This window comes from Glycine soja, chromosome 6, assembly GCF_004193775.1.
Source record: "Glycine soja cultivar W05 chromosome 6, ASM419377v2, whole genome shotgun sequence".
Taxonomy (NCBI): Eukaryota; Viridiplantae; Streptophyta; class Magnoliopsida; order Fabales; family Fabaceae; genus Glycine; species Glycine soja.
Genome location: NC_041007.1, coordinates 15,412,059 through 15,540,995, shown reverse-complemented (window position 1 = coordinate 15,540,995; position 128,937 = coordinate 15,412,059). Strand labels below are relative to the sequence as shown.

General features: G+C 37.4%; 3 protein-coding genes across 6 annotated transcripts; 2 read left to right on the top strand and 1 right to left on the bottom strand.

The window, feature by feature from the left end:
- Positions 1-3,925: 3,925 nt before the first annotated feature.
- LOC114414311 (F-box/kelch-repeat protein At3g23880-like) lies at positions 3,926-5,081 on the top strand. The gene has a single exon (XM_028378590.1). It carries the CDS (start codon positions 3,926-3,928, stop codon positions 5,069-5,071), a length of 1,146 nt encoding a protein of 381 aa, XP_028234391.1. The 3' UTR covers positions 5,072-5,081.
- Positions 5,082-14,102: 9,021 nt separating this feature from the next.
- Positions 14,103-21,950, bottom strand: LOC114416439. The gene is made up of 5 exons (XM_028381305.1): positions 20,341-21,950; positions 19,011-19,982; positions 17,382-17,607; positions 16,032-16,174; positions 14,103-14,659 (listed from the first exon to the last, which is right to left on the bottom strand). The coding sequence occupies exons 1-5, from the start codon at positions 21,694-21,696 to the stop codon at positions 14,354-14,356; spliced, it is 3,003 nt and encodes a 1,000-aa protein (XP_028237106.1). The 5' UTR covers positions 21,697-21,950; the 3' UTR covers positions 14,103-14,353.
- A 13,037-nt stretch (positions 21,951-34,987) lies between these two features.
- On the top strand, positions 34,988-123,373 carry LOC114416438 (HEAT repeat-containing protein 6). Of its 4 annotated transcripts, XM_028381301.1 has the most exons (28): positions 34,991-35,368; positions 35,720-35,815; positions 36,467-36,648; positions 37,831-38,101; positions 38,183-38,250; positions 38,371-38,440; positions 38,524-38,883; positions 41,398-41,477; positions 41,589-41,640; positions 56,643-56,796; positions 56,921-57,008; positions 71,375-71,477; positions 71,563-71,653; positions 72,071-72,274; positions 83,988-84,085; positions 92,975-93,157; positions 102,056-102,307; positions 102,434-102,529; positions 102,611-102,705; positions 102,794-102,857; positions 102,944-103,028; positions 103,150-103,223; positions 113,884-114,120; positions 114,221-114,294; positions 117,635-117,741; positions 119,037-119,155; positions 121,027-121,104; positions 122,815-123,373. In XM_028381301.1, the coding sequence occupies exons 1-28, from the start codon at positions 35,177-35,179 to the stop codon at positions 123,010-123,012; spliced, it is 3,771 nt and encodes a 1,256-aa protein (XP_028237102.1). In that variant the 5' UTR covers positions 34,991-35,176; the 3' UTR covers positions 123,013-123,373. The 4 variants fall into 4 exon arrangements, with proteins under 4 accessions (XP_028237105.1, XP_028237104.1, XP_028237102.1 ...); XM_028381302.1 differs by lacking the exon at positions 72,071-72,274 and having other exon boundaries at positions 34,992-35,368; XM_028381304.1 differs by lacking the exons at positions 114,221-114,294; positions 117,635-117,741; positions 119,037-119,155; positions 121,027-121,104; positions 122,815-123,373 and adding an exon at positions 112,185-112,329 and having other exon boundaries at positions 34,988-35,368; positions 113,884-114,025.
- Positions 123,374-128,937: the final 5,564 nt, after the last annotated feature.

Genomic DNA, 128,937 nt, shown 5'->3' with positions numbered 1-128,937 from the left:
AAGAAAATGAAGGGAGGAAGGGAGAAGGTACAAGAGGTGGTGGGGAAGATTGTGAGGGAGGAAGCGAAAGGAAAGTGGTGTAAAAAAGGGAGAAGGATAGACATGTAATTTTACAAAATCAGGGTGAGAATAATAATTTTTGGGGTGAGAATAGTAACTTGCCTTCATTCTACAAGACTAATCTCTTTTCACTTTTTTAAAAATTTCCCTCTTCGTTAATGATTGCAATCTCATGCGTTATCAATATATCTTAACTATAACTTCCAACGTAACTTTATTGTAATTTCTTACTAAAAAATTATATTTAATAAGTATAATATTTAAATATTTGATAATGATTTAACTTCACTACATACTATATTTAATAAATATAATATTTAATATTATTGAATAGTCAATTTTACTTACAATATATTAATTATAGTATTTATTAAATATAATGTATAATTAGTTTAAATACTATTATAAAATATTATATTTTTTTAAAATATTTAAATATAATAATATAAAATATGTTTTTTTTTTCGAATATAAAATATGTTTGTTAAACATATGAATTTTGATACACACACAGTAAAATTTGTATTAATGTTTAAAACAACTGGTTTATAAAATATATTTACTAACTAAAATTTATAATGTTATTCAACAGTGAGTATTAAAGCTAATATTTATTGAATATAGTATATGTTTTAATACATTAAAATTATTACTATTTGTTTAATGTTTAAAAGTATTATTTGGAAAACGCGTTTTGAAATAGAAGATTTGAAATATATAGCAACGTAAAACATAGCAATTAGTTTATCAATTTTATAAAACAGAAAAGAATTAAATATATTAATATAATAGTAATAAATTGATACTTATATGTCATAATTTATTTCATAATTTTCTACTCATTAGTTTGACTACGTACTATATATTTAATAAATATAATTTACCCACACACACATACAAAATATATTTTTAAAAATTCAAATGTATTACTTTAATATCAATAAATATATAATTTATCTCATAGTTTTTATACTTAATTATTTTACTACATATTATATTTAATAATTACAATTTATAATGTTATTCAACAGTCAATCTTACATATTAAAGCTAATATTTATTAAATATAGTAGATTTTTAATACATTATTTGTTTTTACTATTTTTTTGATGTTTAAAAGAATTTTTTGAAAAACATGTTTTAAAATAGAAGATTTGAAATGTATAGTAAAGTAAAATATCTTAATTAGTTTATAAATTTTTATAAAACAAAAAATTATATACTAATATAATATTAACAATTTGATAGTTATATATATAATAATTTGTCTAATAATTTTCTACTTACTAGTTTGACTACATATTATATTCAATAAGTATAACATTTAATGTTATTGATAGTCGATGTTATCTATAATATATTAGATATGAAATTAATTTATTAAATATAATATATTTATTATATTTAATAAACAAATTTTTTTTTAATGTATGAAAAAATTCAACTTATTCTTAGAGTTTGATAGGTAACGATAATGTATATATAACCATATAGGTGTGGTCGCTAACTCTAAGAGTGAGAATTGATGAAAGAAAGAAAGAAAATGAATGGTAATCTTTGTGGTGATCGATAAATTTATCTTGAAACACTTAGAAAAGAAAATAAGAAGAAAAAATTAAAAAAAAAAAAGTTTTTCCATAAACTAATACGAGATAGCTTTTCAACCTTATACATATGAAGATGAGGGGGAAATGGATTCAGATCAGAGCAAGTTTTTTATCGGTGGGATTTTGCACTCAAGAGGACAAGCTCAAGGAGCATTTTGGCAACTATAGAGGCCTTGGTTTCATTGTCTTCATAAACATGTTATAGATGGGAAACATTAATGCTTCTATCCTTCTTTTTTTCATTTTTATTTCATGTTCCGCTGGTGTTTAAGCAAAGTTGTTTCATAACAAGTAATTGGTAATTGTTATGCTATATTGCTATTGATTCCAGTGATTCTTTAATCGTGACGATGGTGGCATCCCATGCAAGATGAAGTATAAAGAGTTAATGGAGTTTGTAATAGAGTCTGTAGTATTATTTACAATGTTGACTAATTTTATTTTAATTACCTAAAGCCAGATAATGACAATTTGTATGGTTATATATATTGGCATCAATTAGGTTGTAAAAGTGTATTTGCTCATAGCCTATCAAGGCATCAATGAAGAAATACCTAAAGCAAGATAATGACAATTAGGTTGTAAAAGTGTATGTTGCAATTAATGGTAGATTCCTTAGTTTTATAGTAGCCTTCAATAATGAACCTAATAGTATTGCAATGGATAGAGAGATCCGAAATCATTATTACTGAAACTGTTGGAGCTGATGCAGTGTACAACCAACTTTAACTCTGATTAAAAAATGACTTTCAGGAGTTGCAAGCTCTCAACCAACAAAATAGCTATATAAAGAGCCAATGCTTTAGATTCTTGGGGAGAAAATGAGCCATTAGACAACTCTATATGGGCACAATGAAGCTTCCATGATGGTTGCGGATAACAGCTGAAATTCCAAATCTGGGAGGGTCAGAAAATGATGCAGCGTGGATATTACATTTGAGGGAACCAACATCTGGCTTACTACATGAAACATGCTGGATATTGTGTTGGGAGTGACTCGAAGTGATCTGTTCACGAGAGCTACGTTTGTCATGCAAAGACCTCCAATCAAGAAGGTGCTGCATGCAAAATTGAATAGAAAAGGTTGTTGTCCCAAACCTTTTCATTTCTCATTCTCAAAATACACCAAACTAAAATATCCTTTCCTTAAAACAATTGGCAAACAAAACTCCTCAGATTGTCTCCGATTTGTGGCCTCATATTCAGAATACAGTTGATAATTATATTAGAAATATAATTAATTTGTTGAATTTTAAAAAAAAAATATTAGATAACTTTCTAACATACTGTTTATTTTTCTAATTACTGACTTATTTATTCTTTATATACATGATTTTCACTAAGTATTAATTAAGGATAGTCTTAAAAAAAATTATTTAATGTAAAATTGGTTTGTAAAATGACATCTCTTATCTAAAAATTTTTTTTCTAAAATATCATATAATCTAAAATGGAGAGAATATTTGACTTTTCTATTAAGAAATTATGAGGATGGCAAATCAATTAATATACTAAAAAATTAATATTATATGTTTCAAATAAAAAACGCAGATAAACATGTATTAAAAAAATATTTAAGCAAAATCAATATACTGTCCATGCATAATAAGACAAAATGTTACATTACAACATATCAAATTTAGTGTAATTATAAATGCGCCCACACAAGCACAACAGTGATTAATTAATTCTACATATATGTGAATTCATTTTTATTATTTCCTTATATTTTGTAGCTATCTTATTATGTACACGTACATCAACGCATAATATGAAAATGTCACAACAAATCAAATTTAACGCAATAAAAATCCAGACAACAAATCAGTGGTGCATGTGTTTTTTGTTAATTAATATAATATTAATAAATTGACAATAGGATATAATAATTTAATTTCATAATTATTATACTTATTATTAATTTTTTTTCATAGGAATCGAAACACGTCCTGAGAGTTTACAAGTGACCCACTTTCTCAATATACTTATTACTAATTTGACTACATATTATATATAATAAATATAATATTTTTCTTGAAATTAATAAATGCATAATTGAATGTTATATGACATTCAGTTTTACCTTTAATATATTAAATGTGATATTATTAAATATAATATGTTATTTAATGCAATATTTAATGCTATTTGATAGTTAATTTTATTATAGAAACGTATTCTTTGGGTTTGATAAGTATATACATTGGCGTGGTCTATATAACTCGAAGATTGAAAATTGATGAAAGAAAGAAAAGAAAATGGATGGTGATCAATGTCCATGTGACGACGATGCTGTGGTTATCCTTGATGAAGTGGTGGTGGAAATACTGTCGTGGGTTCCGGTGAAGGCTCTGATGCGATTCAGGTGTGTTTCTAAATCCTGGAATTCTCTCATTTTGGATCCTACTTTCGTAAAACTGCACCTTCAAAGATCTTCTAGGGACAGTCCAGCCCTATTTACCTTATCCAACTTGTTTTTGGATAAACTGTGTTCCCTACACTGTTGCTCCATAGATGGTTTACTCGAGGACCCATCATCCACCATTGATGTCAATGCTGATGCTAATGATGATAATGGTGGCACTGGCATCCCAGCCAACATTAAATATAGCATCATTGGGGTCTGTAATGGATTGATCTGTTTGAGAGATATGAGTCGTGGATTTGAAGTAGCTCGTGTCCAATTTTGGAACCCCGCCACAAGGCTTATATCCGTAACCTCGCCACCCATACCACCATTCTTTGGGTGTGCCAGGATGGGGTTTGGCTATGACGAATCAAGTGACACTTATAAGGTTGTGGCGATAGTTGGGAATAGGAAATCGCGAAAAATGGAGTTGAGAGTTCACTGCTTGGGAGACAATTGTTGGAAAAGAAGGATTGAATGTGGGAATGATATTCTTCCTAGCGATACATTTCATGGTAAAGGACAATTTTTGAGTGGCACTCTTAATTGGGTTGCAAATCTTGCCACACTTGAATCATATGTAGTTTTTTCCTTCGACCTAAGGAACGAGACTTACAGATATTTGTTGCCGCCTGTTCGCGTCCGGTTTGGTTTGCCAGAAGTTAGGGTTTTGAGGGGTTGCCTCTGTTTTTCTCACAATGAAGACGGAACACATCTTGCTATATGGCAAATGAAGAAGTTTGGAGTTCAAAAGTCTTGGACTCTATTGATTAAAGTTAGTTACAAGCATTTTGAATTCTGTCGCAGTTACTTTCCTCATCCCTTGTGCATGTCTGCAAACAATGATGTCCTGTTGCTGGGGAATAATTCTAAGTACCAACTTGTTCTGTGTAATCTGAAAAACAACACTATCAGCAACATTGAACTTCCCCTCAGAGAAGTTTTCTTCATCTCCTTTGATTATGTTCAAAGCTTGGTTTTGCCTTATCGCAATTGATTTCCTCTGTAACGGCTGGCTTATCTCAATTTCTGTTCAATCAAGTAAGTGGTTTTAGAACCTTTTCGATCATTTCAAGCATGGAAAAAGATATATATTGTGAAATTACTGATTTCTTGGTTGATTCTATTGGCTATTGTTATGATAGTTGCATCAAAATCTTGGGATTAAATGAGTTTTTTTTAATATATATTTTATTAGTATTAATTTTCCCAAAAGGATAGAAAATCAATTTTGAATAGCTTGTTGATTGTCAATTTCTATTCTGTTACCATTGTGCATATATTTTAATTAATAGTGAACTCAATTTAATTGCAGGCAATTCTGTATAACATGGGAGATTATTCGGAAAGAACTTAAATTCTCAAAGCATATAAATTGATATATACAATTATTCAAATTAAGTTGGTTTTGCCTCGTTGAAATAAAGTTATATTTGCAACTTTTTGCTTATCTAAATTTATGTTGAATTAATTGTCATGATCTTTTATGTACAGATGGGTAAATAGATAGTGTCAATATTTGTGGTAATGCCTTAAATTGACTATTTTGAAAACGGTTGGACAATTTATTGATTGAATGAATTAATATTTATTTTTATTGTAAAGCTAGAAGATTTAATTTTGTGGATATACATAGATGATGATTTTTCGAAAAAGGATTTCATTCTCTCCTAAGTATTTCTTATTGTAATTGGTCCTTCAAAGGTTTTAAACAAAATGTAAAAAAATATTTTCTTCTTGAAACTTACATTCATTTAATTTAATTTTTTATTTAAATATAGAATATTAGAAATGAATGCCTTTTAATTTCTTTTAAAAATCTCTTTAATGTATAATCTCATTTTGATTGCATTTGACTATTTAATACCAAGATGATTAGTTTAATTGGTTGAGTACGTGAGTATTATAAATTATTGATATCATATTTAATTTTTACAAATAAAAAATATGACTAGCTAATAGTTTTAAAATGATATATGTGTTGTCTGAATACAAGATTTTTCTCTTGAATATCTCAAAAATGAAATTCCCACATATTTAATTTGGTCATCTCTATTTTACCCTTACATGCTAAAAGCAAGTTGTTGTTGGCCAAGGTTGCATGCTAGAGTTTTGAAATCATTACTGGTTGAATCATGTAAATGTTGAAAATAAAGTTTACTAACTCAATTAATTTTCTCCCTTGGTCATAGTTTAAAACTTTTTTTCAGAAATTTTATGTCTATTTTATAAGATAGATGTATCAATTATTTTTTTACTAAGCTTTTTTAGTTTATTTTAATACTACTAACTAATTTTTTTATTTTTTTAATTAACGAACATAACAAAAAAAATATCAACAGCACATAAATTTAATTATAAAAGTACAGTAACTAAAAAATTGTACTCTAATTTTATCTAATTTTTTATTTTTCTTTATCTATATATTTTTTCTTTAAAAAATTAAAACAAAATTATAAAATTTAATTTAATAAATAAGTAATTTTAAAACTAATTAAAAAATTATATAATATAATATTTATATTTTATAATATTTTTAATTAAAAAAACAAAAAGGAGAAAGAAAATTCTAAGTAATATATATTGAGAATTAAATTGCAAAGTAGTATAGATTTAAAAAAAAATGTATTTACAGAATAAAAAAACCTGCATCATCATCCTAGTTAATTAACAGTATAATTGAATGTGGTTAAAACGACTTCTTTTAATTTTTATCCGTTGAATTGTTTTTTTTTTTCTTCAAATAGTGTGACTGTTTGTCCATCTAAGATACATGGTATAATATATAAAAAAAATTTGTCGGCATGGTACATTTTCCTATTGAGCATAATTATATATGTTCCTGCCATGCCTTTGGGTTGTAAGTTCTAAGTGATTCTTATATATAGAAGTAAGAAAATACTAAAAGTTCAAATTCAAGAATTTTTAAATATTACAATATTAGTAAATTACTTTCTCTTTCTATGTAACTTTTTATTAACGCACAAATAATCCTTTTAGATAAGTGTACTGCCTGACTTTGTAGTATGTGAGTTGTCCGCGCAATTGACATAGTTGATTATGTTCAACCTATTGGTGTAATGTGTGTTTGAAAGAGTTTTGATAAAATTGATTTTAAATTATGTGATTTATGTTGGGACGTTTTTGTTATAAAAGATAATTTGTTGATAGTAAAATTTATTATAGTTTTTTTATTTAATACAAAAATTACATTAAATTATTTCATTTAAAATCATTTTTTACTCTAATTTTATATTTTATTTCACGTCATAATAAAATTAAGATTTTATCTAGGTTAGAGTAACTTAATCCTTTACATATCAAAAATGTTTTTGTGATTTGCAAGTAATAATAAAATTTGAGAAAATGCGTGAATACTAAACTTTTTTTTTAATAACGACTGTAACTAATATAACCTCAAGCAACAAAAAAGACATTCCAACTTTGTTTGCACTCTTTCCTCATACCATCATAAGCAAGCTAGCCACAAAATATACTATCAAGATAAACAACAGTAAACTTTTGCTTAATATATAATTGACAAAACTTTTGTTAATTTTCAAATTTACAGAAGATTGACAGTTCTAACAGTGCACGATTAATTATTAAAATTATGACACAATTAATGCACATATATACTTACATTTTATGTTATTTATACTAATTTATGTGGTTCAATTACGGATTCATTAATTCCATTAGTGACCCATCAACCGAATATATCTTCAAGGGGTCAACGATATACCTATTTTTAAAACTATTCTTCTGCTAAATTTACAATCTACTCGACAACCTGTGAATCCGACGGGAAAAAAGAAAAAGGAAAAGTGAGTCATGGGGACTCAGGAAAACGATATTATAAATAAAATAACAAAAAAAGCGAACACTATATTTAAAAAAGTTAATCAAGCATCCGTGTCCTTTCATTTCAATTTATAAGGGACCGTTTTAATTAAAAAGAAAAATAAGTAAATAAAAACACCGCAATATCTTGAAGAGGGGCTCATTCAAGAGAAGTAACAACACCCTGTTCAATTAATTTTAGTATAAATTTCAGATCTCAAGTCATCATTGAAAATTCTACAACCGAATTGAATCATAAAAGGCCTGAAAAGAAGAACAAAGATCAAATGAGAACATTGTACACTACGAAGCCCCGATACTCCAAAAATGAAAAAGTATTGGTGTCATATTCGTGTCGAACATTGATATGTTTCTGATATATTTGGATACGTATTTAAAGTATCCGATTTTTTATTTTTATTTTTCTAAAAAAATTATAGAACACGACTCAAGTTGTTTCTGATACGACTCAAGCTGTCTTTGATACGGTTCTGATACAGCTTGAGTCACTTTTTGAAGTTTTTGATATTTTGTAATTTTATTGGTTTGATTTTAGGGATTTCATGATAAAAAAAAAATGTCCATTTGTTTGGTTTTGACTTTACTCAAACCATGCTTTTAGTGAATAAATTTATTTTTCCATTCAACAATAGTGCTATTGCTAAAACAAAATATGAATATTTATACTGTTTTAGCAGAACTTAAGATCATCAGTATAATTGCATTTTTAACACCAACACTAATTATATTTTATTTTGCATCCATATATAATTTTTTTTATAATTTTATCGTATCCTTAATTTCTAAAAAATATTGTATTCTTGTATCCGTGTTATATCGTACCCCTGTTGTATCACATATTTAGGCTTCATAGATTGTTCATGTAATCAACTGATTTTGCTGCCACTCATATTCACTCCTTGCAACTTCTATGGGCACAATAATGTTCATAGTTACGATTATATGTATACTCAATTCAACTCTAGTAGTGCTTGATGAAATTGTGGAGCAGGAAAGAGGATTCTCAATTATAAACAAAGCGCTGTGGAGGATATAAGTTGTACCAACTGAGACAAACTGGAATTGATCAAACAATTATGTCATTGTTGTTGAAGATGTAGCAGAAGAAACAGTGGCATTGATAATTTCTGATTGTACTCCCGCATTATTAATAGCATTTCTAGCATGCCTACAAGCTAGAGAGAAAGGAAACACATTGCAAATTGGGGTCAAATTTCAATGCTGCCAGGCAAAATCTTACAATGTGTTTGGATGGATACTTTCATGATTGATTTTAAATGAGATATTGAATTGCTGTCATTTTAAATTTAGTATTTGAATAATAATTTAAGGAGAAATTAAATACCTGAAATTTTAATAGAGAATTTTAATTAACCAAAACTGAGTCATATGAAATTTTTTTAAAAATCTAAGAATTTCAATTTCTCAAAACGTGCTCATACTTACTTCGTGTTTGTACTCACTCCTTCTCCTTTCTCTACCATCTGCACTGACTCCACTCCTTTCTCTGACTCCACTCATTTCTCTCCTTTCTCCATACCAGCGACACTCCTCTCTTTGCGGGTACTCACTCCTCTCTCTCGGGGTCTTTTCTCAGAGGTTCCGAGAACTCCGATCTTGACCCGCAGGATCATTCCCTTGTGATTTCGACCCACACTCTCGTTGTGCCACGGTGTGTTCATTTTTTCCCGTTAATTTGTGATTTATTTTTTATTTAGTTGTTTGATTTCATTGATTTTATACTGTGGGTACTCATTGTTTGATTTCGTTGCTCATTGTTTGATTTTGTTAACGTGTACTGTGGGTATTTTTGCAAATTTGTTAGGAACAGATCCTGCTCTGTAGGTGTTTGTGTTTATTCTTCTATTAAAAACTTTGGTTTCTTCACTTTGTGTTTATTATTGGAACTTTCCTGACAATTTGGTTTATAAATTCAAACTGCACTATGTTTATTATTGGAACTTTGTGTTTATTATTGGAACAAACCCTTGAGAGTTTTAGAGAATAATAAAGAATGAGAGAGTTTATATGACTTTTAGAAGTTTGTGAAAAGGAACAGAGGAAGCTTGTGGTTGTTCCTTAAGTTTCAGAGTAAATTTTTTTTTTATTGGAACTTATCTTTTTGGCAGTAACCCATTAAATTCAGTAGTCGGTGTAGCACATTATGTGTCATTTATGTGACCCTATGGTTTGTTTGGTATTATTGTTGTTTCACTGGCTAATTCATTGACTCTCTTCCCATACATTGATGAAATATCTGAGAAGCTAGACTATATAGGCATAAACTACTATGGGCAGGTTTGCTTTATTAACCTTGACAATGCACTGTGCATGATATCTGGCATACTCACATGACAATTCTCACATTTATTTCAGGAAGTGGTTTTAGGTGCAGGCCTGAAGCTGGTGGAAAATGTTGAGTACAATGAATCTGGTCGTGGGGTATACCCTGATGACTTATACCGCATGCTGCTTCAGTTTCATGAAAGATATAAACATCTAAATATTCCTTTCATCATTACTGAAAATGGGGTTTTAGATGAGACAGATTTGATCCGCCGGCCATATCTCTTGAAGCATTTGCTATTTATGCTGACATGATCATGGTTTTGATTATGAATTAAATTTTTATTTGCTTAAAATTAAGTTATTCTTTCATAAACACCAATTTCATGTTAGGCTTCATGCAATTTTTCTACAGGGTGTGCGTGTACTTGGTTACCTGTTCTGGACTATTTCTAATAACTAGGAGTGGGCTAATGGATATGGTCCCAAGTTTGGACTTGTTGCGGTTGACCGGGCAAATAATCTTGCACGGATCCCTCGCCCCTCTTACCATCTATTTTCTAAGGTTCGAACTCCCTATCTATATTTGATTTTCCATGTCATTTGCTCTATCTAATTTTTTATGACACTTCCATGATCTCTTGATTGCAGATTGTGAATACAGGAAAAGTTACACATGAAGATCCTGAAAGAGCATGGGATGAACTTCAAAGAGCTGCGAAAGAGAAGAAGACAAGGCCATTTTATCGGGCTGTGGATAAACACCGTTTAATGTATGCAGGTAGTTATTTACTCATAATTTCAACTACCAATCTGTGTCTCTATTGATTAGTGGGACTGTGTGTTTCTTCTGGATTTTATGTTTTTTTCCACCCTTCTTATTTTAACATATATTTTTTTAATGCACTGATTGTTTTTACTGTACAACTTTATATCAATAATTTATTCATTTAAATTTATGATAGTTGTATCAGCACCATGCAAAACTAAAGACAAATATTTTTGGATCCTGTTTTAACTTTTAACTGTGGACAAATAGTTATATCAAGTTTAAGATAACTATTTAATACTACTGCATTATATTCATTCTTCGATGACTTTAGTTCTATATGAGGGTTATATGGATAAGTGTCTAACAAGTCTTCTTGGCTCTCATCACATGTGGACTTGACGAACTTGAACAACAACCTTATATAGAATGAGATTGACGGTTGATTCATGTCAAAAATCATATCAAATTACATGTGCTTGTGTTGATTCATGTTTATGCGTTGGTTCATTATTAGCAATTTGAATTTTCTTCCCTTACGAACAATGAAATTAATATCATTTGAATTTTGTATGAGATAATTGTCCTTAAATTACATAATTATTTAATTTTAATATGTTTTTTAAAATTATTGCGAGACTAGGTAATTAATTTTCTTTAACAAGAATAAGGAATTACATATCATTCATCTTTTAATTTTGCAGTATTATTTAATCCAAGTTTTTTTTGTGTTACTACAAGAATATTGTATAAGATTCAAAATTGTTTAGCATTAAAATTATTTTGATTATTTAATTATTAAATATTTTAAAAAATTATTATTATATATTTTATAACATTAAATTTATTTTGAATATTTAACTATTTAAAAAATGACTCGTGTTTATTTTTATTCAATATTGAAATTTTAATTTTTAAATAAATATTTAAAAATGAAAATTTGAATTTCATTGAAATTGAATTACTTTATCCAAATAAGGAAATTAAAATACAAGAAATTGAATTACCTCATCCAAACAAAATATTTACAAAATGACAGAAATTTAAATCAAGACAATCAAAATGGTGTGAATTTGAATTTCTTAAAAAAATTTAAATCCCTCATCCAAACACATGGTTAGAGTTAGAGATCATGCCACGATTTATACTTCCTCCATTCTTGTTTATATGGCATTTTAGAAGGGGGGAATTTGTTTCAAAATATATATTGTTTTACAAAATCAATGTTACATAAAATATTTTTTTAGGATTATTCTTAATCAATACTTAATGAAAATAGTATATAATAAAGTAAATGAATAATTAATTAGAGAAATAAAAAATATATTAAAAAATATCTAATGTTTTCTATAAAATTCAATAAATTAATTGCATTTTTAAATATTTATGTCAAAACGTTAAACACGTCTAATTCAATTGTATATAAACCCAAATGGATCCTAAGAATAATTTGCTTATTAAATGAGGTTGACTATTGAATAAAATTCAATATTATATTTAATAAATATATTGAATTTGATAAATATCACATTTATTATACTATCTATAAAATTGGCTATTTAATAACATTAAATATTGTATTTACTAAATACGATCTGTAGTCAAATAATTAAGTATCTTCTAAGAAATAATAAGTATTAAAATTATTAGATAAACTGTTATATTTTTTATCAATTTATTAATATTAAATTTATATATTTAGTTTTTCAGAAAATACATTTATAAAATAATTATATTAAATATTAATACAATTGATAAACTTTCAGTAGCACATCACCGCATGGATCACCAACCATTTAGTTTCTTTCATCAATTTTTAATCAGAGTTAGAGACCACGCCTAAGTATATATATTTCTTATGTTCCAGTTTATATGACATTTAAGAGTAAAAAAAAATCAAAATAGATGTATTTTATAAGATTAATGCTAAATTAAATATTTCTTTAGAATTATTCTTAATCAATACTTTGTAAAAGTAGTGTAGAGTACGAATAAATTAGTTAATTAGACCGATAAAAGGTATATTGGGAAATTATCTAATGTTTTTTTAAAAAAATCATCAAATTAACTGTAATATCATCACTTAATTAACGGTAATAAAATTCAAAAATTTTTTTTTACCAGAGACTCAATGAAAAAAATTATCAAAGACCCAAAGTAAACTTTAAAAATTTATTAGGAATCTAAAAGTTATTTAAGCCAAAAATAATTTTAACCGGGTGGATGTTTTCCATCAAATGGATTACACATCAATTAAAGTCGCAAAGGAGTAAGTCGATTAAACAAGTTTGTAATGATCCTAAATGATGGTGTGCATGCATAGACGGGGGATCTAATAGACCTATTGTTGTATTCTTTGAATGGGACAAAAACAAGCAAATAGTCAGTGTAGATGTGTAGATTGTTAAGAATCAGAATAGAATTAGAATAAAATTATAGGAAAAATATCTCCTAATAATTAATTGTATATTTCAGATACACGGTTTTCACTCAATTTTTTCTTGGTTTTGTTTTGCGTGCCAAGCTCTTTAGCTTAGGTTTTGCATGCATGTTTGCTTTGCAATTGTTTGCTAGCGTACGATTTCTTTCCCTTGATGACTTCAAATCCCTAGCACCATTGTTGCAGTTGCACATGTTTTGCTCATCTTGTTTTAGCTCGTTATGACCCTTGAGCAAATCTTGCTATTGTTGAAGATTTTCTCTTTTTCAAGTTTTAATTAATCTTGGGTCTTCAATAATATTGATTTGAGCTTCCAAATGTTTAAGAAAGTCGAAACTTACTTTGCCTGTCATGAATTTTCTTAGGCATCGCTCTGACAATGTTATATTTCTAGCAATATTTCTCAGCTTCATAAAGATCCTTGGGTTGTCTTCAAAATATTGTTTAGTGGAGCTCATTTTTTATGTTTTTGTTGGAAATGAACTATTTTCTTGTAACAAGTTGAGGAGCTTAGCAAGTTTCAACTTGAGAAAAATGTTGAGAATCAGAATAAAATTAGAATGAATCAGTTTCAGATTCTATCTTTATTATCATATCATAATATAGGAACAGTATCTCCAATAATTTAATAGTATTGATTGGATTAATCTATATAAAGAGGCACCGATATGTAATTAAGCGGTTTTCACTTAATTTGTCTCTGCTTCTCCTATTTTAACAAAGGTAAAAGAAAATAATGATTTTTGAAGAAACATGATTTCACACTATACATAATTTATTTTTACAAAGAATGACAAATCCAAAAATTGAATACATGGACATTAGTGATTATTGAAGAAACATCCTAAGATGTAATAAAATGTATGGTATAGCTGATCAGCGTAAGATATAGACAGATAACACTTACGTACAGGTTGTGATCATATAGTGCTTGGTAAGGAACCCATTAAGATAATGTTTTCGTCTTTATGCTGCCTAGTCTTCTCTGGCTTTTCTTTCGTAAATAATCCAGAGAGGAACCTAGGTGACAACCCAGAACTCAGTCCCCTGCCTAGCAAGTTCAAAGCTCCTCTTGATTCACCACCTCCTCTTTGGCTTGCTCTGTTAGTTAAGCTCCTTGTCTCATTCAATCTGAGTTGAGCCCCACAGGGACAGTTTGCAAGTTTTTTAAAGCAACGCTTATGGAACACCAACTGACAAGCTTTGCACCTTTCAATGTCATCTTCCTGGTGATAATTTAGTTTTAGATTGAGACTGCTACTTTTCAGTATATTAGAAGAATTCAAACTATAAAAATGAAATGGATAAAAAGTGAAGATGAATAGGCATTAGAGAATAGCATAAATGAGTTTGATTCCTGGTCTTGAAGCAACATAGGGAATGGTTTTAAGTTTTAACTCTTTCATAAGACAATAGTAATGACCCCCATTAAAAGTCCTAACTCTGGACTACAGTAAATTCTACTGAAAGTAAACTTAAGCTACATTGTTCCAACATTATACAAAATATTACATATACAGAACTCCGAATAAAAATATAGACAGTGAAGAAACAAAATGTGATTTTAAGTCAAAATAGCCAATTTTTTCCTTTATGATAAATTGTTTTATCAAGAATTAACAAGCTCAAGCAAGAGCCTCAAGAAGCATGGCTCTTTAACCTGATGTATATGCAAAACTTCTGGTATGTGCCTAACAGACAAGACCCCAAAATATCCAGTTGGTGGAATCCAGTTCCATATTTTTTGGTAAATGGATGGATAGATATAAAAGAGGTAGTTCGACTTGTAACTATTTCTTTCACCCACAAAGTTGAACCCTACACAGGGATTTGTGAAATGTGTCAAATTGAAAGTAGAAACATGATGCAGGATAATCAACAGCTGCAAATGGTGTTTTTTCTCTTTTTCTTCTAATCTTTTATTTGTCTTTTTTCTTTACTACAGTTGGCTGTGTCAGTAACAGATCTTTAATGGATTAGCACCCAGTCCCAAGACATAGAAGTGTATTTCATACAAGGTAGTAGCAGTAAAGAGGCATAGAAGTTAAAAGTGGAAAATAAAACACTAGGAATGATTTCCTGGGGGTCTACTGCAACAATAACCAGAAAATTGAACCTCATGCAAAACAATTAAAACTAGCCTATCAATTCGATTTAGATCCTCTAAAGTACATGGTACACCTAAACTGTTCCATGCACCAAATCCATTCTAAGTAAGTGGTTTTGTACATCATAAAATAAAAATTCAAACAGTGTTGTTATATGCAGGCTCACAGACAAGCTTTATACTGATATCTCAGACTCCATTATTACCATACATTTTTCTCTCCCATTCTTTCCTCTTATTTCACAAAAATCAATTGTTCACAAAATGTTTTTGTGAGGTCCGTAAACCTCTTTCTGTGCAAGTATACTTTGCCAAATCTAATTTAATCTATTCATCAACAGATCCCTGCTGCGCTTTTATTCTCTATTGTGAACCTAGCTACCTAGGAGCCTGATTAAAATTCTAAGGAACCATTGCTTTTCTCATTGATATATTATTCTTTCATTAATAAATTGTATACTATAGAATCTTAGCTATTGGCGGATACACACCTGAAATGGGAAAATGAGTGAAGATGGGTCAATGCAATCTTGTCGGGCATTGCAGGGATCTCCCACATCGCAGCATATAAGGCATTGGTCAGTAATGTGTTCCAGGATTTTCCTGGACACGGTGTCCACCATCACAGGAAGCGCTGCATAAAAGTTATCAATTGTTAAAGTTAAGGACTACGTTGTGCTGAGTTGCTAAGATTCACATTACATTGATGAAGTGCTCAAGATAAGTTCTCAGCATCTCAATACACATATATATAATCAAGTTCCTTTACAAAGGTAGAAGAAAGACTACAGCCTAGGCACCTACAGCCTACATAGAGTAGGTAATACAAGCAGAAAATGCAGCTTTATAAAAAGCTTTACAACAGATATAAACAGCTTTATTAAAGCTGAACAATATATATAATAAGACAACTATTCTAACATCAATCATAAATACTAAATACAGGGACTGCAAAAACTTCAAAATTAACCAGTGCTTAGCTCCAAATTGCATCATCAATAGCCTGTGGCTCTATGTTCACGTGAAAGAAAGAAAGAAATGAATCACACACAATGTGCATGAAGATACTACATAGGCTCCATCATGATGCCCACCTCCAAACAAAAATATGTTGATAACAGAGTACAAATTAAATCCCAGCTTTGACACGGACTAACAGCTGGAAATCCCATATTATGGGCTGCAGGTTTATCCACTTAATAAATAGTCAAAAACTGACACAGCCACATCGCAGAAGGTCATATGAGCAATAATTTCCTGATACTAGTTATTGTTGTTACCTCACATGGTTGAGATAACATGCCTTCCATGCTATCTGTTTAGAAGTTAATCAATAACCAATAATGACCAGGTACCATAAGGCAGAGAGAGATTTATCAGACCAGTTCCAAAAACTGATATTGTGCAACAACATTTATTCCCAATAATTTATACAAATCTATATTCAGCCACACCATGAATATATTCGAAGTACATAATGATTAATAAACTCATCCCATTAGGAATAAAGACAGAAGAAATCAGTAATAGAATCTGATTGATTAAACATAAATTTTGGGGTTTAGGCTTTTTATGCCTTGTATTCATAACTGTATTTTCAGTACACCTAGTACTGAATTTCATATATAATATATTGATTTTTGCTGTGCAAAAAAAAAACATAAATTTTGGTCTAAGAAGCAAGTAATGCATGTCTGTGCATGCATCAAAACTGGGCTTTCAGCATCATTGCATCAAACCAAGATTTATCAAAAGAAGTGAAACACATGTAAGTGGAAACTAATTGAAATAAACTTTCATTTAAGGCACAGAGAAACAATAAGCCAAAAATAGAAGCTAACCAGCAAAGACTCCTCTGGAAAGATCAATCAAGTCTCTAAGAGCAAAAAAGTCATTGCTTTCAAGAAGATATCTCCTGCTTCCAAGTCCTCTGTTGATAGACCTCCGAAATGGGCAGCGAACATACGGAAGCATTGTACCTATCTTTTTTCTGACACTCATAATATGAAGCAAGGCTGGGACCTTTGACAAAAGGAAGGGATTAACAGCAGTGACACAAAGCATGGGCTGCAGGAGAAATTTCATAAGAAAAAAATGCAAGGTGAATAGTAAGAATAACTTCAAATATACAAAGAAAGAAAGGACAGGAAGGAAAAGAATAACATGCATCTAGTGTATTGATCAATAAACAACCACAACTAAGTAATAACACAGCACAAATCCTATATAAAACTTCGTACCCCATTGCCCAGAGGCTCTTCGCTATGCGAAGGTATGGGGGAGGGATATTGTACGCAGCCTTACCCTTGCATATGCAAAGAGGCTGTTTCCGGATTCGAACCCATGACCAACAGGTCACCAAAGCACAAATCCTATATAAACAACACAAATATTTCCGTGTCCAATCCAAGAGTTATGCATTATTTTCTTCCTACAACACTTCCTAGGGACTCTTGGAAGGAAATTGGATCCAAATCCAAGTCAATGACAGCTAAACACTGAAGAGAAAATATAAAAAGATTAATTGAACTACAATATTAACCAAGAAGGTACATGAAAGTTTGATATGAAAATGCATTGAGCCAATAAGATCTTACACATCAATATGCATAAGGGTAATTATTTTGCATCACTTCACAATCTATGTGCCTATGCTAGTTGTAAATGCAAATAAGCAGCCTTCTTTCAAACTAGCAAATAGCAATCATAGGGTGTTTTACTGGTCTTCTTCATAGGCTGTTAAACTAAGTTGATGACCTCTCCATAATTCATAGGGTGTTTTAACAGTTTTCTTATGAGCAATTGCAGTTTTCTAATTTTTGTTGGGTTCCACAAATTTTGTAATTGTATTTTGTTGTCCCACAAATATAACTGTATGGAGTAGGGAGTCCGATCCATTTAAGAAACCTTTTTGAGTTGATGAATTGGAGTAAAAATTTAGTTATGTTGCTTAAGTGCATGTTTGGATTAAAGGTTGCAAACTAGGTATGCAAAAGTCTTACTTCTCCAAAACTTAGTTCCAAGCAAAATTTTACTGTCAAACATACTTTCAGGGGTAACCAAACATAACCCCAAACTGATTTTACTCTCAAACATACTTTTGGAACACTCCTACCGGAAATCTAAAATACCCTAAAATAGTAAAAATGATGCGGCAATGGATTATGGAAAAGTGAGTGAAATTCTATAAAATTATTTTAGCAACTCATAAGAGTTTCTCCACTAGAGTTGTCCTAACAAATCTTTAACTACATCTACAACTATAAATATACAGTCATGTAATTAGATCCTAATCATTAAATTCAGAAATTCACTTTCAGAACTTTCTCACTTTCTATTGTTTTCCTTTACTTTCTCAACTACAAAAGTTTTCTAATATTATGCATAGAAACTTTGGACATAAGCATTAATATGAAAGATCATAATGTGAAAACAATATTATAAAAGACAAACATTAGTATTAAATTTACCTGTTCATATATAGAATCCAGATAAGATTTTGCCAGCTGAGAAACAGGATAGTAAGTGAAATCCCAATTATGTAAAACCCTGGCTGGCAAGACTGCGGTCTGATTTGTGTGACAAGAAGAGCAAAACAACTGGCCTGTGTATTCACAAAGTCGAGGCTTCCCCCATCCAAATGTCTGTACAAAATCCCAAATCAAAGTTTTTCCATCATCAAAATGCTTATGGCATCCAGCACAGGTGTGATGTTGTGATTCTAACAACTGTTTCACAGATTTGTTTGGTGGAATTTCTACTATAAGTGAAATTGTCTTCCCTAAATTGGAAATGCTTCGGATATTTTCCCCTCTTGTAAAAGAGTGAGACACAGGTGAAATAGGATATGAATCTTGATGGGATATAAACCAAATCAATGCTCTAGGAGGACTTGAAGAAAACCTGGACCGGATAATAGACTGTAAACAGTCTTGAATGAGAACACTTCTCTTCACAATAATATCAGGCGATGCACTTCTAAATATCTGGGTTTCCTTTTCAACAGAAGACCATGGCAAAGGTAATTTCCAGCCTTGCTCATTGAATAAGGTTTTCATGCACCGGTAGAGAGTGAGGAAATCACGATATCTCCTTTCAACCTCCCACTGATCCTTGCCACTCCACACTTTTATTTTATACACAGTGTATTCCTTCACTCCAACCAATCTTTCACTGAAAGAAACATCCCCTTTCTTCTGCCTTGCACCTACCACTTCAATCCTATCTATTTTTCTTTGGCGCTGAACTAGCAGGTAAGCATCATCTGTACTTGAAGTAGAAGCAGTCAACCCACCGTCTCTTGAAGGCATAGAAAATTGAGGCTCAGTCAATCTGTTACGCATGGAAAGCCTAGCCCCAGGAGAATCCACAGATTCCAGTAAAATTTCTTCCATTTCCTGAACAACTTCGTCATAGAATTCATTTAGCTCAAAGTCTTCTGTCTGCAATATTTAGTGAAATATTAAACCCAATATAGGTAGAATGATTCTTTCCACTATGTCAACTCAAGTAAATGTGCAGCCAAAATGAGTTGCTTCAAATTATAAGTCTATGACAGCTTTTGTCACCATCTTTATTCATGGGACACCATGGTATAAAAGCAATCTTTCTTGACAGTAAACATAAGAAAATGATAGGGCCCACAACAGCTATAATGCAACTGTGACCACAACACAACTACAATTTAAACTACGCATTTACATATTAATAAAAACTTTACAAATTTGATGTAGCAAATATTAACTGAAGATGGTTGAATTGAAAATGATATCTTGAAAGGCAATGGGATGCACTGCTCACCTTAGATGCCACAGGACTTGTTTCTAAGAGATTTGTTGAAGTGAAAGACTTCTCTAATGTTTTCCTCATTCCGTTGTCCAACACAGGCTCAATTTGCTCAAGACTCTCAACTGATTTTGTGTTAACATTCCCAATATGGTTCGACGGATTGGAATAACTCTTATCAAATTGGCTATCACCTATGTGATCAAACTTGAACTTAGAAGTATCCAGCTCCAACTTTACACCATGAGCATCACCAGTGCCAATAGCTTCTTCACTGTTGGCATTCCCTTTTTCCATGCAACCACCATCATTAACATCCAAACCCATATTCCGAGGAACTTCTTTCGCCAGCAGATCCAAATCAACTTCATCCACCTTGCCAACATAAGAACTTTCAGGACCTTGGACCTGCGTTTCAATACAGTTCTGACAATCAACTGAGGGGGAACTTTCCACTGTGTTAGCAAGCATATCAGAATCTCGAACACGACGACAATCTGCAGAAATTTCCCTATCCCTAACCTCTTCTACAGCATCAGAATAACCAATATCTTTAGTTTCTTCAACTTCATTGCCTCTGACCATGTCCTTTTCATCTTTCCCTTCCTCCTTTCGACCAGAACCTTTATTCACTCCATTATTCTTTTTTCGCTGATTATGAAACAGATCAGACATGACAGAAATGTCACCACTCTGCAACAAAAAATCATCCAGGTCTCGCGATCCAAATGCCACGGAAGAGTTCATAAACAAAGAGTTCTCGTTTCTCACTTTCGGCTCCTCATAATAACCTATATTTTTGGACAAATACATTTCATTTCCACCATCACTACCATAGTCATACATAGAATCATCCCCCTCCGATAACTCTTCTTCTTCCTCTTCCTCTTCTTCTTCCACTTCTTCTCTTTTCTCAATTTCCAATTCAAAACCATTTCCACCACTCACTTCACCGCTCCCTTTCGACTCTTCGATCCGATGATTAAACCCTATAATCTCCAACGAATCGAGCGTAGTAATAGATAGTTCCTCACTGCAATCACCGTACATCTCCAATCCAGTGGAACCGTACAGAAAACTCCTCCGGTCGCCGCCGCCGCGATTCACCTCCGGGGCGGCTCCTTTTCCCGGACTGAAATTTTCGAAACCCTCGCCGGTGGCGACAGAAGCGAAATCGCAATCGGAGAAATCTTGGAAGAGCGTAACGGCGCTGCAGAGGCTCATGCTAGTGTTGGGCGTTCCCATCACCGAGTTGGCGCTGCAATACCGCTCGAACTCGGAATCGTCCGAGGCACCGTCCGATCCCCGAACCCGTAACGGAGGAAACGAACCCAACGAATCCGGTGAACCGACCTCGCCTCTCGCATTCATCGTTTCAAATTCGATAAAGAAAATTAAATATAAAAAGAAAAAGAAGAAGGTTACGGTGAGATACTGCGATTGGTCGAAGATGTGAAGCTTTGGGAGGTTCTGGAAGGAACCAACCGTACGGTTCGATAGAGGTGAATAGAACACAGTGGAGAACAGAACAGAGACCCTTCCTCAGATACAAGGGAAGGCGATGGTGATGCAGAGGAAAAAAAATTTGAAAGAAACAAAAAATAATAAAGAGGATCAGGTCTTTGTTTTTATAAAGAATTAAAATATTGTGTGAGACGACAGAAAATGGGATTCAAAGGTGAAAAATCAAAACTACCGGCAATGATATAAATATGACCATTTATTTATGTGCATCTTGTTTTTACCTACCTAGCATTCTACCAATCAATCAACTCTGTTTGGAAGTGTTTGAAAACTCCGCATGCAGATGGAGATGGGAACCATTTTTTTTTTTTTGGTTTTACTTGGGGGATTTGAGTTTGAGTAACTTAATTTGTAATTTACTAAAAGAATGCTAAGAAAATATTTTAAACACTCTTTTTCATCATAAATTTATTAGAAATTAAACGACTATAGGTTTCATGTTTTATTTAATAAATATCTCTCTTTTACGGATAAAAAAATATTTCCGATTTCTCAATTTTCATCCTCACTATTTCAGGCTTATATGTACTATTTTTTTGGGGTAATTCTTTTTTATTGTCATGTATCATGTACACAGTACACTCTTGCCTTGAGGAGTTGTTATTCGCACTCCTTTTCTCTTGGTGCCTCTAATACGATTTTTTTTTAATTTGTATAAAAAAAACTATTTTCCAAAAACTATTTTTCAGATTATATTTTTGATAAAAACATGATTAAACATTGCTAAAATATCATGAAAATTAATTTTTCTAATGTATAAAAAACAATATTATGAAAACTCATTTTGGTAAGATTTAAAAAAAAACAAATCAAAATGACTCTAGAAGGGTAGGGTGCAAAATGGTGGGGAGAACTAGAGGAAGATGATGAAAGTAAGAGAAAGAAGAGGGATGCAAGCATGGTAGAAGGATGAAACTGGGGGGATTGGATTTGGTGACTTTCTGTTGACTTTATTTTATTTAAGGTATTGGATTATTCTAAAAGTATCTTTAATTTAAAAAAGAAGTTTAAACTAAGGATCAAAGGAAGTGAAAAAATAATGAGTGAGAATGAGCGGCGAGGTGGGAGATAGCGTGAGTGTGAGTTTACAGGAGGGGTTGAGGGAATGCGATATGAGGGGCTATGGATGACAGTGAACCGATGAAGGAGGATATATCATAGATCATCTATTGCAGCAAACAAGACAACTCAAGAATCAAGGCAAAAAAAAATTCACAAACTTCCCGTAGAATTATGACGTGACGACTATGGGAAAGGTGTTCCGATTCTGGGCTAGGGTGGTTGATGGTTTTATACCAGCAAAGCGATCAAAAGGTGGTCAAAGGTTTGGGTTTGTGAGAGTGGCAGGGGAGATAAATACAATGGCTACGGAAAGAAAATTGGATAGCATTTGGATATGAACCTATAAACTAAGGGTGAATGTCTGACAGTTCCATAGGGTTGACAAGACATTGAGGCCAACGCAAGGAAATCATCTTGTCCTGGGTGGTGCGACAAGGATGGGAGGGTGCAGAGGTGAGAGAAGGTATGCAGATGTGGTTAGGAAGAACGATAGGTTGGTGTGGTGACCTAAGTGGACAGTCGGACCAGTCGATGTTGCTACAATGAAGGAATAGGCGAATCAAGACTGGAAGGGTTTGTCTTATGAGGTGGGGAAGAAGGATATGGAATGGTTGGACAAATGATATGTGGACAAGGTCCATAATCCAGAGATTATCTACTCGCTGCAGGATAGGTTGATTTATGAAGGGTTGACGATAATAACTATAACATTATTAGGAAGGGATCTAATATGCTACTCAGGCCAATGGAGGGTGAAGACTTGGAAGAGTTGTTTAGGGAGACACCAACTATAATGCCTCAATTCTTTTATAAGATTAATAAGTGGTCTCCTATGGATTTGCCGACATAGAGGTATCTATGGGTGCCCTATTTTGGTCTAGCTTGTTTTGGACATTTTTTTTACTATAGTTACTAATTCCATGTTGAGAAAACAATTAGATACAACAAGGTTTATGGCAAAGACTTCTTCCATAAAAGTTATCAATTTAATGAGAAAGGTGTGGATCAATGGTGTGGTGTTCACCATACGTGTCGTGAAGGAGACGTTTTCTTCAGCTATGTATGGTGAGGGTGTGGGAGGGAGAAAAGTAGCATCGAAGTCTTCATCGGAAGAGTAGGAGTGGCCAAAATATCATATGGTCAGAAGCAGAAGAATACATTGATGCGGAGAATTTTGAATTGGAAATACATAACAACCACGGGGAGGATTCCCTTGCACATTGAAGGTTGGTTGATGCGGTTATATAATGGTGAAGTTAAAATAGAAATTTAAGTGTTGAATTTCCAGAAATTTTGTTTGTATTTTGGTAGATGAATATTTCATTAATAAACGAGGTTAATGAAAATTGATTTGAAAATATTATGAGAAAACAATAATTTAAATTGACAGACAATTAAATCAAACAAAAGGAGAAATTAAACAAGAATTTAAATTAATTAATTAAAAACTTAAAGGAAAAGAAAAAACAATTATTATAGAAGTTAAATGCAGAAGGTGAGAATATTGGAAACTTAACCTACCAGAATTACTTTTTGATGTAATGTTAATGATTTTTCTCTATTTATAATTATTTAAATTTACACATGCATCTACTAATGTACTCTAACTTTGGTCCCCATATAAAAGAGTCTAATTTATCTATTTTTTCACCCAAATCCCTTTATAGAGCTAAAATAATAAATTGTATTAAGAATAGAAATGTATAACAGAGTAAACAAATTTCAACCTATCCCTAGTGATAATTTTATTTAGATACCCTTTCCGAGTTTTATTAGAAAATAGTTTCCTAACGGTACTCCTAAAACTTATCATGTAAATGAGTGATCAAGTCACAGGTAATAATATTAAGCACAAGAAAAGATAATGTAAATGTAATATTCATAAGTAGATAGGAAGAGAAATTACATCAGCAGTAGTTGGTTGTTTAACAAAGGGGGTTTAACCTCTCATTGTCATGGAAACTTTACAATTAAAAGAGGAAAATATTTAGTAAAAGGGAAGAAGATAAGAAAGGGAATAGAGGGGAGGAATAACTCCCAATGCTTGCTTCTCTTTCTTCTAGTCTTTGTCTGTTATAAGGATTTGTATTTTCTAGGGATTTCTGTGTGTTTTTTCCTTCTTCTTTCTTCTTTTTTTATAGGTGCAAATCAGTTTAGTACTAAGCGGGCTTCTCGCGTTAAGCCAACCTTTACTTTCCCGAATTAACCTGTTTTCCTTACTTAGTATGTTTTTCCTAATTAGTCTTATTTTCCTTAATTAACTTGCTTTCCTTAATTATCTTGCTTTTGTGGGTTTTATTTCACTCACCAAGCATTATAAATTCATCACTTTTAATATTCTCTACACAAAACTTAAATGATGTTAATTTAACAATTATTTGCTCAAAAAGGAAAAATTAGGAGAGAAAAATTACAAATTCCTATATAATTTAACTCCAAAATATACTCATGATTAACAATTATCAATATAGCGCCATATTTGGTGGTTCAAATGGGGGACTAGAAGATTTCTCTGGGTTTAGTAAGTAATAGTGAGATTGTTGAGGATGTTTGCTTGATGGGATGTGGGGAACTTGTGTTAGGTCAAAACGTCACTGGGATATCGCTTGAGAGGAGGATATTGTGACTGAGGAGGGAATCAATTTTTTACTAGTGTCAGGAGGTGGGCCAAGTAGGTAGCTTTGATAATAGGCGGGTTGGGAGGAAAAAGGTGTTTGTTAGGCCTTTATTAAATTTGGCCCAAGAAAGCGTAGGATGCACTAAAGACCAGTTGGGAGTGGTGTTTGAAGATGCGAGCCCTAGTCAAATGACGGGGCAAGTGGATAAGGCCTCTATCTTGGGGACAAATGTGGTAGGGGGCATTGGGGAATGAAGCAGTGTCATTTTGGCGAGTTTGGATAAGGCTAGTGGATTATCTAAGGAAGATTTGGAAGGGAAGGCAAAGGGTTCAGTTGTAAAGGTTGAAAGGGATCACAAATACCTTACTATGTTGAAGGTAACTAGAGATCCTATGGTTAACATGGCTGATAGGGTGTTGGGGGGTTGTTTATGGGTCATAGGGTTGAGTGCGAGAGGGGGGTCGAGATGTGTTGGGGGCAGCAGTGGAAGCCATAGGGATATCATAAGAAAAGAGGTGTGAGGAGGCTGATGCGACACAAAACCACAAAGAAGATGGGTCCTTCAATGAGACAGAGGGCATGAGGTAAGGTGCAGAGGAGGTGGCAATAGCCCCAATCTGTTCGCCTTTCAAAGATGAAGAGTGTGATTAGGAGATGGGTGATGATGCAGTCAGCACGTTTGGAGTTCCAAGAAGATGAGCAACGTAGGGTCATGATGTATGGCAATCTTGGGGACGTGACGACCCAAATATGAAATTTTAAGGATGCTATTGAGGCTATTTACAAGGATGAAAAGCAATAGGTGGTTCAACACTTGAACTCCTTAGAATGTCAAGATCATATAGCTAGTGGAAGAAGGTTACATGAAAGGGAGAAAACCATGATAATTCTATATGGACATTATTTTGTATAATATAAAAGAGATGAGGGGCGGTTGAAGAAAAGGGAGCTTCAGAGGATGGTTACAAAGCATAATCCAGATTTTCTCTATATTTAGGAAACAAAACTGGCGGAGGTGTATGCTAAGTTATGTAGAGGGATATGAGGTTTTGAGGATTTCATCTTTGCTTTTCAAAAAGGCTGAGGGAAGGTCAGGGGAATCTAGATTATTTGGAGGAAGGAGGTGATGCAGGTTAGGGACATTGTGTAGGGGTTGTTTTGTGGAGGTGCTGTCGCAATGTGGGCCACAACAGGACGGTGATAATAAAAAGACAAAAAGATGGTCTTCCAAAAAGAAAAACTAGGGGAGTCGCCACCAATGTTTATTTAAGGAAAACGTCAGGAAAATCAAAAAAAGATAAGGAATGGTCTAGGGTTTAAGAAAAAGGATTCGATAATTGTTTACATGGAGGGAAGGTATTAACACCCCACGCGCCCGCCATAAAGACAACAACATTTAATCGAGTGTGCTAAAAATAAAGTGACTTTTCAATTATTTATTTTCCATTGAGAACATGAGTTATGTTTGTTATATTTTTTGTTAATTTAGAAAAAGAAAGCAATTTTTTATTTTTTTAGGGGAAAAAAGGGAATTTTATATTTTTTTAGGTCGACAAGGGGTTGACCCTCGCTCCTATGTATCCTGATGTGCAATGAGGTAATCAAACATACGTAGTTATTTGGGTAGAAAACAACTTGTGTGTTGGGTTGATTTTTTTTTTTGAAAGATTTGTTTTAATTGTGTGACGAAGAGTCATTAAGGTGTTGGACCTTGAAACAACATTGAATTTTAATACAATAGCATAGAGAAACACTTAAGGCATTGGACCTTGAAGTGATCTCGAGTAATGTTCAATTTTTATGGAAAAAAAAGGAGAATTAAGTGATTATTTGTTTGTGGAGAAAAGGAAGAACCTCAAGCATACTTTGTAAAGTTAAGCAAGTCGAAGATCCAGCATGACTTTCATGAAATTTTACTCACATGTTATTGAAACACCACCAAGCAAGTCAGAGACCCAGCATGGAGTGCAGAAAATGTAAAAAAGATTTTGGGTTTGCGGTAAACTTTTTGAAGTCAAGAGAGTCGAAGACCTAGTATGACATTCGCGAAATTTCCCACATGTTTATTGAAACACCGTCAAACAAGTTGGAGACCCAACATGGAGTGCATTGAATGTAAGCATGTACTAAAAAGTACTAACATAGAATTTCAAAATGATTAACGTAGAGTTAAGTAATTAATAGGCGAGACACACGCAAATAAATTGAATGTGAATAGAAAGGGATAGAATAGAAGCAGAGAATACACTTAGTAATTAAGGATGCGAGGTTAAAACATGGGGGAAATAAATAAGTGACAAAATGTTTAAAATACACTATGAACTAGCTAGACAATGATAAATAAATAAATAAAAAAGAATAATAGAGCCAAATAGGAAAGATGGTGATGTAAATAGTAGTTTTTACTTGAGGTGACCACAAGGAATGAAAGTGTGCCTGTAAATGGATGTGTGACTAGTGATATTTATTGTACGTACAATTATTTTTTTGAAAAAATGGGCTAAGCCCAAAAAGAAGACATTGTATATGTGGAAAAGGTGGTGTTAATAACAATTTTTATCTTGTTTTTATTTTATTTTTTATTATAAAAAAAGATAGATAACAAATATTTACAAAAAAAAAAATCTAAGAGTCTCACCCACAGCCAAGAGTTCACTAACGAATTGAAACTAATCAAATAGGAGACCAAAAGAAAGAAGAGGAGGGAGGGAAGGAAGAGTCGAGGAAAGAAAAAGAAAAGATAAAGAAAGAAAGAGATGAGATGAAAGGAATAAAGGGATACCTAGAGGTCCCTTCCCTTTTCCTAACTATAATGTCGAACGACGTGATGTAGTGAGCTTCTTTCACCTCCTTAGGATTTGTGTCTCTTTTTCTTATTTTTTTACGTGTTTTCTATGTGTTTATGTGTAATTTTTTTCTTTTCTGTAATTGTCTCCATACCTCCTTCTTTATAGTGTTCTTTCCCTTTTTATTATTATTTTGTTCTGTTTTATTTTTGTTCTTTCTTTCCTTTTTTTCCTTTTTCTTTTACTTTTCTCTTTTTTTACTTTGTTTTTTTGTTTTCTTTCTTTCCTTTTATTTATTTTTTATTTTATTTTCTATTCTTTCTTCCCTTTTTTATTTCTTTTCTTTCTTCCATTTTTTTGTTTTTTTTTTATTTTTTCAAACAAAATTTGGGTCTGACAAGTGTGATTGTAGCCTAGGGAATGGAAGGGATTGAGTTAACTATTTGGAGTGTGTACAACACCTATGATGCAAACAGAAGAAAGGAGATGTGAGGAGAGATTAAAAACTTGATGTAGGTCTATGGGGGTGTCAGGTGGTGCATAGCTAGGGATTTTAATTTTGTTAGGTGTGAAGAGGAGAGGAAAGGGGTGAGAACTAATTTGAGGAAGGAGGAGATGTAGTTGTTTTGTGAGTTTATGGACGAGATTAGGGTCATGGATTTGTCTATGGTTTGCAGGAAGTTTACCTGGTACAGTAGGGATGGGTCTGCCTTTAGTAGGTTAAACAAGTATTTGCTATCTGAAGAGTGGATGTGTACGTGGCCAAATTGCACAAAATGGGGCTTACAGAATGGGTTTTTAGATCATTGTGTTATTCTTTTGAGGGATAAGGAAGTTGATTGGGGACCGAAGCCATTTAAGGTTCTCAATAGTTGGAAACACGTGGAGGGCTACAAGGACTTTGTGGAGTAGCAATGGAGGAGTTTAAACATTTAAGGGAGCCACGTCTTTGTGTTGAAGAAGAACTGAAGGCTTTGAAAGTCAGAATTAAAGAATGGAGGAGGGTTCATGTGGGGAATCTTGAAGGAAGAATCAATAAGGAAATGACTGACCTGAAAGAGTGAGATCTTAAGAGAGAGCAACATGTACATTCTAATGAGGAGGAAGGGTACAGAAGGGAGTGTGTACAACATATTGTGCAACTGTCTCATATGCGATGTAGCAAGGTTTACCAAATAGCTAAAATAAAATGGCTCAAGGAAGGAGACACTAATTCCAAGTTCTTTCGTAGTTGTTTATAGATGAGATTGAGATGGAATATGATGTTATGTGTGAAGATAAAGGGTAAGAGGGTTCAGGAAGCTCAAAGCATGAAGGATTCTATCTGTGGGTACTTTGAAAAGCATTTCCAAAAGTGTCAGTTGCTTGGGATAAAGTTCTAAGATATGTAATTCAAGAGATTGGAAGATGGGGCACAAAGTAGTCTTATTGTACCTTTCATGGAGGAAGAAATCAAAGAAGTAGTTTGGAATTGAGAAAACTCCAAAAGTCTTAGGCCACATGGGTTTAACTTTAGGTTTATAAGGATTTTTTAGAGACTATTAAGGTGGATTTTGTAGCATATTTGAAGGAATTTTATCTTTATGGAAGATTCCCTAAAGGTGCTAATTGTTCTTTCATTGTGTTCATCCCTAAAAAGGAATGCCTACAAAAGCTTTGAGTATAGACTCATCTCTCTTATTGGGTGCATGTACAAGGTGTTAGCTAAATTGTTGGCTAATAGACTCGGCAAGGTGATACACCAAGTGATTGATGACACCTAATCTGTGTTCATCCAAGAAAGGCATATCCTGGATGAGGTTCTTATTGGAATGAGCTTGTTGAGGAAGCAAGAGTAAGTGGCATGGAAATGATTATGTTCAAGGTTGATTTCGAGAAGGCATATGACTCGATGGATTGGGATTTTCTTATGATGAAGATGGAAGAAATGGGTTTTCTTAAGAAATGGCATGTATGAATTCAAGAATGCCTGTAAACTGCAACAATTTTTGTTATAGTAAATGGGAGTCCATCTAAGGAATTTGTGTATGGTCAAGGTCTTGGGTAAGAAGATCCTTTATCACCTTTCCTGTTTCTGATTGTGGCAGAAGGTCTCAATAATATGTTTAATTAGATGGTGATATGACAAAAGTTCTCTGTAGTGTTGCTTAAGGGGTTGGATAAGCAAATATCCCACTTACAATTTGTAGATGACACTATGATTTTTGGAGGTAAAAGTTAGGTTAATATCTGGGCCATTAAGGTTGTCTTTCAATTATTTGAATTAAGTTCTAGGTTAAAATTTAATTTTCATAAGTGTTTGCTGGTGGGGGTGAATGTTCATGATTCTTGGCTACAAAAGGCTGCTTTTTGTTTTGAACTGTAAAGTGGGTCTGTTACCTATGAAGTATTTGGGATTGCCTATTGGAGCTTACCCTAGGAGGTTGGGTACTTGGGACCCAGTGGTGGAAGTGGTTGACAAAATGTTGTTTAGATGGGCTTCAAAAAAACCTTTCCATGGGTAGAAGGTTGGTAGTTTTAAAATTTGTCCTATAAAAAATTCCGGTATATTATATCTCCTTCTTTAAGGCTCTTACAGGTATTATTTCTAAAATTAAAGCTCTTTTTAAGGCTTTCTTATGGGAAGAGGGGGAGCTCTAGGAAAATCCATTGGGTAGCTTAGGAGAGGGTGTGTGTTTCTAAAGAAGCAGGAGGGTTGGGTTTGAGGTGGTTCAACTATACTCTTTTAGGAAAATGGAGGTGGCGGTTTCTGATGGAGAATGATAGGTTGTGGTGGAAGGTGTTAGCCAACATACATGGGGAGGTGATGGGTAATTTAATGGATAATGGCAATAAGGGGTCACCTTGGTGGGGTGCTATGTGGAAGTTGGATATCGGGTGTGATAGGGTGCAAAGAGGGTGGTTCACACATTCATTAGGGAGAATGGTGGGTAGTAGGGATGCTACCTTGTTTTGGAAAGATTATTAGGTAGAGGGTGGGTCACTAAGGAAGCAATTTCCTAGATTGTTCTTAGTTTCTAGCAATAAAGAAGCTTTAGTTGTGGAGATGGGGGAATGGCGTGAGGGAAAGTGGTTTTGGAGATAGGAGTGAAGGAAGGGTTTTTTTTGGAAACGGAACTTTTCCAATTGCTGAAGGATCGAGTGGAGGCCTAGGTTATATGTGTTTCTGACAAAGACAAACGGTTATGAAAGAGGGAGGCTTTTGGATTTTATTTAGTGTGATCTACTTACAACGCTCTGATGGTGTGAGACATTGCGAAATTTTAGTCAGGGGTTTGGACAAAGGCTTTGGAATAAGGTAGTTCCATTAAAAGTTATTGTCTTTGTGTGGAAAGCTTTGCAAAATAGAATTCCTACCAACGATAATTTAGTGCAAAGAAGGGTGTTGTCCAATGAAAAGGTCATGTGTTGTGTATGCAAGTTGGATATTGAATCCTTGCAACATTTGCTTTTTGGTTGTGATAAATTTGTTCAGGTGTGGAATAAGTGTCTCTGTGGTTAGGGTTCTATATAGCTTGGTAGGATGACATGTTGCTAAATATGGAACAATTTCTCATAATTTTGGGGAGATATCAAGTGGACTTGGAAAGTTGGAACGTGATTTGGTATGCTATTATATGGTCCCTGTGGTTGGGGAGGAATAATCAGGCGTTTAACGATCAACAGGTGGATATGGCTAGCATTGTGGAACATGTGCAATTATTAGCTTGGAAGTGACTGCGATATTGCAAAACAAGTTTTGTTTATCCACTTTCATCATAGATTTCTAATCCAATTTCGTGTATACCTTATACTAGGATATCATGATATAAGTTGTGTATAATGTTGTGTTCTAAGGTGGAGGGGATGCATAAGCTGATGATGTGGTATTACTTGCGGGAGTAGGAGTTGGCCTTTATGTAGATCTGTTTGGCCTTTTCTTAGGCGTGTATATACAGGTCTAGAGGTTTTTCTTTTTGCAAGCAAGAGGGATAAGGCCTAGAAGAGCGCTTACATAGGTGAAGGCATTTAGTTTTTATTCTGGACTAGTTTCTTTTTTTCTTGTGAATCCTGTTGAGTGTCTTTGTTCTGGGGGTTATGCTGATTTTTCTTTTTCATGGAAAGGTGTGGTATCATCCCTCACTATGGTTTATACTTGGTTTTGTGACCATGTCTTGTGGCCTTTTGTTTTCTTTCCATTAATGAAGTGTTTGGTTTTTTTGGAAGAAAAAAAAAGCATCTTTAATTAGAATGCTTGAGTGGGGTTCTTAAGTTCAAGAACACTTGTTCATCAAATCTACCACTATTTTTGCTTAAGAGTACTTCATGTTGGAGGTTGGGTTCTAGGGGAAAAACTTCCAAGAACTTTATTTTCAAAAAAATATTATTTTTTAATGTAGGGGGGGAGACTTTATTTTTTTTGTGCAAGTAAAATCAAAGAAACCAAATTGGATTCTACCACTAGAGTAAAGAATGACAAAAGTTATTGCATCTTATGTGGTACCATGAGACCCACAAAAAGTGGTCCAAGAACCCAAAATGAATTTTCCACTAAAGATGCTCTTGTCTAGATTTTGCTTTTGTAATTGTTGTAAAAGATATTTTAATCACATTATTAATTTAGTTTTTTATACTTTAAAACTATAAAAATATGATTGTATAAAAATAAAATGAGGGATCCCAAAGCCACCAAATCCAACTCCAACATTAAAAGAAGGATAAAGGTATTTCTAAAATTAAAAAAAGATAAGGTATAAAGAGCAAAAAAAGACGATAAATAACAACACCCATTGCCTCGGTTAATTTTGCCATGGTATTATCGATTTTTAAAATGAGCATGGAAAGACAAAATTGTCCCTAAGACAATTTTCCCCACCCCCCCCCCTCCCCCGGCTTTTCCCTTCCCTCCCTTTTCCTCATCCATTTCACTCTTCTTCTCATTTTTCCTTCATTTTTTCTCTCCTCTTCCTAGGGACAAATCTAGGAGTGTAACAAAGGAAGAACCAATTTTTTTTTACATAAATATTCAAATATTTAAGTTATAATAAATAATAAGTTTTAAAAATATTTGTTATTAATTTTATGAAAAAAATTATATATATGATCTACTACTAGAAAGCTTTTAAACAAATATCAACTCAAAAATATATATATTTTATATGTTTTCCTTTATTAATATTTTTTTAATTTTAAATTTTTTCTCTCATATACACACAAAGGGTCTTAAAGGAGGGGTTGCCCCCTAGATTCATCCTTGCCTCTTCCCCACCTATGTTTCCTCCTCCTTGTGCACCCAATTCCCTTCCTTTCCCTTTTCAACGTTTAAGCATCTCTCATTCAAGACTCTCTAGTGGTAAGTGCCTTTTTTAGGTCAACAAAAGTACAATTCGTTGTTTTGGGTTGAGAGACAATGAAATTATACTTCCATTGTGTTTTTTTCCTTAACAAAATACAACGAAAGCACGATTCTATTATTTTGTAACAACATAACGAAAACATGATTTTATTGTGTTATGAGTTGTCAGACACAACGGAATCGTACTTCTGTTGTGTGTTTATTTTTTATTTATTTGTAAAAATTATAGAAATTATTGTTTAATTCAATTTTTTTCTCTCTTTATTATAATTTTTAATTGGTCATTTCAGATTCCTTGCACGAAAAAAGCTTCCCATGACTCAGAGGCAGCGACTTGTGACTGAGCGCCAACAACCACATCCACAACTATAAGTATATATCAATACTTTGTTCGTCTGCTTTGAGTATGATATTATTCACTTGGAGAATGAAACTGCTTTCTGTGTGCTTGGAATTTTACAACTGATATTAAATTAAATTAATTGACTTTTTTGTACATCTCTTCCGTGGTACATGCCTTCTAAGCTCCTCTTGTTTGAATTGAGTGTACAAAAACTCATAACCCTAGTCACACTGAGGAACACTTTAGGCATTGATGCCCACTTCATCTTTCATGTTTTCAATAACAAAAAAGGCAAAAGAAAGATAACCAACACAAGATGAATTGGAATAGAATGAGTAGGTGAAGTATCCAACTTAACTCACATTTGAGATCTCCTTCAACAAGTCGAGGGTTTTCATAGCCTTTCCTAATTAGTGTGTTTCACTTGGCAATAGACACCCCCCTTAGGTTGCTTATGCGACCATTGACCAAGATAGCTATCTAACTTCTTTTTTATTTGTTAGACAACAATGAAAATGTCTTCATTAAGAGACAAACACATTAAAGATGAAGAATCATGATAAATTTCAATAGGCTTAATATCATTAGAGATAATATCTGGTTAATTAAAGTATAATCTCTTTACTTAATTTTAATGTAATTATATTTAATATGATAATAAATATTTTTAAAAATGATAAGTTGATTTATTTATATTTTAAATAATACTAAGTACAAGTAAAAAAAATATAATTTAATCTAACGTCAATATGAATCAAGTCTATTAATCTTGATTTTTCTCTCATTGTCTTAAGTTACTTTAAATCTTTTGAATCTTACTTATTATAAATTTTTGTTTTGATTAGTAGGAATAAAAGATAATGTGATTTATAATAACCTATACACGTCACTCACCGATTGACACACTATACAAAAATTATAACAATTTTTATATATTTATTACAAATAAATATACCCAATAAATTTATTTTATTTTATACAGTAATATATCAAAACAAGAGGGCAACTATTGGAACTGAATGAAGCAAGAATGAAGCAAGAATGAAGCAAGATTTCCGTTGGTACTGTGTTCCTCCCTTTGGACTGACTTCAAAGACTCGCTGAATTGATTTCCGCCTATGGCACGAGTGATGAATGAATAAGAAAAATTATAAAGCGCTGTTTGTTGATTGTCATTTCTTACATGGAGGGAACGGGATTTGGTGCAGCGGCACCGACGCCATTGGTTAGGTTGTGGAGAACTGCGTTTTTGACGCTGAGGGATGAAACCCTAACGGTCCCTCCTCGCAATTCCACGGCACAATTGCTCGATAATCTCATTTTCTCCCACTCAGACGCGTTGCTCTCCGCCGCTGCCGAACTTCCTTCTCACGAGGTATCTTCTTCATCTTCTCAGACGCATGAATGCCTGCGAGGATTTTGAATGAACTTGATTGATTTTGAAGTGACATGATTCATGTTTGGATTTTCGTTTTTTTATTCAAAAGGTAGGTTAGTAACGAAACTCAGGGTACGTTTTTTTGATCTAACACAATTAAGTATTAATTCTGGATCTAGAATCAAGTACTCACCGTGAAACCAAACATGTGAACGAACATGTATCTAAAATCTTAGCCGGGATTTCAACGTGATTAAACACGAAACCAAATACGCACTTAAATTATTCACTTTCTACTTGGTTGTTATCATTGTACACCTGATTTGTCGTTTTTTTTTTCTCTCTTAGGTTTTGTCAGACATTTTGTTTATCATGGAATTGGTTGCTGCGACTTCTTCAGATGAAGAAGATTTTACTCGTATCTATGCACAGACTTCACGCCTGGTATCGTGTTTGCTTTCCCTGTTTGGATACACTTCTATATAATTGTAATTATTTATTTATAGGAGAGTATAATAAAAAGGTAAAATGAAATAAGCTTTTCATATGTTAAAAATTAATTTATGCATAAGCTAATTTGTAGAAGCTGTCTCATTTAGTTTCTCTAAAATTAAAAGCTGATTTTTGGTCATGCATAAGCTAATTTTAAGGGCACTTGGTTTGAGTGTTTATTTTCTGTTTTCATTTTCTATTTTCATTTTCAAATTTTCAAGATTTATAAAATATGTATCGAGAAGAAAGTACTCTAAGGCGCTACCACATTTTCACTTCTTTAGAAAAGACTTAAAAACGTTGATGTGTTGTTTTCAGTTTTGGGTCTGTTTTTTTGAAAATATTTTCAGAGAAAATGTTTCCTAAATTTTAAGCAAACATACTTTTACTCTTATCTTTTGTTTTCTTTGAAAATGAAAACAGAAAACACTTCCCAAAGTTTGAGAGAAATTTATTTCACTTTTTTCTTATTTTCTTGCCCTACAATTTAGAGAGAAGTTTAACATTTTTTTCTCTAATTTTGCTATGTTAATATACATGTTTTATTGACAATTTTGTTGGAAATATTTCATAAAGTGATTTTGCTCTGTGTCCTTATTGCAGATTCATGATATATGTCGTTGTGTTTCATTCGAATTAAATTTCTCCTCTTTTAGTAGTGTTCTCAATTGTTTCGGGAAGATGCTGAATCTTTTACTTAGAAAAGTTGCTACTAGTGACGACATAAGTGGAATTTGCAGTACTACTACAATAATTCCTGCCATTGAGTTCTTACAGGCTGTCAGGTTTGCTCATTCTCTGGGAAAGAATTGATGCATAATGTAATCTTGCCTAGGCACTATATACGTGTCTTTGTTTTTGGCGTTGTTAGGCCATGGTAATAGTAATGGCTTTACTTGATAAAGTACAAGAGACACAACATATTTTAAGAATAAAATAGACTCTTGTCTAGTTTTTACTTTTCCTGTTTGAAAATGTTGATATTATGTATTTTATTATTTTGAACTGATACCTTGTTGCTTCTCTATATCTCTATATAAGATAAAATGGGTGATTTTTTCTTTGGACCTTTAGTAATGTTGAATTATGTATTCCATTATTTTAAAATGATAGTTGTAATTTTTGTTGATGCCATTCTAGTTTTCTAATATCTAGTAAATATGAGATTTAAATTGTGGATTCTAGTCATTGTGCTTTATTTCTTTTATTTATTCTGATAGTATATTACTCACTCCGGTCCTTAATATAAGGTACTTGGAGCATAATCACACGGACCAATAAAAATAGTTAATTCAGTTAATTTTATTGATTTTTTAAGAAAATGTTGCTAATACCAATTTTACCCTTATTAATTATTTACTTGTTATGAGTGATGTGAAAACATTAAAGTCTAAGAGTATTATGCACCACTAAATAAAAAGCACAAATACTTAAGAGTATTTAAATGCTGGCAACCTTAGCTCCTGAGTGCACAACTGCACATACTTTTCTTTTAGTGTAGGGTTCAAATCCCCCACTGGAACCACCTTGTGGCTACGGTACCATCCTAAAGGGTCTGGAGGCACCTTCTGTGATACTATTACAAAAGTTTGTAGACCTTTTTGTGTAATTTGATTTTCTTTAAGGTTTTTTAACTGATAACTCATCAGTTAATAATATATTTTAAATCCTTTGAATATGCCTCTGTATTTTACATTTTTCCTAGTTTCTGGTGTCTGTATTTTTGTTTGTTCTGTCATTTTGTGTTTTTAAATATGAATGGGCAAGTACTGCTTATGCAATTTGCAATATGTTGACAATGACCTCTATTGCTTGAAAGGGGTAAATGTTGTTCTACCAAAATTTGAGTTTATACTATTAGTATAATTCTTTATTTTGCTGCTTTTACTGTTAGTACCTTTTGACTTTTTTTTTACAGTGGTAAATGACTTCTAATTTACCCTGTACAAAATCTGCTCCCTCTCCAGATGTATTATAACTTTATCTCATCGAAGATGGTTGCAGTCTGAAGATACTATACTGGTTAAATTTCTACTTGATGTTATTGTTTGCTCTCATGGTGTGTCATGTTGGATGCTTCGTTCAATTTGTAAAGAAAAATCTACTGCAATTAGTATGAGATTTCCCACAGAGAGAAGTTCCAGTGAATTACAGACAGTGGCTTTTGAGATGCTTGGTGAAGCAATCTCAAGAGCTGGGCCATCCTTCCCTGTTGATATTTGGAGATCGATTCTTGAGGCATATAATACTTCTACCTTTTTTTTTTGTAAAACTATATTCATTCTAGATTTTTTTTTGAACTAGTCTCTTCTGAAGCAGGTATTCAGAAAAACAATGGATGTCTTGGCATTAAAAACCCCTGTTGTGGAAGATAGTGTCATGTCCAGGTAGCCTGTATGTTGGAGGAACTTGGTAGAAGCCAATGATGAAACTCTAAAGTGATTCATGTTTTGGCCATATGTCACTTGTTTATTTTGTTACAAGTCACCGATGCATCTTTTCTGTAGGTTCTATGAATCTTTTCTGTGCTGTCTACATCTGATCCTCATTGATCCTAAATGTTCAGTTTCAGATCATGTAAGTTAAGACATTTTTATTTTCATTTTAATACAATAAAGAAATATGCTATACCCCTAACCGTTGTGACATCCACTCCCCAGGTGTCAGTTTTTGTTGCTGTTCTGCGAATGTTCTTAGTTTACGGCGTTTCTGGTAGAACATCAGGTCTGCTTGTTGGTCATGAGGAGAAGGAGCCTAATAGTATGAATCCCAAGGCAAACAGGGAACAACTGAACAAATCAGATCGTGGTACATATAGACCTCCACACTTGCGCAAAAGGGACAGCTTGAATGTGAAACTCAATAGAGCTAGGCATTCCCAATACATGTCAGATAGTGAGTCTTCTACGGTTAATGTTACATCTTCAGATTCAGAGTTTAGTGATGGAGATGGATCAGCTAAGGAGAGTGGCAGAGTGCAGAACTCTAGGGTTAGAGTAGCTTCCATAACTTGCATACAGGTAAGTTCCAAAACTGTCATGTAACTTTTTACTTTTAGATTTGCTCAAAATTTAAATTGATATTTTTGTCAAGATTCTTAAATTTTCAATAAACTAGGGTAGAGAGTAACAAGTTGGTGACAATCAATGTTGTTAAAAAAATGTACATGGTGCCGCCATGGGGGTGGGGTGTGGCATTTTGGAGCCTCTTTACAATTTGCCATATCGTGTTTTATGGCGCTGTTTGCCATTTCCAATATGGTGCCCGCTATTAATGTTGCGTCCATGGCATGTGCAGCAGCTATGGTGGAAATTGCGGGTTTGTTGAAAATAAGAGGGAAGAAGGGTTTGATTCATATGACCCAACCCAAACATAGGCCCAAAACGCTTAAAAACCCTAAGAAGAAAGCAAAGAAGAGTTTGGGCCATGTAATCTGACCCGACCCAAGGCCCAAAGTGTTTTATAAAAAACCTAAAAAGAATCTTGTATACTAAACCCAACACTGCACCTCTGTATTCTTCGAGTGAGCACCCAATAACATAACTAGGCAACGACCATCACCAGCGGCGATGAGTGACAACCATCCAATAAATTTGAGAGTTAATTACAATGACCACCCTTGTGGTTTGCTTTATTGCACTCGTCTCCCTTCTTTTTTTTGGCATTACTTTTAACCTCATTTGTTAACTCATTGAAACTTCCGTTAGTAAATTTAATAAAAGAAAAAAAAAAGATATTCATTTATGAAAGAAAAAACAAAGGCTAAAAAAAAATGATGTTTAAACAGTGACGTAAAGAATTTTGTTGGTAGCCATTTTAATACTCAATTACATGCAATTTCTTGGGTTTACTTAATTGAACTTTAAATCTTGATTGAGCTTATTGAAATTTAATGTGAAACCATTTTACACACATGAACTTCTCTGCAACCATTTTAACGTGGAGCAATTGCAAAGTTAAAAGGAATGAATTAGGGCATTTTAGTCAAAGAAAATTCATTAAAAACCATGTGCTTCTCATGTGTTATTCTCAAACTTACGTTTCTCACGTCTAAAACATCAAAGGGTGACTTCTGCCAAAAAAAAAATATCAAAGGGTGGCTAGTGATACGGAAAACCAATAATTAGGATGTTTTTTGTTGGGTTCAAAAAAGCACCGCCCAGTGTAATAAAAGCAAACCATAAGGATAGTCATTGTAATTTACTCTAAATTTGACTTCTCTTCCCGTTCTCTACTTCTCTCAATCTATTTCTGCTTTTTCTTTTAACTGTTCTTTTTTTAAATTCTATTTTCCTTTTGCTTGTTCTCTTCCCATTCTTCTCTGCATCTACTCATTTCTTTTTCTCCTTTATTTCATTCTTTTTGAAATTCCTTTTTTAATCTGTTTTTTCTTTGCTTCTCTTGATCTATTATCCTATTCTTTAATTATAAATATTTATATTTTCATTTATTAAAAGTATTATTTTGGTTTTATTTTTTAATGTTTTTTATTTTGTTTAAAAAACTATTATTATTTGATCCTTTTATTTATGCTGTTTTTTTATCAGCAAAGATAAATTATATTAATATAAAAGATAAGTACAACAAGTACTAATATAATTACAATGTTTCAAAAGTGAATTACAATATAAATTATATCAACATAAAAAATGCTGTTTTTTAATTTATTTCTCAGTTTATGTGTGTGTATATATATATCGTCTGCCACTCCATCTGCCATATGTATATGGCAGATTTCTGGCTTACCGCCATAAGCAGCCATCACTCTGCAGAAATCTAACATTCTTAATATTATAATCATCTCAACATTCTAGTGTTCCACTTAGCATGGTAGAAGTGTAGATATTTGTTCTTTCTTATTAAACTTACAAGTTACAAATTCACATTAATATAGATGGTATTATTGTTTGAAGTATGAATTTCAGTGGCAATATTGTCAAACCATGCTAATATACGTATCAAATTACTTGATGTAAATCAAGACATAGTAAAAGCTTGTTTTACTTAAATGGAGCAAAACTCCATTGGGTGTTAGAAACCAATACAACAACAAAGCCTTATCCCACTAGGTGAGGTCAGCTATATGGATCATACAATGCCATTTGGCATGGCTAAAAACCAAAGTCTTAGTAATATTTTTTAGCATGAGATCTTCTCTGACAACTTCCTCTAACGTCTTGTTAGAAACCAATTTTAAAATTGAAGTAAACAATAAAAGCAACTAGAATCATTTTTGGGGGCACAAGGTAATTGTTTCCTTTTATGTTTTCAAAGGTAAGAAAATCAACTTCTTAACTCTTTTAAGTTTCCAAAGATTTTCATTAGAAAAAAAACCGATTCCAAACTTGGAGTTTTTGTTACCGCTTTTTGCCCCTATAATTCATAAAGAAGAGATAAATCCTTACTATTATTATCATTATTAATTTTTAACTTGCTTGGACAACATCATCTATGACAAAATCTTTGCTTGCATTTTTGCAGTGATTGATTAATTTTTTCTTAATTTTTATTTATATATATGTTGGGATGGGAAGGATCTTTGTCAAGCTGATTCTAAATCTTTATCTATGCAATGGTCCTTGCTTTTGCCAACTAGTGATGTACTACAACCAAGGTATGACCTAACCATTCGTCCTTTTATGAGTTCAAACTTTAATCTTTCTCTCCATTTGATGTTGTTTTGTTATTTTCTAACTACATAATTGTTTAATTTGTATTTTCATAGGATGCATGATGCAACTTTAATGACATGCTTGCTATTTGATCCTTGTTTGAAGGTAATGGCATTGATCTTGGTACCTGTGTGTGTAGTTGCTCTGTGCATTTCTCCTTGTGTATTAGTATTTGCTGAACTCAATTTTCTATTTTGAAATTTAATGCTCTCATATATTTTGATATAATATTTTGCAAGTTTCAGACATGTCTTATGATGTTATTCTGGCTTTTTAGTTGTTATAGTTATTTTGATAAGAACTTGGAATTAGAATAGTAAATAGGGAGCCCTTGCTACTTACCAACTGATAGGAACCAGAAAATCATAGATGAGAAGTGAAATGAAAACACTCTACTATTTAGATGGAGGTCTGATCAAGGTGATCCAAGACCTGATAGTGACAACGCATACAACGGTGAATGGTGAAATGGAGAAAAAAAAAGAGAAGTAGCTCTAGGCTTTTGAGAGGCCTATAGTCCAAACTAATTCTCCACTCCCAACACATATCCCTCCTCCCAGCTTATATTCTCTCTCAGCACATGCACCCCCTCTAACTTTCTGCCAGCTTGGCATTTAGTTTCACTTTTCCCCCCTTTCATTTCACTTAGGTTAGGTGCATCACACCTCATTTTCTTGCCTTACACCTGCACTCTGCTTTCCTCTTCTTTCATAATCTTTGGTGGTCTTCGGCCTTGGGTTTGTATCAAATTTTGAATCAATGGTTGTTGTGTGGACTTTTGGAGTCGATCCCTCGTTTGCTCATGACTGACTGTATTCTGTTCTGCTCGCTCATTGCAACTTCCCCCCATGCAATGCTTGTTAACTTTATTGCTCAAGCTGTAGTCTTCCTAGAATTCATCCCCTTTTCCTTCATAATGTTTCATCCCTCTTCCAAACTTCTTGACATAATGATCTTAAGATCATCTCCAACAGCCCATCCAATTGCATTTCCTGGCATGTTTTCAACATAGTAGTTCAGAGGATATCTCCCACCTTGGCCCATGATATGTCCTTGATTGTTTGATTTGAACCAAATTTTTCTCTACCTCCACCTCGCTTTCATCTTCCTTTTGAATCTCTTCCTCCCTAGTCTTGCTACTGCCATTGCAGTTGTATCCCCTATTGTTCTCAATGTCCATTGCTTATGTGTCCACTGCCTCAATTTTTTTGATTTCCAGTTTCCTCACTGTTGGGTCAATGTTTGACTATGGTTAGAGTCTTTTCCATCTCCATTGTTTCAGTTTCTGTACCTTCGTCTTGGCTTCTATTTTATAGCCACCTAGGTTTTAGTTCCTCATCCTGGACTCAAATTGGTTGATCCAGATCACTCTCTGGCTGGAATAATTTGATTACTTCCCTAAAAGTGTTAACAAAATAGGATTTGGATTGTTGAGCCAATCACTATTGATATACTTGATCATTAGAGCTAATTTTTCCCATACTAATTTCCTTAGCCAACAACTTCTCTCGAACAAAGTGGCAGTCAATTTCTATGTGTTTGGTTCTTTCATGGAATACTGGATTAGGAGCAATATGAAGTTCTGCCTGATTATCACAATATAGTTGCATATGCTGAACCTCACAAAATTTAAGTTCTTGGAGGAGTTTTTTGACCCACATCAGTTCACAACGTGGCTCTGCAGAAGATAAAGGTTCATCAAAAGGAAGTGAAGTCTTTATAGCTCATGCGGCAAATGAAACAGGAATCAGCTTGGGACAACAGCAGAAGACATTACAATATGGGCCTAATTTGGGCCTGACATCTACTTTACTAAATGAACCTGCAAATCACTTGGGCCACACCCCCCCTAAAAATAATAATGAAATGGGCTGTAAATGGCAAGTGTATTCTCGAGGAAGCTGGTCCCAAAGGAGACATCATAGACAGGAAGGGCAACTAAATACCAACCAGGAGAAAGAAAATGACACACATGCAGACAGCAGGAGTAGTGCTTCTAACAGTGGGACAAAGGACATCAATAATGTTCTCGAGGTGGAGGCAAATACAGAATTTTTACAGGCCCAGGAAGCAATCAACATGTGGGAGATGATTCAACAATTGGGGGTGACTTTGGGGAACACTGAAGAGGATCAGCAAAGCAGAATTTTAGAAAAAATAAGAAGAATGGAGGACAGGGATAGGATGGAAGCTGAGAAGTTGGGAGCAAATATAAGTGATCCATGAATATAGCCTCATATAATGTCAGAGGTTTGGGGAGGGGAGTTAAATGGGCTGCAATAAGGAGATTGATCATCAAGGAGAACGTTCACATGATGTGTATTCAAGAGACTAAGAAAGAAACAATTGACAAGCCCTTATGTCAGGCTCTATGGGGAAGTGCTGATGTTAAGTGGGAAATGCAACCTGCTAACAACTCAGCTGGTGGTATCCTTTGTATGTGGACTGAAAAAGAATTCAAATTACAGAATAAGTTAACTGGAAATGGTTTCCTCTACCTGGAAGGGGAGTTTATTAGAGAAGCTCAGAAAGTATGCATTGTTACCATATATTCTCCTTGTGACATACATAACAAGAGAATATTATGGGATACAGTGAGGCAGCTGAAACAATCATCCCAAGTAGGGCTGTGGTGCGTGCTTGGGGATTTTAATTGCATAAGGAATCCAACAGAGAGATGTGGAAAATGTGAAAGGCTTTATGGAGACAACAGCATGCAAGAATTCAATGAATGAATTGATGATTTAGAGGTCCTGGAGGTTCCTTCTGTGGGAAGACAATTCACTTGGTTTAGACCAAATGGAGAGTCTAGAAGCAGATTGGATAGGTTCCTAATATCCTTTGAGTGGAGGGACAGATGGCCTGAAAGTGTGCAATTTACCTTGCCAAGGAATTTCTCTGACCATTGCCCTATTCTACTTAGACCTAAGGACGTTGATTGGGGTCCTAAACCCTTTAGGACTCTAAATTGTTGGTTAACAGACAAATCTTTCAAGGAAGTGGTACAACAGTGTTGGAATTCTGTCCAAGTTTCGGGATGGGGCGCATATGTATTAAAAGAAAAATTCAAGAGGTTGAAAAACACAATAAAGAGATGGAACAAGGAACAATATGGAGACAGCTTCAAAAAAGTCCAGAACCTGGAAGTTGTACTAAATAAGTTGGAGGAAGACACTCTAAGTGTCTTATTTTAGTTGATATGGGCTGGGTATATTGACTATCTGTATTGGGTTGGATATTTTATCCTTTGTAGTGGAATTATTGGAGGGTTTGTTTTGGTTGGGAGGCGACACTCTAAGTGTCATGTAATTATGTGTAATTCATCAGTACTTCTGGTACTGATCTGATATTATTAATAATATATATATATGTTTGCCTTCCAAAAAAAAAAAAGGTTGGAGGAAGACACAATGCTCAGGCAGTTGACTGAACTGGAAGTTTGCAAAAGAAAACAGCTGCAGGAATCTCTATGGATAGCTGCCCAAGCCCATGAATCGCTGCTAAAACAGAAATCTAGGTCTAGATGGATAAAGGAGGGCAATTGCAACACACGATACTTCCACATTAGGATGAATGCAAATAGAAACAGAAATTGCATTAAAGGAATACTCATTGATGGAGTATGGACAGATGACCCCCATAAGGTGAAGGAAGAAATCAGAAACTTCTTGTCCAAAAGATTTCAAGAATCAGATGCTCAAAGACCTAACATTGATGATATTAGCTTCAGAACTATAGATCAGCAACAGAATTCCTTGCTAGTGGCCCCATTTCAGGAGATAGAAATTCAGAATGCAGTGGGGGAGTGTGGGGGTGACAAGAGCCCAGGCCCGGATGACTTCAATTTTAGATTTATAAAACAGTTTTGGGATATACTAAAGCCTGATATCTTGCGATATATTCATGAGTTTCATGCTAATGGTGCCATTACCAGAGGATGCAATGCCTCCTTTATAGCTTTAATTCCTAAAAGATCAGAACCTCAGCATTTGGGTGATTACAGACCCATCTCATTAATTGGGTGCATGTACAAGATAGTGGCCAAACTGCTTGCGAACAGAATAAGAAAAATCATGCCAGCAATCATTGATGAAACACAATTTGCTTTCATTGAAGGGAGGCATTTACTGCAAAGTGTTCTTATTACCAATGAGGTAATAGATGAAGCTAGAAGAAGCCACAATCCTTGCCTTATATTTAAAGTAGATTTCGAGAAGGCATACGACACCGTATCTTGGGAATTTCTGTTGTACATGCTAAAGAGACTAGGATTTAATTCACAGTGGATCAAATGGATTGAAGGATGTATCAAATCTGCCTCAATGCCAGTTTTGGTAAATGGAAGTCCCACAAATGAGTTCCTCCCTCAAAGGGGCATTAGGCAAGGGGATCCGTTAGCACCATTTTTATTTAATGTAGTAGCGGAAGCTTTATCAGGGTTGATGAGAAGGACAATAGCAGAAAATCTGTATAAAGGCTATTCAGTGGGATCCAAAAATGTTAACATAAGCATTTTACAATATGCGGACGACACCATATTCTTTGGGGAAGCAAGTATGGAAAATGTGCTCAGGGCTTTTGAGTTAATCTCAGGCCTAAAAATCAACTACGCCAAGAGCTGCTTTGGAGCATTTGGGGTAAATGATCAGTGGAAGCTTGATGCGGCTAAATACTTGAACTGCAGTTTGCTAACTCTGCCTTTTGTGTATCTCGGCATACCTATTGGAGCCAATCCGAGGCAAAAACAAATGTGGAATACTATCATTCACAGATATGAGAGGAAATTGGCCAAATGGAAGCAAAGATATGTATCATGTGGGGGGGGGGGGGGGAGAGTGACTCTAATTCAGGCTGCACTAACATCAATTCCAATTTATTTTTTGTCTTTTTTCAGGATTCCAGTATCAGTGCAGGAAGAATTAAAAAGGATTCAACGCAGATTTTTATGGGGCGGTGGAACAAACCATAAAAAGATTGCTTGGATTAAATGAGACCAAGTTTGCTTGCCAAAAGAAAAAGGAGGTCTGGGGATTAAGGATATTGACGCCTTTAATCTTGCATTACTTGGCAAGTGGAAATGGAACTTGATGCAAGAAAAGGGGGAACTATGGACCAGAGTTTTAGAGTTGAAATATGGTGGGTGGAGGAGTCTTCATGAGGCAGGGAGGGCAGCAAAGCAATCTGTGTGGTGGAGAGATTTAAAGCAATCATTCAATATTCCAAATCAGGGAGACATGATTCAAAGCAACATGAGATGGAAGGTGGTAGGCGGGGACAAAATAAGATTCTGGGAAGATAAGTGGAGCCAGCATCAGCAAACACTAGCACAGCGATACCCTAGATTGTATCAAATATCATCACAGCAGAATCAAACCATCAACAAGCTGGGACATCATAAAGATTCAGGTTGGGAGTGGCAATTCACTTGGAGACGGTCGATGTTTGATAATGTAATTGAAGCAACCATCAATTTCCTAAGGGAGATAGAAGGTATGGTTATTCAGCAGCATGGATCTGATGAGTGGGTATGGTTAGGAGATCAATCAGGGAATTATTCGACACGTAGCGCTTATAAGCTGATATGGGAGGCTACTGCAACAGGCCAGCAAGAGGAATGGTGTATGGAATTATGGAAGATAAAAATCCCTAGTAAGATTTCGGTGTTTGCTTGGAGGTTGTTAAAGGATAGACTACCAACAAAAAGGAATCTTCACAGGCGACAATTGCAGATTCAGGACATGCGTTGCCCTTTTTACAGAGATGCTGAGGAGGAGGTCTCCCATCTTTGTTTCCACTGCAGCAAGATCCAACCAATCTGGTGGGAATCAATATCTTGGCTGAATATTAAAAGCGCCTTTCCTCTCAGACCTGTACAGCATTTCCTTCAACATATCTCTATTCAGACAAAAGGAGTAAGGGGAAAGAGGTGGAGATATTGGTGGCTAGCGGTAACATGGGCTATTTGGAAGTTTAGAAATAGAATGTTGTTTTCAAATGCAGAATTTGATATTAATAGATTGTTTGATGAAGCTATTTTCTTGACCTGGACTTGGCTTAGACATTTTGAGAAAGACTTCTCAATTCATCTAAATCAATGGTCAAGCAACATTAGACAAGGCTTTTGTATATGTAATGGGTGATACAAATAGAACAAACTAGATGTTCTCCTAGTATCTAGAATACCATTCAGTGCTGGTGTCTAGATATAAGGACTGTATATCCCTCTTTTGTATCAGTACCTCTGGTACTGTTTAATCTTATATATATAATACATTATTATGTTGATAAAAAAAAACAAGTGGTTGAAGCCATGACCCTATATTGAGCTTCTGTACTAGACCGGGCAACAACATTTTGTTTCTCTTCAAAGAGATTAGATTTCCTCCTATGAATACACAGTATCTAGTAGTAGAGCAAAAATGAGAGAGAGAGAGAAACAGGGTGAGAGAAAGAAACAGGGGGAGAGAGAGATACAGAGAGAGAGAGCGAAACAGAGAGAGAGAGCAAAACAGGGTGGAGAGTGAGGGAACCTGATAGCAGTGTGAAGACGAGAGAGGGCAGAAAACGGTTTAGAGAGAAGGAGCTTGAATCTAAGCTTGGCAGAGGGGACGGAAGATGGAGTCCAGAACAGCACGAGGCGGACAACGACGAGGATCACGATGGAGTCTGGCATGAAGTAAGGCACAAGAGGAAATGGAGGCTGGTAGAAAGCAGGGATCGAGTGGAAAGGAACAACTTCAAAAGTCGTGATAGAACGGTGACATGGCGCGACAAACACGATGCTACGACTTTTTATTTCTCTAGATTCCCTGAAGGGGTCAAGGAGGATGATCTTTGGAAGCTCTTTCAGAAATGGGGAAAAGTTTGGGAAGTCTTTATTCCCAAGTATAAGAACAAGGAAGGCCACAGATTCGGATTTGTCAGATTTAAAGAGGTGCAAGATGAACGGAGTTTGGAAATATAGCTCGATAACAACATATACATCGGAAACACGAAACTTTTTGTCAATAGGCCAAGGTATGACAGGGGGAGGATGAGTCGGGATAACAAGAGAAACATATTCACACAGAGGGTGGTGGTACCGCAGAAGGAGACGAAGCGTATATATCCTGCGGATAGGAAGAGATCCTACGCAGAGGTAGTTAGAGAGGAGAAGGAGGATGTAGGAGGTCTTTTTCGAAAGGGAGAACCCTCTAAAGGCTCTGCAAGGCCTATGCAGAGGACTGCGACTTTGTGCTCCCATCAGGAGACCAACGAATGGCTCCAGAAAGCATGGGTTGGAAGGCTTAAAAATAGAGGTATGTTCGAAAGGGTGGAAGAGGAGCTTCAATGGATGTTAGATGGTGAGGTGACTCCATGCTACTGGATTGATGACTGGATCTTTCTTCCATACCTGGATGATTCCAAGGCGGCAAAACTCATTCAAGAGGAGAAACAGACGGCTCTTCCCCAATCACTGAGCTTCAGAAATGGAGCCCGCAAATCCGACCAGACCATAGACTGACGTGGGTCCTGATATGGGGTTTGCCGCCGACGGTGTGGGCGCCGGAACATATAGAGAAGGTGACGAAAGACATTGGGGAGATGGTAGAGGTGGACGAGTACGTGGAGGACCGTAAGAGGATGGATGTTGCACGCATCCTAATTCGAACAAGCAGAAGACCACGTCTTCAGGAGGTGGTGCTGGCCACCATTGATGGGGTCGATTACCACCTGGACGTCATAGAAGAGTTGCCCGAAAAATACGCGCAGAGGAATAACTTTAGGGGTGAAGCTGGTTTCCCACCGTCCCCTTTCTCGACACAAGCAAACACCCCGTTATCGGCCGGCGACAGCCCCCCAGTGAACCATTTCGATAACGTTACCCCGGCCGGTGGCTCTCCATTCTCGGCGACAGCTCCCCTTTCTCGGTTGCTCTCCTGAAGCAGTGACCAATGGATAATACCCAATGGTCAGAATCGCCCCGTCCGGTCCGTCACCGACAACGATGACGTGGACCAATCTCACGCGTATTGCCATCAGAAAAGAGCAAATGTCGGTCACGGTATGGTGCACGAACCAAGCAACGATCTTTTTACCCAACATGGCAAACAATTAAATGCCATTGCTGAAAGTAAAAAAAAGAATAGCGCGCAAAAGGAAAGGGGGAGCGCCAGGGTCAAACAACACGAGTTGGACCAAAACAGAGACCTTTCGGAGGGTGTCCTTGGAAACAAATCTACATGCACCGAAAAGGAAAAGAGGGAGGATTTTTCTTCTGAGGCCCTGCTATCCTGCAATAAAGAAGAGCACGTTAAGGAGGTATCCTTCGTCAACACTTGCAACGGTCAGCTTCAACCAAATGAGCCTGAAGGTGTTTTGGGCCCTAAGCTTCTGGGCCCATCTGAATCTGTCACTAAGGATTATGTTAGAAGAAAAGAGGGTTTGGTTAGTAAGAGACAGGCCCAATATCTTAAGAGTCCAACTGTGAACTCAGCTACGGGCTTAAACCCTGTCTGCATGTCATTAGATATTCCAGAGGAAGTGAAAAGGCAATATGCCCTGGTGAAAGACCTGGGATTGACCCATGGGGGTGATGCTTCGAAGGTCCAGCAGGTTATGAAGGATATGGACACCAGAGATAACAACATGGCTGTCGAGATGGGTTTTAAAAATCAGCAGCTATGATCATCCTTTCTTATAATTCAAGAGGTTTGGGGAGGGGTGTCAAATGGGCTGCCATTAGAAGGACCATTATAAAGAATAAGGTAGACATAGCTTGTTTTCAAGAAACCAAAAGAGAGAGCTTTAATAAAGGGATCTGTCAGGCAATTTGGGGGGACTCAGCAGCAGCTTGGGACTATGTTCCCTCAATTCAGGCCTCGGGGGGATTGCTTTGCTTATGGAACAACTCTGTTTTTGAGGTGGACAATACAGTAAAAGGCTGTAATTATTTATTGCTGGAAGGGAAGTGTGTAGACATTAATCAAAGGATGTTTGTGGTTAACATTTACGCCCCATGTGACCTTGCTGGAAAGAGACTTCTTTGGGATGAATTGAAGCAATTGAGGACTTCTAAACCTCCTGGTATTTGGTGCTTCTTGGGGGACTTCAATAGTATTAGAAACCAAGAGGAGAGACACAGCTTATCCCAAAGTCGTGTTGATCCCTCCAGTATTTCAGATTTCAACACTTGGATATCTGAAATGGATTTGCAGGAAATAAAATGTGTCGGCAGTACCTATACCTGGATAAGACCTAATGCAAGGGTGAAAAGTAGACTTGATCGTTTTTTGGTATCTGAACAGTGGCTGCTATCCTGGCCTGATAGTTCTCATTTTACCCTCCCAAGGGATTTCTCTGATCACTGCCCAATAATATTGCAAATTAAAAAAGTGGATTGGGGACCTAAGCCTTTTCGGGTAGCAGATTGGTGGCTTCATCAAAAAGGGTATCAAAGACTGGTTAGACAGACTTGAAGTGCTGAGCAACATCCTGGATGGGGGGGAATTCTGCTTAAGAACAAGCTGAGAATGTTAAAATTGGCAATCAAACAGTGGAGTAAGGAGTATGGGAATATCAACTCTAAGGAGGTTCACAGAATTCAACAAAAATTAAATGAAGTAGAAGACATAGCATCTACCAGAATCCTGTCTGAAGATGAGATCAAAGTTAGGAAATCTCTTCAACAACAGCTGTGGGAAGTTTGTACTGCTTATGAATCTCTTCTATGGCAGAAATCTAGATCAAGATGGCTTCAAGAAGGGGACAGCAACTCAGCCTATTTCCATAAGGTAATAAATTCCAGGAGAAATTATAATTCTATTCAAGGTGTTCTCTCAGAAGGTGGATGGGTACAGCAACCTGAAGCAGTGAAGATTGAAGCTGTGAAATTCTTCCTAAACAGATTTACTGAACAAAATTACTCCAGACCAGTCCTTGATGGAGTTCAGTTTCCCTCCCTTTCTCATAGGCAGAGACAGGATCTAATTCTTCCTTTCACAGATGAGGAATTAAAGGAAGCTGTGTGGAGTTGTGGTGGAGACAAATGCCCTGGGCCCGACGGTTTTAACTTCAATTTTATTAAACATTTTTGGGGTGTGTTGAAACCAGAGTTTAGAAGATTCGTGGATGAGTTCCATGTCCATGGTTGCTTCCCTAGAGGCAGCAATGCTTCTTTCTTAGCTCTAATCCCTAAAATAAATCACCCACAGTCCTTCAATGACTATAGACCAATCTCTTTGATAGGATGCATGTACAAGGTGATTGCTAAGCTACTAGCAAACAGGTTAAGGAATATCATACCTGTCTTAATTGATGAAAGACAAACAGCTTTCATTAAAGATAGGCATATACTTCATGGTATCTTGGTTCTTAATGAGGTGGTTGAGGAAGCTGTTAGGAGTAAAAATCCAGCAATGATATTCAAGGTGGATTTTGAAAAAGCGTATGACACAGTTTCTTGGTCCTTCTTGGATTATATGCTGCATAGAATGGGTTTTTGTAACATTTGGAGAAAATGGATCTCAGCTTGCCTCCACTCAGCAACAATATCTGTTCTTGTTAATGGCAGTCCTACAAAGGAGTTCTGTCCATCTAGAGGGCTAAGACAAGGGGATCCTTTAGCCCCTCTGCTCTTTAATATAGTTGGGGAAGGTATTACAGGCCTCATGAGGGAAGCAGTCTGGAAACATCTATACAAAAGCTACAGGGTTGGAAAGCAAAAAGAACCCACAAATATTCTGCAGTATGCAGATGATACTGTTTTTGTGGGTGAGGCTAATTGGGACAATGTAGTGGCTTTGAAGGCTTTGCTGAGAGGATTTGAAATGGTATCAGGCTTGAAGATCAACTGTGCCAAGAGCCAGTTTGGGTATTCCTATAGGGGTTAAATCTTCAAACAGTCTTGTGTGGGAACCTCTAATCAAAAAATGTGAGGCTAAGCTGTCTAAGTGGGCTCAGAAAAACATATCAATGGGAGGGAAAATCACTCTTATTAACTCAGTTCTTAATGCTTTGCCAATATATCTGTTATCTTTCTTCAAGATCCCTCAAAAGGTAATAAACAGATTGGTGACCTTGCAGAGGAATTTTCTGTGGGGAGGAGACCAAGATAATAAGAAAATTCATTGGGTGAAATGGGACATTGTCTGTCTACCCAAGTCTGAGGGGGGCCTAGGAATAAAAGACATTGCAAAATTTAACACAGCTTTGTTGGGAAAGTGGATATGGGCTTTAGCTTCTGACCACCAACAGCTATGGGTTAGGATTATCAATTCAAAGTATGGGGGTTGGCCTGCCTTGCAGTCTGCTCATGTCCAAGGGAAGCATTCTGGTTGGTGGAGGGACCTAAGAAAGTTGTACCATCAGGCTGATCTGAGCATTTTCCAGCAATGCATGAGCTGGAAGGTGGGATGTGGGGATAAAGTAAATTTCTGGAAGGACAAGTGGATAGGGGAGGATTATAATCTCCAACAGAAATACAACCAGCTGTTTCTTATCAGTGAACAACAAGCTGATCTCATTTCAATGATGGGAAATTTCGACCAGGATAGATGGAGATGGAACTTCAATTGGCGGAGGAATCTTTTTGACTATGAAAGTGATCAAGCTGTGAATTTTATGGAGGAGATTAATTCCATTCATATTCAGAGATATGTTAAGGATGTCATGTTATGGAAAGCTGATCCTAGTGGTGTGTATACCACTAAATCTGCATATAAATTATTGATAACCCCTTCTACACCAGCCATGGATGGGAGAACCTCTCAATTAATATGGAAAATGAAAATTCCTCCAAAAGATGCAGTGTTCACTTGGAAGCTTTTAAGAGATAGACTCCCCACTAGAGCTAATCTCACAAGGAGAGGGGTGATCATTCAGGATAATGTCTGTCCTCTATGTGGTGAAGAACAAGAGGAGGGAGGGCATCTCTTTTTCAATTGCAAGAAGATAATAGGGCTTTGGTGGGAGTCCATGAGGTGGATCCAGGCCATGGGACCTCTCCCAGCTTCTCCACTGGACCATTTTATTCAGTTTTGTGATGGATTTGGAGCAGAGAAAAACCATAGTAACTGCTGTGGATGGTGGGTTGCTTTGACAAGTACCATATGGAAACACAGGAACTTTCTCATCTTCCAGGACAAACCATTTCAGCCGCAGAAGGTCATAGAAGATGCTATGTTCTTAGCTTGGTCTTGGTTAAACGCTAGACAAAAAGGACACAACATCAGTTTTAACCATTGGTCTTCCAATATCTCGGAATCCTTTGGTTAACCTGTATGGGGTAACCTTTTTAGTTGGGTTAGTTTGGGTTTTTGGAGGGCAGCACCATTGGTGCATTGTATTTTGTTTATCCAGTACCTCTTGTACTGTTTTTGCCTATAATATATATATATATATATATATATATATATATATATATTTCTGCCTTCCAAAAAAAAATCTAGTAGTAGAGCGCCAGCCTGTAGGAGAGCTTGCCCAGTCAGCATCACAGTACCTAGTAACATGGGTGTTTCCCTTGTCTTCATACAACAATCCTTGTTTTGGAGCCCTTTTAATGTACCTAAGAATGTGAATTACAACATTCCAGTGATTAGTGTGAGGAGCTTGGATAAATTGACTAACTACCCCAACTGCAAAAGATATGTCAGGTCCAGTGATTGTAAGATAAATGAGTTTCCCAACTAGTTTGCTATATCTCTCAAGATCATTGAAGGGTTCACCCTGTTTTGCCATCAACTTTTGATTTGGATCCATGTGACTGTCAACATGCTTACACTCAATCATGCATGTTTCTTTCAAGATATCCAAAGCATACTTTCTTTGAGAAATAACAATGCCTTTGTGTGATTGAGCCACCTCAATACTAAGAAAGTATTTTAGACACCCAAGGTCTTTGGTCTGAAAGTGGCTGAATAGGTGCTTTTTCAGCCAGCAAATTGTAGCAGCATCATTCCCTGTAATATGCCATCAACATAGACAATTAGATAAATACACTTTCCTGGAGAAGTGTGACAATAGAAAACCGAATGATTTGCTTCACTATGCTTCAATCCAAAAGCCTGTACAATTTGACTTACCTATATTCCCCCTGAGCAACAAACCCAAGAGATTGCTACATGTATATCTCTTCTTCCAGGTAACCATGTAAGAAAACATTTTTAATATCTAATTGATGGAGAGGCCAATGGCTAATGGCAACCATAACAAGGAATGGGCGGACCATGGTGAGTTTGGCCACTGGAGAAAAGGTATCACCATAATCAAGACCATATATCTTTGTCTATCCTTTTGCCACCAATTGAGCCTCAAGGTGATCAATTTCACCATTAGGTCCAACCTTAGTAGCATACACCCACCTGCAACCAACTGCCTTCTTTTCAAGAGGTAGGGGAACTAGTTCCCATGTGTCACTACTTTCAAGAGTCTGCATTTCAACAATCATGGCTTGTTGCCATCTAGGGTGATCAAGTGTTTCATGGATATTTTTAGGAATGATGAGATGCCATATGGATGAAATAAAGGAAAAATAAAGAGATTACCCGGTGATAACTCAAACAATTATAAATAGGATGGGAATATTGGTAGGTCAAATACCTTTCCTTAGAGCAATTGGCCACCTAGAGCCGTCATCAGTTGGAACCGTTGTATGTATAGCTGAAGGTGATGGACATGAAGCAGAGGACTCTCCATGTGACATATGACTAGATAACTTTGTCTCTGTGTGTGTCTCATATTGGTGAGTGGTGTGAGGTGATGAAGAAGGGCTGGTTGGAGAAGTGGCTTGACTTGTGTCCATAATAGGGATTTCATGAATTGGAGACAATAGTGGATCAAGTGATGGGATAGGTAAAACTTGTTGGACAAAATTGAAATCTTGCATTGAAGAAGAGAAAAAGGGAGTTTCTTCAAAGAAGGTGACATTTGCAGACATGTAGATGAGGTTCAACATAAGGTCATTCAGCAACAAGAAACTGATGTGTGGGAGTGGATTGGAGACCCAACAGGCTAATACTCAGCACACAACGCTTATAATATACTAAGGGAGGGATCATCAGTTGGAAGCCAAGAGGATTGCTTTGATAAATTATGGAGTTAAGGGTTCCAAGCAGAGTAACAGTCTTTGCATGGAGGCTAGTTAGAGATAGACTACCCACAAGGCAGAATCTGCAGTGGAGGCAAGTGTCATAGAAATGTCTTGTCCTTTTTGTAGAAACAAAGACGAGGATGCAGCTCATCTATTCCTTCATTGCAGCAGAATCCAACCTATTTGGTGGGAATCTATGTCATGGTTGAATTTAAAAGGCGCTGCCCCCCTCACCCCAAAACAGCACTTCCTCCAACATATGGATGTTCAAGCTCATGGTGTTAGGATCAACAGGTGGCAATGCTGGTGGCTGGCCTTAACATGGTCCATTTGGAAGCACAGGAACAGCATAGTGTTCTCCAATGATACTTTCAATGCCAATAAATTGTTTGAAGATGCAACTTTCACTCTTTGGACTTGGCTTAGGAGCTTTGAGAAAGGCTTCACAACCCACTTTAATCAATGGTCCAGTAGCATTAGACAGGGTTTTTTGTACTAGTAGAGGACAGACATTTTTGGCCACTATATGTAAATTTCATCCATATCCATACCATGGTTCTCCCTCAGACTATGTATGTCTGATTGTGGAACCATTTGTATGGTTCTCATATGGCTGTAATACAGTACCACTGGTACTCTCTTTCATATATATAATATATTATCTTTGCTGAAAAAAAAACAATAGGGTTATAATAACCTATTTTCTAATAGATAGATATTATGAGAGCTCAACCTCTTAATTGGTCAAAGTCTGGTATGATACTGGAATTCCCTTCTCCATTCATCATATGACAGCTGTCTTATGTTGCAGTCATTCAACTTTCTTCTAACAAACTTGCTTTTAGCATGTTCTCGGGAGTGAGCACTTTTGTACTTTTTCCAGCTTCTTCTCTTTGCACCTCCTTTCATATGCATGCAGCTGATCACTTGTGTAGCCTTTCTCTTCAGCCTATCTTTTACCCCACTAGCATAAACACGTGCTATAGTTCTATTGAGTTCTCAATTTCCTGGCTAAGAAAAGTTTGTTTTTGATATACAGCCACGCATGGCATCTGCATCCACGCTAGTGGCCATGTTGGATGGTCTCTCTTCCATTTTCCTGCAAGTAGCTGAATATAAGGAATCTAATAAATTTGGATCTTTTATGGCACTTTCAAGCTCCCTTGGGAAGATTTTAATGGAACTCCATAGAGGTATCTAAAACATTTGAAGTATCTTATTGAATAAATTGTTGTTTACAGACATCTGTTATGGTGCTTTTGATTTATTCATTTATTTTCTTAATTTTGCACTTTTGGTCTTTTTTCTCTGATGTAGGTCTTCTTTACCTAATAGAGCATGAAGCTCACAGTAAATTGCTGACTTTGTTATTCAAGATTCTCAGACTTTTGATACTATCTACACCGTATGTTACTTTGCTTTCAGTATTATCCTATGTGTTCGTTGTAGCTGTAATTGTAATGCTAAGTTTTCCCTATATTTTTCTCCTCTTATAAATTAGTACAATATTCTCTGTTTTGGTTATTGTTTGTCATAGTGCAAATATGGTTTCATGGTTGTAGCAGTAATATTATTTTTTTCATTTGAAATACCTTGAGGTTGGATAGAATAGGTTCTCACTGATACAAATGTTACTTGTGGGAACCCCAATCATCAAAAGTTTGGCAAACTGAGGAACTTTCATTTATAATCGAACAGCTATCTAATGGATATATTGACATCATAATTCACAACCATAATGAACCATTTTATAAGTGAGGGTATTATTGAAAGCTGAAACAATTGAAAATGATACTATGTCTGGTACAAAAATCATGCAATTATGAACTTATGAAGTTCAAAAGGATGATTAAGCGATGTAGTAGATGGCAAACAACTTTATCATAGATTAATATTTATATCTAATTGTTAGGAACCAAGAATTGAAATGAGAAAGAAAAGAAAGAATTTTATTGACTAGTAAGAAAAGTGTTGTGATAAATCGTATTTGACATAGAGATATAACTATACAAAGAATAACTGGCAAAAAGAAGAATCTCTATTAATGAGAAAAGAATGAAACTACAAAGAAGAGTTCTCTATGAATTCTTTACCTCTCAAAGTGTTCTCTATTAATGTGAAAAGAACGAAACTAAATTATAATGGAAGGTTTGTGTTGCTTGTTTGCTAGTATAAATAAGCAGAGAAATTGTAACAATATCATTCAGAGAAAACATAAGGATACAAATCCTTTAGAGAACACTTTGTGAGAGGTAAAGAATTCATAGAGAATTCTTCTTTGTTGTTTCATTCTTTTCTCATTAATAAAGATTCTTCTTTTTGCTGGTTATCCTTTGTATAGTTAAATTTCTACATCAAATATGATTTATCACAACAAAAAGAACAGAAAATAGGAGAGAAAACTCTCCTCCAAGGGTTTCCCATTCACAAAGGATTTCTCCTTTCACAAAGAGCTAATGCTCAATCTACAAATGATAAGATCCCTCTCTCTCCTATCCTTCTGTTCCTATTTATATCTAATAAACCTCTCTAACTAACTAACCCCTTAACTAACTAATCAATATCCTAACTGTAGTAACTAAGTTATTAATAGGCTAACCATGTTAACTATCTTTCCCTTCTCCTTATATCCTAACACTAATCATATCCACGTATTGTTTACATAGATTTTGAGCAAAAGGTTTTTTTTTTTTTTTTTTTTTTTCTGTTGATGATTTTATTCAAAATACAGTTTTACAAATTAACAGTAAGCTATGTGCTGGTAATAGAGCAGGTAGGGATGAAAAAATTTCTCCTTGTGGCAGAACTTTATGGTGTAGGCTACCTAAATTTAAGGGTTCTACTATAAATACATTACCTAATTACATAGGTGTAAGAATGGTAATCAGAGAGACAGAGGATGATAGAGAGAACTGAAAAGTGTATTCTAAAGATTGTACAAGTGAGCTCTATGTGTAGAGCACATTGGCACAATACAGATCAGTACAAGAGACTATTTGTCTAACAAACTAACGGAGTCTTAACTAACTCTTCAACTGACAGCTGTCATAAGAAAGCTCTTATCTTATACTCTAACAATGGGATATGTTTTACCTCTTAATTATCTAATGAAAACAAATCCAATGACTATCATGTCTTGTCTAGTATGTGTTAACTAAAACAAACTCACATAGACCCAATATTTGATGTAGTATGGGATAAGTAGATCAATTTTCCCACTAATCACTGGTCCGTCCCTATTTATTTCAAGGTGTTGAGAATCAAACTATTTAATGCATAGATTTATTAGGATCTGATTTGAGAGTGAGAGTGAGAGAGAAAATGAAAAAGATAAAGCTGATATTATTGCTCCGTCAGAAAAACTCAATGAGTTAGATACAACAAAGGTATTTAAAGAGTTTTGACTTGAGAAAATAACCACAACTAACTCTAACTAACTTCTAACAGAATGTAAACTAACTCTAACTACCTTTAACTAACTTCTAACAGAATGTAACTACTTGGGTGCAGTTTAGTGAAAACTAACCGCCCTTACAACATATACACTGTTGTCTAATACTAGATGGGTGCAGTTAGTAAGAGCTAACAACCCTTACAATTATGAAACAAAACTGTTTACAGAGTTATGTATTTACATACTCCAATAATGACGGTGAGGCTGAAGAAGACAGACGTGAACACTGGTAGCAAATGGAGGAAAACACGCAACTTGGAGGTGGCAACCAAGAACGTTGAGGAATGCTTAGAAGCAGTTTGCAAATAATCAGTCTTGTTCAACAATCTCATTGTTGGTGCCTATGGAGAGTAAAGCATGGTTGAAAAAGGCTTGGGTTGGCTGTTTATGAAACTTAGCAGCATTCAACAGACTTGAGGAGGAGCTCATGTGGGATGGCAGGGAAGAGATAAAGCCGAAGTACTTTGGGTGGCGATATGGTGCTGCTATTGGGTTTGAACGACGCGAAAGCATAAGCTCCATGGAAGGAAAGAGTTCAGAATGGATTATCTATGTTCCACTTGCAAAAATGGAGTCCAAAAATGCGCACTGGCTTTAGACTGGTCTGGATAATGTGTTGGGGCATTTCGATACACGCCTGAGACATGGAAAGCATCAAGAAAATTGTAGAAAGCATAGGAGAGGTAGTCGAGGTAGATGAAAAGGTGGAAGATCTGCAAAGATTTGATCGGGTAATGGTCCTTGTCAACACACCTTGGTCTCTGCTCATCAACCATTTGGTTACGTCGAATACCAACGGTGAAGAGTTTATAGTGAAGATTGTGGAGGAAACTTGCATAGTTCTCGAAAATGCATATGCAGAAGATTGAACTTCTTGGACTCATTGGAGATCTCTGCCGGGGAAAGCGAATCGGGCCAGATGCAGCATTTGTCTGCTCGCAGTTTGATGGTGAAAAACCATCTTGGGTGGTGGCAGAGGAAGATCAGAGAGCAGTGGTGGACGTTGATAGGAGACCATTAGCGGAGGAAGAAGGTGACGTTAGTACTAATAGCAGAGAGGGTGGAGACAAAGATCCTTTGACCGTTGGTGGTGGCCCATCCAACACGTTGACCTCAGTCAACCAAGGCACCCCAATCCGGGATTCGTTCTTGGAAGAGCCCACTGAAACACGTGGGCATGCACAATAGGAAGGAAGCTTGACAGATGTCAGTTATGCTTTCGGCGATGGACAGGAGCTCTCAACTATGGAAAAGGAAAGAAGGGTTGACAAAGTCAACAGTTTACAGAAAGACAGGGTGGAAGATGAAGCACTTTTTCGTAAACAAAGTGATGGAAAGGAAAAGGAAGTAGGTAATTAAAACAAGGGCCCTCCACAAAAGTCAGACAGTCTTGAATGAAAGGGTGTTGACAGTCACCTACTTCTGGAAAAGACAACAACTCAGAACTTGTCCTCTCAGAAGAGGATGTGGCTGACCAAGACAAAATGGAAGAACTGAACTTGGGTCTAAAAACTAATGTGCCTCAATCAGTATGGAAATTTACATGAGAACAAGAAAATACAAAGGGGATATGGTCCTGGTGTGTTAGGAGGAGAAAAAGAAACTAATGAAGACACCAGCCTTCGTAAAGACATTGGAAGTGCTAATGCTGAACCAACAAGGCCTAATTCTCTTACTTTGGATGGAGGAAGTGGTCTAAAAGAAGTTGCTATGTGGGATGCTTACGCGAAAGGGGCGAACACTGAAGGTTCAACTTCAAGCTCGATATACAAGAGCCCGAGAAGTTGTAATGCAATGATGGCGGCTGCAAGTACATGGGATTTTGGCTAAAAACATGGGAGCTAGCTTTGGGAAGGAAGTAAATGGATTGCTGTCCAAAATGGTTGCTTTAGATTAAAGAAAATGGATTGCTGTCCAAAAATGGTTGTTTTAGATGAAAGAAAATGGATTGCTGAGAAGAAGGGAGGGTGATCAATGAAGATAGTATCCTATAATATTAGAGGTTTGGGAAGGGGTTTTAGATGGGGAGCAGTAAAGAAATTGGTGGTAAAAGAGCAAGTGGATATGTTATGTCTACAGGAAACTAAGAAGGAAATGGTGGACAAAACTATGAGTCAGGCTTTGTGGGGGGATTCTGAGGTTAAATGGGCAACCAATCTAGCAGTGAACAGTGCTGGAGGCATCTTGTGCATATGGAGCGAATCATCTTTTGTGCTAGAGAAGGAGGTTATTGGCAGTGGATTTATTTAACTAGATGGAACTTGGAAAGGTGATGGCGAAAAAATCACTATTGTAAATATATATTCCCCTTGCGATGTAAATCTGAAAAGAAACTTGTGGAGTCAGATTAAACAATTAAGAAGTGCAAGTCATAACAAATTGTGGTGCATAGTCGGCGATTTGAATTGTGTAAGGAGACAATCAAAACGAGTGGGGGTTGGCCAAAGAGAACAAGGTGGAGGGATCATGACGTTGAGGATGTGCCTAGTAGAGGTCACAAATGCCCTTGGTATAGGCCAAACGAGACAGTTAAAAGCCTACTGGATAGGGTTCTTGTGTTTGCTGAATGGTTTTCTAAATGGAGTAGAAGTACTCAATTCATATTGGATAGGAATTACATAGACCACTGTTTAATCCTGTTGAAATCAACCATTGCCGAATGAGGTCCGAAGACCTTCAAGACTCTTGACTGCTAGTTTCAAGATAAATCCTTTGGGAAGACAGTTTGAGATTGTCGGAGAGAGAGCTCAGTACAAAGGTGGGGAGGCTTTGTATTAAAAGAAAAATTGAAGTTGCTGAAATAGAGATTAAAAGTGTGGAACAAAGAACAGTTTGGGGTTATTCACCAGAAGCTAAAGAGGGCAAAGCAAAAACTTAAGCTGGAAAAGAAAGGGGAGGATAAAGACCTGACTGAGGAGGAAATCAGACTGAGGAAGGAGCTGCAGGAGGAAGTTTGGGTGGCAGCGCACTTAAAAGAATATATTATGAGGCAAAAAGCAACAATAAAGTGGGTAAAGAAGAGGGGTTGCAATTCTAGATTCTACCAATGATTGTCTATTGGAAACGGTGCAAAAACTTGTTGAGGGGGATTTATATTGTTGAATTGTTGGGTAGAAGAGCTGAATAGAGCAAGGGAAGAAGTCAAACAATTCTTTTTGAGAAGGTTTGAAGAATCATCATTTGATAGACCAAGGTTGGACGATGTAGAATTCAAGACCATTTAATTAGGAGGCAAATGTAAAATTGGTGGCCAGATAGGACGAGGTAAAGGCAGCAGTGTGGGACTGTGGGAGTTCTAAGAGTCCAGGACTCGATAGACTAAATTTTAAGTTCATTAAGGAATTTTGGACGTAATGAAAATGGAAGTCTTGTGCTTCTTGGACAAATTTCATGCAAATGTATGCTTTCCGAAAGACAGTAATGCATCATTCTTGGCTTTTATTCCAAAGGTACAAGATCCACTAAATTTAAATGTATCTACAAGGCTTGATTTTTTTCAATTTTTGAGAAATGTAATACTTCTGCAAGATAGCCAAAATAAAAGAGTAACAATACTTAATTAAAAGTTCCACCATGGTAACATAAGATCTGTATACAAGACATCATTGTGTCTAACAATGAGAGAGAGAAACAGGGTGAGAGAGAGAAGCAGGGTGAGAGAGAGAAGCAGAGCGAGAGAGAGAAACAGGGTGGAGAGAGAGAGTGCGAGAGAAACTGAGAGCAGAGTGAGAGCGAGAGAGGGCAGAAAGCGACTTAGAGAGAGGGTGCTAGAATCAGAGCTCGGAAGGACAGAAAGATACCATCGACGATCTTCTTCAAGACGTCAAGCGGAGGGTCAACCTCGACCTTCATTTACAGGACAGAGCAGTCATGATGCAAGATACAATCATCATAGCAGAGTTGATGTAAGATGGAGTCTAGAACAGGAAGAGGTTCACGATTCTGCCAAGGAAGAGGTTCACCATGGAGTATGGCATGAATTAAAGCACAGGCGGAAAAGGAGATTGGTAGAAAGCAGGGACAGAGTGGATAGGAGCAGCCTCAAACGTCAGGATAGAAAGGTGACACGGAGAAACAAACAAGATGTCACGACATTCGACTTCTCTAGATTCCCTGAAGGGGTCAAGGAGAATGATCTATGGAAGATTTTTCAGAAATGGGGAAAGGTATGGAAAGTCTTTATTCCCAAGTATAAGAACAAGGAAGGCCACAGATTCGGGTTTGTAAGGTTTACAGAGGTCCAGGACGAACGAAGACTGGAAACACAGCTTGACACCAACATATATATCGGAGGGAAGAAACTTTTCGTTAACAGGCCAAGATACGACAGGGGGAGGGTGATTCGGGAAAACAAGAATAGCACATCCGCACAGAGGGTGGTGCATAATCAGAAAACATATAAGGAGAATCAAGAGGACGCGAAGCTTATATGTCCTGAGGTCAGGAAGAGATCCTACGTGGAGGTAGTTAGAGAGGAGATGGAGGGAGAAGAAAGCTCTTATCGGAAGAAAGAACCCCCTAAACGCACCACAAGGTCTACGCAGAGGACAGTGGTCTTGAGCTCCCATATGGAGACCAATGACTGGCTCCAGAAAGCATGGGTTGGGAGACTAAAAAACAGAGGTATGTTCGAGAGGGTGGAAGAGGAGCTCAAATGGGTGTTAGATGGTGAGGTGAATCCCTGCTATTGGGTTGATGATTGGATCTTTCTTCCCTACCTGGACGATTCCAAGGCGGCACGACTGATACATGAGGAGAAACAATCGGGGTCTACTCCCATCACGGAGCTTCAGAAATGGAGCCTGCAAATTCGACCAGACCACAGACTCACGTGGGTCTTGCTATGGGGTCTCCCGTCGACTGTGTGGGCGCCGAAACACATGGAGAAGGTGCTGAAGGACATTGGCGAGCTTGTAGAGGTGGATGGGTACGTGGAGGACCGTAAGAGGATGGATGTAGCACACATCCTTATTTGGACAAACAGGAGACCGCGACTACAGGAGTCGGTGGTGGCCACCATCGACGGGGTCGAGTATGACCTGGACGTCATCGAGGATGTGCCAGGAATGCGCGCGTAGTGGAATCACATTGGAACGCTACATGCTTCCCTCCATCCCCTTTCTCGACACAGCCAAACACTCCTTTATCGGCCGGCGAGAGCTCCCCCGAGCACCATCTCGGTAGCGCTACCTCAGATGGCGGCTCCGACTACTGTGACGGTGAACTTTCCAACCATTGGGGTAAGCACCGTCTGCTTTCAGGCTGTCGTGACCAATGGATAAAACCCATTGGTCGAATCCGTGCTGATCGGTCCGTCATTGACAATGACGACGTGGACCAACCAAACGTTTCTGACCACCACCGAAGAGCAGACGCTGGTCCTGGTGACGTGTCCGAACCCAGCAACGGCCATATCACCCACAATGGAAACGAATTAAATGCCATTGTTGAAGGTCAAAGGAAGGCCAGCATGCAAATGGAAAGGGGTCTGTGAAGGTCAAACAAAACAGTGCAAACCAGCACAAAGACCTTTTTGATGAAGTCCTTGGGAACAAAAATACATGCACAGAAGGGGAAAAGGAGGAGAACATTTCTTCTGAGGATATTGTATCTCTCGCTAGTGATGTGCATGTAAAGGAGCCCTCCGTAGTCAATATCCACAGTGGTCAACATGACCCAAAGGAGCCTGAAGGTGTATTGGGCCCAGAAGAATCTGTTACTAAGGTTTATGTTAGAAGAAAGGAGGTGTTGGCCAGTAGGGGAAAGGCCCAATATCCTAAGAGTCCAGCAGTGGACTCATTTACAGGCCTAAAAACAGATTGCACTTCATCTAGTCAAGCAGAGAAAGTGGAAATGCAGTATGCCCTGATAAAAGATCTGGGCCTGACCTATGGGGGTGATGCTTCGAAGGTTCAGGAGCTTATGAAGGACATGGACACCAGAGATAACAAGATGGCAGCTGAGATGGGCATTAAACACCAACAAATATGATCATCCTCTCTTATAATTCAAGAGGTTTGGGGAGGGGTATCAAATGGGCCGCCATTAGAAGGAGCATTCTAAAGAATAAGGTGGACATAGCATGTATTCAAGAAACAAAAAAAGAGAGCTTTAATAAAGGGATCTGTCAATCCATATGGGGGGATTCATCTTCATCTTGGGATTATGTCCCCTCAGTTCAGGCTTCTGGGGGATTGCTTTGTTTATGGAATAATTCTTTATTTGAGGTGGACAGGAAGGTGAAAGGCAGTAATTATCTAATGCTGGAAGGGAGGTGTGTAAACATTAATCAAAGGATGTTTGTGGTCAACATATTTGCCCCTTTTGACCTTGTTGGGAAGAGACTTCTTTGGGATGAACTGAAACAGCTGAGGGCATCTAACCCTCCTGGTCTTTGGTGCTTCATGGGGGACTTTAATAGTATTAGAAACCAAGAAGGATACAGCTTATCCCAAAGATGTGCTGACCCTTTGAGTATCTCAGAATTCAATGCATGGATATCTGACATGGAGCTGCAGGAAATTAAATGTGTTGGCAGTAGATATACCTAGATAAGACCCAATGCAAGTGTGAAGAGTAGACTTGATCGTTTTCTGGTCTCAGACCAGTGGCTGGTTTCCTGGCCTGATAGCTCTCAATATACCCTCCCAAGGGATTTCTCTGATCACTGCCCAATCATCATGCAAACCAAGAAAGTAGACTGGGGTCCTAAGCCTTTTCGGGTAGTTGATTGGTGGCTTCACCAAAAAGGGTATCAAAGATTGGTTAGAGAGACATGGAGTAGTGAGCAAAAAGCTGGATGGGGGGGAATTCTGCTCAAGAACAAGCTGAGAAAATTAAAATTGACAATAAAACAGTGGAGTAAGGAGTATGGGAACATCAGCATTAAGGAGATCCAGAAAATTCAACAGAAGTTAAATGAAGTGGAAGACATAGCATCTACCAGAATTTTGTCTGAGGATGAGATCAAGGTTAGGAAATCCCTTCAACAAGAGCTGTGGGAAGTTTCTACTGCCTATGAATCTCTATTGAGGCAGAAATCTAGATCAAGATGGCTACAAGAAGGTGACAGCAACTCAGCCTATTTCCATAAGGTAATCAATTTCAGGAGAAATTATAACTCTATCCAAGGAATCCTCATAGATGGAGGGTGGGTACAGCAACCAGAAGTAGTGAAGGCAGAAGCTGTGAATTTCTTCCTCAAGAGATTTTCTGAGCAGAATTACTCCAGGCCAGCCCTTGATGGAGTTCAGTTCCCCTCACTTACTCTGAGGCAGATGGAGGATATGATTCTCCCTTAAACAGATCAAGAACTAAAGGAAGCTGTATGGAGCTGCGGTGGAGACAAATGCCCTGGGCCTGACGGTTTTAACTTCAATTTTATTAAACAGTTTTGGGGAGTGTTGAAACCTGAGTTTAGAAGATTTGTGGATGAGTTCCATGTCAATGGCAGCTTCCCTAAAGGCAGCAATGCTTCTTTCCTAGCTTTAATCCCTAAAGTAAACCACCCTCAGTCCTTCAATGACTATAGACCAATCTCTTTGATAGGATGCATGTACAAGGTGATAGCTAAGCTACTAGCAAACAGGTTGAGGAATGTCATACCTGTCTTAATTGATGAAAGATAAACAACTTTCATTAAAGACAAACATATACTTCATGGTATTTTGATACTTAATGAGGTGGTTGAGGAAGCTTGTAGTAGTAAGAATCCAGCCATGATCTTCAAGGTGGATTTTGAAAAGGCTTATGACACAGTTTCATGGTCCTTCTTGGATTATATGCTGCACAGACTGGGATTTTGTCTCAAATGGAGAAAGTGGATCTCAGCTTGCCTCCATTCAGCAACCATATCTATTCTTGTTAATGGCAGCCCTAAAAAGGAGTTTATTCCAACTAGAGGGCTGAGACAAGGGGACCCTCTAGCCCCTTTGCTTTTTAACATAGTTGGAGAAGGCATTACAGGCCTCATGAGGGAAGCAGTCCGGAAACAACTATACAAAAGTTACAGGGTTGGAAAGAAAAAAGAACCCACAAATATTCTGCAGTATACAGATGATACTGTTTTTGTGGGTGAAGCTAATTGGGACAATGTTTTGGTACTGAAGGCTTTGCTGAGAGGTTATGAAATGGTATCAGGCTTGAAGATTAATTATGCCAAGAGTCAGTTTGGAGTTATAGGGGGTGTTGTTAACTGGATCAATGAAGCAGCCCAAACCCTGAATTGTAGGCAATTGGAAACCCCTTTCAGCTACTTGGGTATCCATATTGGGGCTAAATCTTCAAACAGTCTAGTGTGGGAGCCTTTAATAAAAAAATGTGAATCTAAACTATCTAAGTGGGCTCAGAAAAACATATCAATGGGAGGGAAGATCACTCTAATTAACTCAGTTCTCAATGCTCTGCCAATATATCTGTTATCATTCTTCAAGATTCCTCAAAAGGTAGTAAATAGATTGGTGGCCTTGCAAAGGAATTTTCTGTGGGGGGGAGACCAAGATCATAAGAAAATTCCTTGGGTGAAATGGGAGATTGTCTGCCTGCCCAAGTCTGAGGGGGTCTAGGGATAAAAGACATCTCTAAATTCAATACAGCTTTGTTGGGCAAATGGATATAGGCCTTAGCTTCTGACCAGCAGCAGCCATGGGCTAGGATTATCAATTCAAAGTATGGAGGTTGGGCTGATTTCCAGTCTGTTCGTGTCCAAGGGGGGCATTCTGGCTGGTGGAGGGACCTAAGAAAGCTTTATCACCAGGCTGATCAAAGCAATTTTCAACAATACATGTGCTGGAAGGTGGGGTGTGGGGATAAAGTCAACTTTTGGAAAGACAAGTGGTTAGGGGAAGATTCTACTCTTCAACAGAAATACAATCAGCTGTTTCTCATTAATAAACAACAATCTGACCTCATTTCAATGATGGGAAATTTTGATCAGGATAGTTGGAGGTGGGACTTCAAATGGAGGAGGAATTTGTTTGATCATGAAAGTGATCTAGCTGTGAATTTTATGGAGGAGATCACTTCCATACCTATTCAGAGGCATGTTAAGGATATTATGATCCGGAAAGCTGACCCTAGTAGTGTTTATTCCACTAAGTCTGCCTATAAATTATTGATAAGCCCCTTTTCCCCAGCCTCTGATGTGAGAACCTCAACATTACTATGGAAAATGAAAATTCCCCCAAAAGCTGCAGTTTTCACTTGGAAGCTTCTTAAAGATAGACTCCCCACTAGAGCTAATCTCATAAGAAGAAGGGTGATCATCCAGGACACTGCTTGTCCTCTCTGTGGCCAAGAGCAAGAGGAGGTGGGACATCTATTTTTCAATTGTAAGAGGATAGTAGGTTTATGGTGGGAGTCCATGAGTTGGATACAGGCTATGGGACCTCTCCCAGCTTCTCCAGTGGACCATTTTCTTCAATTTTGTGATGGTTTTGGAGCAGAGAAAAATCATAGTTCATGCTGTGGATGGTGGGTTGCTCTGACCAGTAACATATGGCAGCATAGGAACCTCCTGATTTTCCAGGACAAACCTTTTGATTCCCTAAAAGTCATGGATGATGCATTGTTCTTAGCCTGGTCTTGGTTAAAAGCTAGACAAAAAGGTTTCAACACTAGTTTTAACCACTGGTCTTCCAATATCTCGGAATCCTTTGGTTAATCTGTGTGGGATAACCTTATTAGTTGGGTTAGCTTGGGTTTTTTGGAGGGCGGCACCAGAGGTGCCTTGTATTTCCTTTATTCAGTACCCCTTGTACTGTTTCTGACTATAATAATATATATAATTTTGCCTTCCAAAAAAAAAGGCTGTATCTACAAGATTGTCCCGAAAATCCTAACTAGAAGACTAAAGAAGGTCATGGCTACCATCATTGATGAACGATAGAGTGCCTTTATAGAGTGGAGACATCTCTTGAACAACATGGTGATTGCTAATGAGGCTTTTGATAAAGCAAAACTGGGAAGGAAAAGTGGTTTAGTCTTTCAAGTCAACTATGAAAAAGCATATGATTCTGTGTGCTGGGATTTCCTCATCTATATGCTAAGGCGGATGGGGTTTTGCGAGAAATGGGTGATGTGGATTGATGGGTGTCTGAAGTCTTCTTTTGTCTCAGTCTTGGTGAATGGATGTCCCACTAATGAGTTCCCTCCTCAAAGAAGACTTAGGCAGGAGGATCCATTAACCCCTTTCTAATTTAACATTGTTGCTGAAGGCTTGACAAGTTTAATGAGGGAGACACCAAAGAAAAATTTGTTCAAAGGTTTCCTGGTAGGTAGAGATGGGTTGGAAATTAGCATTCTCCAATATGCTGATGACTCGGTATTTTTTAGTGAAGCAACCAGGTCCAATGTGAAGGCAATCAAAGCAATGTTAAGGAGCTTTGAGTTGGTGTCGGGTTTCAAAATAAATTTCGCTAAGAGCAGTTTTGGGGCCTTTGGGAGATCAGATCAATGGGTTAAGTTCGTCGTGAGATACCTTAACTGTAGACTCTTGTCATTGCCTTTTTCTTACCTGGGAATTGCCTTAGGGGCAAACCCAAGGCGTAGTGAGATATGGGATCGGATTATCTCTAAGTGCGAGAGAAAACTTTCAAAGTGGAAACAAAGAGACTTATTTTTTGGGGGAAGGGTGACTTTGATAAAGGTAGTCCTTAACTCAATGCCTATTTTTTTTTTTCCTTTTCCTTTTTCAGGGTACCTAAGAAGATGGTGGGTAAGTTGGTGTGGCTACAATGATCATTTCTTTGGGGTGAAGGAGAGGGGCAAAAAAAGTTGGTGTGGGTGAAGTGGGACACAATATGTCTCCCTAAGAAGAAATGTGGTCTAGGGGTGCAGGATCTTGCGTGTTTTAACTGAGCATTACTCGGTAATTGGCGTTTGAACCTGTTTCATCATGCTGGCGATTTATGGGCAAAGATTTTGGAGTCAAAGTATGGGAGATGGGGAAACTTAGATGAAGCGAGGAGGAACCACAAGGAGTCAATATGTTGGTGGGACTTGTGTTTTGTGTGCAGTTTGGAGGAGGAAGGTGGGTGGCTCAATGAAGGTGTGAAGTGGAATATAGGAAGTGGGTCACGGATAAAGTTTTGGGAAGATAGGTGGAGGGAGGAGGGGTTATCTTTGATGGAGAAGTACTAGAGACTATATTGTATATCTCAACAGAAACATCACACTATTCAACAAATGGGCTTTGAGATGGGGGAATCGTGGGAATAGAATTTTGAGTGGTGGAGACTGATATTGGAAGGGGAGATGGAGCTAGTTGCTAGCTTTATGGAGGATATTGAGGAGTTGAGGGTTCAGCCTAATCAACGGGACATGGATTTGGAAGGGGGATGAAAGTGGATATCATTTGCTTAATGATGTTGTGGCGGATGAGAATGAAGATGGGGCATTCACACTAATTTGGAAAATGAAAATTCCAAGGAAGGTAGCACACTTTGTTTGGAGGTTGGTTAGGGATAGACTACTCACAAGAGCAAACCTAAGGAGTGCAGCTAGATGATTACCATTGCCTGTTTTGTTCGAATCATGAGGAGGAAGCATCCTACACATTTTTTGGCTGCCAAAGGATAATGTCTTTATGGTGGGAAAGCCTTGCATGGACAGAAGTTGTAACTGTGTTCCTTGCATCACCTAGGGAACACTTTCTACAACATTCATACTGTAAGGCATCAGGAATAGTCCAAAACAGATGGCGGATTTGGTGGGCTGCCCTCACATGGTGCATTTGGAATCACAAATAGAATTGTATTCTCAAATGAGGATTTTAATGGACAGAAAGTGTTGGAGGATGCAATTTTCTTCTGCTGGATGTGGCTTAGATATTTAGATAACGAATTTGAGCTGCCGTTCCACTTTTGGGCCAGTAATATTATATCTGGATTCTTGTACAGCGGAGGGATTAGACCATAGATACTTTTTGTAATGGGTATTCCAGTGTGCCCAGGGATGGGGTTATCGTATTCTAATATCTCAAGCATATTTTGATACCATAATCTTACATAGATAATATGCACACTGGGATATACAAATATTAGTACTACTTGTACTGATTTATATATACACACACACATTTTTGCTGATAAAAAAAAATTCCGGAGGTTGTATAGGGAACAGTATAATAAATGTGAAATATAAGAATAAAACAATTAATTACAGATAATGATGTTGATCATTCTAAATGTTCACTAAATGTTAATTGCACTTATTACACTAACACCATATATGCTTCTTGATTTCTTGAAGGTAGATTAGATTTTTTATCTGTTCCAAATGTAAAATTATTAGGTGCACTGAAATCATTGTTTTACCAGATATTCAAGAATGCCTCCAAATTTGTTGCCTATCGTTGTTACATCTATTAGAACAAGGATCGAAGAAGGGTTTTGGATGAAAAGTGATCGAAGTAGTCTGCTGGTTAGTTGTATGATTGATTGTTCAAAGTTTTGTTTGTCCTTCTGGCACAATGATATGTATGCATAATATTGACCTGCGTTAGCAGGCAGCTGCTATTGGTTGCTTGACATTAGCTTTGTCTACTTCACCATCTTCTGCTCAAATAAGGAAGATGCTCTATGATGAGGTTTCTTCAGGTAATTTTTATTTTATTCTTAATAGTAAAAGTACTTGTGTAAGTTATTACTTCAAAAATAATGAATTACTCAAAATTTGATATCAATGTTTACATAATTCATGGTTCTGAATGTGCAGTATATTTTATCTAGGTTCATTGAAGATAATATTTTCATTTGAAGTTTTCAACTAATATCATCTTTTCAAGTTTTTTTTTTTTTTTTTTTACAAATGAATAATTTATTAAGATAGAAGAGAAAAATAGCAAATGCAAGAGAATAAAAAATCCTCAACAATATTTACCTGACAGGCCAATTTAAAAATCAGACTTGAGTTTAAGCTTTTTCTCTCTTTTTGATTCTGAAATCCTTTTATGGTATCATAGAGCTTGTTTGATCCCTGTGTTGTTAACAATGGCTTCCGCAAATAATTTTCAGCCTCCTCAATAACTTGTCAACTAAGAACCGAGCTTCGTAGTATACAGTTGCAAAATAAGTCTATATCTGAGTACTTGCTACAAATTCAGACTATTGTTGATTCGCTTGGTTCAATTGGAGTCACAATTTCTCCTGATGAGCAACTTGATGTTATTCTTGAGGGACTACCCAGGGATTATGAGTCCACTTTGTCAATAATCTGCAGTAAGTTTCATCCACTTCACAATTAATGAGGTTGCGATGTTGCTGCTAGGTCATGAATCTAGGCTTAATAGGTTTCAGAAACTTGACTCCCAAATCAGTGTTAATTTGACCCAAGGGGCTTCTACTAGCTCTGCTGTTAATTTCTCCGAAGGAGCTTCATCTTCTAACAGTACTGCCTATGTCCAACCAATTCAAGTGCTACAAAATTTGCCATGTTCTTCCAGTGGTAGCTCAAGCACTCAAACTGTTGATGCTCAAGCTCACCTCTCTCAAGGGAATTATAATAATTCCAATATTTCGAACAATGAAAGCAATGAAAACAATGGTAACCGATTTTTTAATTCTGGTAGAGGTGGATGTGGCTATGGAGGTCACAATGGAGGGAGAAGCAATGTTGGTAGAGGAGATGGCTGTGGTCGTGGTAGGTTTGCAAATGTTCAGTGCCAACTTTGTCACAAATTCGGTCATGAGGCTTCATTTTTCTACCATCGCTATGAAGAAAATTATGTTGCTACACAGCCCATGGTTTATGAAAACACACAACCACTTCTTCAGTTCAGCAACCTTCTACTCAGCAAGCTGTAACACAACAACTTCCCTCTGCTCAGCAATACATGCCTATCATGGCTCCTTTTCTTTACTACTATCCTCAAATGCCATATGTGCACAATGCTGGAGTTCAAGCAACTCTTCCTCCTAAAGCCCCTCCTCAAGCTAACATTGCTACTGCTGGTTCTGTTCCTTCAAACAGTTGGTATCCAGATTCTGGTTCCTCCCATCATGTCACTAATGTTTCTCTAAACATTCAGCAGTTGACACCATTTGAAGTTCCAGATCAGATACCCATTGGTAATGGGCAGGGTATTGATATTAATTCCCACAGGTCTAGCCTTATTTGCATCTCCTTTAAACTCTAAGTTTTCTCTCATTCTTTATAATTTGCTTTGCTATCCTATTTTCTTCAAAGCCTAACCCTATTATTGCTGACCAATCAAATGCAACTCCTCTCACAGTTTTACCAATTATCCCTGCTTCTGTTGATCCTCTACCTTCACCCCTATCCATTATTTCTATATATTAGAGTATGCTGTCAGTCAACTGTGAAAACAGTTTTGTAAACTATAATTGTAAGGGCTGTTAGCTTTTGCTAACAACACCTATCTTAGAGTTGATTTGAATCAGTTAGAGTTGGTTGGGTTCTATTAGTTACGATTATGTTAGTTAGTTACAATCTATTACAATAACAGAACAGAGGTCTATATATACTTCTTTTGTAACCTTCTGTAATTAACTTTGATAATCAATAAAATCAGTCTTTTTTGTTCAACAAGTTTTCTCTTCCTTCTCTCTCTCTCTCTCTCTCAGTTTATTCAACATGGTATCTAGAGCCATTTTTTCGAATTCCTAGTTCCTTCGCAAGGTCCAGTGTTCTGTGTTCATGGCTTCTGCTCCTTCCAGCTCAGTTCCTAATCATTTCCCAACTCTGTGGCTGAGAAACTTGATGATTCCAACTATCTTCAGTGGCGTCAATACGTTGAACCGGTTATTAAGTCACACAGATTGCAACGTTTCGTGGTTAATCCGATTTTTCCTCCTCGTTATCTCATAGAGGATGATCATATCAACCCTGATTATGAAGTGTGCGAGGTCCAAGATCAAATGCTCTTGGTATGGTTGCAGTCAGCTCTTTCTAAATCAGCATCGTCACGTGTTCTTGGTTCAGATCATTACTATCATTACTATCAGGTTTGGGATAAATTTCATGAGCATTTTAGCCTTCACACGAAAACTCAAGCATGACAGCTCCACACTACCATGAGAGCAGTTACTCTTGACGGCAAAACAATTGAGGAGAACTTGCGAAAAATCAAAGGGTTTGTGGATGAACTTGCTGGTGTTGGTGTCCCTGATTGTCATGAGGAATACGTTGACATGCTGCTTGAAGGACTGCCGTCGGATTACGCATCGGTGGTTTCTGTTATCCAAAGCAAAAAGCAAATTTTGTCCATCGCAGAGATTGAAGCGTTGCTCTATGGACATGAAACTCGACTTATGCAATACAACAAATAAGCACAGGTGATGAACTCTGTTTCGATAAACTACACTCAAGGCTGTTTGTATCCAAACGCCTATAAAACTGGTGATTCTGGTGGTTTTGACGGTGTGTATGGTCGTGGTGCGTTTCCGGACCGCGGGCCATTGTGGTGGTAGCTCCGGCCGAGGTCTTGGTGGTGGACGATTTGCAAATTTTCAATGTCAAATCTGTCTTAAATTTGGGCACACGAATAATGTTTGCCATTTTCGGTCTGATGTGACCTTCCATCTTCATGAATCTTTAGCTTTCATTGACCCCACTACATTACAGCCTATCCCATACTCTATTGGTTCAGTCAGAACCTCAAACACCTAGGTTAATCCTAATTCTAAGAATCCTGGTCCAAATCATAGTCAACCCAGTGTGATGCTCACTAGTTCAACTTGTCAAGGGAATGAGCAAGCTGGTACCACCTGGATTCCAGATTTTGGAGCCAGTTTTCATGTGACTGGAGACTCAAAATATTAAACAATTCAGGATTTTGTCCCCTCATGAACAGCAGCATAGGAAACAACTGCAGGAAGATCTTTGGGCTGCAGCCCAAGCCCATGAGTCCTTGTTGAGACAGAAATCCAGATCAAGGTGGATCAAGGAGGGTGATTGCAATTCTCGCTTTTTTCACATGGTGATAAATGCCAACCGCAGTAGCAGCTCTCTAAAAGGAGTTATGGTGGATGGAGTTTGGACAACTGAACCTCATGTTGTGAAGGAGGAGGTGAGATCTTTCTTTTTGCATAGGTTTATGGAACCAGACCTCCATAGACCCACTTTAGATGGTACCCCCTTTCAAAGCATTTCTCATCAACAAAATATAGAGCTGGTGAAGCCGTTTTTGGAGGAGGAAGTGAGGGAAGCAATCTGGGATTGTGGGAGTGACAAGAGCCCCGGGCCTGATGGGATCAACTTTAATTTCATCAAGAGTTTTTGGCAGTTACTCAAGCCTGATATTCTTCGATTTATAGATGAATTTCATGCTAACGGAATTTTCCCTAGGGGAGGCAATGCTTCCTTCCTAGCTTTAATTCCAAAGAAGGTTGATCCACAAGTTTTGAATGATTACAGACCTATATCCCTCATAGGCTGTATGTATAAGATTGTAGCGAAGATCCTAGCTAAGAGAATCAAGACAGTGCTGCCTACCATCATTAATGAAGCTCAATCAGCGTTTATTGAAGGGAGACACCTTCTTCAGAGTGTCCTCATAGCTAATGAAGTCATTGATGAAGCTAAAAGGAGCCATAAACCTTGCCTCATATTCAAAGTTGATTATGAAAAGGCTTATGACTCGGTATCATGGAATTTTTTGCTGTATATGCTGAAAAGAACAGGATTTTGTTCTAAATGGATCAGCTGGATGGAAGGGTGTCTGAAATCAGCCTCAATTTCAGTCTTAGTCAACGGTAGCCCCACAAAGGAGTTCAAGCCTCAAAGGGGTCTTAGACAAGGGGACCCTCTAGCTCCATTTTTATTCAATATAGTAGCTGAGGCATTGAATGGTCTGATGAGGACAGCGCTGGCAGCAAACCTATACAAAGGCTTCAATATTGCTAGTTCTGAAATCAGTATTAGCTTATTACAATACGCGGATGACACGATCTTTTTTGGTGAAGCTTCTATGAAAAATGTGAAAGTTCTCAAAGCTATCCTCAGAACTTTTGAAGTGGTTTCTGGATTAAAAATAAATTTTGCCAAAAGCTCTTTTGGTGCTTTTGGTAGGGATGACCAGTGGAGGCAAATGGCAGCTACCTACCTTAATTGTAGTCAGTTAGCTCTTCCTTTTGTTTATCTTGGTATACCCATTGGGGCTAACCCGAGGCAAGCTCATGTGTGGGAACCTATTATACAAAAATTTGAGAGGAGACTAGCTACTTGGAAGAAGAGATACATCTCATATGGGGGGAGAGTGATTCTTATCCAATCAGTCCTTACTTCTCTTTCTATTTATTATTTTTCTTTTTTCAGGGTTCCCCGTATGGTGGCTGACAAATTAATCAGAATCCAGAGAAGCTTTCTTTGGGGAGGAGATCATGACAACAACAAAATTGCCTGGATATCTTGGAAAACAGTTTGCTTACCGAAAGACAGAGGAGGTTTAGGCATTAAAGACATCCATACCTTTAACATGGCCCTCCTTGGAAAGTGGATGTGGAACCTTATGTACCAACAAGGGGCTCTATGGGTTGCAGTTTTGGAAGCTAAATATGGGGGCTGGAGAGGTCTAGTTGGAGAAGGAAACTCAAGCTGTCAGTCAATTTGGTGGAGGGATTTAATAAAAGTTATGCATATGCCATACAATGGAAAGACTCTTTATCAACAAATTAAGTGGAAGGTAGAAGCTGGAGATAAGGTTAGATTTTGGGAGGATAGGTGGATTAGTCACGACCAATCTTTAGCTGAAAAGTACCCGCGGCTCTATGTGAATTCCAACCATCAATACCAGCTGGTTGGTTCCTTGGGGCAGCATAGCAACCTTGGGTGGAACTGGAACTTTAGTTGGAGATGTCAGCTGTTTGACAGAGAAATAGAATCAGCCATATCCTTCCTCTCTGAAGTTGAAGGTATATCCATTAATTCTCAAGGTTCTGACACTTGGGTATGGACAGCAGAAGCATCGGGTATCTTCTCTACTCATAGTGCTTATTCTTCGTTTTGGGAGGAGGTAGCTGTTGACAACCTTCACGACTGTTTTAAGGACCTTTGGAAGATCAAGATCCCGAGTAAATTTTTAATGTTTGCTTGGAGATTACTATGGGACAGATTACCTACAAAAGCTAATTTAAGGGCCAGGCAAGTGCAGATCTCGGATCTGACTTGTCCTTTCTGCAGAAGGGTGGAGGAGACTGCTTCCCACATGTTTATTCACTGCATTAAGACTCAGCCTATATGGTGGGAAACAATGAATTGGATAAATATGCAGGGACCTCTTCCATGGAGTATAACAGATCATTTCATGCAGTTCTCTTCCTTGAAAGAGGCTGGCATAAGATCTAGGAGGTGGCAGTGGTGGTGGATGGCGGTTACTTGGTCGATTTGGCAGCTTAGAAACAGCATTGTATTTTCCAATGCAACTTTTGATGGCAACAAACTGGTTGAAGATGCATCCTTCTTATTATGGACTTGGCTTCACAATTTGGAGAAGGACTTCTCTTTGCATTTTAATCAGTGGTCGAGTAACCTTCGACAGAATTTTTTGCAGTAGTAGGGTTACACTCTTGGTTTTTTTTTATGTATTCCCTCCATATTTTGGTTCCTTATCAGACTGTGTTGTCTGCTTTCAGGAACCAATTATATGGACTTTAATTTTGTAATAGTACCTCTGGTACTTTTTATTCAATATATATATATTTATCTTTGCTGACCAAAAAAACAATTCACTCACTTTGATGGACTAGATCAGATATTCAAAGGCAATGGTGAAGGTTTAAGTATTTCTAACACTGATTCTTCATCATTTATATCTCCTAATGATGTTGGCATAACCTTTAAACTTCACAAGTTACTATATGTTCTTTCAATTTCGAAAAATTTGTTAAGTGTTAGTTAATTTGCCAAAGATAACTCTGTTTTCTTTGAATTTCACCCTCGTGTGTCTTGTATAATCTCAGAAGACCAATAAGATCCTTTTTAAAGGAGTTGTTGGTGCTAATGGACTTTACTCCTTTCATAATCTCAAGCTTCAAGAGAGCCCTTCACTACTGATGTCTGCATCTGCTGTTTCAAGTGCTGCCTCTTCTTGTTCAGCTCTCACTATTAATAATAATAGCTCTACTGTAATGTCTAATTCTGTTTCTTCTTCTTTCAGTATTGCTAATCTATGGCATGCTAGGTTAGGGCATCCTAATGATCATGTAATGAATCTTGTTCTCACTCATTGTAATATTTGTTCATCAAATAAAAATTGCACAGGGTTTTGTGCTTGTTGTATGGGTAAATCTTAGATTACCTTCTCATACTTCTACTTCCGTTTATTCTCCTGTAGAGCTCATTTTTACAGATTTATGGGGACCTTCTCATATTACCTCATATTCTGGTTATAAATATTATGTCTCTTTCATTGAAGCTTTCTCTAGGTATACTTGGATATATCCTATAAAGTCCAAAGCTAAAACCATGTTTGTTTTTCAAACTTTCAAGTCCATGTTTGAACTACAGCTTAACCTCAAAATTAAAACTGTCCAGTTTGATTGGGGAGGTGAATACAAACCCTTTTCTACACTTCTAGCCTCTTTTGGAATTTCTGATAGACTTACTTGTCCTTACACTAATCATGAGAATGGTGTGGTTGAGACAAATGTGATCACATACACAATATTGATAAAAGTAGTAATGTAATAGAGTAGAGAGAGAAAGGTTGAAGGTATGGAATAAGGAACACTTTGGAGATACTTTTAAGAAGTTAAAGAAAATTGAGGCTGATTTAAACAAGTTGGAAGCAGATATAATTGATAGACAACTATCTCCCCAATAATTGTTGACTAAGAAGAAATTACAGGAAGCACTATGGTTAGCTGCCCAATCACACAAGTCTCTACTGAGGCAGAAGGCGAGATCAAGATGGATTAAAGAAGGCAATTACAATTCACGTTACTTCCATTTGATGCTGAATGTGAATTGCAGATATAACTCTTTAAAAGGAGTGATGATTGATGGATCCTGGATTGATGAACCGGGAAGAGTGAAAGAGGCAGTCCGATTGTTCTTCTTGCAATGATTTCAAGAATCTGAGCAAGGTAGACCCCAGTTGGATGGAATCCGCTTTCAGACCATCGGACAACAACACAATGATATGTGGATGGGACGTTTCCAAAAGGATGAAATAAAACAGGCTATACGGGATTGTGGGAGTGAGAAAAGTTCAGGCCCAGATGGACTAAACTTTAAGTTTATTAAGAAGTTTTGGCAAGTAATCAAACCTGACGTTCTCCGATTTCTGAATGAATTCTATGTTAATGGAATTTTTCCTAAGGGCTGCAATGCATCTTTTATAGTCCTAATTCCTAAGGTGGCTGATCCACAATTCCTGAATGATTACAAACCTATTTCACTAATAGGCTGTATGTATAAGATTGTGGCTAAGCTGTTAGCTAAAAGATTGAAGGTGCTGTCACTCATAATAGATGAACGACAATCTGCATTCATAGGGGGTAGACATTTGTTGCATAGCGTGATCATAGCAAATGACGGTTGAGGAAGCTAAAAGGAGTAAAAAATCATGCATGGTGTTCAAAGTAGACTATGAAGAGGCATATGATTCAGTCTCATGCTTTAAGTGGAAGTCAGTGTGCCTTCCAAAAGAAAAAGGGGGATTGGGCCTCAAGGACATTAAGACCTTCAATCTTGCATTGCTTGGCAAATGGAAATGGAGTCTATTTCAGCACCAAGGAGAATTATGGGCTAGGGTATTGGATTCGAAATATGGTGGTTGGAGGAGCATGGTTGAAGTAACAAGAGGCACCAACGAATCTATTTGGTGGAGGGACCTAAAAATGGCTCTCCATCAATCGCAATAAGGCAATGCTTTTCAAAATGGAATGGTGTGGAGGGTTGGGTGTGGTGATAGGATCAAATTTTGGGAGGATAGCTGGATTGCTGGTAAGGTTTCCTTAATAGCAAAATATCCCAGGCTATATCTCATTTCTTGTCAGCAAAATCAGCTCATTCAGCAGATGGGAGCTCACACGGATACAGGGTGGGAGTGGGATTTTATATGGAGGAGATCACGGTTTGACAATAAGATTCACATGACTGATAGTTTCTTAAGAGATGTTGGAGACAATCCAATCCAGCCACATAGAAGAGATGATTGGGTTTGGAAAACAGACCCAAGTGGCCAATACTCGATAGAGGAGAATCATGATGGAGCTTTTAAGGAATTATGGAAATTAAAGATCCCAACTAAAACTTCAGTCTTCGTATGGAGGTTAATTAGAGATCGACTGCCAACAAAATCAAATCTGCGAAGGAGACATGTATATATTAATGATATGTTATGCCTATTCTGCAGGAACAAGGAGGAGGATGCAGCTCATTTATTTTTTCATTGCAGCAAAATATTTCTTCTATGGTGGGAATCTCTGTCTTGGGTGAACATGTTTGGTGCTTTCCCGCAAAATCCAAGGCAACACTTCCTTTAACATGTAAATGGTTTGGCTGGTGGAATAAGGGTTAATAGGTGGAAGTGTTGGTGGATGACTCTAACATGGACTATATGACAGCAGAGGAACAAGATAGTCTTCTCCAACGACACCTTCAATGGCAGCAAACTGTTGGATGACGCAATATTCTTACTTTGGACATGGCTTAGAAATATGGAAAAAGATTTTCTAATCCATTTTAATCAATGGTCAAGTAACCTTAGAGAAGGTTTTGTTATCAGCAGTCATAGGATATCAGTAGTCTATAGATTCATATATGTATCCAGCTTTTGGTTCCTATTGAGACTGTATTAAGTCTGATATTTGGAACCAAATGTATGGACAATCACAAATATGTAACTTTTGTACCTCTGGTACTCTGATATATATTTCATTTATCTTTGCTGATCAAAAAACACTTGTCTGAATCACTTGACGAGTGAGAACAATTAAAAATATCATACATTCGGATTGCTTGTAGTCCAGTCTGGCCTAATAGTTTAGTTAAAACTTGCACTGTGTTCCTGACTGAGTGTCACACCTAAATGTTGGATAAAACTGAGTGACAAAGTGTTTGAGAAGATGAGAAAATTGAGAGAAAAGACTGATATTATTACTAGACTGAAAAGTTAATCTGAGTTGGTTACAAAGAGAGGTATATATAAACCTTTGAACGTTTACACTAGCAGTAACAGAATCTAACCAACTAGCAGTAAAGGCTAACTGAATTAACTAACAAAACTAAATGTACTAACTAACAAACTAACTGAGTTAACCAACAAATTGACTGTACTAACTAACTAACTTTTTTTTTCAGCAAAGATAAATTATATATATGTCAGAGTACCAGAGGTACTAAGGTTACATATTAGGAAATGTCCAGTCAATTGGTTCCAAAATCAAACTTGAAGCAGTCTAGATAGGAACCAAAAGCTAGTTACATTTTAGTCAATAGGATACTCAGATCCTATATGCCCTCTCCTGATTACAAAATTTTCTCTAAGGTTACTCGTCCATTGATTAAAATGGATTACAAAATCTTTATCCATATTTCTGAACCATGTCCAAAGTACGAATATTGCATCATCCATCAAATTGTTGCCATTGAAGGTGTCATTGGAGAAAACTATCCTGTTCTTGTGCTGCCATATAGTCCATGTCAGATCCATCTACCAGCGCTTTCATCTGTTACCCATTATTCCATCATCCTGCCCATGTGCATGTTGAAGGAAGTGTTGCCTTGGGTTTTGCGGGAAAGCCCCTACCCAAGACAAAGATTCCCACCATAGAGGGAGGATTTTACTGCATTGGAAAAATAGATGAACTGCATCCTCTTCGTTGTTCATGCAGAATGGGCATAACACATCATTGATCTCTACATGTCTCCTTCGCAGATTTATTTTTGTTGGTAGTCGATCTCTAATTATCCTCCAAACAAAGAAGCATGTTTTACTTGAAATCTTTAATTTCCATAATTCGTCAAACACTCCATCCTGATTCTCATATGTGGATTCCCCCATCCGCAAATTGTAAGCACTTTGTGCTGAGTATTGGCCATTTGGGTCTGCTTTCCACACCCAATCATCTCTTGTATGTGGCTGGACTAGATTGCCTTTAATATCTCTTAAGAAGTTATCAGCCATGTTGATCTCATTGTCAAACAATGGCCTCCTCCATATGAAATTCCACTTCCATCCTGCATTCGTGTGAGTTCCCATTTGCTGAATGAGTTGTTTTTGCTGGCTGGAAATGAGATACAGCCTAGGATATTTTGTTATTAGTGGAATCTCATCAGCAATCTAGCTATCCTCCCAAAACCTGATCCTATCTCCACACCCTACCCTCCACACTATTCCATTTTGAAAGGCATTTCCCTGTTGCGATTGATAAAGAACCATTTTTAGATCCTGCCACCGTAAAGATTCATTGCTGGCTCTTGTTACTTCATTCATGCACCTCCAACCACCATATTTTGAATTCAATACCCTGGTCCATAATTCCCCTTGGTGCTGAAATAAATTTCATCTCCATTTGCCAAGCAATACTAGATTGAAGGTCTCGATGTCTTTAAGGCCTAAGCCCCCTTTTTCCTTTGGGAGACACACTGTATCTCACTTAATCCACCACCCCATAAGAATCGGCGTTGTATACTCACCAGCTTGTCCGCCACTCTATTAGGAACCCTGAAAAATGAAAAGAAATAAATAGGAATAGATGTTAAAACTGACTATATAAGGGTCACTCTCCCCCCGAAAGAAATGTGTCTTTACTTTCATTTTGCTAACTTTCTCTCACACTTGTGAATGATAGGATCCCACAACTCACATCGCCTGGGGTTTGTCCCAATTAGTATGCCCAAGTAGATGAATGGTATGAACAACAAGCTACAATTCATGTAATTTGCAGCATCCTTCTGCCACTGTTCCGACATTCTAATTGCTCAAAAACAGCTTTTTGCAAAATTAATTTTGAGGCTTGATACAAGGTCCTCGAAATGACTTTGATTGCCTTGGCATTTTCCATTGATGCCTCACCTAAAAACAGTGTCAGATATCTAATTGCTAGAGAAGTGTTGTTAGCAAAGGCTAACAGCCCTTACAAGTACACACAATTACAAACTATTTATACAGTTTTACAACACATGTTCTAATATTCTAATACTGAATGATGTTATTTAGTGTCAACTGTCAAGTGCACATGGTTCAAGGCCTAGGATCGGGTTAGAATCTTAGGGAGTCAAACCCGTGTGGGGCAACAATGTTAGGGACATATCATTTTCACCATCCTACTCCATGTCATTTTCAATGCGAGACAAATGTTCTTTTATGACGTGTAGAATTATTTAGGAATTTGAGGAGAAATTGTTTCTTCATTTCCATGTTTCCTTATTATAATTTAGTTTCCTTATTTCCCTAACTATGTTTAATTGAGCTGAATGACGTCCTGTGATTCATGTAGCTAACCTCACCTAGTGGGATAATGCTTTGTTGTTGTTTCACTAATTATAATCCCTAAACTTTATAGGTTGATTTTGCCTTGATATATATAAATGTATCAATTGTTCATTAATACACAAGAAATTATTCTTCTCATCTGAAGATGGCATTAGAGCCACATCTTGGGGAAACCCTAGTTTTCCCTAACACTCTTTCTTAGCCACCGTCAAGAAGGTTGACTATTAGTGCCACATGAATGACTATCCGAGACACCACAAACAACTGCAGAGGTTGCTGATTGGCTCATCCACTTAGTGCCATTGCTAGAAGCCCTACCATGTGGGCATTGCCTATATAGATTTGCTTTGCTTTGCTTTGGGATATCGATCAGCCAATAGCAATCTGTGCAATAAGTCATTAACTGATAGGGATGACTGATTTGTGTAGATTGCATGTTTAGCCACAAGACATTACTAGTTGGGTTTGACATTGTCAGGTTATTGCTTCATTGGTTTAGCTTCATGTTTGCAATGGTTGGCTTTCATCAGGTTATATTGTGACTGAAAAGAAGTCTGGTGTTCTTTCTACGTTATTTGAATATTCAATGCAATGGAGTTGCCCAACCATTTGCCTTGAGGCCCTTCAGGTAGTCTTGTTGGTAAATTTGAATATTTTGGCATAGATTGCTGAATTATTTATTGTTACTATTTAGCAGATATGCATGGGGACGGTGTACATGATTTGTGGAATTTGCTTTTTGATGAGCCTGCCATATTTGAATTTGCATACATTGGATAGATATCTTCCTAATCGACAGTGTTGAGACTTTGAAATACGTAAAGAAAACTTGGAAATATGGAAAAATCTGAATAGTTTTTGTTGATAATGAGTACAATATTACTCGTATATAGGGAGACTAATCTTAATATTTACGGTTTATAATCTTACTGATAGTTATAGTTTAAAAAGGAAATTAAATTGCAGGAAAATATATATTTTTACAAATAGAAATAAGGAAAGAAAATCATGTGTTCCTAGATTCCCTGAAGTTGATGAATGAATATATATCATTCCTAAGATCTTACATGTGTTTTTTGACAAATCCTTTAGTTAATATATTTGCTGGATATGTTGTTACTCAGTCACTGCTTCAGTATGTGCTAGTTGATCTGTATGTGCTTTGTCTTGTCATACTAGATTGGGTTATGAGCAATGTTAATGATAGATTTATTATCACACAGAAGCTTCATAGGATCTGCATATTTTAAGATTGTCAAGAATGATCTTCATTTATAATACTACCTCTGGTCCTATATATAAGAAAATATCACTATTTTATTGTTAAATTTCTTTTTTACCCTTAAAATTGTGACATTTCCCCATGAAAGTGCATGCATTTATTAAGCTATCAACAAAACAAGCTACACTCATTGGTTAAAAAATTTATTTATAAAAATAACTACTTAAACCATTCAATATCATAGAGATAGAGAGGGAGAGAGAGCATGAGAGGGAGAGAGAGAGTGACACATAGAGATAGAGAGGGAGAGAGAAAGCAAGACAGGCATGAGAGGAGTGCAAACACAGAGAGAATGGGAGCATATGGTAGAGGGAGGGAGAGACTGAGAGTCAGGCATGAGAGGAGTGCAAGAGAGCACTCTCTGTTCCGTGACTACAACCTGTACCAGAGGAATGTTGGAGGAAGGCAACATCGTAGGTGGAGAAGCAGGGGAGAAAGGGGGATATCTGAACAAAGGGGTTGGCACAACAGAAATGAGAAGGAGGATAGCTATGATAAGGATGGAAACTGGACGAAGGTAACCAGCAAGAGATCAGCAAAGGAAAGAAAGAAGAAAATATCAGAGAAAAGAAGTCCTGACAAACACGTAACATGGAGAGAGCCCACATACCACCAACCCAACTGGAGAAATAAGGACGACATCACGTCTTTCTACTTCACACATTTTGCTGATGATGTTACTGAGGTGCGACTATGGAAAAATTTTAAAAAATGGGAAGATGTGCGTGAGGTTTACATTGCAAAACGACGTAACAAGGACGGAAGACGATATGGCTTCGTGCGCTTTAAGGGAGTTTCGGATGCCAAACGCCTAGAGGTTTAGTTGGATAATACCTTCATCAACGACCAGAAACTGTTTGTCAACCTACCCAGGTTTGCTAGATCAACTCGGACACACCCTGTGCAGACAATGATTGCTAATGGAGGGGAATCAATCAAAGACCTTAGCAAATACCGTGAACAAAGCAGCAGGCCAAGACTGCGATCATACGCAGAGGTGACGGCCCAGGGAGGTGCTTCAGAGGGAATGGTGATAGGCGCAGGAACAACAACCTTTATTTCTATACCACCCAAGAAAGGCGCGATTACTGGTGCAGTGGGGCGTGGGTGGGGAAATTAAAGAAGCCAATGTCGATGGAATGTGTGGAGGATCGCATATCGTGGGATTTCGGGTACAACATATGTACCAAATTCCTGGGGGACGATATGGTTCTCCTTACTGGACTTTCCGATGATAGAGCTCATCAACTTATCTCATCGGAGATTGATGGCGGTAACTCCATTTTCTACTCCCTAGAGAAGTGGCGACCGGGGATTAAACCAAACAATCGGGTTGTTTGGATCCAGCTCTGGGGTTTCCCGATTGAGGCGTGGGATACTGAACGCATGACGAAGGTCGTTTCCTGTATCGGCGACGTGATAGGACCCGACGACGACACTGAAGACCGTCGCCGGTTGGATCGGGCCCGCATGTTAGTCCGAACTCCCCTTCCGTCGACGATCAACAGGGAAGTCATTGTCCGAGTGGGGATTAACGAGTACAAGGTATAGATGGTGGAGGAGGTGGGAGATGACGGCGACACGAAGCGCAAGAGGTCCCTTCTGGCCGATGACTGGACGGACGACGTGCCGTCTGACGACGAGTGTGACGGCGCCGACGACGATGACTCCAATACCACGTTCTCCTTCTCGCCGAAGTTGTCCACGAAGAAGATGCTATAACGTTCGAACCACTGGTCACATGATATAACCAGTGGACTCAGACGTGAACCCAGTGGTCAAGACACTTCGTTGGGTAATAACCGCTCCGATGATAATTACAGAGAAAATGCAGAGGTCACAGCGACGCCTAACCAGGGCCTCCATTTAGCAAAGGTTGACCCTGGTGAATGCGTTTCAGAAAAGATAGCAGACAACAGCTTAATTGGGGAGGAAACATTGGAGAACACAAAAGCTGGGCCATGGCAGGTCAATGGAGAGTATTTGGGAAAGTTTTCGAATTGTGAGGGAAGAGCAGAAAAGGTGGTAGACTTATATGAAGAAAGTAGGGGACAGCTAACGGTTATGGGACCCCAACCAGACAGGTCCCCCTTGCAGTTTCAAAAGTTTTTTGGCCCAAGTAATAATTTGGGCCCAATAGGGAATACGGAGGGGTGCAACAAGAATAATTCCCCAACCAAGGCTCAATCTTCTAAAGGAAGTCCAGAAATGTTTGCCAAAGTTTATGTCTGGCAACGAAATGTTATATCTAAGGTTCCCATCCTATATCCTTACAAGTCCCCATCTGCTGAATGGTGTGATTTTGCTGACTAGAGATGAGGTACAACCTGGGATACTTTGCTGCTACTGATCTATCTTCACCTATCCATTGATCCTCCCAAAACTTTATATGGTCACCACATCCAACCCTCCACTCTATACTCCTCGATAATGGCTCGCCATACTCCGGATGCTGTAATACCCTTTTTAAATCCCTCCACCAAATAGAATCATTGTTGGTTGTTGGTGCATCGCCCAAGCTCCTCCACCCGCCATATCTGGATTCCAAAACCCTGGCCCAAAGTGCTCCTTGCTGCTGAAATAGACTCCACTTCCACTTTGCAAGTAATGCAATATTGAAAGTGTTTATATCCTTGATCCCCAACCCCCCTTTTTCCTTTGGAAGGCACACGGTGTCCCATTTGACCCAGGCTATCTTGTGATGATCCGCATCACCTCCCCATAAGAATTTTCTCTGTAAGCAAACCAGCTTGTCTATCACCTTTTTAGGAACCCTGAAAAAAGAAAAGAAATATATAGGAATGGATGTTAAGACAGACTTTATGAGAGTCACTCTCCCCCCAAAAGAAATGTGTCTTTGCTTCCATCTCGCTAATTTTCTCTCACACTTGGCGATTAGAGGATCCCACATCAAACTTCTTCTTGGATTAGCTCCAATAGGGATGCCTAGATAGGTAAAAGGAAAGGACAGTAGGCTACAATTGAGGTAATTGGCTGCTTCAAGTTTCCACTGTTTTGACATACCAAATGCTCCAAAACTACTTTTTACAAAATTGATTTTGAGTCCCGATACAAGTTCAAAAGCCCTCAAGATTGCTTTGATTGCTTTGATGTTCATCATGGTAGCCTCCCCGAAGAATATTGTGTCATCTGCGTATTGGAGGAAATTAATGTCCACATTGTTTGAACCCACTGAAAATCCCCTATATAAATTACTCCCCACAGCTGTTCTTACTAGCCCATTTAAAGCTTCAGCGACGATATTAAATAATAAGGGTGCTAGTGGATCCCCTTGCCTTAGTCCTCTTTGCGGGATGAACTCCTGCGTGGGGCTGCCATTCACCAGTATTGAAATAGAAGCAGACTTTAAGCATCCATCAATCCATCGAATCCATTTGTCACCGAATCCCATCCTTCTTAACATATACAGTAAAAAATTCCATGATACTGAGTCATAGGCCTTATCATAGTCGACTTTAAAAACAATGCAAGGCTTCTGGCCTTTCCTTGCTTCATCGACTACCTCGTTTCCTATCACCGCACTATGAAGCAAATGCCTTCCTTCGATGAATGTGGATTGTCTTTCATCAATGATGGAAGGCATAACCTTCTTCAGACGATTGGCCAATATCTTTGCCACTATCTTATAGATGCACCCTATCAGTGAAATAGGCCTGTAATCATTCAAAAGTTGTGGCTCCAGCACCTTTGGGAGGAGGGCTATAAATGATGCATTGGAACCTCTTGGAAAGCATTCGTTGACATGGAACTCATCTAAGAATTGGAGAACATCAGGTTTGATTAAATGCCAGAATCTTTTGATGAATTTAAAGTTAAGTCCGTCAGGCCCTGGGCTTTTCTCGCTTCCACATTCCCACACAGCGCTCTTCACCTCCTCTTCAGTAAAACGCGACAGTAACATCTCGTTTTGATGGTTGTCTATGGTGTGAAAGATTATGCTATCCAACCGAGGTCTGTGCTGGTCTGGTTCTTGAAACCGCTGCATAAAGAAAGATCTCACCTCCTCTTTCACCCGTGCCGGCTCTTCAGACCATGCTCCATTAATCCACACTCCTCTTAGGCTATTATTTCTGCGACTAGCATTCATCATCAAATGAAAGTATCTTGTATTACAATCGCCTTCTTTGATCCATGTAGACCTTGCCTTCTGCCTTAGTAAAGACTCATGTGATTGGGCCGCTCTCCACAAGTCTTCCTGAAGCTGCTTCCTGGTCATCATTTCATTAGGAGTCAGGTGTCTATCACCTGTGTTGGTCTCCAACTTGTTCAGTTCCTCCTCAATTTTCTTGTATCTCTTAAAAGTGTTACCGAACTGTTCCTTATTCCATGCTTTCAACTTTTGTTTCAGGCTTTTGATTTTTTCTTTCAACACATACCCACCCCAACCGCTTTGCTGATTAGAACTCCATGATTCTTGGACAATTTTCTTGAATGAATTATCCGAGAACCAACAATCTAAGACCCTAAAAGATTTAGGACCCCAGTCAACGAATTTAGATCTGAGCAAAATTGGACAGTGATCAGAGAAATTTCTATCCAATGTGTGCTGGGTGCTTCCAGGGCATTTGGCTAACCACTCTGGTGATACCAGAAATCTGTCCAACTTGCTCTTAGCGGTGCCGTTTGGTCCATGTGAACTGTCTGCCCAACCATGGCACTTCCTCAACCTCTAACTCCTCAATCCATTCGTTAAACTCGCTCATGTTGCTTTCTCCTGACCCTCTATGACATATGCCCACTCTTTCTGATGATGCTCTGATGTTATTAAAATCTCCTAGAACACACCATAGCCCCCCTTGGCTTTGATATTTCAGCTGTTTCACATTGTCCCACAAAATTCTTTTATTCTGGATGTCACATGGTGAGTAGATGGTGATGATATGAATCAATTGCTGCTCCTGAAGCCATTCTCCTACTAACAGTAGGAAACCTTGGCCAATGACCTTCCTTTGTAACTTAAAACTTTTTTCACTCCACAAGCATAGAATCCCACCAGCTGAATTTGATGCCGCTTGAGCTTCCCATCTGACATCGGTGTTCCCCCACAGTGCTTGACACATGGATCTGTCTACAATCTCTTTTTTTGTCTCCTGAATACATAGCATATCTATGTGCTGTTTATTAACCATTCTTCTAATTGTTGGCCACTTAATCCCCCTCCCTAAACCTCTGACATTATAAGTTATTATATTCATTGGACAATCCCCCTGCTTCCCAAGCTCTGTGCCTCTTTACGGTCTCTGTTCTCCATCTCCACTATTTTATTAATCGGCTCTGTTTGTGAAGACCCGGTAGTAACCCCCAGTGATTTTACCATCTCCCATATGTCTGCTGCCTCTTGGTTCCATAAGTGAGGCTCTGCCACTGCACACTCAGATTGTATTGATGAGTCCTCCGTATTGGCTATTTTTGTGTGATGTATCGTCCCACATTTGATTATGTTGTCACTCGGGACCTGCACTACATTTGGAGTGTTTGAAATTGAGTCCAGTTCTAAAGGTAATGGAATTCCAGGTGCACGGCCCGAAATGGATTTCCTTTTGGACCATCTCTTCCGTGAATAAACTTGTGAATATAGCTGTAACTTGCTGGCTATTGGGCTAGGTGCTGGTTGTATATAGGAGGCCTTGGGGGTGTGGGTAGAAAAGCCCATAACTCCTTCTGAATTCCCCTTACAGTCACGTGTTTCATTTAAATTTGAGACTTGCCCCGTGCTTTCTTGTTGCTTCTTCTTTTCTAAATTTCCTCTTTCAGATTCACTCACCAGCGTTACGTCAGCATTTAAGCTCCCGATACCGCCTGAATCTCCATTTCCATGAAGATTAGGTTGTCGGTCAGCGTGAATTTCGCTGAGATGAGCGGGGTTGGTTGCCGCAGTGACCGTTAGGCAGCTGGCTGTGTTTCGTGACCGGTCCATAGCCGTTGGGCTCTTTACCCGCGGAACAATTGCTTTACCCTTGAGTTTGCTGTTCTCCCTTTGCCCTCTGGGTAAACCCTCTTCATCGGGGTTCTGAGTTTCCGATGATGGCACGGTGGCTTCGGGCGCCGTCACGGGCTTAATGGATGCGGTCGCAGTCGTGACTTCGCCATGACCATGCATGTATGACTGGAGCTTCGATCCGGCCAGCGACGCGTTGACTCGTGGGCTGTGCGCTTCAGTGTTTATGTTCGCCGCCACAATCTCATCGTTGTCTCCGTTCAGCCACGAGCTCCGGTCTACCTCTCTTAGCATGCCGACGTCACTGTCTTCCGAATCAATTTCTTCAGATGACCCGTACGCGCTCCTCCGGCAATAGCACCTGTGTGGGTTGTTACCACTTTCTTCGACGACATGCACATTATAAGTCTCCCCTTGTATATGAACTCTGATTGAGTGTTGTATGAGTGGCAACCATGGGGTTTTGATGAGAACCCGTGCCCTGTCCAATCTCCGGGCCAGCTCAACGGTGTCGTCCACGTCCACCATGTCTCCGATAGCAGCTACAACCTTTCGAATTTGTGGCGTATCCCAAGCCTGTAATGGTAAGCCCCAGCAGTTAACCCATGTCAATCTATAACCTGTACGTAGCTTTGGGTTCCATTTTTTCAAAGAGTGGAATGGCGTGGCCCCTCCCTCTTCTTCCTCCTTCATCATTTGCTTTGCTCCTTCATCAGTGAGACCAAGTAACAGTACCATATCAGCACCCATATATTTTGGCGATACATCACCGCTGATGTCCCAATACAAGTCGTCTTCGACCCGGTCAAACATGGCAAGATTTTTCAGTCTACCCACCCACGTCTGATTAGCCTGCTTCTGCACCGTGTCCGGAATATCTAAATACACTGATGACCATGAACCTCCATTGCTACAACTTACATTTGTTGCTATTCTCGTTGACACTGCACTTTTGTTCGTTCTCGTCACTACCTCTGCATACGAGCCATATTGCAGAATCGGGTTTGGATATGCAGGCCTAGGTGCTGCCTTTCCCGTTTGCTCGTCATTCACCCCTCTTTCCACTTCTGAGTTTGGTTTTGTGACCTTGTTCCTCTCGAATTTTGGCGTGTTAACATACATCTTGAGCCCACCAAAGATGATGTTGTCTAGCTTCCTCTCTAGATTGTACGCATTCTCCACTCCTTCGAATCTGACGAACCCATACCTCCTGCCTTGCTTATTCCTGTTTTTGGAAATGAAGACCTCCTTTACAGCACCAAACGATTTGAAATGTATCCATAAATCTTTCTCCGTAACGCCATCAGGGAATCTCGTAAAGTAAAACGATGTTATGTTTCCTTTACTCCTCCAATTGTCTCGCCTGTAGCTCTGTCCTTGTTCGTACCTTTTCTCGGCATAGATCCGACGGGAATCCTCTCTCGCCCTCACTCTCTGTTGCTCTTTGTGTTGAGTCCTGTGTCTTACTCTCTCCCACCCAATCTCACACTCTCTCTCACCCTCACGGTCTCTCTCACTCTCTCGCTCACTCTCTCTCATCTCTCTATCATTGACACCATTAAAATTTGGAGCTGCCTTAATTGCCAGCCTCAAGGGTGGTAGTTTATTCCTTCATCAACTAGAGATATGGCCAAAGTAATGTATATAAGTGGGGGACAACCCTTAACTAACAAGCTGGTTTTGTGGGATAGAGTTAGGCCTAAACTCACATTCTAAGATATGTTGTTGTCAATATGTGATTAATAGTGTCATGTGATTATTGGAATATCTAATGGTGGTCAACTTTGCCTTACAAGTGGTTAATACTGTCATGAGGTTATTGAAATGTTTGACAGTTGTTACTTGTACCTTAAAATTTGTTATTGTTATATGCATCGATAATTATATACAATCATGTTTATCTACTCTTAACTAATTATGAAATAAAGTTAATCATGTGTGCTGGCTGAAAAAACCCAACAGGACGTTCATAAAATACTCTTATCACAGTAACGTTTCATAAGTCATACCATTTAATCTTAAGTTTTCTAAAATAGTTTTCAGCCAAAATAATTCACAAATATCTTGTGCCATAGCTCGCAGCACAAGTTTAGCACTTGACCAAGCCTTAAATTATGTTTTTAATTCCTCCAAGTTACATTACTAGCTGAGTTCAAACTTCAAACTAATAGTTATTGTCTTATTGATTGACATTTTTTTTTCTATTTATGTTTAAATAATAAGTTGATGTATGCATCAATGCTAGTTTATTGATTTATTCAATTAACCTTCTACAGGCACTGAAAGCTGTATCCCACAATTATCCTAACATAGTGTCTGCTTGTTGGGAAAAAGTTTCTGCTATTGTGCATGGCTTCCTTAGTACTGTGTGCCTTGAAGCTCCTTCCAGGCAGTCAAGTGATCATGTTGGTAGTCCTTCTTCATTTAATAATGAAAAAGTTCTGATCACTGCTATTAAGGTAGCAACTTTGCCCTTCTTCATACATGCTAAATCTTCCCTGAATTAGCCTCTCATTCCCCTTTCTGTTTGTTAGATTCACCGGTGTACAATCAGTAGTCAATTAGAGTGTAGAAAATGCATGTGTTGTATACATGGAAGTTAATTGGTGTTTTGGCATTCCTGTGTACCATATAGATTTTAATGTTCTTGCCATACTTTGTTATATTAATGTTCTGTTATTCTATGGGTCTGTTTGATTTACCCAAAAATGAAGGACTAGACAACATTAAAAATTAATGTTGTTCGATATTAAAAGTGGTTATGGATCAGTACAAAACAGGGGATAAAGCATCAGACAAAAATGCTACCTAGTAAACCAATGGATAACCTTTTTGGTCTCGCTCATTACTGAGAAAACAAAAATGCCCAACCTACTTCCTCATTATCATTAAATGAAGGCCATGGTAGTATGCTGTAGCAGATTTTTGACAAAAATGTTATCTAATGGCCATGGTGTGGCAATGTTGACTTCGAGGCTTCTATTTCCATGGCAGGTATGAAAGTTGAGGCGGAAATAGTTGGCAAATCACCTTACATTGATTGTCTTTGGATGCAGGATTTTGAGAGGGGATTCAATATTTAAGGGGATTTAAAATACTGTGATGAAATATTAGAGAAAGTTACTTTATGTTTAATATGTGCATTTACAATTACTTTAGTTGCATTTTCCTGTAGATTTATTCTGTTACAGAGTATTAGAGTATGTACAAAAGAGTTGCAGTATTCAACTTGACTCTTAGATAAAGGGAGATTGTTGGGAAGTTGTAAGTAAGAAGTCAGTTACAATTTAGTTACAAACAGAAGAGTTACAAACAAGTTGCAGTAACTGTTCTATAAATACATCTTTGTAACACAATATTCAGTGGCCAAATATATTTCTCTTTACTTGATTCTCAAGTTTCTCTTTCTCTCAAACTCTCTCTCGTATCTTCTTTATGATACTGTTTAGTTTCTAATACAGAGTTAGTTAGATTGTCAATTAGGTGGTTAGATGCTGACTTGCCAATGAGTCATACACTTCAGCTGTATAAGGTTACTATAGAAAAATGAACTGTATTTTTCTATATTTTGAAAAAGGTACAATGGTGTGTATAAATAGGGTTACAAGACTGATTCTGTACCCTAATTTAGAGCTAAAAATCAGGAACCAAAATCCCTATAATTGTTGTAACTAAGAAAGGAAAGAAATAATAGTAAATCCTAATTATAGCTGTACAATCAGAATCACATGATTCTGTCTAATTTCCGCAATCATCTACACTCCCCCTCAATCTGGGTGATAGATATCTATCATTCCCAGATTGGTTCTGATGTCCTCATATGAGCGTCTTGGAAGAGCTTTAGTCAGGATGTCTGCTGTTTGGTTACATGATGGAACATGGGTAACAACTATAATGTCTTGGTCAATTTTTTCCTTAATGAAGTGTCTGTCAATCTCTACATGTTTTGTTCAATCATTGTGAACTAGATTTTTGGCCATGCTTATGGTAGCTCTATTGTCATAGAGTATCTTCATTGTAGAGTTGGTGGGAATCCTGATTTCTTCCAACATCCTCTTCAGCCAAATTCCTTCGCAAATGCCATGTGCCATGGCTCTTAGTTCGGCTTCTGCACTACTCCTGGCTACCATGGATTGCTTCTTGCTCCTCCAAGTTACTAGGTTCCCCCACACAAAGGTGCAATAACCAGTAGTTGATTTCCTGTCAGATGCACAACCTGCCCAATCCGAGTCTGTATATACTTCAATGTCCTTGTCTCTTGAAGTAGAGACCTCTGCCTGGGATACCTTTGAGGTATTGTAGGATTCTCCTCATAGCTTTCTCATGAACATCTGTGGGATTTGACATATGGCGACTTGTCATACTTACTGCAAAACCAATGTCTGGCCTGGTATGTGTCAAGTAGATTAATTTTTCAACCAGACTTTGGTACCTGGTTTTATCAGCTGAGGACTATCATCTTCGGAGCTATTCTGGTTGGTTGGTTCTATAGGGGAGTTGGCAGCCTTGCACCCAAGCATCCCTGTTTCTTGAAGTAGATCTAGGGTGTACTTCCTTTGAGACATATAGATCCCATGCTTTGTTCGAGCCACTTCCATCCCAAGAAAGCACTTTAGCTGCCCCAAATTTTTTACCTCAAATTCTCTAGCCAGAAAACTCTTCAAGTGATTGATTTGGTTATGGTCATCTCCCGTGATTACAGTGTCATCCACATAGATGATAAATAGTGTTACCTTCCCTTCCAATGAGTGTTTAACAAACATTGTGTGATCTGACTGACATTGGGTGAAGCCCTCTTTCTTGACAACTCGGGTCAGCCTCTCAAACCAAGCTCTCGGAGATTGCTTAAGACCATACAATGACTTCCAGAGTTTGCATACCTTATTTGAGGTGCTGGCTGCTTCACAACCTGGAGGAATCTGCATGTACACTTCCTCTTCCAACTCACCGTTTAGGAAGGCATTTTTGATATCCAGCTGGTGCAAGGGCCAATCCAGGTTTGCTGCCAAGGGAAAAATAACTTGAACTCAGTTGAGTTTAGCTATTGGTGCAAAGATTTCTTCATAGTCCACCCCATATGATTGGGTGAATCCTTTTGCCACTAACCTGGCTTTGTACCGGTTTATACTACCACCAGCATTGTACTTGATAGTAAAAATCCACTTGCATCCAACTAGTCTCTTTCCTTTAGGTAGAGTAGTGATCTCCCAGGTGTTATTCTTTGCCAATGCTTGAAGCTCTTCATTCACTGCTGCATTCCATTCAGGATGTTGGAAAGCTTCCTGAATGTTTCTTGGGACGTGAGTGCTATCAAGCAATGCTACAAAAGCCTTGTATCCCTGTGATGATTTTCCATAGGACATATTTTTCAGTGGGGTGTTGAGTGCAGGTTCTCACCCCTTTTCTCAAGGCAATAGGCATATCCAAGTTACTTGTATTAGTATGAATGGATTCAGAGATGGGAAAAGAGTTACCTTTGGGAATTTCATTTTTAGGAGCCTGGTCAGATTCATGGCTCTGCATTGGAACTGTGATTGGCTCTACTGCCTTATGGTTTCCCCTTTTTCTAACGTAAACCCTCCAGTTTTGGTCTTGGCTCCTTGGTTGAGCTTCTTCTGGTACCGCAGAAACAGTTTCTGTTGGTACTGCTTATCAGTTTTTTCAATCTCCGGTTCTGCAGGAGTACTTTCTGGAATCTCGAAAGGTGCAGCCATCTCATCCTTTTGAGTCTAAAAGTTGGAATTCTGTCATGTCAGTCAAAACTGGCATCTTCTCCCCCTGAATGCCTACTTTGGGATAGCAAGACTGATGCTCGAAAAATGTCACATCCATTGTATGATAGAATTTTCTGGTTGTGGGAGAGTAGCAATTATACCCCTTTTGGTGAGGTGAGTATCTTAGGAATATGCTTTTGATGGACTTGGGATCAAGTTTACTATGGTGCGGGTCTAGGTTGTGAACAAAAGCTAAACAGCCAAACACTTTCAAGGGAATTGAGGTGAGGATTTTGTTGGTTGGGTAGGTGGTCTGAAGGACTGCATGAGGGGTGTTGAAATTAAGGACACTAGAAGGCATTTTGTTTATGAGATAGGTTGCGGACAATACAGCTTCTTCCCAAAATTGTTTTGGTACATTTGTGGCCAACATCAGTGATCTTGTCACTTCCAGTAGGTGTCTATTTTTTCTCTCTGCCAAACCATTCTGTTGTGGAGTGTCTACACATGAACTCTGATGCACAATTCCATTTTTCTGTAGGTAGGAATTCAGCATGGAATTATAATATTCACGACCGTTATTTGTTCTCAGCACCTTAATGTTGGTTTGGAATTGTGTTTGCACCATTGCATGAAAAATTTCAAATATTCGTGCTACTTCTGACTTTTCCTTAAGAAACACTCGTGTGACTCTTGTGTGGTCATCAATGAACGTCACAAACCATCTAGAGCCGGTAATATTGCTGGCTCTTGGTGGTCCCCATACATCACTATGGATTAGCGAGAATGGTTGGGAAGGTTTGTAAGGTTGTGGGGGGTAAGTGCTCCTGGTACGCTTGGATAATTGACAAGTTTCACAATGAAAATTTCTTAGTCTTTTATTGAATAATGATGGGAACATTTTTTTCAAATACATAAAATTTGGGTAGCCTAATCTATAGTGCCACAACATTACTGCAGGGATTACTCTCTGTATTTCTTCTTGTCATCTGGGCACTTCCATTCTATTTCTTCGTAGGTATCCAATTGCTGCTAGTATCTACTCAAGGTGTTGAAAAATTCAGTGATTGATTTTTCTCCCTGTTTCAGGTCATGGAGTAGGCTCTTGATCTAAAATATGGCAGAAGTGTTGTCAATATTTGAGTATGTCTCCTTCACCGCATCCCATATCTCCTTTGCGGTGTCATAATACATGAAGTTCTCCCCAATTTCATTTGTCATGGTATTGAGAAGCCACGACATCACCAAACTATTTTCCAGTTGCCATTTTTGAAGGTTGGGATCCCCCTTTTCTGGTTGTTTGGGGTCGCCCAAGATATACCTTTCCTTTCCTTTTCCTTGGAGGAAGATGCAAACTGACCTCTCCCATTGGATGAAGTTTGGGCCATTCAGTTTGTGGCCTGTGATAGGGAGAGTAATCCCTTCAGGTGAGCTGGTTAGCAGCATGCCAATCTCCCCTTTGGTTGTGTTTTCTGTTTTCTCCCTTTCCTTGGTAGGGCTGGCGCTAGGTTCAGGGAAGTATCAGATCAAGCTCTGATACCATATAGAAAAATGAACTGTATTTTTTTATATTTTGAAAAAGGTATAATGGTGTGTATAAATAGGGTTACAAGACTGATTCTGTACCCTAATTTAGAGCTAAAAATCAGGAACCAAAATCCCTATAATTGTTGTAACTAAGAAAGGAAAGAAATAATAGCAAATCCTAATTATAGCTGTACAATCAGGATTGCATGATTCTGTCTAATTTCCGCAATCATCTACAGTTACCCTCTTTGTACATTGTACTACTGAAATGATTGACAAACATTTCAGTTTAATTCTGCTGAACTTTTCACTTTATCCAATTCTCTGTATTCTATTATGGTATCATGAGCTTTTAATCTATCCAAACCATGACTTCTCTGCAAAATTCTTTGTTCAATTCTAGAGTTCGTGTAGTATTAGAGTAGTAGAAAGGGAGGTGCAGTATTCAGCTGCACACTCACTTAACTATGACTGTTACCATGTTAGTTCTTAGTTAGTTATGACAGTTACTACATTAGTTAAGTGTCAATGTTAGTTAAGACTTTGTTAGAAGGTTAGTTAGTAAAAACTAACTGTTCTAGAACTCTATATATACTTCTCTTTGTAACAGAGATCAGTTGCCCAATCATAATAACATTTTCTGATTCTGTAAGTTCTTTCTCTTTTTTTCTCTTTATCTCATCTTCTTCTTCTTCACTTCTGTTAAGAACTCTTTTATGGTATCTAGAGCTTGGTGACGATCATCAATGGCGTCTCAAGAGAATGCGTTGCTTTCTGCTTCTTCGTTTCCGAATTCAATTTCTCACAAGCTTGATGATTCAATTTTTCTGCTCTGGCGACAACAAGTTGAACCAGTTATCAAGTCCCATCGACTTCAGCGATTCGCCGCGAATCCCTAGATTACGCTCCACTTTCTCTCTGAAGATGCATTGAGAATCCAGCATATGAAAGTTGGTAGCAACAGGATCAGGTGCTCCTCACATGGCTTCAATCGACTCTCTCTATGTCGATTTTATCGCGAGTTCTAGGATGCACCGATTCCTATGAGGTTTGGGAATGCATTCACGATTATTTCCACAAGAAAAACAATAGCCACAGCTTGTCAACTTCGCACTCAGCTTCGTGCTACGACACTTGCAGGCAAATCAATGCTTGAATTTCTGTCGCAAATTCTAGCAATTTCTGATTCTCTTGTTTCTATTGGAAGCCCGTGGAGGTAGCTATAGTGGCAGTTTTAACTGTAGTGGTGATGGTGGTGCCAGTGGTCGTGCCGGTAGTGGCAGTGGCCTTGGTCGTGGTGCCGGTCACTTCACTAATTTCCAATTTCAGGTCTGGAAAGAAAACACAGACATATAGTTGAGTTAGGTCTTACCTTACTTCATCATGCTACTTTACCTCTCAAGTTTTGGGATTCTGCTTTTTGCACAACTGTCTACTTGATAAATAGATTACCTACAACATCCCTTAAGTTTGAAATACCTTATCATGTGCTGTTTCAAAAGCTTCCTGATTACAGTTTTCTCAAAACCTTTGGGTGTTCTTGCTTTCCCTTACTCAGACCTTATAACAACCATAAATTAGACTTTAGGTCTCATGAATGTATCTTCTTGGGGTATTCTACATCTCATAAAGGGTATAAATGTCTGTCTCCCTCAAGAAGAGTTTATATCTCTAAGGATGTGATATTCAATGATTCAAAGTTTCCTTCTGCTGACCTTTTTGAGTCCTCCTCTCTTTCTAGTCAGTCTAACTCTTCCTTAACTCAGCATTACTTTCCTCCTATTCCTATTATACAACCCTCAAATATCCCACAACCTACCTCAAATAATCCTCAGCCTAATTCTGATTTTATTCAGACAATGGTTTGAAAGGCTTCAGACTACCTTACTTCAGTTTGGGTTTGTGGCAAGTAAATGTGATCCCTCTTTATTCATTTACAAGACCAAATTCTACATTTTATATCTCCTTGTGTATGTTGATGACATTATAATTATTGGCAGTTCTATTCCTTTAATTCAGCACCTTACCTTTGATGAAATCCCTTAGCAACTAGTCTAGCTTTGTACTTATTGATTGAACCATCAGTATTTTCTTTATTCTAAAGACCCACTTGCATCCAATAGCTTGTCTACCAGCTGGTAATGGAAAGTTCTGTTCCTCATTAGAGCATTATACTCCTGCATAGCTGCAAACCATTCTGAACTTTCCAGGACCTGCTTTACCCGTTTAGGTTCAGAATGAGTAAGAAACAATGAAGGATGCAGCCTAGGATTGTGTATTCCAGATTTAGGCCTAGTTTGCATAGGATGAGTGTTAATGGGAACTAGAGTTGATGCAGACACAGATTCACTATGAGACATAGTATTTGATGATTGAGGATGAGTGGGAGAAGGTGCAGTTGGTATAGATTCACTAGATGACACTATATTGGATGATTGAGGATGAGGGGATGTGGATTCAGATGAGGTTTGATTTAAGGCAGTAGCAGAGAAACCAGAAGGAACAGATGGAGCTGAAAGGGAATTAGAGGAAGGTATTTGGGAAAGTGAAGGTGTAGAGGCTGAAACAGGAGGGGATAGGTCAGGATTGAGACTGAAATAGGAAGTGATATTCTGTGTTGAACTGGAGGAAGAGGAAAACAAATCTAAATATGGAAACCTCAACTCATTAAACAAAACATCCTTAGAAATATAAATTCTATCAGTTGAAGACGGACATTTGTAGCCTTTATGTGAAGAGGAGTACCCCAAGAAAACACACTCTTGAGACCTGAAATCTAATTTGTGAGCATGATAGGGTTTCAACACAGGAAAGCATGCACAGCCAAATGTTTTAAGTGAAAATCAGGCTCTTTGTTAAAAAAAGTGACAAATGGAATAGCAAAGTTGAGTGATGCAGCAGGTAACCTATTAATCAAATAGACTACAATGACAAAAGCATAATCCCAAAACTGTAGAGGTAGAGTTGCATGATGAAGTAATGTGAGTCCTAGATCAACTATATGCCTATGCTTCCTTTCAACTACACCATTTTGATGATGAGTGTGTGGGCAGATTAACCTATGCAAAATGCCATAGGAAGCTAATAAAGTAGAAAAAGGTCTATATTCACCACCCCAATCTATGGAGTGAAAACACCCATTGTTGTTGATAGCTAAGGTGACCCCCAGAATTGTTCATATAGGGATCACAAGCTCTTGATACCGCGATAATTTTAGAGAGAAAAGTTAGAGGAAAATTTTGTGTTTGATTGAATGAATTAGTTACATTGTTCAGTTACAGCCTTATTAATACAAGGATACATGTAACTAATCCTAACTAACTAGTGACAACTGTCAGTTGATAGTTGGCACATTTCAATAGTAGAGTAATATACTCATACAGTCTTGTTCACCTAAATTCTAATTCTCTCAAATTTGATGTTTTTTATTTATTGTTCTGAGTATGAACTAGCTTTCAATGTACTTGTATATATAGTTTTTTTTAGTTTATTTCGAGTTTAAAACATTTTATTGATACCTGTTGAGATATGATTTTGATATCATGTGTTTCCTTATTTATGTTATTGTTTCAGTTTCCTAGTTACTAGTTTTATGTAATCGATTCTGATTATAAATAAAGAGCTGAGGAGTCATTCTCCTCAAGCATTCAGATCATTCCTAGTCTGATATTCACGTATTCAATACCATTATTATAAATACAATTACATTTTACTTGTGGCTTGATGTCTCATGTGTCATATACTGGTACTTCTATATTCTTTTCATTTGCATAGAAAAGTATTAAATTTCTGTGTTTTGCCCTTTTTTACTATTCGAAAAAACTTAGATACAGTTCCTTGTGTGCTTTTGGCTCTCTTCTCCAATCAGGATTGAAGCCTCAGCTTGATAACCCATGCCCACCTTTAATGCAAATCTTTATTACGCAATTTATTGAGATAAAATCCAATTTTGATTGGAGAAGAACACCAACAACACCTAAACTGTATCTAATTTTTTCCCTTTTATTGTAAATATTATTTTTACTCAATATTAATGAGTGTAGGCAATGTTATTTCTGAGTCATGATTTCTTCCAACTATTTTGGGTAGTGATAAAATTTATGCAAAATTTTTAAGGTTCTGGATGAGGGTCTTCGGGCAGTCTCTGGATTTCAAGGAACAGAAGATCTTTCAGATGATAAATTGATGGATATTCCTTTTGCATCTGATTGCATTAGGATGAAGAAAGTGTCATCTGCTCCATCATATGAGCTAGAGTGCAAAGATGATGTTATAGTCAACTTTGAATCTTGTGGATCAGGAAGTCAGCAGTGGTGTGAGGCAATTGAGAAGCATATGCCTCTTATTTTGTGTCACTCTTCAGCAATGGTGAGAATTTTCATTTTTTTTAAATTCATTCTTTTTCTATTTTATTGAAGAGAATAATAATATCATGGAATGAATGAGTTATGCATCTTTAATGAATGTGGCCCTCTTTCTGTTTTTCCTTGGAAGGTGAGAGCTGCATCAGTTACTTGTTTTGCGGGTATGACTTCTTCTGTATTCATTTGTTTTTCTAAAGAGAAACAGGACTTCATATTGTCTTCTTTAGTAAGTATCGATACCATTCATGCTCAATGTTGTCTGATTCTAGTATTGTACTGATTTGACTAACTTGCTAAAATTTTGTAGGTGCATGCTGCTGTACATGATAATGTGCCATCGGTGAGATCTGCTGCTTGTCGAGCCATTGGTATCATTTCATGTTTTCCACAAGTGTGTCAGAGGTTATACTAAAACTTGTACTATCATTATTATGATTTCTTTTTTAAATGTGTTCGATAGTAAAACTAAAAGGTTCTATAATCTCTATAGTGCAGAGGTACTTGACAAGTTTATCCATGCTGTTGAGATTAACACTCGCGATGCCCTAATCTCAGTAAGTTGGGCGTTAGTTTCTGACTCCATACATTCCTATACACTTTTCTGTACTTGAGTAGTAATTCATTGTTTTCATTATATCAGGTTAGGATAACGGCTTCATGGGCATTGGCAAATATATGTGATGCTATTTGTCACTCTGATAGAATACTCCCCTATGGGCAAATGGGTGAGCTCAATTTGATTTCCATAATTGAATGGTCAACTATTTGGTGACAAGACAAATTTTCAAAGTTCTTCTCTTCTGTAATCTCTTTATTTGCTTCCTTTTTTAATTTTCTTTTATATAGGTTCAAACTCCAATACCCAGGTGATTGTATCATTGAGTGAATGTGCTTTGCATCTTACTAAGGATGGAGACAAGGTAGTTTTTATTTTTGTTTATGTATTTCTTTCAATTTGTATATTCTGTATTGATTAAAATTTCATTGTTGAGAAGAAAGGAACAACTAAATGTCATTGTACACAGTGTAGTGTATTATTGATAACATGGATAATAATTACAGAGAAAATAATTGCCTAATTACTATAATTATGTAAATCCTACAATTTCCACCTAATTACCATAATTAAGGATTGCCTAATTACCATATTTTCAATAAACTGAGAGAAAAACAGAGAAGAAAAAGGAGGAGAACAAAACTGATTCTATTGATCTGAAAAGTTAGAGGTAATTACAATCCAGGTATTTATAAACCTCTATACAATAAAACTAACGATAACTAACTCTAACAGAAAGCTAACTAACTGATCCTATTGAGGTGCAGTTAGAAAAAAGCCTTTGTACTCTCCGAATTACTAACTAACATGAAATGGGAGAAGAGAGAGAGAGAGCAAGAGTGAGAGAGAGTGGTACCAAGAAGAGAGCGGAGAGAGAGGGAGAGGGTGCGAGATAGGAAGGACCCATGTCTGAATATCGTCGGACAAAGGATAGGAGACCAACAACGCTACATGCGAGCTAATTGGAGAGATCACCGGAATATCTCCTCATTTTATTTCACTCGTTTCTCTGAAGACACAACGGAGGAGGAGCTTTGGCAGCATTTCAAGAAAGCGGGCAATGTTAGGGAGATTTTTATTTCAAAGAAAAGGAACAGAAATGGGAGAAGATATGGTTTTGTAAGATTCATTGGAGTGGATAATGTGCAACAATTAGAAAGGAGACTGGACAATATAGTCCTGGGAGGGCTAAAGCTGTATGTTAACAATCCAAAATATGAAAGAAGCAAGGGAGGAGCACAACAATCAGCAACAGGGGGTCGACAATACACTAGCCGTGATGATCAGGGACACAGAGACACTTATGAGGCAGCCACGCACACATCGATCTCGGGTCTGAGACGCGGATCGTTTGCAGAGGTGGTGGCGCGGCGGCATCCAAGAACAACCATTGTGACGCCGTCAGCAGCTGTGGGCAACACCTCAACATCAGAAGTGACTCTCGACATTCCTAGGCCAAGGCCGAAATGGCTTCAAGATGACTGGGTGGGAAGACTCAAAAACATAGCAACGCTGGACAGAGTACAGGAGGACATGCTCTGGGACTGGGGAGTGAATATAGTGCCGAAATACATCGGCGATGACATGGTACTTCTTCTTGGCCTCACAGAAGGCAAGGCACGACAAATGATGGAGAATGACACGTCATTGTTCTACTCGGTGGAGAGGTGGAACAGGGAGATGCGTGCGGGCTCTAGACTAACATGGCTGCAATGTTGGGGAGTGCCACTAATGGCATGGGATTCGGAAAATCTGAAGAAAATCCTGGCCGGCATAGGTGACGTTGTGGAAGTTGACGACGAACTGGAGGAGTCTCGTAAAATGGATAGGGTAAGGATCCTGGTTAAAACACCGTGGAAGCCGATGATACAACATACGGTAAGAGTACACATCGAAGGGGAGGTATTCCCAGTTTACGTCATAGAAGAAAGCGGAAGCTATCCTCATAGGTGCCGATGCAGGCCGACCACGATGTACGGCTCATCGGATGACATCTGCTCGGAGGAAAGTGCACTGGGATCGCTGTCGGAGTTTACGCATCTGGTGATAGATGGAGCAAGCCGACAACAGGTGGTGACGGAGGAATGGAGAGTCACGGTGGAGGAGCAAAAGCCGGCGGAAGAGGGCGACATGCTGGGAGCGGGGGAACCGAAATGCAATCAGGCATTACCTGGCGGTCGCGACACACAGTGCGACCCCCTGGTTAATCCTTTGGACCAGGGGATAAAGGTCAGGAGCCGTTGCAATGATTGCGACGCAGGCCCATACGCAAACAAAAGACAGAATGAAGCGGGAGAAGAGATCAAAGCAGGAGTTGAGGATGCAGATAGGTACGAGAAAAGGAAAGAAGGAGTCAACGGGTTTTGTACCCCTGACAGGAAGAGAGAAGAGAAGCATGAAAAGGGAAGTATCAGGGCAGATGGGAGTGGGTCAGACTTTGAAGATGCTGACTCTCACCAAACTCACGCACGTGACAAGGAGCAGGTGGAGTTAGATGGGCTGATTTTACTTCCCTACACCCCCAGTGTTTTAAAAACCCACCACGGAAGTAATAAAATAGAGGCCCACTCAAACCAAAAACACCCACTCAGTGTGTATGCTAGGAAAAAGTGGCGTAAAAAGCAGCCCATGGAAAGTGGAGTGCAGAGAATCACCAGTGACAGTTTGGAATATGAAAATGCATCAATTCAACAGGAATTAAATAGCGAAGACCATAACCAAGAAAATATTCAGAATTTGGACTCGTGTCATGATGACGTGGGCCAAGTTATGAAGCAGGATGAAATGCAAGATAATAATAATAACTCTAAGGAGGCAAAAATAATATGGCGCTGGCGAAGGAACTAGGAGTAACAAGATGGAATGACAATATAAAGCAGGTGCAGCAAATGGTTGAAATGGAAGAAAGGGATATTAAAGAGTCAGAGAAATTGGGAGGGATGAGGAAGAGTCAATGAATATTATCACATATAACGCAAGAGGTCTAGGGAAGGGGGTTAAATGGCCAGCAATTAGGAGAATGGTCAATAAACATCATGTTGACATGTTATTCATTCAGGAATCAAAAAAGGAGATGGTAGATAGATCCTTATGTCAAGCTTTATGGGGGGATTCTGAAGTTCAATGGGAAGCTCAGCCAGCAACTAACACTGCTGGTGGTATTTTATGTTTGTGGAGTGAAAAATCTTTCAGATTGGAAAGGAAGAACAGCGGGTCTGGATATATAATGTTATCAGGAAAGTGGATCAAGGAGGACCTATCATTGAATATTGTCAATATTTATTCCCCTTGTGATATTCAACGCAAACATGTGTTATGGGAAACTATTCTGCAGCTGAAAAATCACAACCAGAGCGGTTTATGGTGCATCCTTGGGGATTTTAATAGCATCAGAAATTCCTCAGAGAGAGCTGGAGTCTGTCACAGGGTTTTGGAGGATGGAGGGTCTAGGGAATTCAATGCTTGGATTGAAGAGTTGGAGGTAGTGGAACCAGCTTGGGTGGGCAGCAAGTTCACTTGGGTTAGACCAAATGGTTTATCTAGAAGTAAGCTAGATAGGTTCCTGATATCTGTGGATTGGCTTACAAGGTGGCCTGATACAACTCAACATACACTAGAGAGAAACTTCTCCGACCATTGCCCGATTCTGCTCAAATAGAGAAGATCTGATTGGGGACCTAAGCCTTTCAAAATAATGGAGTGTTGGCTATCAGATGCTTCCTTCATGAAAGCTGTGGTGAAAAGTTGGACATCTAACCAGCTAAGTGGGTGGGGAGGGTACGTCTTAAAAACGAAAATAAAAGCACTCAAGACCAGGTTGAGGGAGTGGAATAGAGAACATTTTGGGGATACACTCAAGAAATATCAGAAGATTGAGCAAGAGTTGAACAAGCTGGAGGAGATCACTTCTGATAGACAACTATCTCAACAAGAGACATTAATCAGGAAACAGCTTCAGGAGGATTTATGGAGAGAGGCTCAATCCCATGAGTCGTTGCTAAGGCAAAAGGCAAGATCCAGGTGGATCAATGAAGGAGATTGTAATTCTAGGTATTTCCACATGCTGATCAATGCTCGTAGAAGACACAACTGCTTGCAAGGATTGCTGATTGAAGGGTCTTGGGTGGAAGAGCCGGCAATAGTCAAAGAGGCAGTCAGGTCGTTCTTCGAACAGCGTTTCAAAGAAACAGAGCATAACAAACCTACACTAGATGGGATACAATTTCAAACAATTGATAGCCTGCAAAATGAGATTTTGGTGAGGCGATTTCAGGAGGCTGAGTTGAAGGAAGCAGTGTGGGATTGTGGGAGTGACAAGAGCCCGGGGCCAGATGGTTTGTCTTTCAAATTCATCAAACAATTTTGGCCTATTTTTAAGCCCGATGTTCTGCGGTTCCTAGATGAATTTCATGTAAATGGAACTTTTCCGAGAGGTTTAAATGCATCATTCATAAATTAATTCCCAAGGTCTTGGATCCGCAATTGCTGAATGAGTATAGACCTATCTCATTGATAGGGTGCATCTATAAGATAGTTGCAAAGGTGCTGGCAAACAGACTAAAGAATGTAATGCCTTTCATCATTCATGAAAGGCAGTCAGCGTTTATAGAAGGCAGGCACATGTTGTACAGTGCGTTGATTGCGAATGAGGTGATTGATGAAGCTAAAAGATGTCATAAACCTTGCATGATCTTCAAAGTGGACTATGAGAAGGCGTATGACTCTGTTTGCTGGAATTTCCTGATTTATATGATGAGGCGTATGGGCTTTTGCACCAAATGGATCAGGTGGATGGAGGGATATCTAAAGTCAGAAACAGTTTCGGTGCTGGTCAACGGTAGCCCTTCAACAGAATTCTTGCCTCAGAGAGGGCTCAAGCAAGGAGACCCACTATCACCTCTACTGTTTAACATAGTTGCGGAGGCTTTGAATGGTATTATGACTTAGGCGTTAGAGAAGGGGCTGTTTAAGGGATTTTTGTGTGGCAAGAACAAGGTGGAAATTAGTCTCCTTCAATATGCGGATGATACTATTTTCTTTGGAGAAGCATCAATGGCAAATGTCAGAGCTATCAAAGCAATGTTGAGGGTGTTTGAGCTAGCATCGGGGCTCAAAATCAATTTTGCTAAAAGTGGATTTGGTGCCTTCGGAGTAATGGAGTCATGGCAAAGCGAGGCAGCTGATTACCTCAATTGTAGCTCGTTGACACTCCCTTTCATATACCTTGGTGTTCCTATTGGAGCAAATCCGAGAAGATATCAGACATGGAATCCTATCATCTCTAAGTGTGAGAGAAAACTAGTGAAGTGGAAACAGAGAAATTTGTCGTTCGGGAGAAGAGTGACTCTTCTAAAATCAGTGCTAACATCTATTCCTATTTACTTTCTCTCTTTTTTACAGGGTTCCTCAGAAGGTGGTGGATAAGTTAGTAAGAATTCAAAGGAATTTTCTATGGGGCGGTGATCAGCAGCAAAGGAAAATTGCTTGGGTCAAGTGGGAGACGGTATGCATGCCAAAGGAAGCCGGGGGTTTGGGAGTCAAAGACATTAATTACTTTAACTTATCTTTACTGGGTAAGTGGAATTGGAACCTATTTCAGCGACCGGGAGAGTTGTGGGCTAGGGTGATGGACTCGAAATATGGTGGGTGGAGAGGCCTAAGTGAAGGGAGTAGAGCACATGCAAAATCTATATGGTGGAGGGACCTAAAGCTCGTGGTTCAACATCCACAACATGGTGTGATAATCAGCAACTCAACAATGTGGAAGGTGGGCTGTGGGGACAGGTTTAAATTTTGGGAGGATGCATGGATGGGTGGGGAAGAATCGCTGCTAGCAAGGTACCCTAGGTTGTATAGTATATCTTCACAGCAAATGGGGGCCTTCAGAGATAATGGATGGGAATGGGATTTCAGATGGAGGAGACCTATGTTCGATAATGAAGTAGATATGGCGACCTCTTTCCTAAGGGAGGTTGAGTGTCTCAGGAATCAAGCTCAACATGGTGACCAGTGGGTGTGGAAGGCAGATCCGAGTGGCCAATACACGGCCAAATCTGCCTATTGCACTCTACGGGAGGAGGAGGTTGAGGGGAACCTGATTCCTCCAAAAATTTCAGTATTTGCATGGAGACTCATAAGAGATAGGCTCCTGACGAGGTCAAATTTGCGGAGGAGGCAAATTGAGGTAGACGACTCAAGGTGCCCTTTCTGCAGATCTGAGGAGGAAAGCGCAGCACACTTATTCTTCCATTGTAATAAAATATCTCCAGTTTGGTGGGAATCAATGTCGTGGGTGAGTCTTACGGGGGCTTTCCCATATCACCCAAGGCAACATTTTCTTTACCACATACATGGAGTGACAGATGGAAAGAGGTCAACTAGATGGAAATGGTGGTGGCTTGCATTGACTTGAACCATTTGGAAGCAAAGAAATGACATCATATTCTCCAATGGGAAGTTCAATGCTAACAGAATATTAGATGATGCAATCTTCTTGTTATGGACATGGCTCACACATTTGGAGAAGGATTTCGGTATCCATTTCAACCAATGGTCATCCAATATCAGAGCAGGATTTTCTAATAGTATAGGATAGCATACTCAAGCAAACAATTGCATTATCTTTATTTTCTCAGCATTGGTTCAAATACTGCATAGGGACCAATCCTGAGTTGTCTATTGTATTTTCTAGTACCTCTGGTACTTAATTAATATATTAGTATTTTGGCTGATAAAAAAAAAATTAACATGAAATGGGTGCTGTTAACAAAAGTTAACAACCCTTACAGACAAAATACAAAATTGTTTTCATAGTTATACATTGACATATACTGATACCCTCCCGCAAACTCAAGGGGGAGAGTTTTCATTGGACACACTCTTCATTAGGTTTGCCTCTCAGAACCTCAAATCTTGATGTAGACAGGGGTTTAGTTAGAATATCGGCCCACTAATCCAGAGCTAGAATATGAACAATTGAGAGCTGCTTGGCCAAAATCTTCTCTCACAAAAAACACATCAATCTCCATGTGTTTTGTTCAACTGTGAAAAACTAGATTGTGAGCAATAGAAACAACACTCTGATTATCACAAAAAATTACTGGAGTAGTGAAAGAAACTTGTAACTCTGTCAGGAGAATATAAATCCAAGTCAATTCAGTGGAAATTTGAACAATGCTGCGATATTCAACTTCAGTGCTAGACCACCAATAGACTAAGTTTGGACCAAGAAAAATGGCAATTCCTGAGGTGGATCGCCTGTCATCCACATTAGACGCCCAATCAGCATCACAGAATGCTCAAACAGCCAAGGGATTTTTAACAGAAGCAGGCTGCAGGAGCAAACCATAAAATAGAGTACCTTTAAGATATCTTAGAATCCTTTTCACTATTCTCCAGTGAGAATCCATTGGAGCAGCCATAAATTGGAAAACCTTATTGACAGCAAAACTGATTTCAAATCTAGTGAGAGTAGCATATTGTAATGCACCAACTACAGACCTATAGAGAGAAGGATCATGAAAAACATCAGCACCATGTTTAGACAACTTGCAGTTAGAAACTGTCAGAATCCCACTATATATTTTATTTCCTTTTATAGATAGGATTTAAATCCCATAATTAGGAGATTTGATTAGCTTAATATTTTGTATTTATGACCAGGAATTGACAGTCGGTACAATGATGAGCAATAGTTTAGGAGTTTCCTTTTTTAGATTATCTTGTATTCTATTTAAAAGCACATGCTCTTCTATCAATATGAATCAGAAAATTATCCCCTGACATGGTATCAGAGCTCCAAAATCTGCGGGAGCCTGTGTAAACTTGTGGCCTGCACTGCCACACGTTTTTTTCTTCTGCTGTGCAGCCTGCATTGCCGTTTTTCCCCCTCCCTTTGACGGCCTATATTGCCAATATTTTCTGCCCTAAAACACCCTCCACGCCTTTGCATCTCACCCAACAAAACTGAGAATGTTTGCAACAGCCAATAACCCCACCCAAGTCGAAAATACCGGCACTGTTGAGCTACAAAAACTACCGCAAATGGTCTCACTTTGTCCAAACCTTTCTAAAAGGGAAGGGTAAATTGAATCATCTTACTGGGAAAGATGCCCCAAAATCCACAGACAGTACCTTTGGTTCATGGGATGAAGCAAATGCAGTAGTGATGTTGTGGCTGTTGAATTCCATGGTGCTAGAGGTGAGTGATGCTTGCATGTTCATGAAGACCGCTAAGGATGTGTGGGATAGCTGTAAACAAAACTATTCCAAGGTTGGTGATGCTGCTCAAATTTATGAAATAAAGGTGAAGATCGCAACTACCAAACAAGGAGACCGATCCATTAGTGAGTATGCCCAGACTCTACAAAATCTTTGGCTAGTGTTAGACCATTATGAACAATTTGAAGCAAAATGCACAGAATATGTTGATTTACTCAAACGTTACAAGGAGAAGGACAGAATCTATAAGTTCTTGACAAGACTAAATAGTGAGTTTGATCCTATAAGAATTTGGGTGCTAGTAAAGGAGTTATCCTCACTCAATGAAACCATGGCTGCCTTCCGGACAGAAGAAGCACGTGGGGGGTGACGATGGAGCTTCAATCCACTGAAAGTTCTGCCTTAATTGCACAAAAGAGAAAGAAGATTGATCAATGGCAGACCAGGCAACCTGGAGATGTAGCCCCCAAGATGGAGATCGACAAAGGGGAGAACAAGGATTCTCTATGGTGTACCTTTTGTAAGAAGCGAAGACACCCAAGACAGATTATGGAAACTTCATGGTAAGCCTCCAAATCCGAACTAAAATTGGACCACCAAAGGTACTCAACAAGGAAAACCAGCACAAGCCCACCTGGCTTAGTCAAGTATTGCAGCGGGCAGTCCTTCCAGACCCCTTACAGTTTACAATACATAAGAAATTAAAAAATTGAGGGAAGTCCTAGAGACTTTAGTCAAACCCAGAAACACAGGTAGCTCTTCCTTGGCATTCTCAGGTACTTCCCAAGCCTATGCTCTCAGCATTCTACAATCTACTGCACAAGCGACATGGGTTGTTGATTCTAGAGCTATGGGTCACATGACTCATTCCTCTGTTGAATTTATCTCATATAGACCTTGTCCTAGCAATAAAAAAAAATTACAACTGCAAATGACACATTTTTTTATAGTTGCTGGAAAGGGAGACATTCTCCTAAGTCATGATTTAATTTTGAGAGATGTTTTACATGTGCCCAAATTATCTGCCAAATTGCTTTCTATTCATAAACTTACAACGGATTTACAATGTTTAGTGACATTCTCTCCCACACTTTGCAAATTTCAGGATCAGGGAACGGGGAAGATTAGACTTGCTAGGGAGGAAAATGGGCCAACCTTCTTGAGGAAGCTCGTGGGACATGTAGCACTAAAAGTCAACTTCCATTGTCTTTGTTGTCAGAGTCACTTCCTTCCCACAATAAAGACATCTGGTTGTGTCACTATCGTTTAGGACACCCTTCGTTTAGTACTCTAAATATTATGTTTCCTAGCTTGTTTCAAGGACTAGGCATAGGAGTGTTTCATTGTGATGATTGTGAATTTGCAAAACACAAATGTGCTAGCTTTCCTAAAATCAGTTTTGCTATTAATAAAGTTTGTCAATCCGTGGCTAGTCCCATGGACTCTCATTGGGAAGTGGTTAAAAGGATCTTAAGGTATCTCAAGGGTACCTTGTCTCATGGTTTACTTCTTCAGCCTGCTTCTACTGTGAAACCCTTGGCTTTTTATGCATTCTGTGATGCTAATTGGGCATCTGATGTGGATGATAGGTGTTCCACCTCAGGGGCTGCCATCTTTCTTGGCCCAAACTTGATATCATGGTGGTCTCGCAAGGAGAAGGTGACAGCCAGGTCCAATACTGAAGCTGAATATCTCAGCTTGGCTCAAACTTCTACTAAATTGACATGGAGTCGGGCTCTTTTAACAGAATTGAAAATTCCCTTCACTACACTTTATTGTACAATCAAAGTGCTGTATCGATTGCTCATAATCATGTGTTCCACAGTCGCATGAAGCATATAAAAATTGATGTCTTTTTTGTTAGGGAAAGAAATCCGAATTAAAATTACTACTCCAGCTGTCTACTGTGATATTCTCAGCACTGTTGCTTTGAGTCACAATCCGGTTCTTCATTCAAGGACGAAACACATGGAACTAGACATCTTTTTTGTGAGAAAGTTTTGGATAAGTCCCTGCTGGTGTGTCATGTTCCTGCCTATGCTCAACTTGCTGATGTGTTGACAAAGCCTCTTGCCAAACAGTCTTTTCTGGATTTATGATCCAAACTCTGAGTGCTTTCTTTCACTAAGTTTCAAAGCACTCTGCGTTTGAGGGGGAAATAATAGTGTATAGTAGATGCAGCTGAGTCATTGCTGACTCAGCATAAGAGTTAGTTAGTTCAGCTAACTACTGTAGTTAGAATCCTCTATATAAACCATTGTGTAATTCTGTTGTAACGAACTCATTCATAAATACAATAACAGTTTAGTTTTCTCTTGTTCTCTCTCACCTCCATAGATTTCTACAGACAGCAAAACTAAGTTCTAGATGAGTGATAGTTACTCATATACACTACTTATATACTCTTACATTACCTTGTCAATCCTGAAATTCCACAATTTCTTTCCGCCGATGATCTTGTTTGCGGATTTGAAAATCCAGCCTATTGCGTTTGGAAATTGTCACTTAGACTCTAGATACCATGTTTAGGAGAGAAAGCAAGAGACAAGATTGAATGTGTGTGTCAATGTAGACTGCGGAGTATATTATTATGTAGCGTGACTAATAATTACAAAAAAATATAATTCCTAATTACTATAATCATTTAAATCCTAGAGTTGCCTAATTACCATAATTTTAAATATCTACAATATCTAATAGTCATTTTACCAATTCTATGGGATTATTAGGTAAATCAAGTATTGATTATCTGCCTACTTTGTGTACATTTGTCCTTATTTGTTGATTTTTCCCCCAATTACCAGGTCAAATCTAATGCTGTAAGGGCTCTTGGGTATATTTCAAGAATCTTAAAATCTTCAACATCAAAATTCCAAGGCACGTCAGCGGGTCACCATGACCGCATGACTGATGCGTATCTCAATAGTGAGAATCTAATGGTGTGTCAACAGAATTGTGCATCAGATTCTCTGCAAGATTTGAATAGGCTAGAGAGAATAGTTCATGCATTTATTTCTTGCATTACTACTGGGAATGTTAAGGTACCATTATTTTCATAATATTGTTTGATTATTCTGAATATTTTAATTTCTTGTTATCAATCCACTTTACCCCTCTTGAACCTGGAGTCTCTGATACTAGGTCCAGTGGAATGTTTGTCATGCTCTAGGCAACTTATTCCTCAACGAGACATTAAGGCTGCAAGATATGGATTGGTATGTTAAAATAAAGCGCACGCTTCTTATGTTTCTCATACATTATATATCTTTATTCTTCTCCTAGTTACTAGTTATAGTAATTTGTGGCAACTTATTCCTCAACGAGAATATACTTAATCCAAGAAGTCATTTTACTTAGTCAGTATTGTTAGCTGTCAACTGTGAGCTCAGTTAGTTACAGTTACTAACTCTGGTTAGTTAGTAACTGCTAGATTTAGTTTACAGTTAGCCACTCTATAGATAGAGATGACTCAACTCATTGTAACTTGTCTTAATCATTTAATGATCAATGAAAAACTACTCTCAGATTCTCTCAAACTCTAATATGGTATCATAGAGCTAGGTTACGATCGGATTTGCGATTTCTTCTTCGATTTTTCCCTCCTCCACCTCCTTCTTCGCTGCGATGGAAGATCCTCCAATCAACATCAACGGTGTAGCTCAGGCTGCCAGAGCTCTTCCCTCGTTGGGTGAAGTTCTTCCATGACTCATCAGGTGCAAAACTATGTGTTTGAGAAGAAGAGACAACTTCGCAACGATTTGCGTAACATTTTTCTTAACAACAGTTCCATTTTTGACTATTTGGTTTGTATTCAAACTACAATTGATTCGCTATCGTCGATCGGAGAGCATGTGTCGGAATCTGATCACGTTGATATCATTCTTGATGGATTATCAGACGAGTTCGAATCACTCATTACTTTTGTGAGTGGAAAGTTTGAGTCTATGTCCATTGATGAGGTCGCGACTCTTTCATGCGACTCGCATTGCTTGCATGAAAAGTCTTGCCTCGTCTGTTGCTTCAATTAATCTCACTGAAGGAGCTAAACCTAATTTTAGCCCCAATTTCAGTCTTGGTTCTGCACAAGAAGCTTCTGGTTCCTTGGCCTCTTCTAATCTGCAAGCATATGTTGCTCATGGTAATTCTAGCTCTTCATCGAATTCTGGTTCAATCTACTACAATTATAACGGAGGCAATCTTTGTTTGGAAGTCACATTGACCCTAATAAAGAAGAGCAACTCCAGGAAGCTAAAGCAGAATTTGAAGACAAAGTGAAAAGAATATTGAAACTTATTAAAGAGGACGACCTTGAAGAGGATGGTACCCCAATAGAACTTTCTAAGAAGGAACCGCTTGTTGAACTGATTGAAGATTTCCACAATCAATACCCATCCCTGTTGCACAATATGATCATCTAACGTGCAAGTTAAGGAAAAAGATTAAGGGCAAGCCAGAAAAGGGGAGTTCTTCATCCAGCTTAGACTCTGATTCAAATTCAGATTATTCTTCAAAGGACAAAGACAAGAAAAATGGACAACTGGAAAATGAATTTCAAAAGACAATTGATGGCTTAAGGCAAGAACTTGAAATGGTGCATATAGAAGTGGCTGAATTAAATTGGAAGTTGACAATCACACATGAAGAGAAGGAGGATCTTAATTCAAAATGTAGGATCACATGGTGGGTGGCCCTTTGAATGGATCTAGGATAGGCTTTGATACCATCTTAGAAAGAGATAATCGAAAAGAGAAAGAGAGAGAGAAGAGAGAGACAGAATCTGTAAGACTTATGAATTCTAATATTATTATTCCCAACTGTTTTTAGTTACACTGTAGTTTATATAGAATTGTGAGACTTGCAGAGCAAGCTACAAAGACTTGTAGAAGAAGATTCTAAGGCTTGCATAGCAAGCTTCTAGTTAGTTAGGTGCCACCTGTCAAGGACAGCTGGATAACTAACTTACATACTCTAACTACTCTGAACCAAGTACAATATTCACATAGACACTAATACCAACTAAGAATTTTAGGTTGTGGGCCTAACTCAACCCCAAAAGCTAGCTCATAGGGTGAGAATTACCCCCCATTTATATTTCCTATTTTGACACTATCTCTAGTCGATGTGGGACTTAAGTTTGTCCCAATAAAAACAAATCTGAAGTATTATCTGTTTTTAAGAAATTTCAGTCTATGGTATTTGAACAAGAAAATCAAATTTCTTCAATCTTATCGGGGTGGTGAATTTCGGTTATTCAAACAATATTTAGAGACTTTGGGAATCACTCAAACTCATTTGTCCGCACACACCATCAAAATGATGTTGTTTAGCAAAAACACCGTCATATTGTTGAAATGGGGTTAACACTGTTGTCTCAAGCATCCTTACCCATTCCATATAAGTGGTTTGAGAAGTTGGCGGTGTGGAGGATTTGTGAGGGGAATCATGTGACTTTTGGTCGGATAATTGGTGTGGGAGGAGGCCTTGGAAAATAAATTTGCTAGGTTCTTCCTTAATTCGGATTAACATGGGTGGTTATTGCTAATATGGGAAGTTGGAGGGAGCATCAATAGGTGTGGGACATTAGGTGGAGGAGAGGGTGGTTCCAATGAGAATTGGAGTTGGTGGAAATTTTTCATTTGGAATTGAATAGGGTGAGTCTAAAAAGGGGGGTGGGAGGGGGAACCTAACAGGGTGTTCTCAATCAAATCGGCCTATTCATTGTTATAATCTTTGAAGTTTGAAAGCCAAGAGGTGGATATTTTCAAGGACTTGTGAAAACTAAATATCCCCACAAAAGTTGCTATGTTTATTTGGAGACTTTTTCTTGACAAACTTCCCTTAAAAGAGAATTTGAGAAAGAGAAATATTCTTGTTGATGATGATGATTTCTTATGTCCGGTATATCACGAAGATGTGGAATCTATAAACCATGTTATTTTTAATTGTGGGATGGCACATAGTGTTTGGAAAACTTCTTATAATTGGATCAATCTTCAAATTGTGTTGCCTCAATCTCCGGTTAATCATTTTTGCCCACATTCTTTGGGATTGCCTAACAAAACCAAAGAGGGCTTTGGGATGTTGTGTGGTGTGCTATGACATGGACCATATGGAGGCATAGAAATGCTCTTATTTTTAGAGATCAAGCCATGGTGAAGGAGAGCATCTTACAAGATATTATTTTCTTCTCGTGGAGTTGGTTGAAGGAAAGGAAATTATCAACCCGTATCCATTTGCACAGTGGGCAACATCTCCAGGGAATTGTTTCTATGAGCCTACATCCACTTGCTATTTGATCTTTGCATATGGGTTTGGGTACCCCTTTTACCATTTTATTAATATACTTGTTATTTTTTACCTTTGACTACAGTATTAAGAAAAAGGTATTGTAGTTGAATTTGTTTCACTTTCATTAGATAAATTATATTTGTTGCATTGTTTTTGGTGGTGTATTTTTGCATAGACTCTATTCATGAAGATATCTTATTCAATTTGTTACTTCTGTAACATAGACATGTAAATTGTTGAACAATGCTTTATGCTTCATTTTGGCAGGACTCCAGTTGTGTTTGGTGTTCTTCTGCAACTATTACGTAATTCATCAAATTTTAAAATCAGGATACAAGCTGCAGCAGCATTGGCTGTGCCAATGTCAATGCAAGGTATCTTGTTCCTGGTTTCACCTAAGTACAGATACTTGTTGGTTGCAAAATTACTGTTTTTGGAAATCTATTTGATTAATTCTCGCCAATATATATATAATTGTATGATCAGTTTCCTACCCATAAACATTAGGGGGGGGGGGGGGGGGGGGGGGGGGTATTACTTGTTTGTTACATAGTAGTTAATCATGTCCAAGAAATACATATTGCGCTATATCATTGCATTGTGGCACCCTGCCACTCCTCCAAAGGTCATTGCATTGCACCTGGCCATCACAACTGGAGCAGTGCTTTTTGCATGTCAGAGTAAAGATCAGATGATTGAATTCACAGCTTTCTATTGTAATAGAACAATACAATATATACAAGAGGTGAGCAGATTCAGCAATCTTTTAGGCTCCAGATTGGGTACACTTGAATTAAGTATAATTCGGACTATACAAAGCTAATTAATTAGAAGAGACAAATAGCCTGGCTAATTAAGGAGAAAATAGAATCCTAAAAATATTTTTCAAATACATTAATTACTAAACAGAACCAATTACAATAACTCCTATTAAACATTAATTGCATAATCAGAAACTTTTATAATCTTCATCGCCTACTTCACTATCAGAGTCTTTGTACTATTATTAGACCTTAAGCTATCATGCATACCAAATGGACCCCGATATATTAAACCATAAACCTCAAATTTTATTTACCTTTTTACCTATTTTGGCGCAAATTGTATTTTGTTTGGTTGGTGTATCAGTTACTGTGGTGCACAACTAGTATCCTAGTCTTTGTAGTAGGTGATTTCCGTTTCTGTAACTGAATGGTAGTTAGTTATAACAGTCTGATAATTGTCACATCAATGCTGACTCAGCACTGTACCATTAGTTTTTAGAGCACTCTACTTGAGTGTCTATAAATATGTACAATGCTGATCATTTCAGTGAGTAACAAAATCATGATTCACTTTTCTCATATTCTTTAGAATTCAGATTCTAATATGCTTTGATTACCTTTCCACCATTCTGTTAGGATATAAGGAGAAGAGGGAGATATTATTATTTGTAGATTGAGAGAGGGGGATATTATCATTTGTAGATTGAGCATTAGCTCTTTGTGAAAGAAGAAATCCTTTGTGAAGGGAAAACCCTTGGAGGAGAGTTCTCTCCTATTTTCTGTTCTTTTCTTACTAATCAATAAAATCGTTTCTTTTCTTTCTCATTTCAATTCTTGTAACACATTCAAACAATTTTCAGTTTGAAGTCTTCATCTGAATATAACTTGTTCTCATGTTTTTGCAGATTATGGCCTATCCTTTTCAGAGATTGTGCAATCTGTAGAGCATGTAATGGAGAATATTGACGATGACCAAATTTCTGGGCCATCAAATTTCAAATACAGGGTTTCGTTACAAAAGCAGGTCATACTTCATATTCATCAATGACATGTGGAATTAATCATTTTGTGGTGGTCAATGAAATAGGCATGAAACTGTGTAATGGGAATTTCTTATTCAAACTAAGGGGCATTTTGATTCTCATTAAACTTGTTTTTGGAAAAATTTAGGAGGCTTCTACTACGAATTTTGGAATGTGCTTTTATTTAAATTTCATATAAGTATTTTAGAAGATTTAGGGAGTTAAGATTGTGATCAGATTATTGAGAATTTCAGATTAAATCTGATTTGATTCTCCCTTCTTCTCTCCCTACCTTTGCCTTGTATTTAATTTGTAAACAGAGCGTTCTCCCTATATAACTCATAATTCTGATCAACCAATAATAGAAAATATCCTTTTTTTCCCCAAAAAGTACATGGTATTAGACCTTCCCACTGTGTCTTATGTGAGTTCCAGAGGCATCATAGTTGCATCATCATCATCTATGGCTGATGCTCTATCCTTGGGTTCCAGTTTACAACTTATAATTCAAAAGCTAAATGAAAGAAACATCATTGAATGGGCTCAGTCTATGAAGTTAGCCCTCAACTTGTAATTCACTACTTGACTAGAGACACTCCTCACCAAGAGGAAGGGTTGATCCTTCTCTTCATACGGAAATAAGAACACTCTTTCATCATCGCTTGGCTAACCGATTCAATGGAGCCAATAATTAGGAAACCATATCTATTTCTCCAAGCGGCTAAGATTATCTGGGAAGCAGTCCGCAATTGCTGTTATCACTCATTTGAACATTGAGACCCAAAGCTTTCCCAGTAGTTATTCTGTGAGTTAGGTAGAGTTAGTTATACACCTGTCTAGAGACAACTGTTTCTCGATGGTTCTGCTTTGTTGTAATGCAACTACCAGAAGTAATTATATAAACCTTGAATCATTTCGTAATCAATCAATAAATCATTCTTTTTGAAAGAAATTTCCCTCTTATTCTCTAAACCATTGGCATGGCATCCAGAACAACCTCCTCCTACCCATTCCTCTGCACCAATCACATTCTCTCAAACAATTTCTGAAAAATTTGATGAGAAGAACCTTCTCAGGGGCCAGCAAGTTGAACCTGTTATCAAGGCCCGTTGTCTCCAAAATGTTGTGGTCTGCTCTGAAATTCCCTTGTGATTCATCAACAAATATGATTGAGATGCAGGAATTGTGAATCCTGCCTACACCACATGATGCCAAGATCATATCCTCCTCTCATGGCTCCAATCATCATTGCCAAGCTCCATCCTTTCACAAGTTCTTGGAAGCATCTATTTGTACCAACTCTGGAATAAGATTCATGATTTTTCCAGAAACAAACCTGTGCAAAGGCATGTCAATTATGCGTAGAGCTTCAATCTACAACCCTGGAAGAAAGATTTCAATAATTGTATACAATCATGTTCATTTACTCTTAACCACTTGTGAGGCAAAGTTAACCATATTTATGCATGTAGTTAACCATGTGTCTGGGTAGATGCATGTTCATTTACTCTTAACCACTTGTGAGGCAAAGTTAACCATATTTATGCATGTAGTTAACCATGTGTCTGGGTAGATGCTAGGTGGACATAACCCAGCGGGATATTCATCTTAATTCAATTGAAACACACACCAAGTTTTTGGAATAGTTGGTTCTTGACATAAAGCTACTGTAATTTCACAGGAAAAGAAGGAGATTATTATATCGGACTAATATCTTGATTTCAAAACTAGACAGTACTATATTTAAATTTTACAATTTGAGCATGGTATTATTATTTTATTTTTGTTATTGAAGTATGGAGTTGTGACATTATGATGGTGTGCTGCTTCTATGTCATTACTTCTAACCGAATTCCTTGTGTTCTTGATGCAGCTTACCTTGACAATGTTACACATTCTACGCTTTACCTCAAGCACAAATGATCAAAACCTGAAAGATTTTCTAGTGAAGGTATGTATTTTATCATGAACAAGAAATTATAGCTAAACACGTGCAGAGTGAAATTACTTTTCAGTAACTATTTTGCAGAATATAATTCTTTCTCATGATTTATTCATGCAACCAAAGTACAATATATGTAGCCAAAACAGCTTCTCCCCATAAATGGTTTGGGAGATTAGACATGAAAATGAGAGAGGGCAACCTCCCAAGATATACCATATTTGAAATGAGAAAAATATGAATAATTTTCACAAATGCTTGTGTACAGGATGATTACTAATATGTACCGAGTGACTTATTAATTCTTACCTAGTATTTACATGAAAGAATCTTGCTGTCATAATTACAAGAAATGAAACGGAAACTAATTATAGGGAAACAAATCTGTGCAAATAAAATAGAAACAGGGAAGTTCCTTAGCTAATATATTTGCCAGCTTGCAAGAAAGATTTTGAAAGTGCTATGTGACACCCAGAAGGGACATATGATGTTATAGTCCACTATACAGTTTTTTCCTTAATGAAGTCTTGGTCTATCTTTATGTGCTTTGTCCTATCATACTGAATTGGATTATGAGCAATGCTAATGAATCTTTCTAGACAAACACCATTATATCCTTGTATACCATACCATACTATACTACAAAACACAATATTATTTTTTATAGGCAAATGTTTGTTATTAATTGTTAGTATTTTGTTAGTGAAGAGAATCTAATCCATAACCTTTTCCTCCATCCGTTCTCCTTTTACTACCAAGCCTACCTTATAACTCCCTACAAAACACAACTATAGTTTGTGACATTTTAATAACACTGGATCTCAGTTTTGGAAATCAAATGATAACTCATGTATAGGCATATAATCTATGTCTCTGTCTCATGACTTGGAGTAGGTTTCTATCTTATGTTTGAATATAATAATAATTTTATTTATTTTATATAAACTTTAAAGTTAAAAAGCTTTTCAGTAATTTTATATATTTTTTAACACAAAGTGCCGGACAAAAAAAACTTTAGGGGCATAATTTGCAAAACTTTAAAACTTGGAAAAAAATGTTCAATTAAACTTTTCTAATTTCAAGAACTAATTTATCTGACTTACAGTTTCAGGACTAAATTGATTGATAGTTTATAATGACCAATTTGGTAGTCCATTACAATTTTAGGGACTAAATTGATTGATAATCTACTATTTTAAGGATCATTTTGCCACTTTATTGAATATAAAGACTAATTTGACTGACTATTATAATTTGAGGGACTAAATTGGTAATTAACTCATTATAACTTTTTTTTATAAACATAGTACAGATCTTATTATGCTACAGCTGTATTATGTACTTGTACTCGTATACTCCACCTTTTACTAGAAGGCTATGCATAATCATGTGTCTCTCTGCCTTGTTATCAACTTATCATTTTGATTAATTGCATACAGTATTGACTTGGACATTCACGCAATAATGTTCTGTAGTTTATTAATAACTAGATTAAAGAACTTGTGAAAAAGTAGTGTATCCTAATTATTATCTTGTATATGTTGGTGTTCAGGACGAAAGGTGTTACCTGCCTTTTTGTCACTTATCCTTGCTATGTGTGTACGCTGGCATGCATTTGCAATTTCAGTTTGTCTTTGTAATTTCATGCAGATCTTTTCTAATGATCTTTGATGGAAACTTCCCTTGATTTAATTTTCCTTCTGCTTCATTTATGTATAGAAAGCATCGATCCTTGAAGATTGGTTCAAGGGATTATGCTCATCTGGCGAGGGCATGCTCGATGTTCAAGATAAGTGCATTGCAGACCGAAAGAGGGTTTTGATATCTGGTGCGCTACAGTCGTTGATTGAAGTATACAAAGAAAAACAACAGGATGCAATAGCTCAGAAGTTTGAGGAATTGAAGAACAATATGTAAAGGAGTTGTAAAATGACAATGGTTCGTATTGTTTTCAGGCCTATTAGTGTCAATGTTTTCCCATTTCAGTAGGTGGAAATGAATGGCCACGGGAGCCGAACGATTGGAATATTGGTAAAAGATTCAATCCAGTCGAGAGGAATTTATTTAATGAAGCACTTTATGGATGGATTATATCAGTTGTAGAAGAGATTGCTATACTGAACAGGAGGATCGTATTGTGTATGCATATTTCTGGTTTGTGGAATGCTTTCAGTTTTCTGAACTTAATCAATGTTATACCACATTCAGATTCTGTAATGATGGAGATCAATACCGTTTTACTGAAATGCTAGAATTTGTATAGCAAGTTTTCCTCTCATTGTCCTAATTGATTTTAAACTTTAAGTAAAAATTAAGAAATTAAAAAATATATAAACAAATAATATTATTATTAAATGATATTAAAATCTGTTTTAAAGAAAAATAAGATGGTTTAAATGTTTTTGGTCCATGCTAATTTTTTTTATGTTCATTTAGTCCTTATAAATTTGTGTTTTTTTAATTGTGGTTCGTGTAAGCTCTTTTGTTCATTATTTGTCCCTACAAGTTTAATTTTTTTTCAATTTTAGTTTCTTTAAGATTTTAATTTTTTTCATTTCTAGTTCTTATAAGTTCACACTAAGGGATCAAAATTAGAAAAACAAATTTCTAGGGACCAAAAATGAAAAAAAAACTTATAGGAACCAAATTTAAAAACAATAAATTTATAAGGACTAAATATGTACAAAAAAATAATTATAGGAACCATAATTTATAGGAATCGTAAAAATATTTAACTCAAATAAGATATAAGAGATGTGTTTTGGTGCAAATAATGAAGATTTTCTTTAATTATATATAAACAAAGGATGGTGTGTCTGGTGAGTCAGGTAAGTTGGAATCTTTTGGGGTCCAACTTGAGTTGTTTTGGTTAAAATTGAAGGCTGAATGACTTTAGTGGACTTCAAAAAAATTTGGATATGCCCACTGGCCTTTGTTTATGCCACCATTGTGGCAAGTGAGGACTTAAATCAACCTTCTCCAATGTGAAGTGTGGTGTCGTTGTCGCCTCCACAAAGCATAACAACACCTATCACTGTCATTTCCCTCCAATCGCAGGAAGCGATCGATGCTGTTGTGGCGATGACATTTAGGGATACAAATCTGCCTGACATCGATGAAGGAAGCACAAGATTTAAACCATGCATGATGAAGGAAGTGCCAACTTTGAACCTTGCATGATGGTATTGAACGACACCAATGTTGGGATTGATGAAGAAGACAACATTGGAAATTGATGCTAGCTAGCATTGGTATCAATGAGGGGAAGTATGTTGTGTTGATTTTTGAGAAACTAAAATTAGGTTTAACTTTGAATATTGTCAATTCTAATTTGGCATGTTGAGTCATTGCATAATGAGAATTACCAGTTATGTTTTCTTGAAATTTGACATTCTGGTTAACATAAGTGAAGTTACCAACGAGGCTAGTTTGTTGTTGCATTTAGATATAATTCATTGGAATGGAGGAGAAGGGATTTGGGGATGAAGGGGGAGAGGCGAAGAGTAGGGGTGGGAATAGGTCAGGTCAGGTCAGGCTTTAAAAGGCATGAGCCTAGACTACGATGAATTTTTTAGGCTTGAGCCTGACCTATAGTCTATTTTTGCCTCGGCCTAACCTTTTTAAAAGCTTAACCTGGCCCGATAGCCTTTTTAAAAGCCTTTTTTTATTTGTTTGCTTTGGGATAGGAACGTAATAGGAAAGTTAATGGAAAAGGAAACGTTAACCAGAATAGGAAAGCCAATAAAAATAATGAGTAATATAAAGGGGCACATGACTCACACCTAAATTGTAATTAAAGTCTTACTTGATTATAGAAATGGAAATTATGGAGCAGTAATGTGTAATCAAAATCTGCTGGTTTCAAAAAAAAATTAATTGTACCCAAAAAATTATATATATATATATATATATATATATATATATATATATATATATATATATGTCAGTCTATCAGGCTTATAAGACTTTTTAACAAGCCTAAGCCTAGTCTATTTAATTTAATAGGTTTTTAAAAAAGCCTGAGTCTAACCTTTTAATTAAATAGATCAGGTCAGGTCAGGTCAGGCTTTATGTAGGCCAGGTCGTAGGCCCCTATAGGCCGGTCTGGCCTATTCCTACCCCTAACGAAGAGGATTGGTAGGTGGTGGGTGGTGAATGGTTGCCAACGACGGAGGAGCTGCAACAAAGACTATGATGTGGAGGGTGCACCACTATTGAAAATCATTCGAGATGGCGGTGAAAGGTGGTGAGGAATAGAGGTAACTGGGGAGAGGAAAAAAAGTGATTGTAAGGTGTGGTGGGTGCACCATAATTTTGTAGAATGAGATTAATCCAAAGGAGATCCAAGAGAGGATGAGGACTGCTCAGAGTAGGCAGAAAAGCTATTAAGACAAGAGGAGGAAAGATTTAAAATTCGAGGTTGATGATCATGTATTCTTGAGAGTCACTCTGTGGACTGGGGTTGGTCGAGCATTGAAATCCCGAAAACTCACATCTTGTTTTATCGATCCTTTCCAAATTCTCAAAAAAGTTAGTCATGTGTCATATCAAATTGCATTACCCCCATCTTTTTCTAATCTTCATAATGTCTTTCATGTGTCTCAACTTCGTAAGTATATCCATGATCCATCTCATGTGATTGAATTGGATGACGTACAAGTGAAGGAGAACTTGACATATGAAATAGTGCCTTTGAGAATCGAGTTTAGGCGAACAAAGTACCTGAGAAGGAAGGAGATTCCATTGGTCAAGGTGATTTGGGGAGGTACATCAGGAGAAGACGTCGCGTGGGAACTAGAGAGTCAAATGCGAGAAGCCTATCCAACCCTGTTTGAGTCAAGTAAATTTCGGGGACCAAATTTCTAAAAGGGTAGGAGAGTTGTAACGCCCTGAAATTTCGCTAATTATAAATCGATGTTTAATTGTATTTATCGTGTTATTTATTTATATGATTGACTTGAATGAGTTAAGGTATGGTTTGAATTAGTCATATGTGATTTGCTTGATGTGGATGTTGAGTTGTGGAGTTTTATTGACCTAAGTTGAAATTATGAGATTTCAAATGTTACCTAAACCTATTCTAGTAAAATCACAATTCTAGATTCGTTAATCGTTGGGTCGTCTTCAAATTTTGATTGAAGGTTCCTAACACATTTCCCCATGGTTTGACTGTTGGCATTTTCAAAATAACAATTTTTTACCTCTCGCTTAACGCGAGAAGTGCGCTAAGTGCAATTCCAACCAGAGAGGAAATTGCATTGAGCGGGAATTGTTGCGCTCAACGCGAATCCCAACTCGACAGGAATTGCGCTAAGTATGAAAAGTCACGTTTGGTGCCAAAAGTGGGCTCCCGCTTAGCAAGACAAGGTTGCTAAGGGAGATCTACGGATTATGAATTTGTTTTCCAGCGTGAAAAACATGATTTCAAACGCCCCTCTCTCAAAATTCCATCGAAACCACCCTAGAAACTCCGAATCCACCACCCACGAGCCACCGTAGCTTGCCGCCGAACCACCACACCAAGAGGAACGTTTCAATCGGAGCGAAATCCTCATAATCCACCTCAAGGATTCAGTGGAGAAAAATCCCTCAATCTTTTCTTTTGTAACTTCTCTGAGGTAATCTTGATTTCTAAGTCTTTCTCCTAGTTAGTTTAAGCATCTCTTGTATACTTATTTGATTATATGATTGACTTGAATGAGTTGAGGTATGGTTTGAATTAGTCATGTGTGATTTACTTGATGTGGATATTGAGTTATGTGGAGTTTTATTGACTCAAGTTGAAATTATGAGATTTCAAATGTTACCTAAACCTATTCTAGTAAAATCACGATTCTAGATTCGTTAACCGTCTTCAAATTTTGACTGTAAGTTCCTAACACATTTCCCAATGGTTTGACCATTGGGATTTTCAATATAACAATTTTGACCTCTCTCTTAGCATAAAGAAGCGTGTTAAGCACAATTTCAACCCAAGAGGCAATTGTGCTAAGCACGAATTGTCACGCTCAATGCAAATCCCAACCCGACAGGAATTGTCGCGCTCAGTCCAAATTGACAACACTTTGCAAATTTGCACTAGTCTCTAAAAAAATAAATGTCTCATCAACAAAACTGACATGAAATGGACAACTCATAATCTCTTTTTTCACTCTGAAAATCATCATGGACGTCTGCTGCATTAATTACATGGAAAAATCACAATCTAAATTGACAACACTATGCAATTTACACCAGTCTCTAAAAAATTAAATGTCTCACCACCAAAACTGGCATGAAATGGATAACTCAAAATCTCTTTTTTTATTCTGAAATTATAATGGACGTCTACGACATCAGTTACCAGGAAAAAATAAACATTGGATTTCAATACACATCAACGTGGCAAAATGCTCATACAACTATAAATAACACAAAACACACTTAATACAAACGCACAATTTCACATAACATACCTTCATAAACCAAATTCAATCTTATTACTATGTCATTTTTGGGAGAAACAAGCAGTCAGACCATTGCTAACTCGAGATTAGCCTTCATTTTTCCAAATGGATCAATCACTCACAACCAAACTAGTGTTTATTTTCAAAGTCTCACTCCAACACTAATGTGAATTTCTAATGATTGTTCTTTTGATACACTCAAGCGTAGAATGCACAACACCCTTCAACTAACCAACGATCAATTAATGGATGAAATCTACAACCGACAACCATTCATAAATGCAGGTCAGCAATATTTTTTTCAATCTCTACAATTGAAAAAATGATGATGATGTTTACACAATGTTAATGTGCAATGAGTAGTACTCGTGTGTTGATCCTATAGAATTATTATGTACCATCAATAGAACACCGGATGTTATACTTAATCTGCTTCAATCCACTATCACTCCTACTCATGATGCAATTATGTATTACAACGGGAAGTGGAACATACCACGTCAAGGTTGGGTTACTCCTCTACTGAAACAAATCCAATAAGATTTGACATTCCTTCGAGATGTAGCATAGACAAACTCAAGGATTTAATCAAGCAAATTGCACCTATAGGGGTTTCCCCTTATGGAATTCACGAATCACAATTGGTCAAACAATTGTTCTTTCGACAATCAGGTCATGCTAAGTATTCAGAAAATTTATTTAATTGAATATGAAATAACAGAATTGAAAGACGACGAAGACATGCTAAAGGTGTTAGCACAATCCAACTATTGGAAATGATTCTACCCAATAGAAATTTTGGTTATTTTTAACAAACTAGTAACAAAAAAAAAAGACATATATCATGCACAACATATTTTAGATTATCATTAATTTTGTCACATTTGCGTTATAATTGTATTTTTTAATATGTTTCATTATTCTCGGCTATCATCTTAATTACTACACTTTTAAATTTTATGTCTATTGTATAAGACAGATGTATCAATTATTTTTTCACTGTGTTTTTTAATTTGTTTTAATACTACTAACTAATTTTCTTATTTTTTAATTAACGAAGATAACAAAAAAAATCAACGACACGTAAATTTAACTATAAAATTACATACAACGTAACTAAAAAATTGTATTATAATTTTATCCATTTTTTCATTTTTTTTATCTGTATACTTCTCTTTAAAAAAAAAATTAATTAAAAATATTTTTATATAATATAATATAATATTTATATTTTTAGATAATTTAAATTAAATTAAAAAAAAAAAAAACTCAAGCATCAAAGTCGAATGACTAAACCCGACTTCCTACCTGCATGCAAAACAAGTGTATTGTGGAAAAAAAAAAATTAAAGTAGTGTATTCTAGGAATTTATTAGAGAGAGAGGATGCATAAGAAG

What these genes read in the sequence shown, in the direction of transcription:
- LOC114414311 (XM_028378590.1), top strand. Translation starts at nt 3,926, where the DNA reads ATGGATGGTGATCAATGTCCATGTGACGACGATGCTGTGGTTATCCTT.
- LOC114416439 (XM_028381305.1), bottom strand. Translation starts at nt 21,696, where the DNA reads ATGAATGCGAGAGGCGAGGTCGGTTCACCGGATTCGTTGGGTTCGTTT. An exon ending in CAAGTCCTGTGGCATCTAAG is followed by an intron (nt 19,983 to 20,340) that starts GTGAGCAGTGCA and finishes TAAATATTGCAG; the next exon opens with ACAGAAGACTTTGAGCTAAA. An exon ending in TGGATTCTATATATGAACAG is followed by an intron (nt 17,608 to 19,010) that starts GTAAATTTAATA and finishes TTTCTCCTGCAG; the next exon opens with CCCATGCTTTGTGTCACTGC.
- LOC114416438 (XM_028381301.1), top strand. Translation starts at nt 35,177, where the DNA reads ATGGAGGGAACGGGATTTGGTGCAGCGGCACCGACGCCATTGGTTAGG. An exon ending in AGTGATGTACTACAACCAAG is followed by an intron (nt 41,478 to 41,588) that starts GTATGACCTAAC and finishes GTATTTTCATAG; the next exon opens with GATGCATGATGCAACTTTAA. An exon ending in GTGATCGAAGTAGTCTGCTG is followed by an intron (nt 71,478 to 71,562) that starts GTTAGTTGTATG and finishes CTGCGTTAGCAG; the next exon opens with GCAGCTGCTATTGGTTGCTT.